We start from the raw sequence: 143,183 nt of genomic DNA, 5'->3' as shown, positions 1-143,183 counted from the left end.
CATACAAAATTTTGTAAAATCATTTCTATGCCCCACTTTGGAAAAAAATCACTAAGAGATAAGAAGAAAAGTGTTAACCAACTAAACTAGCTGAACAAGTAAACTGTTTGCAGGGATATTTGATGGGGGAAGCAAAACAACAAACAAATTACAATAACCTTTTTCCATTTACTAAATTCAACCACCAGTTTCTCTAGAATTCTAGCAGGATGCTTATAATGAACTCTGACTTCATCTACTCGTACAAAAATACAGGCATTAATACAGTTCAAAGCCCTAAAATCTGTGTAATTTCATTGCAAAATGCAGTGCAAAGTTGTCTTCTTAGAAAGTCAGGCTAGGGTCACAGCACTGCAGGTTTTTTGGTTTTTAGTTTTGGTTTATTTTGTGGGGTTTTTAACTAGTATTGGCATGATCTCTTTATACAAGTTGTAGTTGGTAAATTTATGTATACTGCTACTGAATATTTTTTTTCTCCAATACTCAGATGAACCTTGTTTTTCTAGGACTCACATTGAAACAGTGCAAACTACTAGTCCAAAACATTTTTATTAGCATCTTAAATGCAATAAAGTTGCTTTTGCCAAATTAGTATGCAACAGAACCTCCTTCTGAAGAGAAAAATGCTTATCTCTTTTTTGTAACTGTAGCAGAGGTATACTGCATGTCGACATCTTGTACTTCACAATGTCTGTTATGTGGGTAATTATTACCCAGCTAAAGCTTCAGATCACAAGTTCACAACTTGAGGACACTCCCTTACTAAATCAGATTCACTCCATCTCAGGTGTTGTTCAACATCTCAACAATATTTCTGCAGAGACAACAGAGCAGTACAGGAAGCAATAACAACTCAAACTACTATGTTTGGATAGAGTGCAACCATGATTTGTGTACTACAGAGGCACAACTGCAAACATCTAGAGTTTTATGTGAACCTAGCATTTCTTACTGTTGCCTGCTCGGCACTGTACACTAGGCTCTCTGCAGCATTCTCCAACTGTCTTCCTTGAGCAGGCAAAATCTCTAGTCAGAGATTAGGCATGTACCTCTACAGTTTTCTCTTACACGAGAGACTGCAAAACCAGGATTTCCTTAAACCTTTCACAGTGGCAAAGAATGAAAGGGAAAACTACTAATTGACATTGCTTTTTTTTTCTTTATTTTCATCCACTTTGCTTCCCAGAGAAAGAAAAGACACAATTATTATCTGAGAGCTTTGTCAGCAGAGGACTCAGTGCCACAGAACATGTCACTAGAACACACACCTCACAAAATTCGTGTGCTGTCCCCTTCCTTATCACACCAGCAGAATGGGAATGTCCCACAGCATGGCTGCAGCCACGGCTTCCACACCACGTTGTACACAGAGAGCTGCTCTGGGACTGGGGTCAGTGTCCTGCGATGCTCTTCGATGGCTCTTCCAATCGTCCTTATGACAGTGTCAAAGAGGGGCTCAATGTCAGCCGAGAGAGGTTTGGCTTCAGAAGGGTCTCGTGAGAGATCAAACAGCAACGGAGGGTCATGATGGGTCACACCTTCCCCAAAACATGGGCAATTTTTTTTTCCATAACAAGCTCCAGCCCCAGGTGGATGAAAGACTGGGGTCACAAAATGAGCCTTCCAGATAGCTCCACCTGGCAGGAAAGAAATATTATGACACAACTACAAGACCGTAGAAAAAACTGGAAGGTTCCCTGAAGCAATAGGAATACAGCTGTTTACTAAGGAGACCTCTTCTCACGCACCCTGGCACCCCCAATACCACAAATCAGATTATCTGTGTAGCTACTGATTTTGAAGGTGGAAAACTCTATAAATATGAAAAAAAACACATTGAATTTCCAGTGTGGCAGTTCCAGTGCCTGTATTGTCATCCCACTTTAAGGCATTCCCTTTGTTACTTACAAAAACTTCATTGCTTTAAGACATCTCTGGCTAGCTAGTCAGTGATATGTCATGCATAACCATTTCAAGAATCTCAGTACTGAAAAGCAACAGTCACACAAGAAACTTGTCAATTAGCAAGAGGAAAAAAATAATGTTTTGCGGTTACCATGGAACAAATATTTATACTTACTGTCCTTTTGGTGGCACCGCACTGCATGCAAGTAAGACCCACAATAGTGAAATAGAAACTCGTGATCTGACTTTTGAGCTCTTCCTTGCAGTAAAGGCAGCAAGTTTTGTCCATCAATCACCCTAATGTAATGGAGAGAAGCACAGTCAGGCAGGAGCAAACCTGACAGTGAACTGCATACTTAGCACTGCTTTTGCATTGGCTGCACTAGTGCATGAGAGAGCACACAGAATAATTTGGTCATAGATTTAGAGTAGCCAGCAGACTGCCAAACCAATATTTACATACCTAGATTTTTAGGGTTTTTTTTTTCAGTTTATTTATTTTATTTCTTGTAATATCTGGCTCAACTGATTTCATTTAGCAGTACATAAACAATATTTAGAGCTTGGTCTTGCAGAAAGAAGTAATTTATTCCTTAAATCAATAGTGATCTCATAACTGTGAACATTTTGCGACTTTCAAGGGAACTTAAAGAAATCTGTTGAGCAAGATAGGTTTAACAAACTTAGTAGGTACTGTAAATCAAGTCAATTGGTGCCAAAACAACCTCAGCCACTAAATCTTTCCTGAATGAGGCTGAACCTGTGTTTGAAACTGGCACCAGGTCTTTGGAAGGAACAACTGCTCTGGCCACATGCATGCCTATGTGTATATCTGTGAGAGTTTACTCACTAGTTTAAAATCTCAGGCTAGGCTTTAGGCAAAGGATCATTTGTGGGATCTCCAAGGATGATAAGAAACAGTCAATTTTTAGTCATTAGCTCTCCAGTGGTAAACACCTCCATACCTGTCGTGCGGCAATGTTCCTCCAGCCAGATGAACTACTGTGGGATAAATATCCATAAGACTTGTAGGTTCATCAATTACTGTGCCTGCAGGTAGTACTCCTGGCCACCTAAATATTCCTGGCACACGGATCCCTCCTTCCCAGCCTCCCATGCCTTTTCCGCCTGCAGTAAAATGAATCAACACATGGAACTCAGAGGCAAACACAATCCTCTTCATTGGCTTGTTTTATTTGAGTGTACAGAAAGAGATGCAGGAATACATTGCTTATCCAACAGATTCGACTCTTTGCTTGCTTTGGACTTCACATACTTCGTATTTCACATAGTTCACAGAAGAAAGGGCTCAGCAAGAGGTAAAGAGTGAGATCCTCTTAGACCAGAAAGACCATTTGCATTTTATGTCAATCACTGATTTTGGGTAGAATATAAAAGGATACAAAGAATAAATTATTGCAGCCAGTCCTGACACAACGTGCCCTTACTCTATTCAGTTATATTTCAAGCTAAAAATGCAACTCGTTCCAGCTTTGCTACTTCATCCAAGCAAATTCCTTGTTTCCAATTTTAACCTTCATATAAAGTTACAATGATTTTCCTACCTTTATAAATACCATTCCAGCCACCTAGCTGGGCAGACCCATTCTGAGCCTCCAAGTGTCCTCCATGATCAGAGGCAAAGTATGTGAATGTATGATTTTTCAAACCTTCTTTGTCAAGCAAATCCAGAATTTTCCCTTAAATTTAAGAAGACAAACAGCAAGATTTCTATTAACAAATTGGAAAGAACAAGACACACTTAAAATGTTTCAATAATAATCTTTCATAATGCCCCATAAGAAGTTTTTGATAGCTTACATTTCTGTAAGTATTTTGGCCTTATTAGTTTTTCTGCTTTAAAATATACAGCTGTATGTGTCTGAAACATATCTTTCATGAAGAATACTCACCCACCATCCAGTCCATTTCTTCTACATTGTCTCCATATAAACCATGACAGCTTTTCCCAAGGAATTTTGCTGTGGTAAAGAGGGGGGTGTGAACATGTAAAAAGGAAACAAAGAGTAGGAATGGTCCTTGCCTGTTTCTTAAGAACAAAAAAAAAATATTTTGTGTGTGTGTTTGGAATATTTTGAAAGACACATATTCTGAAAGACACAGACACTGGGTCTAGACTACACTCACATCTAGCACATCCTCACTGATCACAGAGCAGTTCTCTTTTTGCATGAAATGTGGGCAAGAAAGATCCTTTTCAGACTGATCATTTTCAATTTCCGGTGTGTACCCAGGCATAGAATTTGCACAATGCTTAAATAAATAAGATGCTTAACTCTGTTGACTTTTTAATTAAATGCAACTGGATACAGTCTCATGTTTACTTTAATACTCGTGTGGCTTTTTTAAGATGGCCACCTATAATTTTCATTATGTTCATTTTTGCAAAGTAGAAGAGAAGAATAGTTACTTTCCCTGTACTTTAAGACATTTGATGCACAAAATATAGAAAGCTGTGCAGGAAAAACTTGAATCTAGAAACTGAACAACCTTACTTGGCTTCCTTTTCAATCCATAAAAATAGATTTCAAGTGTTTTGATATTTTAACATGTAATAATTTCATGCATCACACACATTTTATCTCAGTAGTTTGTAGGGTTTATGAAAAAGAACACAAATGAGGCTTGTAGAATGAAGTGTAAAAACAAGTGGTTCTCATGATACAGTTATAGTTACTAGTGAGAAAAACTCTATTCCTAAAGTGCCCAGCACATCCCAGCTCCTTTACAGAAAACTACAGACCTTTTGATAAATGATATTGCCTCCTTCAGCATGAGGAAAGCAGTCCTCTCTAACCTCATTGGCTGCTCAGTGACATCATGGTTCCTCATCAGGATACAGTTCCAATACTGCACAAAGCCATAACTGGAATACCAAGAAATGAAGAAAAGGCTGCCCACCAAAGTAACACAGGCAATTGTCTTCCAGCGGGTGGAAATCAAACCAGTGAGTTTTCCAGCAGTAAGAGTGAGCACAGCAAGGGTAATTATCTGACTGTAAAGCCAAAGCTTAGCTTGAAGGGCTGCATCCAGGTCTGGAGGTTTATTTTTTTGACAGTTGTTTCGAAGTGTTAGAGGCATTCCATAAAAGTAGTCAAACCCATGATTGAGAGGATGGTGACAGTGATCATTGAAGGATTCACAGTTTACACCTTGATGCCACTTTCCTGAAGGTTTTAAAGCATGAAAGAAATTAGAACATTGTGGTGAACAACTCAAAAGGAGCTCAAGGTAAGTGTCAGCCTCTCTTTGGAAATTAGGCGAGTCACTCGATTTTTCCACAAAATGTTCATGCATTCTCCTCATGCACAAGGATGCTGAGTGAAACCAGTGCCTGATCAGGTGAACATGATACTGTAATGGGTGATCCCCAAGTGGTCAGGCAATAAACACATAAATTTGTGAGATTCTCAACTACTTAGGTGACAAGGGTCACATAAGGATAGGATTTCATTACCTTTCAGTGAGGACCAAAGAATTAAGGTACTCCAACTTGGTGATGGCTTTATTATGCTCCCTTCCAAACTTTCAATTCATAGATTAACATACAGAAGATATAACCTAAAGAACCAGTAAACTTTTGGGCAACGTTGACAAACATTTTGATCACCAGACTCAGGAAGAAGATTTCTCAAGCATGACCCTTCTACACACAAAAAGAGAAAAAGCTATAAACCACCATCTTACTCTATCCCCGCCCAAAACATAAAAAGAAGCTGTTGTCTGCTTCGAAAGTGTGCTGAATCAAAAGACCCTTGGTTTGCTGAGTTATGTGATTGCCAAGTGATTACAGAGACAGCCAAAAAGACTACAGTTAATTAGCTTGTGGTTCAATGACGCCACATCTATTTCTAGTACTTGGAAATGACAATGCATTTGGCACAGTTGGCCCTAAATCATCTGATTTTAAAGGACACAGTGCTTACCCTATCTACCCATTTATGTGAAGGGATCCATCATGGAGTGCCTGTCACAATAAAATGTGACAGGAAAAAAATGTGAATGAAAGGGAAAAGAAATTTTGCCAGTTGATTTTAGAGATATTTGGCAAAAGAACAACGAATCTTGAAACTATTGTGTCTGATCAAAGTCACAGACAGGAATGTGTTGTGAGACAGTGTTTCCCTGACACCTTTGCATTTTGGGCTGAGGAAACAGCCACCGTATCACGTCTCTGGGACTCAACAGCCTCATCTGTGACGTGCTTGTGCTTTGTGACCTCCTCTGTGGTACAAACTTTTCTCCTTTCTCTCCCTTTCTCTTTTATTTCTCTGCCTCTTGCCTCCTAAAGGCAGACGAAATACTTAAAGATATTATTTTGTTTGGAGCAGTCTCTATGTTAATAAAATTCTCACAGGTAAAAATAAATGCTCACCATTATAATCATGAGAGAGTTTTTCATTCTTCCTGTTTTGGGTAGCTTGTACAGGCATTACCATTGTGTTAAAACTGCAGTATTTTTAGTCTTCTTTCAAAACATGGGGGTTTTTAGCCACTTAGCCTTTTGGAGAGGATTTGTATCTGTGACTAACAGACCATTCTGTGCTAAAACAATCCCTAAATTCCCTTCATATAACTAGTTCATTCTTCAAGGTCATGATAAAACATTTTCCTTTACCTATCAGTCCAGTGGTATAGCCTTGTTGCTGCAGCAGCCTGGCAAATGTCGTCTCATTAGCAGGGAGCCCTCCTGACCCGGCGTTCCACTGCAGTGCTCGGTACCTGTTACTGGATGCCATCCCTGATGGAAATTGCTATGGTCAGTCCTGTGAGCCTTTTTCTCCCTGCTGGCAGAGCCTGGGCTGCTCCTGCCAATCTTTGCATCAGGAGCTCAGCCTCAAGCCAGCAGAGTTCCTCACGAGATATAAAGCAAAGCATGTCTTGCAGGCAGTCACATCCCATTATCAATAGTGTGTCTTAGGTACTTCAGGTACTCAGGAGTTGTATTGCAACAAAAATGTTGCTTGATACCAGTTTTGACATCAAATTGATAATAAATTGATGGTGACTCTATATAGTAAATTTTATATTCTGACTTTCTGAGTATCTGTGAATAACAATCTAGACTAGGAGATAACAGTTGCATTTCCCTAACTCAGAGGGATGCTGTATCATGTTAGACAGGAGACAGTTCACCAAACATACACACTGAGTTTGCACTTAGTTCTAAAAAGTAGGTATCTAATTTTCCTGTATATCACCTAGTGAGAGATGAATATCTATAAAGTTCTCCATAAGGCACCTTAGAAAGGTAGGGAAAGAATCCAACCTCCATTTTCACTGGAGCTTTGTGACTTTGTGCAACTTGTTGGCAATGAACTTGCCCATTTCTCTTGAGAACCCTGTTTTAAACCCTTACTTATAACCATAACCATCAAGAGGGATTCTGGCAGATTGCACCCCAGGCTGTGTTGCAGTAAGGAAGTGACAGGTATAACTGCTGTTGGATTTCTCCATACCTATGTATTTTCATTATTTAAATCTTTTACATCCTATAAAGTAAGGCTAAAGCTCTGTCAGCTGACAAGAAACTTTGGGCATCTAACAGTGCATTTTCTGTCTCAGGTTCAGAAAATAGCCTCAGTTCTCCTATTCCAGTACTTATTGGCTATTGTAGCTTTTCAGCACCATGCAAAGAAATTTGTAATTCAAAATGGGCCAAACCTGATCTAATGGGGTATCTGCCAGTGAGGAAAGCTGCTCTGCTCGGAGTGCAAAGTGAAGCTGCGGCAATGTGTTGAGTAAGCTTCACTCCTTCTCTTGCCAAGCGGTCAATGTTTGGGGTCCTAAAAAACAGTTACAAGTTTAACAAAAGCAAGGTAATCTGAAGTTTGTTAAAATAAATTGTCAAGAACTAAAGTTTTTAAACAGCTCCCCCCCCCCCCAAAAAAATCTTTAATGCTCCAAGACTGGTATAGTAACAAGCTTGATACAGTGGGTGAAGTGGGCTGTAGCCACTGGAGAATCCATTCTTGAAACACAGTCTTAGAATGCACCTGGCAACACTGCAAAGACGCTTAGGCATTGTTGGAACTGTTTAGTTTGAAGATAAAACTAAACCAGGAAGGATTATCTAAGAAAGACTGATATTTTTCTATTCCAGTACTTTCAACAGATCACTTTTGCCAGAGCATTTGGACCCTAAGTTTCAGAATTCATTGAGCCAGAGCATCTCCCAGGGTGTCTGGAGCTCTTTAAACCAGGACTTTCTGTTCCATGTTTTTAAATCATGCTATTTATATTATAATAGGTTGATATCTTTATGCAGGTACACTTGTTTGGGAGCTCAACTCTTCCAGATGAGTGAACTACAACACCATGAAGAGTGAGAGACCTCACCCCTAGCAGAGAAACACAACAGAGTCCCACAAGCACATTCCCATATCTCTGTATAACCCCACTAACACCATGTGAGAGAGATGCACTCAGAGCATGCCAACAAAACATCTGAGCTCCACTTGGAGAACACAACACAAGGCTCGTAAGATGTGCCCCTGATGTATATTCACTCCTGCTTTGCCTCTTTAGTTTTTAAGGAATGTAATCACTAGCTTCTAAGGCACATAATCATGTGATAACTCATGTGGGTCAATGAGTCTGGCTTGTAGTGTTTTGGAGAAGGCAGCAAACAAGTGTATGAGAGATTCTGTAAAGGTACCGGGTGAATAGTGTAAGGCTTAACTATGCATGGAAGAGAACGAAGAAATTCATGCATGAGAAGAGAAAACAGTAACTGTAGTACAAAAACAAGAGGCTGAGGAGTTAGCACATTTTGAGGTCAAGGGGAAAGGGATTCCCAGAACAAACTTAAAACCAAAATGAAAATATTATACTTCTTTTCTTTCACTGCACACTGTTTATTTAGGCCCCAATACTATGTGCATATATACAAGTACTTAGAAACACAATTACTAGAGTCTTGAATTAAGAGATTAAGAACATTCCTTTCTTTTTTTTTTAATAATTAGGCTTAATTCCCCAGGATAGGTATTCTATAGTGTTAAATATATTGTATGAAATGTTTTACCTTATGGAATTGTTCCCATAACAACCTATATCTCCAATGCCAAGATCATCAGCCAGAAACAGAAGTATATTGGGTTTAGAGTCCACAGCTGCACTGAAGCCAAATGTGTTCCAGAGTAAACATGAAGTCAATGACATTAGGAGGTACCTCCTGAAACACAAAAAATTAATTTTTATATGCATAATTTGTAAGTGTTGGAGAGTATCGGGAAACTTTATTGGGCAGCCACACTTACAGAGGGAAGCAGAGGAACAGAATTTTACTTCCAGTTTCATTTCTATCTCAACAACTGAAATAACTCTAGCCACTGAGGCCACAGTAGCCTTTCTATAGCACAAGAAACCCTGTCATTCATTTGGCTCAGGAATTTTCATCTTGAATCGGTTGCATAGGTTTCAAGATGTATCAAAAACTTCTAGGAGCTGAGAACAGTTAGTATTTCCAAGGTTCACAAATTCTATGAAAATTCAGGTTATGTTCCACAGTCACTCTGGCATTTTTTGGGTATCTTGTCTCCAGTGAGTAAAGCAGTTTTAATTTTAATTTGGAAGGGAAGTGGAAAAACCTAAACAATCTCTCCCTTACAAATCAAGAACACTTGAACTTGAAGCCATCTCCTCTTCTGCCATTGTAAGATGCCAAGCAGGCCCCATACCAGCATCAACTATAATAAATATCTGCTGCAAAAACCCTAGGATTTACATTTTTACACATGCATACCAGAATTTTCATATAAATATGCCTAGAATGTGTTTCTCCAATTAAATATTGCTCATCAATAGCCTTAAAACCTAATCCTGGTTTGATATTTTCAGTTATCATTGCAACATGTACTAACTTTGCAAGACATCAGACAGCAGCAAGCCTCTAGAAAAGACTGAGAGAGCTCCTGCAAATCGTTTCGGGATTTGCCATATTGATGGAAAGATCTTCTATACAAAAACACGTTTTTGAATGAATTGGTAACCATCACCTCTGACAGGCAAACACAACACATCGGACTATCTGTAAACATGACTGTGATCACCCAATTGTAAATAATTAAGCAGTGGCTGTGGGAATTTAATTATCCAATAGCACCGTTCCAGTTCTTTGGGGTTTTTTTGTGCATTCTACTACTAAATTACAACAGTGATGTACAGAATTGTGGTGAAAAATTGCACGAGATGCACTGTGGGCTATTTCCATCTCTACAAGGAATAGTCATTTTAAGGAAAGGAGACTTTTCTGTTTGCCAGTGTTGTATCTCTTAAGAGTTTCAGGGCATAACACTGGCCTACTGAATCCTAACGCTGGCATAGTGAATCCTTTCAGAGTGCCAATACACTCAGTTAAAGTTGCATTAGGAAGATCTCAAAAAGGATCCTGACAGCCCATTCCAGTCACTCAGGCATTCTCCTTTCCAAGATAAGGACAAGAGCAGTGCTCTCCAGCTCTGCCTGTCTTGTTAAAAAAAAAAGAAATGGAGAAAAAAAAAAGCAAATTATGAAATCTGCTTTTACTTATGTCTGCAGTCAAATGCTAGCACTTGGTTTTCTTATGCTTAAGTGCTGGATACTTTCTGATCCCTGTGATAATCCTGCTTGTGGATTAATATAGGGTCAAGGACAAATTCCATCTCAGTTAACATACTGCTTGCAGTTCCAAGTCCATATCCTAAGCTGTAGCATTATTGTACATTATAAAATAACCATAGTTAGACCTCAAAGTGATCTTCTTTCAGCAATACACTGAGGAGGACTGAAAGTATATTTAGTTACTAAACACCAATAAACCTTGAAAGCAATAGGGAAAGAGAATAGAGTACACAACATACATATAGATACATACACGTATAAATACATAAACCTTTTCAGAATTACCTCGAATACTATTTCTGGAAATAATCTTATTAGAGTCATAGCAAAAGGCTTCCACTTGAGACAGATCTCCTTGCTTAAAAACATGAAGATATTAAAAAAAACCCACAAACATTTGTCAGCTCGTATTACTAAGGGATTTTACATCATCTGCTTAATGAATCAGGTAAATGCAAAGCATTAGGAAAATACAGGCAACTATTATGTAACTTTTGTTTACAAGATATAATATGCACACCATAACTGAGCTCCCACAATGATCTTCAGAGGATAAATTAGAAGCTATTGGCACAGGCATTCAGATGCTGAAAAATACCTACTAAACTATAAAACATAGTGCCTATGTTTGCCTTAGAATTGTTTTCTAAGGTGATACTGCTGTGCTCAATGCACACTTAGAGAATTACAGCATTATGAAATGATAGCACCCTTCTATTCAAGAAATCTGCTCCTTCAAGGTTTTACAGGGAAGCTGTATCTGTGTAAGAGCCTCGCACCTTAGACTACTTCTGTGAGAGTTTTTACAAAGGAAGAGACGACTTTAACACTGTGGAGCTCACAGTCAAGGAGAGATTAAAAAAAATGGTGGGGGGAAACAATGATGACGTGATTTTTAATGGAGTTTATTTCCTAAATGAAGGTAAAGAAAGGAACAACAAAAACTTAAAGCAAATGAAGCATCAGGAAAAGTGATGCATTTGAGTCCAGGGCTGCTTCGGGGAAAAAAAGGTTGTTCAATTCAAACAAAATAATTTTAATTCTTCCAAGTACAAGCAAATACATCAAAGGAGAAGCCAGAAGCTTCTCACCTGAATAGAATGGCAGCAATGGCTGTGCAAGGTAGCAGTCCAATCCTGAAAATAAATTAAGCTTATAGAAAGCAACAAATTGAGCACAGTCAGCAGTGTGATGTCAGAGGTAAAAAAAAAAAAATCAATCAATCCTTCTATCTTTTTACAAGGGAGACCCTATCGCTCTCTACAGCTACCTGAAAGGAGGTTGTAGTGATCAATCAACAAGTGACAGGACAAGAGGAAATGGCCTCAAGTTGTGCCATGGGAGGTTTAGATTGGATATTAGGAAAAATTTCTTCACAGAAAGGGTTGTGAAGCATTGGAACAGGCTGCCCAGGGAAGTGGTGGACTCACCATCCCTAGAGGTATTTAAAAGATGTGTAGATGTGATATTTAAGGACAATATTAGGGTAAGAGTTGGACTTAATCTTTGAGGTCTTTTCTAACCTAAATGACTATGATTTTACCTCACAGACATGAGTACTGATGGGTTCAAACTGTGTACTGAACAAAAGTGTACTATTTAAAAGTGAAGTTTAAGAACTGGAGAAGAGGGCAGAGAACCATATAAAAAAATTCAAGAGTGGAAAAATATATTTTATTCTGAGATAACAAAAGCTCGGTCAAAAACAATACAGTAAATGACTAATTAGTGCAGAAATCCGTGCAGAGAAACAAAGGGAGCTACTCTTTCTGCAAGCAAGGCTATTTACTATTCAGTCAGGTTTCCAAGCAGAGTGCAATATAATCATGACTGGGTACCTTAAGTGAAAGAAAGAAAAGTATTCTAAAGAAACATAAGTTATGGGACTCCACAGAGTGGCAGTCAGTCAAAATTTAACAGCTTACACTAAACATGATCAGAGCAACAATCTGATATAAACTACTACTGTAGTATCTTCCTCAGCAGCCACTTTGTGAGACAGCTTTTTTAGAGCTACCTAAAGGAGCTCAATTAAAGCTAATTTTAAGATTCTTACCTAAAGAGTTCAAACAAGCTGAAGAAAACTGCCCTTGCCTTGAAGAAGCTGCTTCTCATCAAAACATTCATTTTTTATTTCAAGAATGCTTTTTGTTTTAATACTAGTAATTCTCCCTACTATTTAAATTCTGGTACATATCACCCAAAAGTAATCTTAAAATACTAATTCTGTAGATTGATTAGTTCTTGCACAGACAAAAGGGGCCCTGAATGATACCGAATTATATTCTCAATAGAAGTCTTCCCAGACAAAGAATCACCAGAGGCAACCATGGATTTCCTAGTCTTATAGAACTGATTATTCTTAAGCCAATTATTGATTGCTGTTACTACTGAATTTCAGCTGAAGTGTTCTCAAATGTCATTATTATTAAATAAAAACATAATTATTTCTTTTACAACCAGAAGTACACAGCATCAGTTATTCAGTCTAGTAGGACTCTAATAATTCAGCCTGAACATTCCTGTAAAATAAGAGCAAATCTGTAAAATAAGAGCAAATAAGGTGATGTGATGTTTTCTGCACAAACAGCAAAAAATGGCCAGCACAAATTCGTGTGGACACATTGTCCCTAGGTAAACAATTTTGATTATCTGTAAACCTTATCCAAAACTTAGTCTCTTCAGCAGCTGATACTACACATGACCGCTCTACCACTTCTTTCTTCAAATTTTCCAACTGTTAATGAAGACTTAATCAACTTGCAATGCAATTCATTCCACTTGCCAGGAATACCACAAAGTCTGAAGCTGTCTCAGCAGTCACTTGAAGAGATTTAGCAAAAGAAGCTTTTGCTGGGTTTATTAAGTGGCTAAAGTAGGTGGACCTAACTCAAAATGGATTGGTAACAACTCCAAATACTGATATACAACTTTTTATAGCCAGTTGCCTTGTGCAGACTCGTTTTTTTTTTTCAGCTTTGCTTTACAGAAAGCAAACTGCAAGCCTGAAACTGCTAGAAAACAAGCGTCTTCTTCCCCTGCAGCTTGGCTTCAGGTAGTTCCCCCATCCTTCAAATATTTCACTTATTGAATATATTCCCAGATTAGAGGTAATCCTTCTTGATATCTGACAGTGAAAAAAAAAAAGACAAAACTTACAGAGAATAAAAAAGACATACCTCCACTTCAAAAATTTCTGCTCATTACAAAAATATTTATTGAAGCCAGTCATATCCCATGTTTCACCCTTATGCCCAGAAGACTGGCGTTACCACCACTCACTGGGAAGCCACCAGAGTTGAAAGGAATTTTTCATTCTTAAAAATGTTAAGAGAGGTCCAGTTCCAATAGAAAAATTTGGAATAAGCTCTTGTCAATTGTGCTAAAAGCCTGTAATTGGACACAGCAAAATAATTTGCCTTCTTGTTTTCTTTGTCTAACTTCAGATACTGAAAAAAATTATTTGCACCCTGATGCAAAACCAGAACAAAACCCCAAACTCTTTAGCACTTATTTAAATATAACAAAAGTGAATTATAATTATTAAATATATATATACATATAAATATTTAAATGTGGTGTATTGAAGTCTCTTTCTGCTTAGCTGTTGACTAAAAATAAACACTTGCTTTTCACCTTTTATAAAAATCTTATGAAGCTTCACTTCATTAAACAGTATATTCAAATGTAATTAAAAATGCTAATGTCAACTTGCACTATGGCTCTGGAGGAAGTATGTGCCACATACTATATGCCACATACTGTTCTGTCTTGTTGACCTTTTCTCTCTTCCATAGCTTCTAGGTATACAGATGTTCAGGAGAGGAAAGGCAACAAGTGGGGAATGAGTGAAACAAGAAATCAAAAAACTCCCAGCTCATGTGAGTGCAGTCACTTGCTTAGAACTTGCTGCTGGTAAACCAGAAACAGGCACCGTTCATCAGCCATAATTCAAGGGATGGCCTTGCAAGAAAGACAGATACCAAAATCAGGAGATGATCAGCAGTCTGTCTTTTTTTCCCTTTCCATTCTGCACTCTCAAGGTGCCAGCTGCAAGAGCGCTTACTGGGGGGATATAGCTCTTACTGACTTGAATAATATCAATACTTGTTATCTTGTACCATGATTACATCATTATATTACCACATAGTGTTGTGCATTGTCAGTAAGCAATACTTGCATGGCAAGTAACCCAATTTTTTTATTTTATTATGGCCACTCTGTTCTGGCCTTGCTGCTGCACAGCAGCACCCTATCTTCAGAGCAAAGGCAGAAGGAGATGGTCTTGCTCTAGGCTGTAAATTAGCTCATGTATTTTCACATTATGATTAGCATTATGATTAGATCTAAATGATCTAATTATGCCTTCTGGCTTTAAACAACTCATCTAGAAACAAACACCTTTCCTTACAGCCAGGACAAGAGCAAAACACATGGCTGGAAAATCAGAGACAGAAAGAGGGCAGATAAATGAGATCAAAAGAGCAGCAACTACGGGCGTGGCTGCTAGAGGAATTGTGAAGAACACAACCAAGCAAACCAGGGGCAAATAATGCTTTGTATTCATCCCTATAAATTCACAGGAGAAAAAAAAAAGCACCTCCAAAATGAAACACTAAAAGGGGAAGGAAAGCCCAGCTTGTTAATTATCGTGCACTGCTGATTCCCCCATCACACACTCTAAGCCTGCTCATGCATTGTTTTTGATGTTTATGACCTGCTGGACTAGCTCCACTGGCAAGTGAGGGTGACAGCTCAGCAGGGGAGGATTGGAGGGAGCAAGAGTAGAGGCAGGACACCACTCCCCAGGGAGTGCACAGCTCTGAAGGGCAGAGTTCACTAATCCTGTGCAACTTCCCAGTACCTCCTCATGGAAAATGGGCTGGAATCAGTCTGGGAAAGCACTGGCCCAGGCAGTCACTCCCACCTCGAGCCCCACTGTCCCAGACAAAAGTTCTCAACGGCGAGCTATGGCAAGTTCACTCCCTGCCCAGCTTTGTATAAAGAAAGGAAGAAAAAGTCCTCCCCGAAAGAAAAGCAAAGGTGCGGACTTTTTTGGGGGGAGTGGGATTTTTGTTTTGTGCGACACCAACAGCAAAACCCCAAATGACCAAAAACCCAAAGAAACCCCTAATCTTTTACTTACTCCATGCTTACTCCCTGCAGGAGCTTTGTTCTTACTTCCCTCTTCACCTCAGGCTTTCTGATCTTTGCTTCCAAGGAGGGGTTATCAAAAACACAGCTCGTATAGTCATATCGGAGTAATTGGCAGGTGTCCGTCTCCTTTAAAATCTGGTACTCATTTCATCCCGCCTGCCGCAGGGGCGGGCTTCCCTGCCTTCTCCTGGTAACAATTCCTGAATAAGGAAGAACTCTCTAAAGCAGAAGCTTGAAGTACGCTGCTCCAACTGCCAACAAATAGAAGAGCTTTAGCAGTAACTGAGAGAAAGTACATAAATCCCAGGCAGAGAGACCGTTGGCTACGTCACGCTGTGTGGAAAACCACCCTCTGGATAGAAGTAGGAGAGCCGTGGCTAATGCAGAGTGTGAGCCAACCAGCCCCCTTGAAATCAAAAATCAATCGTTGTACTGTCATGTTCGTGTGTGCATGCCAGTTCTAGCAGCCTGGTAATTCCCTGGTATGTTATTATAGTTCCACTGTTTCTATGTTCTCTCCTGTGCCAGTACTAATACAGATATGGTTGCACAGTCTGGCTTGCCATGCATCTTTACAGTCCCATGGGGGCACTGCACTCCTCTTTTTACTGGCTATGTGTGCTTATGGCGATTTAAAAAGGGGATATAAAAGTGTTGTGCTGTAATCCACAGAATAAGGGCTTTATTCAAAGAAAGGCAGAAAACAGGATAGAATATGTCTTGGTGTAGACATATTCTTATTTGGAGGCCAAAATAAATATTAACACAAAATACCATGGCAAGGAGGAGAAAACGGAGCTTATTAACCAGCCCCTGATAATTACAATGGTATTCACAGCATCATTGATGTGTGCGGTGCATGAGACTTAAGGGGAACATAAGGGTCTTAAATATTTATCTGCATATAGGAGTAGTAACTGCAACATTTTTGTCAAGAAATTCTGCCCAAAGAAGTAATCGGTAGAAGTAATTGAAGCTGAGAGAAGCCTATGAAGTGGGGGAAAGAATGAGACTGCAAGGAAGAAGCCTTCAGCTGAAATTAGGACAAGGGCACTCCTGAGGAGAGGAAGATGCTTGAATGCATTAAGGAGCAGATATTCAAGGAAAGATTCAGAAATACTAAGAGAAAGATTTTTATTTTCTTGTTTTGAAGGACTTGGAAAGAACTAGGTGGAAATGGTACAATTCAGGAGGCAGAAGAAAGTTCCTGAACTCAAGACTCAAGGAAAGAATCCACCCTGCAAAGACACAGTGAAGAAAGTAGGGATTTGGTTTTGGCCCTTTAACTCCAGAGAACATCTGATCAGACCATTTCCAACTCTTATATCTGTGAAAATTCACTCTATCCATCCAGAAAGGCTTTTCCATCTTGTCTGCCTGGCCATCTGCCATAATCAGAAGCAGAATAAGGTGATGTGATGTTTTTAAAGCCCTCCTTGTCACCAGCATCTTTAGTTTGGCCTCCATAGAAATACTGAAATATGGTGAAATAGATCAACTTCAATATCTTCTAATTATGAAGAATTTTTCTTAATTTCCTAATTTCTTTCTTATAGATTGAACAGGAATTTTTAAAAATGCTATTTTAACTTGTCAATTTTGTGTTAATATTTTAGTTTGTATTTTTTTAGTTAACCAGTAATTAGCTTACATTACATATATCTGTTATTGGTTTTTTTGCCTCCACAGAACTGAAAAGTTTGAGTTTTAATCTCAGATATATTTTCTATTTGCTATTTTCCTCCAGTATTATTTTTCATGTGTTTATATGTTATTTTGGCATTTTTGTGATGTTAATACCTTCAGCTTGTGGTTTGCAATAAGGCTGTTTATTGTTAGCCCTTCAAGACACTATATTTGGCAAGCTGAACAATACAATCCCTCAAAATGACATGTGGTTCCCAACATACAGAAATAACCAAAGCTTTAAATTCAGCCCTCCAATCATGCAAACGAAATGAATGGGCCAATTTGCCCAGAACCTAAACATCAGTGCTTGCAGGGTCTGTATTTTCAATTGCAGAAAAAGCCTTCAAGTGCCAAGAAAGAGCACTTTGTGAAGGGAGCTTCTTGTTAGTGGTGTCTTTGCTGTCATGTAGAGAGACCCAACTCCAGACCAAGACTCTGTCACACAATGTAGAGACAGAGAATGGGCTGTGCCCCTAGGCATTAAATGTTAAATTTCATTAAAATTTTTTAACATTCAAAAATGTTAATTGGTGTTAAATACTGAAGACTTACAGTTAGTAAGAAGGTTAAATGGCATTTTTTAATCCTTTGTATCAATATTAGAATATTCCCACTGGTTATGGTTTAATTTCACGGTCTCTCATCATAATTTACAAATCAACAATGAGAAGTTGGTGGCAAAGAATAAGAGATCCAACCCACCAAGGCAAATGAAAGTTTTCCAGCTGGCTGAAATCAAACCAGGAAGTCATCTGAAGGCAAAAGTGAGTGTAATGAGGCCAGTGATCTGATTTTAAAGCCAGAGCTTCACATGAAAGGCTCTCACAGTCCTGTAGGCTGTTATCTGACAACTATTTACTAAGCTAAAAGGCAATCCATAAAAATAACCAAACCCATCATTTAAAGGATGATGACATTGATCACTGTGGATTCACAGTAAGCACCTTGATGGTGGTTTCATCAAAATATGAATGCTTTTAAAGCATTGTTAAGAAACAATATTTAAAATCAAGTTGCCTTGCTTAGAAGCTGCTAGCCATCAGCACTGCTGTTCCTTTGCTTGATAACATTCTAAAAGTTCAAGGTCTCCTCATCACTCTGCAAAATAGGTCATAGACAAGAAAGAATTATAAACCGGAATCTTGAAGAGACAGTGTTTCCAAGCAAAAAATAATATCTCTGCTTTTTTGTTTGATTGTTTTGTTCTGCCAGCTTTAAGAAGGAGAAATGAAAATAAGTAGTGAGAAAAGAATGGCAAAAAATGCCATTGTCCTCTTACCCTATCCTCTAGGAAGGGATTATGAGATTTCATGGAGTGAGTGAACATAAGTAACCAGTTTATAAATGGTTCCTTAATTGTAGCAATTATTAATGAGAAATAAATAAACTGCCTAATGACAGAAAGTCAACTCCATAACTGGCTCACATGTTTTGAGTTTTGGAAGTATCCCAGTCTTCTGCTGAGACTAGTAAAATCCTTTATAAGAAAACCACCAAAAAGCTGTGGAGGCTACTCAAGTGTACAGTAGAAAAACACTGAAACATCAATGACAAAATAATGCTAACTGAATTCAAATCCTGAAAAGCAGGACAAGGAAGTGTTTGCTTTTTATATTCTACCAGCAATTTATAATAATAATAATAATCATAATAATCATAATTTTTAATTGCTATTTTTAGGTAGGAAAAAAATGCTTAGTTGTAAAATACTGTGTTATGATGTGATGCTTAGCGGAAATTGTGAGGCAGTGTTGTGTCCATGCCAGTTACATAGTACAGATAGATACGCTGTGAGGGGTTTTAATTTGTAATCCTGATTTTGACATTTCTAGGTACTGCAGTTGATTATTTATATTTTGATTTGCCCCTGAGATGCTATTTAACAGACACTGTCAGTCTTGTTTGAGATAGTGCTCAAGCATAGACATAGATACCAACTTGTGAGTTCAGGGATAAAATTGTTAATCTGTGAAGCCTGGCAGATTCTCAGAATGTTGCATCACAGTGTCCACAGAAGAACACTAAGCTTGAAATACTGAAATCTGTGTGATTTTAGTTGGTGATTACATGCTGAAATCAAGATGGAGCACTTGACCAACGTGTGTTCAGGAGAGTTCAAAGTCAGCTTAAAATACTCCCATTATTCTAAAGCAAAAAAAAAAAGATCAAATACAACTTAAAAAAAAGAAAAAGGAAGAATTCTTTTTTTTCTTCTCTTCTTCTTCTGCTTCACAGATCTCCTTTTTAGTAAAACAGACAAATATTTTATGACTAATTTGAATGAAAAGAGATAATTATATTTTCATGCTAAAATGTTGTTTTTTACAGTGTTTGAAAACATTTTAAGTATCCAAATTTAGATTTTAGGGGGTTTGTAAGACACTCTTGAAATTCATCTTGAATACTATCTATGTCATCTTAGGCTACGACCAGCATAATCATCTAGATGAAGACTGTATTGTGACTAAGCAGTAAAGATCAGTCTTAGCAAATGATTTGCACTGAAACAGTAGCTCATTCATTGGGTAGAAAAAAAGAAACGTGAACAGGCTGATTAGTATTTGACAGTTAGGATGTTTCCAACTATGATTTTGTCAAGGCAGCCTTTATTATTGCCCATGATTGTTCCACATGTGGTGTCCATGTTATCCAACTCTAAATGTTTGCTGATTGCATGGCACTTTGGATATCAGCAGGGCTTGATGACTCTGATTTCATATACAAACACCAGTGTCCAAGACAAACCCTAGCTCAGATGTTTTCTGGTACCCTCTAGCTCCAAATGGATATCCTACAGTGCTATGAAGATTTTCTGTGCAAGAAAAACTGCTTCAATCATATGAACGCTCATATTTTTAAAGGTGTTGAAAAATTGAAAGGATATAAAATCCCAGAGGCTAAACTGGCTTGAGAATGGAAGTGAGATCTTGGAATGACTGAGAATATAAAAAATGCCAGTCTGATTGCAGTCATTTCAGGTAAAGAAAAGACTTCATATTGAATATGAAAAGACCTTTAAATCTATCCAAGAAAGAAACAGTTAAATAGAATACACTCAAATGAGGAAAAAAGCAGACATTTCTAACAATGGAGGAAGTTAAGCAGCAATCCAGAACATGTGAAGTGATGGATTTACTGAATCTCTTGAAGTTTTCACAGTAAGACTTGAGCACCTTTCTCATCAATAACACTGATGGAGCACCTGGGTGAATTATAACTGTCTGTGAAGTGCATGAAGTCACAGCATAAAATAAAACTTTGCTTTTAAGCTGTAGGGCTTTATTTGCCTGCGGATTTCCTCATGGCTGAATTGTAGGAAATGAAGGAGGAAATAAAAATAAACCAAATATTTATCAAGGAAGATGAAGAAGAGAAACAGGTCCTAGCACAGTAGTTAGAAGAACAGTTAAAAACATGTGAAGTAAAGCAAATGGGCAAATTCTGTTCTTAGATGCCTACATATTCAGATATACCAGTGTAAACATGTCTATGTGAACAGATGAATTTTATGCCCTGCAATGAAAAGCATTACCTGCAAGGCCATTTAACTAGGAAAAATTCTTTTAATACAAAGAAGAAAAGAACTGCAGCAAAAGAGCAAGAGCAAGGAGATAGACCTAAGTAACTCTAGCTCTTTGGTGGAGTGGAAATGTTACTTGTGAAGTAAGAAATGCCTTTATTTTGCATTTCTTTTTTTCCATAGTAAATTATCATTTCTTTTTATAGTTAGTGTTTGACATCTTTCAAAGAGTCTTTTCTGAACCTGCTACTTGTCAGCACCAATGAGTTATGACTGAGATAAGGGCAACAGGGTAACCTGTGCAGTCATGTGCCCAAATAACTGAACTCATTACCAGTGTGGCACTTCTGTGGCCATCAATACCAAAATGCCTTTGCCAGTGCTGCTTAGGGAGCTGGGTGGTCTGGGAGCTTTGGAAAGGAAAAATCCTTTCCCTTTTGTATCAAAAGAGGCTCACTCCAATCAGAGGAGTCCCATCCTTCTCAGAGAGTGCAGACAGCTGCTACTCAGTTTGTCATGTTTCTGGGCAAAATTATTTTTAAATTATTTTGGAAGCAATAGTCTGCAAAATTTTATTATAGGAGCACCTTATACATCACCAGTAATGATAACAAAATTAAGGAAGACCTCAGTCCAGGACTCACGTAGAAATTCGGCACAAAAAAACCAAAACAAAGCTTCTGAGCGTACATTCGTAATCATCAAAACGTAAGTTATATCATTACTTGTACAGATCTAATCTTTACCTGCTTCGGTGCATTTGAACTATTCATTCAGTTGTCAGCAGATGCAAGTTAAAACATAGTCTTCAGAGCATTCTGTCTTAATCCCTACCTGAGAGAGTCCAGCCTATAGCCACCTTTACTAAATACTGTGCCATTCACTGGAACAATTCTTATACAAAGGCTCCATTTAGAGAAACAAATGACCCACTGATCAACACCCCGAAAGGAAACACTCTTAATCTAAATACATTTCTGAGGAAGTATCTCTTTCCATCCTTTACAGGTCAGCAAGTTTACTATCACCTTCCTTATCACACCAGCAGAATGGGAATGTCCCACAGCATGGCTGCAGCCACGGCTTCCACACCACGTTGTACACGGAGAGCTGCTCTGGGACTGGAGTCAGTGTCCTGCGATGCTCTTCGATGGCTCTTCCAATTGTCCTTATGACAGTGTCAAAGAGGGGCTCAATGTCAGCCGAGAGAGGTTTGGCTTCAGAAGGGTCTCGTGAGAGATCAAACAGCAACGGAGGGTCATGGTGGGTCACACCTTCCCCAAAACATGGGCAAAATCCTCTATCATAACAAGCCCCAGCTCCAGGAGGACTGAAGATAGGGGTCACATAGTGAGCCTTCCAAATGGCTCCACCTGGCAGGAAAGAAAGAATCACAGAAGGCTTGCACTGGTACTGGCAGTTATCACAGGGAAGAGTGAACTAGAGTTCATTTCTGTTTGCACTTCAGCTCTACACTTATTAGTTGATATAGTATTTTAATTTCATTTAAAATTAGGTGTCACAGAATTAAACCAATAATGTAAAATGATTTCTGACATTTTGAAATTTCTCCAAAGTTTTCAGCAAGTACAAGCTATCAGTCACTTCGCTTTTTAGGAAAACATGAAAAAAAGATTTGGGGATTCCATGGCTTGCTTCCTTTTTAAGGTAGCAGGACTACAGACAAAGGGCTGAGACAAGGACTTCTCTATGAGACAAGGAGGGTACTGACTCCCCAGGCATTGCTTTCAGGTGGAGATGTGGGTGAGACCTATCCTGAGCTCTAGTAGCCTGCCTGGCACACCACGTGCCTTGAAGCCACAAAAAAACTCTTTGTGCCGTACAATACAGGCAATGCTAGTAAGTACTTTAACACCTTATACCTGGAATTACATAGAAAGCTGCAATCCCAGAAAAAAATGTGTTAGGCCAGTGTGCCCTTCTGTAGACTGGACCTAATTTTTTGGAGAGAGGCTGTATACTCACTGTCTTTCTGGTGCCACCTCACAGCATGTAAATGAATGCCACAGTAGTGGAACAGGAACTCGTGCTCTGAGTGCACAACCGTTCCTCGCAGTAGAGGCATCAGATCCCGGCCATCAATTATCCTAACAGATAAAAACAGAGATCATCAGACTGATCTCTATATAGGACTGCATTCCTCCTGCAAACCTCTTGCTGGAACTGGCAACTTTGAATGAGAAAGAGGCTTGCAGAAGATATTGGGTAGAGGCTCAATTTCAAATGTAGAGAAGAGATGACCAAGCTGTGCTAACATAAACGTGCCTAGAAAAGGAGCAGGACTGAGAAAGAAAACATCAGACTCTTAGCATGTGTTTCCAAACTTTATTTTCCATTATTTTGGGAAAGAAGGAGTAATAAAGATATTTATGTTTGTACCTGTCCTGAGGCACTGCCCCTCCAGCCAGATGAACTACTGTAGGATAAATATCCATAAGGCTTGTAGGTTCATCAATAACTGTTCCTGGAGGTAACACTCCTGGCCATCTAAATATGCCTGGAACACGAATTCCTCCTTCCCAGCCTCCCATAGCTTTTCCACCTTTCATTAAAAAAAAAAAAAAGGATTTAAAATAAATTTCATTTGAAATAAAGAGAAATTTTAGACAAATGTTACTGTATTATAAGCTAATGTTAATTTCATGAGCCTTCTTTACTCTTTTGTTTTTACTGCCAAGCTCCTTCTCCTCAGCATCAATGAAAGTGTGTTCACTAGATCAGCCCCACTCCTGAATGACCTTCTTTTTTATTTTTTTTTTACTTCCTTCTATTATTTTACGAACACATTGCCCCATCAGCACTCAGTGTGGATAAAATTTTCAGGCATAAAATGATTTCCTAGTCTAGTTCTCATCTTTCTTCTACAATCCTATAACATTCCTGTCGTTGTGAAAGCAAGGATTCAGATGTAAGATGAAAGTAGTATTAAGTGAGAAGTTATACAATCTTAATAAAAATTAACTTGTGGTTACTTGCCTCATGAGGAAATTACGGTTTGAGAATTCATGCTTATAAAGAACACCTGCCCATTGTTAGCATTTACTTCATTTTTAAATACCTAATTAAAATGAGACAAATTTGCTTCTCAATGATAAAATACTGTCACTCTTTAAGCATACAGTCTTATCTACACCTTAGGGGTGTCCAAATACTCTACTAGTTGATGCTGGGTTGTCACTGTCCCTGACAGCTCTTACCTTTGTATATTCCATTCCAGCCACCCAGCTGCCTTTTGTCTTCTTGTCTTTCCAGCCATCCACCATGATCAGAGGCAAAGTAAACTAGTGTAGTATCTTTCAAACCTTCCTTATCAATAGCATCTAGAACCTGGCCTGTAAACACAAGAATATCTGTGTAATGAAAAGAAAAAAATATAGCTTACACTACATAAATTTTAGCCTCTGACTTGTCAACATTCATCAATGTAATTTCTTATCCATGTAGGGTTGCCCATTGTTTAAAAGAAGAGTTTTTTAAGATCAGGATTTTTAGTTATTATTTCACTAATATTAATATTATTGCTTATTAAAAGCATAGAAAATTTGTGATGTGCTGTAATCCCTTTATTATTTGTATTTTAACAAAGGAGTGCAACAACCACAGTCACAGGCTGTATTGTAAAGGACAAAAGTGCCACGTACTGTAAAAACATGGAAAGAAAATGTGATTCAAGACCCCAAAAAGTTAGATTCTGCATCAGTCAGAGATGAGAAATGTGTAAAAACACGTGTAAAACGTGTAAAAAATGTCATGTACCCTTACTTTATGTTGTCTAGACCACAGTTAGGATGTGGATTACATTACTGGATGGTTATAATATACATTAATGATAAATTTCCTTTTCATTTAAAAGTAATTCTTGAACTGTTTCTGATGTTCTTAATTTCTTAATTATATTCATGGTGTGTAAGTGTTTGACAGGTAGGTTTGAAACCAATTTCTGTGTATGTACCTAACCCTTATCCCTTTTGCCAATATGGGTCCTTTTCCTCCATCATGACTGAATGATAAATAACTCCTTTTTCCCTCCAAAAAACCAGGCTGAAGAATCTAATTTGGGGGGGCATACCAATTAAAATTTATGAACACTTCTGGATTTATGAATGGGGCTGAAAAATATTCATTACGCTGCTTCATGCGGCAGTCAGAAATAAATAGCCTGCTGGTTTATGTCTGGAATTAATTTACTTATCAGTTTTATCACGTTCTGATTACCTACTTAGAAATGACCATAAGAGGCTGAAATCACCTGGTCTCTATAAATCAAAGAAAATGAAATAATTCTCAATATTCAATAAGAAGATCAGGAGAGCTCCTTGACAGGAGCTAAGGGGACACAGTTAAAACTGGTAAACACTTGACCAAAAAAAAAAAAAGAATGAACAGAAAGACTCATTTTGTCCAAGGCTGGAGAAAGTAAAAAGCCAATGCTATAAGACAACAGTGCTCATACAAATTAACAGATGTTCATAAAAAGCTTAGGACGTCTTCCTACTTGTTTTTAATTATCTTCCTTGTCCTTTTCATAACAATTGTGTTTTATTACATGTTTAGACCTAGGTATTAGATAGTTGGAGACATTTTTATTTGCTATGGTGACTTACCCACGATCCAGTCCATCTCCTCTACATTGTCTCCATATAAACCATGTCTGCTCCTCTGAAGGAACTTCTCTGTGGTGAGGAGAGGGGTGTGGGAATGTAAAAAGGAAAGAAAGAGGAGGAATGGCTTGTGCTTATTTCTAAGGAACAGAAATCAACATTTTGTTATTAGGGAGGAAGGTTCTCAATGCATACAGAGGTCAGTCGTAATGAAAGATGGTATTATTTGTGTATAGATATTTCAACAATCTCTTCAGAGACATCATAGTTTGTAACCCGGTGATTAGGATTTGTCTGATCAAATAATGTTTGGCTTGTATAAAATGACCCTCTTTTTTCCTCTGAATCATAGATAGAAAACTTCTGGGTTGAAGCTCCACTTTCTGCTATTGCAAACCACCACTGTGCTACTGAAGTGAAGGCAGCAGGTTCATCTCCTGCCAGCTGCTGCCCACGTACCAGACTGTATGATAAGGCTCCAACACAGCCCTGCTCCAGGGAAGGAATTCCCTGGCCCACACATGCATTTCTGACATTAGCTGCTATTCCTTAAAGCTGCAATGTTGGTCTCATTGATAGATATATATATTTCCCCAATGTAGTCAAGAAATATTCAGTCCAACACATGGAAATTTGGAAATGTTATCAGCTTTAGTGAAGTAAAACATCCTTAAGCAGCAGCTAATTTTTTGGTTTAATGATACCATATAAACATTGATATTATTTAAAATTAATAAGCTTAATAATACTTATAATCCTATATGACATAAAAATTATAAAACACTCACATGGCAAAGTGCTGTTTAAAAGTTGCAAGATGTTCAAGAAAATTTGTGATCAAAGAAAAGCCACTTTACCTTTCAATAAATGAAATGGACTCTCTCAAGATAAGGGATGTAGTTCTGTCTGTCACCATTGGCTGCTCAGTAACTTCATGGTTTCTCATCATAATGCAGTTCCAGTAGCGAACAAACCCATAACTTGAGAACCAGGATACAAAGAACAGGAGACTAAACCCAGCAAGGCAGATCAGTGTTTTACAGTGGACTGGAATCAAGCCGGTCAGTCTTCCCAGGGCAGCAGTGAGTGCAATGAGGCCAATCATTTGAGTAGAAAGCCAGAGTTTCCTTCTAAAGGCTCTGTCCATCTCCGGTGTTTCTGTTGGTTGACAGTCACTTATTAGCGTAAAAGGCATCCCATAAAAATAGTCAAATCCATGATTTAAAGGGTGATGGCAATGGTCATTGCGGGATTCACAGTTAACACCTTGATGCCACTTCCCTGAAAATATAGATTTTTAAAACGTAAAGAGAAGATATTTGAAAAAACTGGATACGTTTTCCTCATCAAAATATTTCTCCAAAATGGATGGTTTCATTCTGCTGGTGATGACTTCTTCATCCTACACAGAAATATACTGAGTATCTAGTGATATAATGGGTTTGATGAAACCAAACCTCTACCAACAAAGTTATTGGTGCTCTGCACACATATTCATGCCCTTAAGCTTTTATCAAATATTAAAAAAAATGGATTATAAAGGGAACTAGAAATTGAGAAAAATTCAGAACCGAGCAAAAAATGTACAGCCTTTCTGGAGACCTATCAGGTAAAGTAGGAGGAAGCTATCATTTTTTAACCACAGGGCAAAATAACACTGTTCTGTTGTCTCTTAACTTCAAGGTGCTATGCAGACTTGTTTCTGAAAAGTTTTGAAGAGCTTGATGTCAGGATTGTGGCAACACTCGTTGGTGCCAGACTGAAAAGGGAGGCTATGGAGAGTAGTCAAATAACTGGCAGCTCAGCTGTCTGTTTGCCAGATAAACCACCAGATCCTGAAAAGCTTGAGCTCAGAAGATCAGGATTTCTCATGAAACAGTACATATGTAAGTAACTTTGCCGATCATTGTATCTCCATATACTGAATGAGAATAAAAGACTTAGTTTTGTAAATATTTTTGCTATTTGTATTTTGTCAAATTTTAAAAAGTTAAACCCTCCTTCTTTTAAATATTGAAGTCTTCATATATCAGAAGGAACATCTCTTGACCTTTTGCAATGCAATTTTTTCTTTATTATGAACATACAAACTATTATGATGAAGGGCACATCAAAACCATGCTTCTTCTTCCCCTCCAGCCTATTCAAACAGACTGGTTAGGCACTTACATGGGGACATTGCCAGCAGGCTCATTTGGCTCAAACACTGAAGTTTGTGAATATCTGAATCAAATGAACAAAATCTACCTCTCATCACAGAGACGTAGTGTAAGTGCATTTTATGATCTCTGATGTAATGCAGATCTTGGGTACTAGATCTATAGACCAAAATGAACATTTGGAATTGCATTTGAAGACTAATTTGCAACTAGTTCTTATTGTGGAGTCAGGAATTGTGCACTTACAAGAGGATGTTATAGTAAACCATTTGTTTAGGATATTACCAATACATATACTAGCAGCCAACCCTAAGTAGGTTTCAACAGAATTGCTGTGCATTACAATAGGAGCAGAAAAAAAACGCTTCAGAGGGAAAAAAACGCTGCTCTTCAGATATAAACATAAAGAAAGAATGGAAGGTCCACTCTAGGTGGATGAATTGCTTTCAGCTAAAATCTCTACTCAGTTTACCTCTTGACATATTTAGAGCCAGCTATAGTATGAAACAGGTTTGTAATCAATACATAGATGCATTGGTCATTAATACAGGTGCGGCTATAGTATCCTTGAAATCCAAACGCACTCCAACACCTAAATCTCCAGCCAAGGTCGATAAAGACTTCTGACATGCTAGAAAAGACTCAAATATCCAGAAGATAAACTAAGTGTATAATTAAGATAAATTAATCTCTGAGGGCATATGTTATGCAACATTGGCTTTTTGACTACAAAGTATCTTCAAAGCATTTCCCAACAAAAAGTCTCATTATCACCTCAAGCTGCAGATTATTAATAGGATTTAATTTGCAATTAAACTGGTTGTGCTCAGGGCAAAACAATCACAAACTATTCAGGTGCGACTACTTAGTGCTCATTCGGCTGTGGTGACATGCATAGATGTTAAGATTTTTTTGATTCATGACTTGAATGTAAAATTCTTGTGGGCTTTTGCTTTCCACCATCCCCTACGGTGCAATTAATCAGGATCTGTCAATCCAGTTAAACTAAGTGATGCTTTTGGTGTCCATAGTGTGATTTTAGCTGAGATGCCCACAGGGAAAATGCTAGTTCATTTTGCTTCTGGGAAGTATGCAGCAGAGTCTCCCTGCAGGGCAATTCCCTTGGGACAGTGGAGAGAAATCTGACTGTTTTTTTAGTGATTACGTGCTGAAACCAAGTTGAAGCATGCACAGGGTGTTTTATGAGCTGATTAAAACAACTAAAATAATATTGCTGCAAAACTAACAGGAGATGGAGCTTTAGTAATGTAGAATTTAAATAGCATAGAAGGCTTCTTTTAGTTTTGTCCTGTGTGGTTTAGATTTATTCTGTTGAATGAATATAAATCTATTTTTACAGGAACTTTTATTACTACATTCAGTTGGTTTGTGCAGCCAATATTTTTAAGTATCAGATGTAGATTTTGGATTTTGATATTTTAGATGCTGGATGAAGTAGAACAATTAGCTGAAAACTCAGCTCAGGAATGTTTGTGCTTTATCAGCCTGTGGAATTACGTGACATATCTAAGATAAATAATTATTTGAAACTAGATCATGACTAAAAGTTACAACTATTAAAAAGATAGAACTATAATATATAAACAAAATTCATGTCAGTGCTGAAGAAGGCAATGTTTTACAGGCTGTACTGAAATCTTGGTGAACTTAGTGCTGTATTGAAGAAAAAAATAATTGCTTTGTTTCTGGTTTTGAAAGGCCAAATCCTGTGATACTATAAATTGGCTCTACTGGTTTAAGTAGCAGCTGTTCCCTTTTGCCATGAATCTACTCTGAACTGGGTAAAACATCATCATGCATATTTAAATGGCACTCATATTTTTGCCTTTTTTTATGAAATAGCATCAAATAAGCATCTTGTACCTGGTACAATAATATTCAGGAATTATTAACATATTTTCCATTATATATTTTAACAACCAGTAAAGTTTTTCTGCTTCATCAGATGCTTGTTCTTTTAAGAAACGTACTATCTGGTCGGTATTTCTTCTTACATAATATTCTTAAATTGGGAAATAAAAATATTCCAACTGAAGTATTAGCAGTTACTAACTAAAACAACTGGTTCGAGTGAGATGTGCAGGTGAAACACATTCTAGAACATTTTTAGGAGTGTCTCCATACCTATCAGTCCTGTGCTGTAGCCTTGCTTCTGCAGTATTTTGGCAAAAGTGGTTTCATTTGGAGGAAGGCCTCCTGAGCCAGCATTCCAAAAAATAACACGGTAGTTGTTTGTAGCATCCATCCCTAAAAATAAAGCAATCTGAGTACTTTTAGCAACATACTTTGTTGTTTCCTGATTTCGTTGAAATCACAATGTTAAACATTCATCTTAATGCTGTTTGTTTGGGAAAATGAATCTAGGACTCTGGGCAAAATTAAACAAGAGTTAAGCCTCTCTATGGTACCCATTCTTCTTTGTACCTCACACTGAGACATCTTATTTAATTTAATCTAATTTCATTTCATTAGGAATGACACAGTTGTATAGGAGCTTTTATATGTTGCAGTGGCATCCAGGCTGTATGAAACGCACTTACTTAGTGTGACTGTGAGGGCAGGGAAGAGCATAAGGAGACTTAAGCCCTCTATTAGCCTCAAACTCCAGCTCACATAAGGCTGCCTGGGAACTCAAGATTCCCCTGCACAGTGTCATGACCGGTATCCCGTTTCTGAGACCCACAGAGTAGTTACCTAGCACTGCAGTATTCTCTTCACCTGCAGGTTTTAGCATTTTATACTGGCATAACCCCATCATACAGCGTTGTGTGAAGTTCAGTCACTCCTGGCAGTGTTGAACATCTCTGGTCCTATTGTTATAGTGGGAGAGGGTTTGTACAAGCGTACATGCACTTCCAAGCTACCAGTCTCAGTGGGAGCTGTCGTGATAAATGTAGGATGACATATCAGCTTCAAAATGCCTCAGGAATGAAGGCTCTGAAGATAATTTGCAATAGAACAAGCGTTTGAGAGTTGGTGTTAGAAACATGTAGAGCTGTTTGTTTTTCATACCTCTTCATCTCAGGGATGCAGTTTGACAGGATAGTATTTTTTCTTCAAAAACACTACTGGGAAAAATAATATAGCTGTCAAACTGTTATTTCATAGGGTAGATTAATTATGACAGATTCGTAAAGAAGCTTTCCCATACATGACTCGTTCTGCACCTCGACTGGAGGGAATGGACACACACCTGCACAGATCTACTCTGCTCCCTGCAGGGCTGAGCTGCTTCTGACATATGATGAGGAGTCACCCGACAGAAATTAATATAACTGGTGCTTTAGAAATGTGTCATTATTATTATTATTATTCATGTTTTGTGTAATGATTTCTTTGAATGTAACGATTTGCTCTAACTTCATTCTAGCTGCAATCTATACAACAGAGCACCAAAAGGCAACCAAAATTGTGAGTTGGGGGGACCAAGATGCTCTGCAGAGCTGGTTTTTCTCTGCTCTGCTTCCCCCCCAATCGGTTGGATGTACTCCATAAATATAGATGCCACCTCCAAGGTTCTAGGCCTGGCTGGTGTCTTGTGGGTCTCAGTGAGGGGTGATGTGTCTGTGGCACCCCTTCTATTTGCACACCCTCATTTTTTTTGTGCCCATCGTATTACATTGTTCTCTACAGTAATAAAGCAATGTTTAAAGGCTGCTTGGTTTTGCAAGGCGAACCTGATCGGAGGGGATATCTGCCAGTGAGGAAAGCTGCTCTGCTGGGGGTGCAAAGTGGAGCTGCAGCAATGTGTTGGGTCAGTTTCACTCCTTCCTTTGCCAGGCGATCAATGTTCGGGGTCCTAAAAATACAACCAGCACCATCAGATATCATTCAGAGGGTGTTTCAAGGGAATAAAGAATTATATACTTATCTTTATTTTGGGAAGTTTCTTCTATTTGAAGATGGTCAGGACATAATTTTTTAAAATTTATTTTAACTTTCTCAAGTAATAGGGAAATAGTTCTCTTTTTTCTTTTTACATTAACATCAGTATCTGGATTAATTTCAAGCCAACCATTCCTTCTTGTTTCCCATGTCCTGTGAAGAGTCTTGCAGAAATCATAGAACTTTAGAATGGTTTGGGTTGGAAGGGACCTTAAAAATAATCAATTTCCAAGCCTTCTGCTATGGGCAGGGACACCTTCCACTAGATCATGGTGCTCAGAGCCCCATCCAACCTGGTCTTGAACATTTCCAGGGATCAACAGCTTCTCTGGGCAACATGTTTCAGTGCCTCACCTCTCTCATAGTAAAGAATTTCTTTCTAATGTCTAATCTAAACCTACCCTCTTTCCATTTAAAGCCATTCCCCCTTGTCCTATCACTGCATTTCCTTGTAAAAAGTTCCTCTCAAGGCTTCTTATGGGCCCACTTTAGGTACTGGATGGCTGCTATAAAGTCTCCCTGGAGCCTTTTCTTCTCCAAAATATTTTTAAATTATATTTTTCTTACCCAGGGTTAAGGCTGAATTAACAGATAATCAATCCCATGGGGACAAGGAGAGCTATCTCTCTGCTGGACCTGTGCTTTTTCTCTCTGCCTCAGGAAGCTCCGCAACTTGCATGAAACATGCATAGACCTTTCATCCCTCCAGAGCTGCATTTCCTGCACCAGATTTTTAAAAAGCAGCATTTCCTACACCAGCTTTTTGAAGAGGAGTATATCAGCGTACAGTGTAATGGTAATTTAGTTGCCACAGGGTAACAATGCTTGACTACACAAGATGCTATGTGACTTATGGTACAGATAAGAAAGCAAACAAAATGCTTCTCCTGATGTTTGAAATGAAGGGAAAAGGAGAAAAATAGAAAGGAATCCTGCATGTTTTCACACTGTAGTGGCAATCTCTTGTGGCAACATGAATTAAGTGTAGATGAGAGAAGGGTATTTTGTGGACAACTGGCAACAAGCAAAACCAGGCTTGCCTAGCACACTAGTTACAGACAAGAGAATATCTTACGTTTCAGAATACAGTATCTCCTCTTCCAATGTAAGGTGTGCCTACTTCTACTTTAAATTAGATTCAACTTCAGTTTTACAATTTTGCTTTTGCAATTAGCAGTTCAGTGGTGTTCACATGTAGACAAAATCCTCAGTAGGGTTTCAAAAGATCCTGGATGTTTTGTTGGTTTGCTCTGGTACTGTTACAGATTCCTCCCTTAAAGACACACTGCCAGGAAAGAACGTCTGCAACAAGATTTCTTATTCTCTACAGCCTACAGCCTTTCATCAGAGATACCATGCAGTGTAACTTGGAAGAGCAGTTGGTATAGTTCCACCATTTAGCACAGCTGCCATCTCAGCTAGATAAACATGGCTTCTGAAAGGACCACTTCCCAAAATGTTGCTTTGAACTCCTGCCATTCTCAGCACTGTGGAGAGACAATTGCTAATAGACTTCAGGTACTTAGTCACTCCACTAGTACATCCCAAATGTACCCCACTGCTCTTGAAAAGAAAATCCATGCTATGGGGATGATGGTTTGGAGGCCCAGCATCGCAGAGCCCATCAGCTACCTACATTTGCGAGCTGCCTATCTGAAACTTGCCAACTGAAGCTGATTAAAGTAAGATTCTGAGAAATTTGCTGGGTGAGGGGAGTGATCACAGCAAATTTGGTTTTGTTCAAAGAAGTGACAAGCTGGTAGAAAGCCAGAAGGCAATACTGTGGCACAATTTTGAAAAAGAAGGCAAATTCTATGTCCTTGAGATTGAAAATAGAAGTATTTCCTAGTAACATAGCTCATTGCAACGATTTAACTGTACTTTGATGTAAGAATGGGAAACATAATGGCAACATAAAGTTAAAGTGAGGTAATAATATGTTGAAAGAGGGGACAACATTTCTATCTTTGAGTATAGCTCTTTCTCAATGTCAGGCAATTAAGGGATACACAAGAACAATTGGCATATTCCCACAGTGGTAGCAGAGCTGTCCCTGGGAATGCACTCTAGGCTATGATGTAATCCTAGGCAGAAGATTTCAGATTTACATTAAATATCACACCAGCTCTGTTCACCCTTACACTCAGTTTCCTTACCTGATAGTATCATTCCCATAGCAACCTACATCCCCTATGCCGAGGTCATCAGCCATCAACAGAACAATGTTTGGCTGTGTGATGATGGAAAGCTGTGTGACTGGTGGCTGCAGAAGCAGACCAAAAATCAGGAGTGTAACCAGGGGTGACCTGAAACACAGAAGAAGGAAAGAAGCCAATGACCTGGCCATTCATCATGCCCCCCATATGTAGCCAAAGACCCTCCAGTGTAAGCTTGGCTGCAGACCAGACCACTCTGTCCAGACACAGAGGGTGTGCTAAGTGTTTATCATTGACCCAAACAGATGTAATGAAAAGGAAAATGTCAGGTCCATAACTTTAAAATCTCCTTTTCTGATTGTTTCCAAGTTTCCTGTGAGCAGTCTCACGTGGGAATTTACAGGTAGCACGTGACACACAAGTGATTGTTCTTCAGTGGCTTGGGATGTTTATTAGAAGTTGGTCTGGGAAACTGAGGATGGGATCAACTTCCTCTGACATCATTCTTGACCAGACTGGGACCTTTGGGTTGTGCAAAAATTAATAACAAGAAAAACAAACAAACAAACCCCACATTGTTAGTGTACTTTATGGATAAACAATACTACTCTTTTATAACACAGTACTACATAATTATTAAGCTTCACTAAGATCTAAGTATGATGTAATGATAACTCATGATTTTTTTCTTACCAGTAAGATGCTAGTTGCCAAATCATTTCTGCATATGGAGTGTTCAGATCCTGCAAAACCAAGAGTATCTTGTCATATTTACATCTTCCTAGAAGTCACTGCAATAAAAATAGATTAAAAACTTTACCAAGGCCTGCTAACATTCTGTTTTATTTACTCCAATGCACCTCAGATCAGACCCTAAATGAAGAAGAGTAAAGGCATTAATGTTATTTTTTCTTGCTAGCACTTCTTCGCTTCTTAGAGGAATTTTTCTTTTTGTGTAGAGAAGTTTGTCTTAAAATAGCAAAATAATTCTCTTTTCTTACATGACTCAGCTGTGTGAAAAATACTTACTGTTCAGAAAGGAAAAGAAGACCTTTTTAAAATCCAGTCAATGTAATTTATTTTTCTGTGATCATAGAGAAAGTAGCAACCTGCTTCTTTACATAATGTGCCAAGTTTACTTTCAGGTTTATAAGAGGTATTTGTAGTTGTAGAAATTCTAGTCATCTGTTTCCAATAATATTTTCTTAGAAGAATTTTTGTCCTCTTGTTTTTTTACTGTAAGAATGCACAGGTTTCTCTGGGACTTTTCCTTTCCGTGCCGGGACAAGACAAACTATTTAAAGGCTTTGAAATAAGGGCCAAACGAATTTGGTTCAGAAGCTTTAAAATAGACTCCTTTCAAATTTATTCCATGTCTAGTTGAACTGTCCCAAGCATCTCAATTTTATAAATTATGTTGTTTTCATATTTTATTTTCCAGAAATGAGGTATTAAGCAGCTTATTTGATATCCATAGTCCTTACATTTTATCCATCAACACTACAAGCTTTGAAGGGAAAATTTAAACTTCTATACTTAGAAAATCAGCATCCAAACACTTACCAGTGCTGATACAGCGTTGCTATGTACAGACGCTGTTTTCTGCATTTGAGTTTGGGCCTTTGCTGCATCCTAAGTAGATATAGGAAAAGTACTGGAGAATACCTCAGCCATCTTTTACATTTAAATACTATGTGCCTCCAAAGCAGTTGAAATAAAAAGGAGTTGGAAAAAATCAGATTTAATTGTGCAATTGGTTGTCACTAACTGCTTGCACTTCACATTAGAGAGACATTGATTCAAAGCACAGCCTGGAGCTCAAGGCCGAGCTTCCTTAGAAGCTGCCCGTAAAACAGCAGGTAATACCGAAAACAGTTACTGCACTGGCTGGTATTATCCCTGTCAAGCCATTTCTTAGTGAAAGGTGGTGGGAGTCCGGTCAGAGAAACTTTAGCAGCTCTGGTGGGAGCAAGACAGAGAGTGAAAACAGCTTTCCCAATTCTGAACAATCAAAGGGAGCCCAGGTCCCTGCACACACAGCTGTGCAGCTCCCTGCTTGGCCCCTGGCAGCTGGGGCAGCAGCAAACAGTTCAGAGGATGCATTTTTGGAGACCTCTATGGAAGCACTTTTGCCAAAGCGCCACTGAAGCCATGCTGCAAACAAACAGTCCCCTCTGTTACCTGAACTGAATTTGGCTTAAAGCAAACTTTTTTTCTCCCTTTCACATCATTAATCCCTCCCCCAAAATAATTTAGATTTTATGCTCTTCTTCATCCATTTTAATAATCTCAGAATGGGGAGGGGGAAGGGCAGGAGAAGGGGGAAGGACATTTTAGCTTGCATATCTTTCATATTTAATTAATTGTTTTCCTGTATTGATTCAAAGCAATAAAATTCAAATTAAAAAGAAAAAAGTATTTACCTTTCCATCAAAATACTTACAGGATACTGAAATCCCAAGTCAAGCCAGTTTGCATAAGAGAAAATATTCATATTTTTAGATGTACTCAGATACACACAGTACCCATTTACGGCATCAGTTTGGCAACACTCAGCGAAAAGTCATACAGTTAATACCACTCAATTCAGTACTGTTCAGTCTGTGAAACTTTCTTTGAAAAATTCCTATTTTGAAGACTTGGAATAGATAAAAGTCAGACTCCTGATAACAAATTGACTGCAGCTCTCACTTTGTATGTATGTTTCTACGAGAATAATGTTGTTGTAAAGGGAAAAAAGTATTTTAAAAACTTCCTTGAGATATTTTTATCTGCAGGAGCAAGAAAAAAAAACTTTCCAAACACCCATTAAAATTTTCCTGTGCATTTTCCAACATAGTAAGGGAGGAATACAGTACCTGGTCAAGTTATGTTCAAAGCAGGCAGTTGATAGACTGGTGCATGAGCTTATTTTCAGTCGACTTAAAACCATTCAAAATTTTTCAGAACAAGGACTGCTGCTATGGCACAGCATCTAGTAACTGTTTCTGGAGACAGTCCTGAAATCTGCTGTAGTTGCACGTCCCACAGTTCACTACAGGAAAAGCGTGTTTACCAGAGCTTGCAAGCAGCTGGATGTTCTAGCTTATCCTGAAGTCCCTTAAGCTGCTCGTCCCACTGCTGTTTGCACAACTCTGACATTCACACAGCGTGTGAGGGTTGGGCTGGGGAACACCACAAATGCAGCTAAAATGCTTTCTGCCCAACCACCAGTTTCTCAAGGGATGGGAATGATCTCCTTCAAGTCTGAGACACTCCCATGAAAGGCACTATAAATAACCTTTCCTCACTTCCACCAGAGAAAAGAGAAAATCACTGTACTTACGGAGCAGCAATTCTTTGCCTGTAGAAATAGAAACTGAGCTAATTTCTTCACTTTATGGCAGTCCTCAGTGCTTGCAGCAGTGAAAAGATTGTCTCTGCACACGCAGTAAAAAATAGTTTTCGGGTGGGGAGGAAATGCCAGTAAGAGACTTGAATTTGCTTTTTCAGAAAATGAGTCATTCAGCTTCACTTCTGAGTGCTGCCTGTTTTCTTGTCGTCACTCAAAGGGACAAATTCAGGTTACATGCTGGCTAATGCTTGCTTTCTTGATTTTTCTTGTTTGAATCCTGCTGTACTGAGTGTTTTGGGACAGCATGAGGCAGTACTAAACAGCAATCTTGCTTTATTGACAGAATTTCCTGTGTCTTCATATCTTAAAAGAGAAGGGCGATGTTATTACGAGTTGATGGTTCATTACCAATTGCAATGCTCAGGTTGGTTTGCTAGTGGATCACCTCTGAGGCAAATTACAGCACCATAGGTGATCCCTTCCCTGCTCCCTCCCACCCTAACATTTGCATACTGAAGTGGTTACAGACAACACACACAGAAGAAGTGATGTGTCTGATTTTTCTTCTCTCAGTGCTTGCTTTCTTATCCCCACCTGTGTTACAGCATCCCAGTCTGTACCTCTCTAATTCCCACTCCCCTCATTGTGCCTCTAGCACTTCAAGGATTCATTAAAGTCTATAGGATTTCTTGTTTTCTGATGCCCTCTACTGCTGTATATTTTCTAAAAAGAAACACCTTCTGAGGTGCTTATGTTTTTTTCTGTTCAGATTTCAGTCAGTTCCAGCAGGACTGTGCTAAATGAGAGAGGCCCTCTTGCAAATGGAGCTCTTTCCACAGCTTCCATATTCTTGTTGTGTTTTTTTCCAGGACTTCTTGCAAATTCTATAGAACTTGTAACAGAGAACCACAAACTATAACTGCTATATTATTTACTAAATTTAGAGTACAGTAGAAAATTGAAAGCATGTCTACAGTTACACTGCACTGTTATTTTGTAGACAGCCATCTTCCAAAACAGAGAGAGCTGGACCAGATTGCTGCTCTAACTAGCACTTGTTGAAATCGGGCTGGAAATCTGGGAATTATCACCTGGGCACACTTCTAGTGTAATGAAGGTAAAGAAGAGAGGATAATGCTGGTGGTCCAAGGACTTTCCTCTCAAAGTGACAAATTGTGCCCATTTTGGTGTTTGAAGGAGGGAAAGGTGGATGCTCTCTCACTGGTGCCACTTAAAGATGGCATCTTTAAAACGTCTTGGCAAAACCAATTCTGTTCCCATCCACTGAACTGACTTTGCTGATTTTCTATGGGGAAATCTTTAGAAAGTCTATTTGTTCAGAATGCGGAATGAATGTTGGATTTTGCAGAAGCCTTGCATAGTCCTGTCTTTTTACTCTTGTTTTCTTTGCACTGAGTACTGGAGGCAGTAACACTCCATGATTGTATTAAAGTGCTGCAATATCTAAGAGCTGAAGGCCCAAGTTAGTGTGGTTTGATGTTAAGATATGATGATTGAGGCTCCCTCTAGCGACTACTACCTTTTATTTGTTGTTTCAGAGAACAGTTGATCCACACTCCACCTTTCTAAAAGTCATCGCACAATGATGGTTTTGTGTTATTTCCCGGAGCTCTGAATTACACCAGGTCTTCAAGGCCTGGATACCCAGGAGCACTTGCAGAGCCTTACCTGTCGTCCTGGACCAAGTAGTACAGATTTGCATCATCCAGACTCTCTTTATGATCAATGGTGAAAGCCACAGTGAGGGCAGTCCAACTGTCCTATACTGCTATTCTAGGATGAGATGAAACATCCTTTGAAGATTCCAGTCTATCTTTAGTGTCTGTACTGAGAGAATTTTTATGGCTCTGTATTCAAGCTAGATTGAAATTGGTTAGTGATACAAAACTATACTGTTAATCAAACAGATCAAACAAATGAATACAGCATACAAAAGCATTTATGAAAGCTGTTTTTATGACAACATTTTCAATATGTTCTGAAAGGTGAGTTTGTATTTTTTAATTTTAAGAAAAACAGTCCGATATGAATATTACTGGTAGAAGAATGCAGGTGCCTTTGAATTCTAAGACCTGTATACTTCTTATTCTCTTGGGATTGAAGCTGTTAAAAGTGAAGTATTTAGTTAGATTTTAATATGGAATGGAAAAAAGCATAACCTAAAATGCCAGAAGAGTAGGAAGTTAACATTTGGAGGAAGATAGATTCTGTATTGCATTCTTGGTGTGTGTTTCTCAAGAAAGGCATAGAAAGGCAGTGCATAGAAAGGCATACATACATGCTGTGGGAGATCATGGGAGTCCCAGAGAGCCCTGACTGAGTACTTTGAGAAACCTCGGGGTTTCTCTGAGAAACTGTTTTTTTCTGCAGCTCTGGTGAGGCCTCACCCTGAATCCTGTGTTCAGTTTTGGGCCCCTCATGACAAGAAAGACACTGAGGTGTTCAAGCGTCTCCAGAGATGGGCAACAAAGCTGGTGCGGACTGGAGTACAAGTCTTATGAGGAGCTGCTGAGGGAGCTGGGGTTGTTTAGCCTGGAGAAGGGGAGGCTCAGGGGAGACCTTATCACTCTCTACAACTACATTACGGGAGGCTGTAGCAAGGTGGAGGTTGGTCTCTTCCACCAAGAATCAAGTGATATGATGAGAGGAAATGGTTTCAAGTTGTGCCAGGAGAAGTTTAGATTAGATATTAGGAAAAATTCTTCTCTGAAAGGTTTGCTAAGCATTGGGCAGGTAGCCCATCCAGAGGGCTCCTAACTGCCTGTGCAAAGGCATTACTCTGAGCCTGCTCCCAAGGAAGCTTTTGCTGCTGGGTGAGTGAGTAGTTAAAGTTAGATCCAAGTCTGTGGGTTGAATAAATCCATGACAGCTCAGCTGAGTGGAATGCAGCTGAAGTCTTAACTTGTCAGGTGAAAGGATTTTGTAACAGGATTGAGTGAGAAGGTGCTTCCTTCTATAGCAGGTGCAAGTAGACAGGCACAGAGGCAGAACTCAACACTGCCACTGCTGAGGATACCTGCAAGCTGTACTTGAAACCTAAACTTTCTTGGTAAGCAGAAGAAAAGTCCCTGTCTGTCTGGAAAGTCAAGATAAAGCAATACTATAACTATTCATGCATGTCTGACATGACAGGGCTTTGTGATTGTGTCCAGAAGTAGAAAAAATAAATTAATAAAATTAAATAAAAACAAAAATGGAGAAAGAAAAAGAGAGAAGCTATTGCACCTGTGGAGGTGGTCCAGTATTTAAAAATAATTGAGATACTCAAATAAATTAATTTTCATATGTAAATTACTGTACAAGTAGAGTGCTCACATGATTTACAAACCAGCCTGGGTAACACCAGCTGGTACAGCCTGTCCCTGTAGGAGAGGTGCTCCATCCCTCTCATCATCTTGGAAGCCCTCCTCTGGACTTGCTACAACAGGTCAATGTCCTTCCTCTGCTGGGGACTCCAGAGCTGGATGCAGTACTCCAGGTGGGGTCTCACCAGAGCAGAGTAGAGGGCAGAATCACCCCCTGGACCTGCTGGTGATGCCGCTTTTGATGCAGCCCAGGACTTGATTGGTTTTCTGGGCTGTGAGTGCACATTGCCAGCTTATATCCAGCCTCTAATCCACCAGCACCCTCAAGTCCTTTTAGGCCAGGCTGCTCTAGATCTGTTCATCCCCCTAATGCCAAGTTACAAAGCATGCCATAAAAGAGTATTCTCTTTCATTTGTTTTTATATGCCGTTATCTGCTTATTCTAAATTTGGATAGTTACATTGTACGATGAGCTAACGTGAGGGTCTTATAGTCACAGAGAAAAAAAAAAGTATTTTTCAGTATGATTCACCTCACCCACGAATCATTTGCATTAGTAAGAGTAAAACTGACAAAGAAATGCCTGTTTCTCCCCATAGTACTAGACCTCAAAACCAGGAGGCATCCTCATCGCAGATGCAGATGTCTTCATTAAATCAGACGAATCTTGTCCTGATTGAAGAAAGCCAGTGTGATCTCCAACATTCATAAACAGCAGGGTAAGAAAATGGAACAAAAAGGCAGCGTTTAGCCACAATGGTGCCTAATGTTGCCATTCGGCTTGGCTCTTCAACACCTTCATAAATGACTTGGATGCAGGACTACAAAGGATACCATGCAAGTTTGCAGATGACACAAAACTCGAAGGAGTGTTCACTCAAAGGCAGGGAGGCCCTGCAGAGACACCTTGGCAAATTACAGGACTGGGCAATCACCAAGCATATGAAGTTCAACAAGGGAAAGTTCTGGATTCTGCACCTGGGATGGGGCAACCCCAGATGTTCCTACAGACTGGGGAATTGGCTGCTCACAGTTTGCAGAACAATCCATGCATGCTAGGAATATATGGATGAATAAATTATAAATCAGAATTTCTCATACCAGGGTGAGTTACATATATGTTGAAAGTGTGTAGACTCAGGTATGTAAACAGAGAGAAATGCGAGTTAATAACAAGATGGGCCTGATCCATACTACAATAGTCACCAAAGTTCTTCAAATGTTAAAACCCATAGTTTTTCTGCAATTGAGTTTAGGATGTAAAACCCAGTTCTGTGCTATTCAAAATTACTAGTTCTGTTCAGGTTTGTGTCCACTGTGCTCACTTTCAAATTCTTCCTCTCAACTAAATACTGCATGTTGAGAAATAAACCAGAAATATTTCTCTTTCCTTTGGCAAACCAAAGGAAGTTCAAGGAAGCAGTTTTGTTGTGATCTTTTTGGGGTGGGGGTTTTTTGTTTGTTTTGTTGTTGTTGTTTGGGTGTTTTTTTCCCTCAAAAGCAAATGGAATACATTAGAGACAGCTTTGGCTGTCTGTTAATTAGAGGGCTGGCAAATCACAAACTGCATGAAGTTTAACATGAGCAAGTGCCAGATTCGGCATCTGGGATGGGGCAACCCTGGTTGTGTGTATAGACTAGGGAATGAGAGGCTGGAGAGCAATGTTGCAGAAGGGGACCTGGAGGTCCTGGTCGATGGCAAGTTGAATATGAATCAGCAGTGCCCTGGCAGCCGGGAGGGCCAACCGTGTCCTGGGGGGCATCAGGCAAAGCATCACCAGCCAGTCGAGGGAGGTGATTGTCCTGCTCTGCTCTGCACTGGGGCGTCCTTACCTTGAATATCGTGTGCAGTTTTGGGCACCACAATGTAAGAAAGATATTAAGCTATTACAAAGTTGGACTTTGATGATCCTCCTGGGTCGCTTCCAACTCAGGATAGTCTATGATTCTATGATTATTCATAGAATTAATTCATAATTAATCATAGAGTCAATTCATAATTAATTACAGAGTCAAGAAGAAAAGATTACTTCATTGGCATTGGTGCTCCAGAAACTTTTTCTTTCTTTTTCTCTTTTCCTTTCTGTTTTTCTCATTTCGTTGTTTTTAATTCCACTTGAAGTGTCCGAAGCGATACATTCAGTTTAAAGGGGAGAGGACTTTTTTTTTTTTTTAGCAGCTTGTTCTGTGCAGAGATGGAAAGCAACGGGTGATGCGGTTCAGTGTGTCCTCTGCTGCCCTCCGGTGGGGACAGACCGGCAGTACTGACAGTCTGTACGAGACTCCAGCTCCCTAAAAACGGTGATGAGGATAATAAGGATGATAATGATAATTATGATGATGATGATGATGATGATTGTGTGAGGTTATTAAAAAAAATAATAGAGTCAATAAAATTAACCTTTTTTTTTGCATGTTCTCAGTATAGTACTGATGAACACGAGAGAGTACAAAGACAAAGAAAGAAAAAGGGATTCTTGATAGAACAAGTAAAGAAAGAAAGGAAATAAGTGATGGGAGAAGTAGCAGACTATGTGCTTCTCCTGTTTCCACTGCTTATTGCTTCCACTGATAGTGGAAGATGTGTTCATGGCAGTCCAAGAAGTAGGAAAGTATACTATCACCATTTTACAGACAAAGAATGCCTGACTTAACCTCATTTCTCATCAGCCTGCTCAGCTTGTTTGCATCAGCCATGACTCACTTCCAGAGTAGCAGCTCAATAGTATTATCTTACAGGTTGAGCACTGGTAATTTTGGCTGGTATTTGCAACTGATAACTGAATATAGACATAAGGATGACCCATCATGAACTTCCTCTCAAAAAAATTACCAGTTGTGATGAAATGCCAGACTAGCATAGGACTGAAAGGTTGCATGCAGCAATGGAGACAGGCAGCAGCAACAGCAGCATGGGTCTTCTTGCTGTTCCCTCAGCTTTACACACCCCTCCCACACAGCTACATCTCAGCTACCTCTCCTGCCTGCCACAACATCCACTGTGCACTTCACCCCATCCACTCACTTTGCTCTTACTGTCCCCTTCTTGGGCTGGGGGCAGGTGGCAAATCTACTCTTCGAAGGAAAAAAAATCAACAAAATTATTATTGCAAAACAGAATCATATAGCTTTTCCGATCTTTGTCATTCTTGTGACCTTCCAATTCTGAGGACAAACAAAACTAGGTAAGAAACCCTGAGACAGCAGTTTACCACCAGATACTGCTTATCTGCCATCATCTGACAAAAGTTTCCCCCTTATTCTTCCTGCTTTAAAAGTGCTAGGTTTGCTCTCCAGCGGTGTCAGGAACTACAAAGTGGTTGTTTTCTAGTTCCCTAATGTCAAGACAAACACTTTCTAAGCACAGGTAGAACTGTTAATATTCCTTGCACAGCTACACAGAGCAGTTTCTATGAGGTTTGCGGGGAGTGGAGCTTCCCTTTTACTATAGGAAATAGGAACAGGCCCCTGTATGTCCTCTGTCTCCAATCCCCACCGAATCTTCCAATGCAAAGCTAAATGCTCACAGTGAAGATGGCCAAAATTTTCTTTGTAATCTGTCCTACTACCTGTAACAGAAGTTACTTTATATACTCTCCCATAGCCCTTTCAATTAAGATCCCTATCACACTCAATACACACAATGTCCAGCACCCAAGCAATGATTTGAGAACTTTTCCTCACATTTTTTCCAAAGCATGTCTCTTGCCTGATTGCTCACGATTACTTTTGCCTCCAGATAAGAATTTACTTCCCCCAAGGCCTTTTCAGAATATTTGTTGCTGTAATATTTCTAGCAGAATTACACAGCCCTTCAAATATTCAAAACACAGTCCTGCTTATTTCATTTGCAGCTGTGAGTTTCAACACTTCTGCAGATGAGACCACAAAGGACATCAGTCAGTCAGCCAGAGAATGAGGAACATTCACTGACCACCTGTGAAAAATCGGGTTTAAGGAACTCTATAGTAAAGACTAGGGCAGTTTGGAAATTCTCAAACAAAACAGAGCTTTGTCAAAACCACAGTTTGTGTAGCCCAGCATGTTCTGTTTAAAATATTTCAGACTGAACAAACTATTACGAAACTTAAAATGATGTCCAGGGGAACTCAGCTTAGACTTCCAAAAGCGCTGTTGGCTACTAAGCCAGGAAAACTGAAAATGGCAATTTTCAGATCCAAAGAAGCTCGTCAAGACTCTTCTCTAGCTTAAGAAGCTCTGGAAGACAAGTACCCTGAGCTCAGTTGGGAAAGAGAACTCACACACACTTTGTGAGACAGGATTTCCTGCAGCCATTGGAATAACTAACATTCAGCAGGATTAGAGATAGGATCTGTAGATTTGAAAACAAAGTTTTGGTAGAAATGGTTTTAAGTCAAAACTGAAACAACTCCGGGTTTAAAGAAAGGAAAAAAAATTCAACATCTGGCAAAAATAAACACGACTTTTCAGACAGCTCTTACAGACAGAAAGGGAATAGAATTCTGTTTAAACAGGACATCGTAATTTCTCTTCTTTCATGTTCTACCACATTTACTACTTCCTTCCAGTATTTCTGAAATTTAGTCTGGGCTTCAGCTTAAAACATTTTACGTCAATATCCCATTTTCCACAGGATGAAGTGTCTTCTATCTACTGACTGAATTGGTGTGGAGCAGCAAAAAAAAAAGTCAAATGAAACTTGCAAGCGAGTGAATGAAGATTATTACTTGGCCACATGGTTTGATTCAATTTACACTCCTAGGTTTGAGGTCACGCAGTACCTGATGACTACTAGCAGCTTGCTGTGCTTAACTGGAACCTGCCCCATGCAGTACATAAATGCTTGCTGATCCTGTTGAGGCACACACTGAGGAACTCATGTTTCATTTGCACTCAGGAAATGAACACCCTTCCTTTTGCAGCAGGACCCTTTCTGACCCACCTCTTCCAGTCCTTTCTCTGCCCTGCACATCCTCTGGTTTGTTACCATAGAATCAGCAAGGGAAAGGGATCATTCTGCTCAAAGCTGGATCAACACTGAATTCAGACTACACTGCTCAGGGATTGATCCAATAAAGTGCTGGAAATCTGTACAAACAGATTTTTCGCAGCCCCTCTGGATAACATGCTGCAGTGATTGACTGTCCTCATGGGGACACCTGTGCTGTGGCAGAGGAGGAAGGATGAGCACTCTCCCCATCATCTAGGTAACTGTTCTGCTCATAGGTGCATGAGTTACAACTTATAGGTTGCGAGTTATGGATTAGAAAGCTTGTGAGTTGGAAACCTCATGGCTTAAATGATTAATTAGTGAATTCACGTTAGAGTAGTCTGTACAAAGTGAATTGAATCCCTGTTTGTCATGTTTTCTTTCCTAATGAGCTCATAAGATGAAGTTTAATTTACAGAGTACATAGACCTATAAATTTGAAAGATTCAAATGGGTCATGACACCATGGTAACGAGTTTTGTTTCTTATGCCAAGTACCAATTTCCTAGTTTGATTTGTGCCCATTGTGTCTTCTCACACCACTGTGACCCTCTCAAAGGATATGTTTCTGTTTTCTTGATAGCTTTCTAACTGGTATTAGAAGATTCTTATTAGGACCCCCAAGCCTCTTCTCCGGGATGGACAAACCAATTTCCCTCAGCCCCTCCTCACAGGACAGGGATGTACTTTATCCCAACCACCCCCAATAAAAGGGGAATAACCTCTTCCCTTAATCTACTGGTGACACTCCTGCTGATACAGTGCAGTATGCTGTTAGCCTTTGCCTCTGACAGGGCTCACTGTGGATTTGTGTTTAGCTTGCTTTCCCCCAGGAACCCCTGTCCCTTTTCCACAAAGCTGCTGTCTTTGCCTAACCTCACCCAGTCCCCAGGCTTGTCACAGCCAGTCTTTTTCATGCTGTCACATTTCTCCCTAACTCACAAGCAATTAAATCCTAGTTAGGATCTCTCCAGTTTCTGCAGTCCAGCTTCAAATCTGGTTTGTTTTCCCCATCCCCCCTAAGCTCTATGTAATGTGCAAACTCCATGAGATCCTTTCTACATCAAACATTTAGCTCCTCTCTTCCCTTTGTTTTCATCAGCTTCTTTCTCACGCTGCTTGGACTGACCTTAAAAAACAACCTTAGATCTTACTGGTGGTGGTAATCCATGACCAGCCAAGACAAAAAACTTCTGGGAACATTTTCCTCTCCCCTTTGAAAGTTCTACAGAGATAGAATATGCTTAACTTGAAAAAGAATATAATATTCTTCAAAAGCATACACCTTGTCAAAGTATGAGTGCAGAAGAAAGAGAGGAACAAAGAAAAAAAACCTGCTTAAAACAAAGCAAAACCCACATTACACACATTTCTTCTTTCAAAGCATAGATTCTCTAGACCTTTCCAAAGAAAAAGTAGGCAAATTGTTAAAATCCAAACAATATATTTTTTCCTAACTTCATCTTTAGAAGAGTAAAACATTGAAGGCTGAAGTTACCCAAGACAATTCAATCTAAGTCATATGCCAGAGATACAGAAAATATCAACTCCAGTGGTATAAGCTTGGCAAAACTATGGGGCAGCTGAAGTTAAAGTCTTACAGTGGCAAATGCTGAGCAATCTGAGAAACAGTCAGATGCAGGAGAGCTATGTGTGAATATATTCTGTATGTTGGCAAGATGTGTGATTGCACATTATGTAACAGAGATATTTTAATTTTCAAGATAAAAATTACATTAATTACATTATATTCAAAACAGCTATATATCTACCAACTGCCCATTATTAGGAAGGAATGATAGAAGCTCACACGTTCTGTAAAAATGTACTGGAAAAAAAAAGTCCCTTATGTTTGCCATGCTGCTTTTTAAGACCACATGAAGAAGAACCAGAGTATTCACTCAGTGTGTTGTATTTGCAGAAACCTGTCTTAAATACTAGATATCCTTGATAAGAACTCAAAATATCATATAACTCACCTAGATACTACTTATTACCCATCACACTTATTCAAAGAACATCTACCCAATGCAGAAAACTTTGTTAACTCCCAGCAACTGAAACAGAAGTGTGATGGTGGTCTGGATGCACTTTGGTACCTCCTGTATCACCAGTTTGTTAGCAGAACAATCAGGAATGAGATATTCACCTTTTCTTCCTGCTTTGATCAGAAAATGCTGATCTGTTAAAACTCAACTTTGTGCAGAAGCAGAATAATTTTGAGAAGTCTTCTCATGAAGCCAGCTCAAAGCTACAATTCTGTTGACAGCAACAAAATTGCCAGACGTGTAGGTAGAAATATGTGAACAGTCTGTTGACTTGCACTCTCTACACATATGTGGGAGTTCTCCTGGTTCACAAAAACACAGTTCCCATTTTTTGTGGAGTAACTTGAGGTTCAGTTTCATCCTTCTAAGGAAGGGAACACCTCTGAAATATTTTCTTAGAAAATTTTTACTCCAAGCCAAATGATACCCCAAACCCTTTCCAAAGTTCTGCAGTGTACATGTTTGTCAGCAGCAGAAGGAAGAAATACAGCCAGGGATTAAGTTAAGGTTAGCACACACAAGCCCACTGAAACCACTGGGGAAGCTTACGCACTGAAATTTAAATTTGCAAGTTTAGCCACTGAGTCTCTGTGAAAGCAACACTAACAACAGGGGTTTTTTTCTATAATCAGACAATGCTAAAATCAACAAACTTCTGATTATGGATTCTGGGCATCATTAATATATGTCAGTAATAACAGTCAACTCACTGCATGTTAATAGTTGTTCTACCCACATTCAGAGTCACACAACCTTGGGTAAACTGAGGGTTTCTGTAGAGGACTTAAAATGCCTTTTTGGCAAACTTAGCACATCAAAATTTGACAGTAATAGTAACAATGACAACAACAATAATAAGCAGAAGCTTCAGATCCACAACACATAAATAAATAAATTTGAAAAAGGAGGAGTTCAGACATTTTGAAACTGTAGTTAAGCCTCATAAAAATCTCATGTAGTAATCCAATACACATATGCAATACACAAATGTCTTCCTGAAGCCCAGAGAAGTTGAATTAATTGTTGCATTAGTTTACCATGCTCTATAATTCTTAGCTCCAAAACTCTTTTATTTATTGTCTATCACCCTGAGAACTCAATCAAATCACGGTTTATAAAAACAGACAAAGAGACTGCAATATACAAAGCATCTTTTCTTTACTAAATAAACTTACATAACACAATTCTCAAATCCTAAAAAAAATTTCAAATGAAGTACAGTAAGGGGGGGGTTTATTTTATCTATTCCAATAGCACTTTAATATTCTTTAAAGATCGGTGGAACAAGTACTCAAGGTTTGTATTACAATAGCTACTAGAAGTCTTGACCACACTATTACCACTGTATTACCTTGACCATGCAATATTTGGGGTAAAAAAAGACATAAATCCTATCTATTGAACAAAGGAGACAGACAAAAGAAAAGGAAAAAGGATATCTTGTTTAGTTTTTCTACAGGTCTCATTTTTTTGGTGAAACAGCGTTGAGCAATATATTCAAAACTGCAGAAAAAGCCTATAGTTAACCTAGGATTGAGCCCAGATTTCTGGGATACAAATGTATTTTCTTAGCTGCATGGCTGGTTCCAGGTCTATTGGACTTTATTTTTTACTCAGTTGCATAGAAGGGATCATAGCAAGAGGCAAGAGAAATACAAGAAATATGTATGAAGTAATATTTCCATTGGATAAACTATCCAAAAGAAGATAAAATTCTATGTTCAAATGTCCAAGACATATGTGTGTGTACATACTTTCATATATATACAAATACATCTATATAATGTATATATACACATCTATATGTGACTGCAGAAATGAGGAAGCCAGAAATCCAATTCCACCCACTGTAATGTGTCTAATGTCACTGCATTTCTTTCTGTTCCTGCCTTGTTTACATAGAATTGTGCACATATTCCTTGATGAGTAGCAATGCTTTGAAGATTGAGCTGTTGAAGCATCTTACATATCCTTTTCCCACTAAAATTAATTCTAAATAGTAAATACTAATAAATTTTAGTAAATCTTTTGTTCACAGGGAAGAAGTAAGACAATGGCTACTATTCTGTATATTTGTTTACATTATCCCATACATTTAGATTTTTTTCTTTCCCCAAAATCTTTGTGCCAAAGAAAAAAGAAAAACAAAACACAGAACCCACCTAACACCTCCATTTTGTGATAAGGAATCTACTGTATGATGTTTCTTTCCCATCCTTCATACTTCAAATATTTTATTGATGAAATAATGAAAATCTAACATGTATTTTAGTTTTCCTTTTCAATTATGGATAATAATTTGATAGTCTATGGTCCTGGTCATGCTATTATTTATGTCAACTCCATCTTTTTTATTTTCTTATGGACAATACATTGTTTCAAAACTCACTGCTTTACAGTTGTTATCTAGAGTTGCCCATTGTCTGAAATAAATTGGCTTTCTGCTAATCACATGGTGGTTATATCACAAGGTTGTCTGGGGTGTTTCCTGTTTTGGGTTCGCTTATAAAAGTGAAGAAAAGTTAGAAGTTGGTGCTGGCTGGGGAGAGACTGAATTGGCAGCTTTATTACAACTCAGTATTTTTTATGACAAAAGCATAGGAAAAGAATAAATTTCCATTAAGCATAATAACAGAAATGAAGGGCTTCAGAGGAGTCTTACTGCACCAAAAAAAGTACCATCTCCATCCAAGGATATTTTGGCCCTTCTCCGTGGTATTGTAAGTTGAAGTTCATCCCCTTCTTCTAATTTTGCAATGCCTGGCAAAGGATTTGGAATATTTTTAAGTTAATATTTCAAATACATTATTTTCATAAATGGTATTCAAAAAGTCGTTATGTGTCATCTTGCAAATGTAAGCATGACTTGTTATATGTGATGAGTGGTTTTTTACCTTTAGGTACAAACTAAGAGTTTACAGCCTATCCAAAGCTGACACTTAACATCCTCTATGGAGCTGGATTTAATTTCCACTCTGCACTCAGCACAACACAGTTAATTTAAGCAAACGTTGCAGAAATTTATATCAGTGGTGTATCCAGATTCTTCATGTTATGGTGTTGTGTCAGGCAAGGTCAGCAGCAAGTATTACTGGTCCTAGACCACTCCATTCCCACACTTCTGGAGGAGGTTTCACGAGCTTTATCACTCTAATGAAGTTACCAGACATCAGCTGATCCATTGCAACTGCAGAGCACAAAAGTCTGCTTACTGCCAGCTGCACATCATCTGATATGATAACTGAAAGCATCTCCCCTTCAAGCTGCAGCCACAGAGCTGAGAACACATCTAACATCTGCTGCGAGACATGCTCAACAGCACAGAAGATAGCAGTGAGAACTGTTTTTCCAGGTGAAAAAGGAACAGTAGGAATTTGGGAAGCAAGAACTGTGAAGTGGCAGGATAGAGTAGGGATCCTAGTTAAGAAAGGGCAGCAGTAATATAAGGGTAAAATAAGAGCATAGATGAAACTGAAGGTGGTTATGATGCCAGAATGTACAAGTGAAGGGGCAGAAAATTAACGGAAATGTTTGAGGAGCCTCAATTGCCAGGACAAAGTATTTATTTATTTGGAATTTATTTTTATTTGGAAAAAATTAGCTTTGTGCTGCATACCATTTGTTTAATGCCATTACTTGCCAACAGTCAACTCAGTGTCACCCACTCAGTGTCACCCATTTTTTCATAAAGAAAAAAAAGATCTTGCTGGAAAATAATTGGAGACCCTCAAATCCACCATTAAGGTGGAAAGACAGACAAGAGCTGACAAATGAGGTTTTATAGGCCTTGACACTAATTCCTTAAATGCTGCTGCAGGAATATACATGTATATTGATTTTGAGCCTGCTGGACTTGCATTAAATATTTTAATTGGTCTTTCTTGTAATGTTTCTAATTTGTGATGTCATAAAGAGCACCTTATAGGAATTAACTATTTTTCATCTAACCAAAGATTAAAAATGCAGTAGCCATTATAAGGAGTAGAAATACCACAGTAAGGTATGCAAAGATTGGATGGCTAAAATTTATATATGACATTTTAAACAGAACATAGCTCCTAAATATTTTATTGGGATTACTAAATGTGGAATTCAACTCCTAAGTTAAACTGAGTTCTTTAATAAGGACAGCACGTACTTCTTCTTTCTGCTTCAGGTATCTGCCCGAAAGCACCAAAGTATCCAGCCACATTACAGAGTCCATGGAAAGAATGAAGCTGTTCAGATCACCAAGTTAGATACATACCCTCTGATTGCTGATACTTTATATAAAACTGTATTTTTTGAAAATATTCTGTAATTTTGCAGTTAACCAGATCCATGAATGCAGTCCCTGTTCTTAAATCACCCAACACTACAGATTCTATTTGATACAGCTTATTTGCAAACAAAGAAAAGGAAAATGTAGGTATTTACCAGCAGTATAGCAAGAATTATTTGGGTAAGACTGTGGCATATTTTGGATGCAACGAAACAATGTCACCAAGCTGAGATCATCACCAAACACGTGAGCCTTCTTCCTCTGTATTAGGTGTCCCATAGCAAATGTTGTATCCGTATACAAAACCTGCAGAAAGAAGAGGTAGACTTCAAATTTATTGTATGGAGGCGTTAAAAAACCCTTGCAAAAGTCAGATGCTGAAGTGAATTGAGCTTTCTCACCTGGCCATATATGAAAAAATAACCTGTTTCCTTGATCACTATTTTATTTCCTTGTTCTTCCAGAGCTGTTCCCCGTTTAAAGCTCAGAAGCCAAGGGACAATGCTTGAATCATCTAAAAGAAACAATAATTTTGGGTAATCAAAAAGAAAAGTTATCTCTTAATTTTCACCTGCCAAAAATTAACAAAGCTGATTTCTAGTCAAGACTTCCAGTCTCACTAGCTGGATTTCCCCACTGAAAAGATGCTATTTGCAAGAGCTATCCAGATGCAGAGACCTACCAGATGCAGGGACCTCTTCGTTGTTTGTTTTTTAATTTGTTTGTTTGCTGGTGGTGGGATTTTTAAATTATTTTTAAATAAAACGGCAAAACTCAGTTACTGCTTTGAAGTTAGACAAAATTTGTTGAAACAGTTAATCCAAGGAATAGTTAGCTACAAATCATGGAACATACTCTTACCTTTCTGTTGGATATCACTTTTGCTGTCAGCGATCAGTTGCAAGCAGGCTTGCAGCACTGGAAAGTAAAAGCATTTAGAAATCCACGAAACATACATCAGTAATAGAATAGCTTAAGCTTATGAAACTACATAAAAAAAAAAGGACATGAAAAAAATCTCTCAGTCTCATCACTTATTTTAAACCAAAATCTATTGGTTTTAATACAGATCTCACTCAAGTGTGTAAAACCAGAATTCCTATCACAACACATACTAGGTAACTTTCAAGGATCGGGCAGCTATATGGGAGGTCTCAGACAGAAGCACAAGTTATACTTGCTTGTTTTAATATCTGGTCCTAATATAATTAAAAGATGTAGCAGTAAGTCAAATGAGCTAAAAATCATCAGATCAACTAGTCTTGTTAATTTTTTAATCAAAAGCTCAAAAAAAGTCCCACCCCTGTCAGCTATGACAGGTAGCAGCTTTTCTAATGATGTTTACTGCATTATTTAAAGAAATTACTTTCCAGTTATAGTTGCTGTAAAAGATTAGTCATATATACTGGTTACGTGGTACTTTCATAATAAATTCTCAAAACCCATATATATGTACTTTCATTATATTTTCAGATACCTACACTCAATCAACCTAACTAAGACTGAGAGGGAAGATAGAGATATGACTCTTAGCAAATTAAGGCACACTTAACAAATAGCTTAGTATCTGTCAAAACGTGTTGCTCAAAACTGTAGAGAAACTAGGAGTTTCAGAGAAAAGTATTGCAGAAAGTTAAAATACAGACTTGCAAGTGAAACAAAGATCTTGTAAGAAATCTGCTAAGCATAAATGTCAGGGAATAGGATAAAAGGAAAAAAGAAGAGTTAGAATTGCTTAGAGCAAATTTTAATCAAAACATCTGGTTCTTGTGCTACTTTGAAGTTTGGAAAATGGAGCAGCAACATTTACTACACTTGAAAGAGACCAAATGAATTTACTAAGAGTCAAGAGAAGAAAATTCTGCCATGGTTTGCTGAATCTCCATTTTGTTTACCTCTTTTCAGATAAGAAGGTTCTGGGTCAGATTTGGCCGCACTTGCTGTAATGGGAAATGTCATGGATAAGTGGGATCCTGCATCTACTGTGTCTACTAAGTGTCCAGTAGGACAAACTTTCTGCTGCACAGCAGGTAGTGAGAATTTGGGTAGAAAGCAGCCTCTCTCTGTAACTAAGTCTCCTTTTTAAGGGGTCCTGCTTGAAAACAGCAGAAGAGGGCTGAATGCTCACCAGCACTCAGCAGTGCCAGCTGGCAGCACACAGAGATTCAAGGGCACATCTGGGAATGCTTCAATGTCACAATGATCACACAACCTGCAAGCCCTACTTATGTTAACAGGAATGCTATCCTCCAAGCTTCTGTCTCCTACACTGAAATGTGTCCTTGAGTTCTATGAACAAATCAATGATGTGCTAAAATCTACAGTTTTGCAAACCAAGAATTTGAAGGCATCTGAATTTCCTACTTTCTGGTATAGAATAGAAAAACCAAGCCGACATAAAATTGAAAAAGGTATTATACTTCATTTTTCTACTGATCATGGGAGCAAAAGAATTTTCCAGAAAAGAAGATTCCAAATAAAATCAAAATGTGATTTTCTGCAGATGCACAACACAGCACATCAGGCACTTCATTTTACAAAGTATTAATTCACTCTCCTTTGGAACAAAATGACTTCCTAGAGAATGAAATTTGCCAATTCCCTAGTATTTCAGTAAGCTAAATGAAAATTTTAATTCCTGCTTTTGAAAGAATTCACTAGTGTGGCCACTGGATTTTCCACTAACCAAACAAGACAGGATTTGTGATGATACACACTAACCAGCTGCTATCCAGCTGGATACCAATGAATATTGTCTACAAGCAGTAAAAGTTCGGCTACTTTAGCAATTCTTGTTAAGCCTGCTGCGCAAATCTGATGGGCATTTTTGAAACTATCCTAATTCACAGTTTGCAAGTCTGAATTTATATTTCAGCTGTTTGCAGCACTGAAATAGTAGTCAGCATGCTGAGAACTTCCACACAGTAATTAAAATGGGCAAGATTAGTACAGTTTGAGATCATCTCCATCGCTTTAAAATACATACCAACTGCTTTATTCTACAGATATCAGATCTAGACATATTCTCTAAAAAAATCTTTTTTTTCTTTAATATATGCAGATAGGAATAAGGCTCCACAGAATATAGTAAGCTTGTTTTTCATGGAGAAAAATGGATGCAACAGTGTCATTCCTGACAATAAGGAAACAAAAACTAGCATGGTGGCCATTTTTTACCTAAGGCTACAAAGGATAAATAATATCTAAAAAAGTTCCTGAGATATTGAACAACAACATGCCTAAAAAATATGTTCAGAAGCCAAGACTGACACATAACTATTTCCAGTATATACTAGTACTTCACTTTGACCTCAGTGGAACTACATACATGCTTAAGATCAAGTAATTAATTAAAACTAATTCAGAGAAAACAACACTACTATTAAGGAAAGAATATGGATAGAATATTTTCTGGGTAAATTAACAGGGATTTTCAGTAAAAAATTAATGTTTTTAAGAAATGCTAGCAATTCTATTCCAACAAGGACCTTAATCTCACCTTAAGTGCAATATGAAGAATATATGTATTACAAAATAGACATTGAATAGTTACTATCGGTACTGAGCAGAATAAATCAAAAGCTCTATCTGAATGTCTTTCAGCCCTGTGTATATCAAACCTGAGCAGAATCTTCATAGTCTAAAGGATTTTTGAATAATTAATAAAGAAAACAGAATACAGGATTTGTAAAATACATCTTGAAAGTGTGTAAAAATATCTAGACTGAGTGTCACCATGAGGTCTAACTGTATAAAAGTGTATCTAGAACTGTAATGCATGCCCCGTCCTCTTGTGACTTTATATAATAGCTTTGCTTCGATGAACATTCTTATTTTTCCTGATTTTAATCGCTCTGCAGGCTGCAGTTGGCAGAAGTACATTTCAGAGTCTGTCTTATTCCATGAACAGAACAGCCAATTCTGAAAAAGTTAGTAGGTCCAGATGCCTTTATAAACCACAGACAGCACATGAAAGGATGTGTTCTCTACTGGTTGAGCAACGTAGCCACAGTTTAAAAAAAAGGTACTAGCTATTGCAGCAGGACAGCTTTCTGCATATCTGCGTGTTTTAAGACCTTATATTGGTAAAATCAAATTTGTCCTTACATGCAAATTTTCTTGTTATTTAACTTGCATAATCATTTTAATATTTTGCAATCTCACTTAATGATCCATCCAAACAAAATTTCAAGTTTACTATTTGTGAGCTCTTGCATAAAATTTAAAGTTTTGATATCTGAGGCCTGAGACATCTGTTTCAATTTTTGCTGAAATAAAACCCAGGAAAAACCCTGACCTTGAAAAAAAAACCCACCAAAACCCAGACCTGCTTATTTAGGTTCCTTCTTTGGTCTAGATCTATTCTCTGTAGACTTCTCAAAACACACATAAACACTAGATAATTTACTATAGAAATGATAAGCACGTTCTTGAACCATTTGCAATTCTTCATTTCTCATCACAAGAGATCTTCTTTTGGTTTTTGCTTATGTATTTTTATAAACTGGTATTCATGAACTCTATCCCAGTAGAAACCAGGAAAACTGGTTAATTTGTTTCTTTTTAACTGACAAGTTTTTATATGGCATTAATCATGGATTCAATCAGTCCCTGCATTAAAATGGCTCAATCGTGGTTGCAGGTAGGACTCAGATCTAACAAATATCTTTGAAGTATTGGTACCATTATTTTGACCTTAACAGAATTGCCAGTAATATGTTACAGTCAGAAAAACAAGGAAATAGTTTACTAGGAGTTAAGAATACTTTATGTAGACTTCTATCATACAGTGCAAAGCAGAATATTGTTTTTAAAAATTAGAGTCTATTTTATGTATTTTTGATTGCACAGCGTTCTGCGTTATACACAGCACTGATTCATTCACTCATTCATTCAGTGAAATTCTTCATGTGAAACTGCAGGCATTGCATCAAGTAATTTTATACTCTTTTGCATAGAAGGGTCTACTTCCTTTTGAATTAGACTGTTGTCAGCAGAAACAAATAAGAATAACATATTTTCAAGAAGTAGGCCTTTCTTTTTTTTTTTAAGAGAACTTTTATATTTCCTCTCTTCAAACAATAAAATAAGAAGTATTGTGAATATTTGGTAAGGGAATTTTTTTAGGCATTTTTGTGGCATTTTTTTAGGCTAGTAACAAAAGGTTATGTCTCACTTCGAAGATCACTAAAGTCAAGTACCACTTGTATAAGTTCTTGCTATCCCTCTGTCACAGATATCTAAAGCAACAACATAAAGTCAAAACACTTCTAATCAACAAATGTACCCAATGTACCAAATGTACAGCAATTATATCAAGAGCAACGGAAAAATTCTCACAACTTATACACCAAGCTTGCAAGGCAATAGTTATTTCCCATGGTTACAACTGATTTTGGAGTAGAATCTGGGAATTGGTAGTAAAAAAAAAAATAGAGCCAAGGCACATGCCAGGTTAACCTGCCTCACTGCTTTGTGGAATTACATAGAATTGCTTCTCAGCTCCTTGCATCTATGCAATGAGACGGTTGAGTTGGGCAACCTCAATACACCAAGGTAAATGTAGTCCATGGGGGCTCCAATCTGACCACCTGCATTTGAGCTTACAGGAGACCTTATTCTTACCTCCCTAGGCCACAGGAATTGGAATCTCACAATAAGGACCAGAATGAGGCACTGAGGGAGCGTGTAAATGAAACTTCACATTCGTACACTGAAGTGGCTTAGGCAATGGAACCTGTATCTTTTTCCTGGACTCAAGTGCACATGCAGCTTAGAGAGAAACATACAAGCAAGGCAATCAATAATTGTTAATAGACTATAAAATTCAGGAGAGGTTTTGTTGTGCAATGATTTTCCTCTACAGGCAGAATTGACAAAGAAAAACAATAAAAAAGAAAAATTATGTCTGTTATTATGTGTCCTGATAAGACATTTGCCAGAATTGGTTAAAAGGTCTATCTGCCTGCATATTAATAATATGTACCTTTCAAAATTACCCATTAACTCCTACTCATTGTATCAAGAACTCTGGTTCTGACTGCTAACTGTGCAGCTTTATTTGGAATTGATGCTTGAAACCCTTCTCTCTAACTTACTTGAGCTGGAAATTTTCTCAAGGCACAAAATGTATAACTGCAGATGGCTAATGGTTTCATGCATGAACACACACAAATGCCTACCCTATAAGAACATGAAAGAACAATATTGTGTTAGATCTACTTTCATTCAATTGTCATTTTAATGAAAATGCTAATTTATGAGCGCTTTTATGTACACAACATCCAAAAGTAGAAAAAATTAAAATGGTAATTCCATATGTTCAAGAAGGGCTGTGCTGAGCCTAAAAAAATAGTGGGGTATCCATTCCTGGAATTTAATAATTAAAGTCTAGAAAAAAACCATAATTGAATCACAACTTTATTTATAAACAAAATAATAGTCCTGTATTTTACTTCTGCTCTACATTTAAGCAGAAGAGAAGCAATTGTATGTCAGTAATGTTTTCAAATATTATCTTTCTAAGGAATTGTTCTGTGTAATAGTAAAATGATGGGTCGACAATTAATTATGGGACCAGACTCCACTTTGAGATCTTGTTGAAGCAAACAGACAAGAACAGGCATCTCACTCAACAGCTTAATTTATGAGTGCCGCACATCTGCAGGACAATTTTGAGGCTGCTGGGATTCTGGTACTCAGATATGGATGTCAAAAGATCAAAATGCAGGGCCAGTAGTTCTGTGTACATGACCAAGTAATAGACTGGATTCAGCACCATGAACAACACCATGTTTTCTTATTTAACTCACTCTGCTAAGTTAAAATTTAACATTGTCTAATAGGTTCATGGTCATCAGTGAAATCTGATCTGAGAAAATTTAACATCTTACTGAACTCTGACAAAGCTAAATTTGTTGTAATTAGAGCAGGCAGAAAGGTAACCCCAACAGATTACCTTTGATATAAATGCAAGATTTGCAATTTACTTTTTCTTTTTTATATACAAAAGTATAAGGTTCATGTTAGAAAACAGTTTTGTAGCAGATCAAACTATGTAGCTTTTCCCTTTCAAATGGATGTTCATATTCTGTGCTTTCTGTCATCCATCCTAAACAATTTTAAAGCCATCTTAAAAAAAGCTTACAAAAGTAAGTAGCTTAATTATAATTTTATGTGAATAAAGGTAAATAGGTATAATCAAAGGTGGCTACATGATAAGAAGAATCTCAAGTCTACCTAGAGGCACAGCCGAGGAGCCCCAAAACCTCTTCACCCACCTACACCCTCAAACAGCAATAAGAATAAAGGTGAAAGCTATTGTGAAGGAAACTGGATCACTTGCACAGTACTGATGCTATAAAATTCATTTTAAAAAGATGTCTCTTTTATGATACTTGTAATTTAGATCACTATTTTTTATTTGGGAGTTGCTAGGGTGGGGAGAACAGGGAAACTCTGTGGTTCCCATGAAAGGAAGCAAGCTACAAGAAATACAATTTAAGCAATCATGTCCTCGGTCCAGTTTGCGAAATCTGTCTCAGACAAGGCCCTGAACAAAAGATTACTAATGAAGTAGAATAAATCCCATATAAACCTGTGGGTTTTAGGTGATGTCCTAAATGAATGTTCTCTTTTGAGAATATTGGAAGTAAGTAGAGTGATTATACCCTAGAACTTAAATTTCATTTAGTCTTTGCCTACAAATTACTCCATTTCAACATCATCTCTTAATAACTTAAGATATTAGCTTTCATCAGTTAAAACAATAAAAAAAGTATACATAATAGGAGTGAATTGATTTAGCAATCCAGTAATATTTTTAATTACTCAGTGCAGTTAGAGTACGTGTGCAGACTGTTACAATAAAATTCTGCATTTCATCCTATAAGGCATCATTGTGTCCGGAAAAATAAAGAAATGTAGACATTTTATTCCTAAAGGAAACAAATACATCCCATTAATATATCAACATTATAATACACATCAGAGGTCTTTTATGGAGCACAGTCTTCAGTGTTCTCTGCAGAAACTTTTATAAAGGCCATGAGAGAAAAAAATCTTACTGGATAGGCATTCTTTTATTAATTTTTCTAATTATATTAATAGGTTGTTTTAATGTAGAAATAATGCTAAACTTCTGAATTCCTTGTAGTCTGTCTCTTTTGTCAGGTACAAGCCAATCTTTCTCTTTGAAAGCTCCTACTTCCCTAAATTTCTCATTACTTCTCTCTTTTAGGATGACCATGTTTCCCAGAAAAGTGAGTTGGCATTTTTAATAATAGATTTCCCTCCCTACTATTGATCAGAGAGAACTGAACAGTTGAAATGCAGATAGCACGAATATCAGTACCTTAAACAGTATGTCCCAACTCATTGCAGGGGGGTTGGACTAGATGGCCTTTAAAGGTCCGTTCCAACTCAAAACTTTCTGTGATTCTATATGGTAACCATTAAAAGAATATGCCTATTGTTAAATCCATTCATTCAGTAAGAATTTTGAAAGTCAGAACAGGCTCTGGGAGCATGGATACTGACAGGAGAAGACACGAATCAAGCACTGCTGCTTTTCTCAAAACGGTATCCAACTGCGGCATCCCAACCATTCCACCAGATGCTATTTACCTTTTTCTTCTGTGTGGACAACAGACCGCCTGCGCCTGTTTCTACTCCCATTCCAGATTTCCTTTTGGAAGCTATCAGGAAGCCTGTTCTCCTAACAAGGAGAAGCAACAGTCAGTGAAACAGCCCCACATTTATTCATCCCTTGCAAGCTACAAACCACCCCTCCAGCTTACCTGCCTGGTGCCAGCTGCAGACACTTGCAGGAAAGAAGAAACAGGGGTACCTGCTTTATTTTCCTCAGGGGACACGGGTGGCTGGTCTAGCGGAGACCTTGCCTGGAGCCTGTAGATCAGCTCGCTGCGCAGAGCTTCTAGTTCTGTTTTCAGGGTGATAACATGGTAAAGAGACACTGCTGCAAGACAAGAGGACAGGAGCATTGCGAGCCATAGGAATGTGACAGAAAAAAGTCCCGTGGTGCCTGAAACAGCATCAGGGGGGGCAGAAGGAGAGGAGGCGGTATCCTTCTGTTGGATGACGTGCACATAGTCCACGGATTTCATCGCTGCTTTTTCCTTACTAAAGCCAGAGGGAGAGTTCAGCTGTCCCCTTCCGAGGTGCAATCCATGTTACCAGTTGCTCTCTGAAACTAAGGGTATCCAGAATAAGTGAACAAAACAGCCAGATCATTTCCTGTCATATGAAGCTCTTGATAGCACCATTAAACTTAATGTACAGAGTGAACATCTAAGATTCAATTTGTTTTCATCTCTCTGTGCTGCATTTTAGAAAGGAATACTTTCTCATGAGCTATTTGTTCAATCTACCTTCCTCCTTTCACTTTCAATTATTTATTTATGTGGCAGCTTGCTATAACCATTTCCCATAATCTTTAAATTTAGGCACAGCCAGTACCACTGGTAATTTTAAAGCCTTATCTAGAAATGCAGAAACTATATAAAGTTTCCTGGCAGCATATCATCCAGTGCTACTTAAAAGGCGTACACGTATGACAGGCATATGCCTCTGTGTGCATGAAGATGTACTGTGTATATACATTATATCACATATATTAACATATATATATTCATATCTAAAGTGCCAATATGCCTACAGAGGAGAAAAATTATTCAAAAAAAATTTTTTGTGGTTTCCAAAACACAATAATGAAAAATATTCCCAGGTATGAGTCATAAATTACTGGTCTCTCAACTGTATGTAGCTGCAGATTCTGCAGTTCAGTTCATCTAACTAACTTGAAAAGGGATGATATTTTATTAAACTTATCTAATAAATACAGTTTCGCTACAGGTCTCAAGGACCGGGATTAATGCAAAAGTGGACACAGAGAAGCAGGGAGAGGAAACTTGGCAGGGGAGAACTAGAAGAGGTGAAAACAAGACGATGGAAAAGAATAAGATATGGGAAATAAGAATGGAGGGAAAGAGCAGAGAGGTATAGAAAAAATGATATTTAGAAAATTTAAAAATGAAACAGACTAAAACTTTAAACATGCATGCTAACATTTTTCAGATGAATCCTGAATGTCTGGTTTAAGTTCATAATTTTAAGATTTTACAAGTCCTTTCCTCTTAAAACCCTGCATTAGGAATTCCTTTCTTTTCTGCAGCAGCAAGGGTACCTAAATATCCCAAACATGTGTATATGCTTTATGTATTTTCTTCTCACACAAAATTCAACTTTTACCCCTTTGTTAAAACTTTCAGTGATCCGAGACACACACACAAAAAAAATCAAACAGCATCACAATTAGGGCTAAAATCAACAGGTCAACCTGTTACCATGTGAGTAAACTTTATCTGTGCAAAAGAGAGAACTTTTACATGTCAGCCCAAACACTCTGTAGTGAATCCTGTGGCAACACCTACCAGAGTAGTTCAGATCAAGTTAATTCTGTTGGGAAGGAGAAGGAACAACAATAGAGTAACAACTTCTGTAGCCTCTCCCACTTATGTTTCTTAAGGCTATGAGAAATTTAGGGTGATTATAAGCTTTATCATCTTCCATTGTGATGCAGGGCATTCTTTTCCTTATTTTGCCACCTATAGCAACCATGCTTATACTGCACAGATGAGTAAATCTGTTCCTAAATGCAGAGGAAAAAAACACACAATGTATCTTAGTGTGCTCTTAGAAGACATCTACGTACTGTGACAAAGTATAAAGAAATCAGCGTAGGGTGGAATAAGCAGAATACCATACCATTCTGTGCCTATTTTCAAGGCTAAGTTAAGGTGTAAATGGGGCTGCATTTTGAAAGAAATTTAAGATGAACTAACACAGTTATTTTTTAACAGAATAAGCAATTATTAGAACTAAGCAGACATGCCTTTAAGTATCCCTAGACATCAGAACATTACCAGCCTAGTACTGACTGTTCCAAAAATAAAAAAAAGAAATATGACAGTTGGAAAAGATGCGCTATTTTAGAAAATGAAACTGAGAGAATGAAAGTTATAACTAGCTATTCAGGAATACTGAGAAACAAATGGCCAGAGAGGTCTCTGCAGTCATTAACATATCAGAAAATAACAGACAGATATATAAATAGCAGCACTCTAGTCACTTCTAGAGAAAATAGGCTGTTCCCAGCCTCCACACCTTCTTTAAATGGGGTCATTATTTGGGCTGACAAAATAATTGTGGCGACACAGAGGACTTCTGTAAGACATCTGGCTTCATCTTGCTTATCATTCTGATCAACGAGAATTTCAAAGGGGAGATGAGGAAAATCACAATAGCCCACACATGGCAAATTGTTAAATTCAGTAGATATTGTAGTTGAGCATCAAAGGGATCACTCTGCTGGCAACCTTGTATTGTTCTGTAGATTCATAAGCACTTATGTGGTTTGAAAGAAAACGTAACTTCTGACAACTTCTGTGATGACAAAATCATAGTGGAACAATAAATAATGGCAGTAAGGGATCAATAATGAAAAACAACATGAACTGCCTAGAAATAAACTAAGTTGAACAACTTCTGTTTTAATATACTCAAATGAAGCTTCAGTTAGTTGTAGATGCTAATTGCATTTGTAAATCACAAAAACGACTTAAAAAAACCCAACAGAAAAACAAACCCTAAACCAAACAAAACCTTCATGCTAGTTGCAGAGCCTAGAAGAATCAGTGCTCAATGCTTGCCACTATGTTTTGTCATAACATACTCTCCTTTTGATTCCTCTTGTTGGTAGAGCTGCAAAGTAGTCCTTAGCCTGCTTAAACCAAGTGAGTAAGATTACTGTATGTGCCATTTTTGCTGTGTTTTAAACTAAGATATGACTTAGAGGACTAAGCAGTGCTCAGATTAGCCTCCCATTAGGAGACATGCTGAACACAAGCTCTCAGTGGAATATTCTTGTTGAAGCAGAGGTATACTACTGGAAATATATTCTGGGGTAAAATAATAAGCAAAAAAAAGAGGCAGCATCATGCTTTTATACTGACAAAACTATTGACATATAGTTAAGACTGAAAACACTGAACAGTGAAAAAGGTTCACAACAAAAACCCCAAATGAATATAGGAGGCCTGAAGAACTCATAACGGAAAGGGCATTCAGTTTGTGGTTAGCAGCCTGCTTCTACTGGCCAGCTTTCCTGAAAATCCTTTTGCAGAAGTTTGTACCATATTAACAGTTTTTGACTCAAGACACATATGCATGCAGAAAAACCTTAGGGCCTGCCTCAAGACCAGTTCAAAGAGGCATTTTCCAAACTATTTCTAGAAAAGAAAATGTTACTGCATTAAACTGGAGAAACCCATCTATCTCTGCAAGCAAATAAGAATAAACCCTTACAATAAAAATATTCTGAAAATATGGTCCTATTTTGGATGCACGGTACATGATCCATGGACACATAGTGAATCCAATCACAGTGCCTCCTTAACTGAAAGGATGAGCTATGTTGAACACTCAAGCTGATTGACTAAGAGACCTCATTAATTTAGCCAAGGAAAACTATTAAGAAATGTTTTGGCTAGTCTAAGAATTTTACTTAACCAAGTCTTTTACTTTTGAGAAAAAGAGCAAACTTTTAGGTAAAACTCAAAATAATAAATAAATAAAAAAGAAAACCCAACACATTGCCACTGAAGAGTCTAACAGGCGAGAATGTTTCACTACAACCCAGGGAAATTAAGGCTGGTTAAACTTTCCAAGACGTTACAGCAGAAAAAAATCTTTTGACTTTATGGAAGCAATTATTTTTTTTCATTCTGTTATGCAGAGTATCAGATGAAATGATCAAGATGGGTCCTGGTAACCTGCAAATTTATAAAAGATCAGCACTACATTTGTGGGGAACCAGGGCAGAGATAATAACCAATCACACAGGAAATTTGTGGTTGAACCAGAAACTGAATTATTGATTTCCTGAAATCCAGCAATGTACTTTAATCACAAAAGCATCTTCTTTGTGAGGGAGGAAAATCCCATGATGAAGTTTAATGTACAAAAGAGAAGCAGATGATATCAATATGAGGGCTTGAGTAAAAACCCAATTTACTGAAGGAACATGAAAGTTTACTTAAAAACAAATGTTCTTATTTTGGAAAGGAGGTTGTGCAGATGCTGCAACCCAGAGATCCAGGCAAATGTCAAAGGCCATACTAAAAGTACGCCTCCAGTGGGAAGGGTCCAGCCTCATATACTTCTGAAGTAGCCACAAAATGGTCCTGCGGTAATTACAATAAAGAGACCACAACAGCTTGCCTTGCTACACAAGACAGTGCAGAACAGATAGAGAAGCAAAGAATAAGCAAAGGCTCCATCTGAAGCACATTTAGTTTCAAGTCCTTTCTGAAGATGGACGAAATAGGAGGATTGTTTTGGGGGAGATCAGAATAAATCATGTATTACAGTTTTCTGCTATTACAGAGATCTCTATTAAGAACATTCATAGATATCCCTCTGAAACAGTACACATTCCCTTCAAGGACACTTAATTAGTGCTTTCATTTTTTCATTAACTACAATTTACACTGTAGTAAATCCAGGGAAGTTCTGCCTTACATATGGATCCAAAAAGCACTCTATTTCTGGATACTCCACTCCTGTGGCTGTGTATCTTACATCCTATTATTTTAACTTCCAGGAAGCTGTTGAATACCTTGCAAGTAAAGTATGTTTTACACAAACAGTTAAAGCCTTATTTGATAAATTACCTTGTTAAAAGGAAAAAAAAATGCTCTGAGATTTTTCTGAAGCAAAAAGTGTATTTTTTTCTCTTTGCTTCACAATTTCAAAATTGCCTAGGATAACACAATTGTCTCTGCACATTTTAGATATGACAGCCTTGATTTATTCCTTGCAAGATCTTATTTCTCTAGACATGTAGAAAATTTGGGTCCAATTCTGGCATGCATACTACACATAGTAAACCTACAGCTGACTTGCAATCATTGTCACTTTTCACATGGTTATTACAGTGTTTTCAAAGAGAATAGGAGATGACACAGGAAGGAAAAGCAATTATTACAGGTGTCTTTCAAAGTATGCAGAAGAGCCAACAAGACATAGAAAACAATTTTAAAACCATATAAAATATAAAAAGAAAACACATGATTTATATACTACAGCAGCTTAATAACAGCCTCCTTCCCTTCCACCCCTCAAACCCCGTGATGTTATAGCAATTCCTTCTTACTGCCCAGGGAAAAACGAGCTCTGTCATACAGCTGTAGCTCACTTCTCTTACAGTCTCACTGGCTTTGCTATCCAGCAGCACCGAGTACTGGAGTTCTCCACCTCTTTGACACTATGCAACTTCACCGATTTTGCACAGATGGGCTACAAATGCATTTGTATGGTAACGAAATAAACACAGACCCGTGGCCTTTCATGTGGGAGTGGCCACTCTGCTGCTGCTAGAGTCTGGAGACCTTCAATAGAGGGAACAGGACAAGGATCCAAGTATTTTCAAATTATAATGTTATTTCTTCATAGCTATATCTGATTGCTATGCTGTTCCTGAGTCCTAAAGGACAGAAAGGAAAGGGTTTTCTATCTGACCTTTCCCTTTGAATTTTTGTACATAATTAGCCCACACCAGACATTAAGTGTAACGCAAACCAGCTGTAGAACTTCCTTTCTTTCTATCTTCAAGGAGCAAAATCTGTTCCTTACTTGCTTGTCAAAACTAGAGGCAACAGCTCTCTAAACCTGATATGTGAACATACTTATATTTCTGCCAGCCACCTTGTAGTTTTGCATTATTCAGCTCATTGCTTCAGATTATTACTTATGTATCTCCAATTAGGAGTGAAACCATGTTCCGTAACACAATAAAACCATGTCTGCTCTTTAGCTGTATTGCTTTCAGAGAAAGAAAAATTGCTGGTTTTCCAGGACTTACGAGAGTTATTCTGTCTTCATCCAAGCTGAAGCATAACAAATTAATCACATCAATGTTTTCAAAACAATTCCAGAAAATAATCAGTGTATCTTCCTCATCTACTTACAGAGACAAAACTCTGTACAAAGTCTAAAATGAAGACCCGAATAGGGTCCAACAAAAGATTTAAAGCTTAGGCATGTTCAATATCTTTGGAGCAAATAATTTTTGTTTAGCCAATAGTTCAGTATTTTCTCAAAACTTTATCTACCTGTACTTGATCTTTTTAACAGACAGCAAGGCCCCTGCCTTTGGTTTAGGTTTCATTTCATAGAATCATAGAATGGCCCAGCTGGAAAGGCCTTTAAAGATCATCTGGTTCCAACCTCCTTGCCATGAGCAGGGCCACCATTCACTGGTGATGAGGTTGCTCAGAGCTTCATCCACCCTGGCCTTGAACACTTCCAGGAACAGAACAACTTCTCTGGGTAATCTGTTCCAGTGCCTCACCACCCTCACAGCAAAGAACTTCCTCCTAATATCGAATCTAAACCTACTTTGTTTCAATCTTAAGCCATTCCCCCTTGTCCTATCACTAGATGCTCTTATAAAAAGTCCCCCTCTATCTTTCTTGTTGGCTCCCTTCAGGTACTGGAAGGCCACAATTAGGTCACTCCAGAGCCTTCTCTTTTCAAGACAAACCTAATTCTCTCATCGTTTCCTCATAGGAGAGGTGCTCCATCCCTCTAATCAACTTGGTGGCCCTCCTCTGAACTCACTTTTGACAGCTTGATGTCCTTCCTGTGCTGAGGAATCAAGAGCTGGACACTGCACTCCAGGTGGGGTCTCACAAGAGCAAAGTAGAGGGGCAGAATCACCTCCCTTGACCGGCTGGTCCCGCTGCTTTTGACGCAGTCCAGGATACAACTGGCTTTCTGGGCTGCAAGTGCACACTGCTGGTTCATGTCCATTCTCTCACATACAAATATCCTCAAGTCCTTCTCAGCAGGGCTGTTCTCATTACAGTTTAGATGTTCATACGCCCTTATCAATGCTTACTAGGATTTAACCTGTACTTGCAAATTTTGAGAAAACTTCAAATATTGTGTTTTACCTTCTGATATGAAGCTCTATACCTATCTATTAAGCAAATGAATATAACATCATGAGACATTCCAGGACACAGCTTATGTTGCACTTTGTAGCCCAGCTGCTTATCAATTTTCAAGCAAGAAAAAGCAAATGCAAGACTTGTGTTCTCCAGAGTAGCACTGTGCAGGTAAGTTTTAGTGACATAGTTCATAAGACAGCAATCTGCTTCTCATTCAAGAAGGGCAGTATTCACATGGACTACTCAAATCTGAGTTGCTCCTGCACTTTTATTTCTTCCTTTACAAAAATCAGAAATATCTGTTTTTTCATTCAAAATTAATAGGTATCTTGAACAGAATGTCCAAATTTATCACACTTACACCCCCCTACACACCCCTGTTTACTAGGTAGTGGGTTAAAAATTAACTATAAGCCTTGCAGTAATCCAGGAGAGGACAAACATTTTGCAGCTTTAGAAAAGAATCCTTATTTTCTGGGTATTTCATATAAACTATGCAGAATGGCAGCAGAGGTGATACAAGCCGAGTTATATATTTCTCTATAAGAAAGCTGAAATTGCTTCAATATGCCACTGCAGCTACATGAATTAACTATAAACCTACTAGAGTGGCATTACAGGATTTAAAATTGACATTTGAAGTTTTGCAAGCACCAGGTGGTAAAACTAGTCAAGAACACTTCAAAATACTTCCTAATGGACATCATATTTAGACCATCTCTCAGTCCCCCAGAAAACAGAGAAATTTTGAAATGCAAACTGTGTTAGAAAGCAGTGGAGAGCTACTGCATACCAGTTTTACTTATTATCACTTCCTGAAAGCGAGGATACATGACAAAGCTTAGAAACATACATTTACAATATACTTTTTCCCTGCCATAATAGCTTTCCACAAATGCCACAACTAATAATGCAGATGTCTAGTCCATGTGCTCTGGCTTTAGAAACTGAAAACAATACCTTGGGGTTGATTTGTTACCATGCACACAGAACTACCCCTTTACACACACTGAAGAAAGGCCACAGACTAGAACAAGACATTAACAGCACTTTTAATGTATCAATTTATTGCATATGTCAGTACATAAAAATAGAAAAGTGTTTTTTGTAAAATTAACTTTATTGTAAAAACCAGACTAGAATGAGAATGTAAAACTTTGCCACAATTAGCACATATACAGTCACATTTACGCTTTGTCTACAAAACTTAAGAATATTTTATAAGACAGTTTTGCCTTAACTATATATTAAAGAAAAATCAAATAAAAAGCTTGCATCTTATATCCAGTGACTGTTTCTGAATTCAAAACACAAGTGTTATTTAGAACTTCAATATGCTATCTCTATTTACACTTCTGCGGGGTTCTACTTTAAATTATACAAGCAGGATGGCATTGCAAATTATACCTAATGGGATTCATCAGGCTGATCCCACTACATGCAAGAGGCACTGATTTTATATTTGGCAGAAGTGCCTCCAGCAAAATGACATGTCATTAACAAAAATAAAAATGTACTTTTCAAGAACTGAATTATGAAATACAAATGGAGGTACGTCTGCATCTTTTTGCTAACAGAAGAGACCATACCTTGGACTCTCAATTCAGCCTTGCATTCTTCACTGTGAACATCCAACGTGACCCAAATGATTAGCTTAGAGATGCTGATATGCATATTTTGTATAAATAGTTAATCCTTCTGCCCTTCAGCTGAGAGATTGTCCGTAGCCTACCAAATGCATTTGTGCTCTATTTCTAATTTTACCTGAGAAATGGACATGAGGGCAGCTAAACCAGTTAACATGTCTTCAGAAGAAAGCACAGCTTATCTCTCTGCATTTCACAGTTCAGAAACAAATACTGGGAATGTAAACTTGGGTTAGCAGGAAGCCTCAAGTATTTCCACTGATTAAAACCACACACATGTGCACACAAGGTCTTATGCTTACTTACAAGGACTCTACTGCTACAGCTGTTCAACTCCTGCCCCCCCTCCACCTTTGTTTTTCCTTTTTTTTTTTTAAATTAAATTTCCTCTTATAAAACAGACAATTCCTTTATCGAGCATGTTTAAACCAAGAAGCTTTTGTACAAACCTATGAAAATAACTCAACTTTTTCCCAAACTAGAAATTCATACGTACAGGACAAATACTTGAGAAATATCTATATACAAATGGATAACTTTTATGAGAAAACATATAATGGTATTAAATAAATGCAACAGTATCATAGCACACATTTTGGCAATTTAAAGTTATTATTACTATGTTGCTTACAGTTCAGTTTTTAGCAGCAGGTAAGTGTGGGTTTCCATCACACAGTCCATAAAACAAAAACAAGTCTTGACTTGTCAGAACAAGTTCCTTCCCCCTCCTCCCTCCCTTAAAGTACTGTATGCACAGGAGTGGAATATTTGCATAAAAACATCATTTCCTTCCTGTTTTCTTTCAGTGGATTTCACAGCCAATGCAACAAAAAATAGCATGATAACATTCATTCACAAGTGTATGTGGCCAACCCATTAAGGGAGAAGCAAAACATATGTGGAAGGTGGAAGAAACCACATTAAGTGTAAAGGATGCACATATGACAACTGTGTCTTCTCACACTCAATACTTGCAAAAGCAGACAAAGTTTCATATTTATGTCCTGCAGACAGTATAGTGAAAATATATGGCTTGATAATCAAAAGTAATATTTACACAGAGCCCACTTTGGACAGTTTCAGATTGCCATAATCTAACATCACACAATTGACTCTGATTTGCAACTGTATGCCCAAATGAGAATACTTCATTTGTACATAAGTGCCATGTAATACTAGGGGTATTTTGGGTTGAGATTTTTGTTTTGATGGGTGGGAAGTTGCGTTAAAATCCATGTTAGTTTAGAAACTGACATTTTAGGAAAAAAATCACAATTGCATTTAATGGCAAGTTATGACAACTGAAACAAACAACTACTTTCTCTTAATTCTGTCTCCAACAATTAATCTATTCTTTTAGCTTTATTACTGATTTTTAAAAAAGCAGTATTTGACTGCCAATTTTCCTTCTCTCCTTCCACCTCTATTCTAAAGTAATGTGAAGTAGATGAAACAATCTATGCAAGCAGCTCACACCAGGGAAAGGAAATACTATGTCTGCTAACTCCTTTCTGCTGGTACAAACACCGCCTCACCTCCCATCCCCACAGCCAAACTTCTCAAATATACCTTCCCCACATGCCCTGCCTGTCTGCCCCCCCCCAAAAAAAAAGAAACAAAAAAACCCCAAAAAACACCACCACTGTAAGGCTGAAAATACAGTTTTGGTTTCACTCAGATTTAAAACTATGCTCTACGATTTTAGGTCTATAGATCCCAAAAGATCTTTATTTTTTTCAATCAACTCTAAGAAAACCTTAATAATAGTATCACAAAATATACTTACCAGAGAAAGCAGCAAGTTCTGGTATGTATATATATTGAAAAATTAAAAAAAAAATCACATTTAAGTAAAGATGTATCATCCTATCTACAAATTGCTGATAACTATTATGCATGTGTACAGAAGAACTGTAATTCCATTAGGAGGCATAACCACTAAGGCACCAGTTCTGGAAAGCAGTTTTATTCAACCAAAGAACTTAAGCACAAGCTTAAAATACCACTGTCCCTCAGGAAACAGATTTTAGGTGTGTGCTGAGATGCTTTTCTGAATCAGGACAACATGGTATAAAAGTTTATTTAAAAATTTCAATCTGAAGGGTAATCATACACATTGTGTGGAAGATTTTTCAGTTTGCTCTTCCCCAAAAAAAATATTTGGAAGAGGCAAAATCAGCTGCAGCAGATGAGAAATTAAACCTGCAGAAGAGATATAAACAGTTCCCACACTCCAAAACAAACTAAGCTAACAGCATAGGTCTTTGATTGCAGAATTAAGGTTGGAAGAGATCTTCACGATTACCTAGTCCAATCATCAACCTAACACCACCATAATCACTCCTAAACCATATCCCCAAGTGCCACATCCAGATGGTTCGTGAACAATTCAAGAGATGGTGACTCCACCACCTCTCTGGGCAACTCAGTCCAATACCTAGCACCTCTTTCAGTAAAAATTTTTTTTCTAATATCTAGTCTGAACCTTCCTTGACACAACTTAAAGCCATTTCCTCTTGTCCTAACACTTGAGACATGGCAGAAGAGATTGAAACCCACCTTGCTAAAACCTCCTTTCAGGTAGTAGAAAGCGAAAAGATCTCCCCTGAGCCTTCTTTTCTCTGGACTAAACAACCCTAGCTCCCTCAGCTGCTCGTCACAGGACTTACCCTCTAGGCCCTTCCCCAGCTCCATTGCCCTTCTCTGGACACACCCCAGCACCTCACTGTCTTTCTTGTCATGAAGGGTCCAAAACTGCACACAGAACCCAAGGTGTGGCCACACCAGCCCTGACAGACAGACATTCTCTGCCCTACTCCTGCTGGAGTAGGTACAGGCCATGATGCCATTGGCCTTCTTGGCCACCTGGACACACTACTGGCTTACGTCCAACTGGATGTTGACCAGCACCCCCAAGTCCCTTTCTGCTGAGCAGCTCTCAAGCTACTTTTCCCCCAGCCTGTAGTGCTGCATGGGCTTGTTGTGACGCAAGTGCAGGACTCAGCCCTTGGACTTGTTGAACCTCATACCATTGGCTTTGGCCCATTGATCCAGTCAGTATCTGCAGAGCCTTCCTACTCTCAATAATATCACTGCCTAGGACTACCTGCTCGTTTTTATTATCCTTACTGTAACAACTGTATACATTAATCTCTAATCAAGTGATCACTGATAATTATTTGAATTTGTTTCTTTTGGAAGTATAAGTAAAGGGCACATACATTTAACTACACCAGCCTAAAAAACTAACACAGATACTTACTTTTACCTTGTATGACCACCCATTTTGCCTTGAGAAATACCACCTCAAAATGCACAAGCAGACTACTAGTAACAAATAGTTTGCATGTACATCAGTGAGGAGGGCTTGAGGCAGAAGGGAGCTTAGATTGCACTGCTATCTTTCTGAAGGTTACTTCTATTTTCCACGGTAAAATTGCCTGGGTAAAATCCTGAAGTATGTTTAGGCACATACAACTTTCTGTGTACTATTACAATACAAATAGTAAAATGAAAACAGGGAAAATGTTTTTTTCATTTTCAGTTGCAGTTTGAAATATATATGTTTGCATAACCATAAAAAACTAGTAATAACCCAGGATAGTATACCTGCATGTATACCCTACCATTAATGTTATTTTATATTATTTAGCACATTAAAGACTTCCCACTTTGCATAATATAAAATTTCAAGGAATAAAACACTAATCTCATGCATGGCACACTGTAAATAAACTCTAAGAGAAGCAACAAATCATTGTGCTAACAATGGCTGTCCAAAAAGCTCACACATACAGCAGTGAATACTGAAGAGCTTCCTGTTGTTCTAAACTAATACATTCTGCACTACTTTTGTAGCAAGTTCCTTTAATAGCATCTGTTGTACATATCAAAGAAATGGAATTTATGGACAGACATACCAAAAAAGTATGAGAAAGACATAAAATGGTTCATTTACAATGCTGCAAATGTAAAAGTTATCTGGAACACCTTAATAAAATATCAGATCTTTCCAAGTTTAATTTCACTCTTTAGGCAAGTACAGACATGACATACATTTAAAAATGGACATTCTTTTACCACTTATCACAAATCAAGTTACAGTGCAGGTACTCCCCCCACCCTACCCCAAAGAAGAATATCAATTATATTATTGTTACATTAGATGATGTTTTCGCCATTTCTTCAGGGGAGTGACTCTTTATTACTTCTTTGATGAACTGTTCAAGTGCAGTGAAATAACCCTGGCACTGCCAAGTGTCATTATGAGTTCCATCAGGAAATATTGCCAATCTCTTAGTCCGAGCTGGGGATAATTCATAAAGTTGCTTCATCATAACTGGTGGAATTAACTGGTCAGACAACCCAGAGATGAAGAGAGAAGGCATTCTGCACTGAGAGATTTTTCTGTAGGACAGAAATTTATTTTTGTAGCACCATAAGGGAAGATATCGCATTGGAAAGAAAGAGAACAAAGTGCTGGCCATATAAGGGATGCTAAGAAAGGTGTTCTCCACCACGATGGCAGAAATCCTATGGGAATTTTCAGAAGCTAAGTGAATAGCTACTGCTCCCCCCAAGGAACGGCCAAAAAGAAAAATTTTTGTTTTATCAAGATCGGACCGAGTCATCACATAGTCTAACACAGCCTCAGAATCTAAGTACAAGCCTTCTTCACTTGCTTCTCCTTCACTTTTTCCATACCCTCTATAATCGACCAGAATCAAGTTTACTTTCAGGTTTACCAGCATTAACAAAGCATTTGGCAACCTGTGGCCGATGTTGCCTGCATTGCCATGAAAGTAAATGATGGTTGGAGAATAAGCTGCATTGTCCCCTGTGTATCTCAGCAGGATAAGATTGAGAAGAACTCCATCTTTGGTTTTGATGAAGATATTTTCATGTGGTATACCAGTAGGCATAGGAACATAAAGGCGTGATGAAGACGGCTGTTCAGGAAAGTAAAGCAGCACATCCTGGAATTTATATAATATACCCGCTATTGATACAAATATTAATATAAGTAGTATAATGCCTCCGTACAAGTGGAAAGTCACTATCAAGGGTAAAAGACAAATACGGCAGAGACTCCAAGACCAGGAAGCCAAAGCTAGTAGCCATCTTTTAACAAAGGTCCAAAGCATCCATGATTTTTCCATTGTAGAAGTCAGTGATATTTTACTCCAAGTAAATCCTGCAAAAAAAAAGCCAGAGGTATGCATATAAATATAGGGAAAAGAAAAATGAAGTGATTTAAGCATTCATACTTGCAGAACATTAATGGTAAGTCAACATATCGGAGTATTAACATCAAATTTGGTGGCAAACTCCCTTTTTGGAAACCATTTGACTCTGTAAAAACAAGCAGAAAAGCAATCATAAGGAAAGGCTTTAGAATTCTTCAAAATCCCATTTACAGTATTTCAGCAAAATCCATTAACAGCACTAGAAAATTGGTTGACTGAGACTATAGTAACTTACACTTTCCCTGTCTTCCCTAGTACCCAAGAGAACAACCATACAGACCGTATCACCAGTTTGTCAAAGCTTATATAAGTAATTCTAAAATCCAGAACACAAACAAAAATAGCCTTTATTTAAAGTTGCTAAGTAGCATTCAGTAAGCCTGTGCACACCACTTTGCAGCCAGTGGAGGCTCACCATGCATCCTGGCTCTGTTATTGGTGGCTGTCTTTCAGCATCTCAATCAACCGTGATTACAGAGCAACACGTGAAGTGGTCAGAAGAAAGACTCCTCTATAGTAAGATACCACACTGTAGTTACATTTGTGACAGCTTTTTTTGCTATATTTGATTGTTTCTGATTTATAATGCTAGTTTTCCACTATCAGATCAGTAATCCATATTAAGTCTTTAGCTGAATGAAGATTGTATCATCACACAAGACCACTGAAAACAGTCAGCTAACTACGCTGTTCTCTGGTCAATGAAAAGCACAACTGTTGAAAGGACCAAACTTGAAAACAGACTCATGACAAAAACATGCATACAGCATAAAACAAGGAGAGTGATGTTAACGACCATAGATTAAACCTTCCTTCCAATGATAAGAGACAGTTACATCTCCCAGCACACATATAATCTCTCACAGTATTTACTGCTGGGTTCAAGTGAAATATGGAAACAGGCAAAAACTGCCAAACCTACACGAGAACTACAGTACACCACTCAGTTGCCACACTGCCTGGAATGACAACACAAGCTCACTTGTTTAACAAAACTAAGTCATAAAGCAGTAATAATTACAGTTTAGACACAAAGTTATAACCTCCTGAAATGATGTAATGCAGGAAGAATCTGAATTAAATCCAAAGGAGTATGACATGCAGAGATGCATTCAAGCATTCTGCACCAGCCATCTTGGTAGGATCAAGTGATAACTGGTGACCTCTGCAGCCACAGCTTTTGTGTTCCACAGATATGTTAAGCACCCAATCTGACCAGGAAAAACTGCCATGTATAACTATTTTATGTAACAATTAGAAATAAATCAGAAATAAAAATAATCTGTTACATCTAAAGATTTACATATTAACCAAAAACAATGTGAAATTAAGATTTTATATACCGTATCTACTCTAAATACATAAAACTGGTGAAATATAAAGTAGTTAAAAAGAGCAGTTATCCCAGCTTTGTTCTCCTGTATTATTTATAAGCTCATATTAGGAGACATATAAAGTAGCTACTTCAATTTCTAAGAGAACTTCCTAATGAAGTTAACAAACATTTCCTGCATTACATTTCAAGGCTAAAAGAACACTTACAATGAGAGAGTAAAACCATTCTCCCTATCTGTTCAAAATTTTGTTGACTTCCTTACAAATGAGACTCCAAAAATGCTTTCTCATCAAGACATTCACAAGAGTACGAGACCCATCACTAAACAAAACTAATAAAAGACAAAGAAGTAACAAAAATCTCAAAGTGATGAAGTTTAGCAAAATGCCCATATATACTAAGGATTGTTACTTGAAGACTGATACAGTTGACTTTAGTTTCATTTGTGCACCGCTTCTATTTTTATTTTAGTAAGCTAACATCATCAAAATGCTATACTACTGAGATACTGCTGCTGTGTGATTATTATATATATAAATATATATATTTTTATATATATTATATATATATATACACATATATAAACTTTGCTACTAGAGTTCTAAAACCAATGCATCCTACAACTAGAACTCAACACATAGTAGTTAACAGGAAGGGCAAACTACACAGCCACAAATGTTTCATGCTCAGTACATATTTAAATAAAGTGGACTACTCTGCACTAATGAATAACTACATTACCATTAAAGTTTTCCTCCCAGTTATGAGAAACTAGTTCCATTCACTTCCAGGCTGGAATCAGCCCATATCTCATACTTCACATCTTGCTGCAAGATTTGTCAGCTAGACAACTAAGATGTAAGTTTCTCTAGGTTCTTCCCCGCTTTCTTCCAATACCAATTGAAAGATCACTGCAGAGATAAAAGATGGTTTCTCAAACAAGCATGCAGGCCTAGAAGAGACTCTAAACCAAATCAATACAAGCTTATTGTCAATAAAGCTACAATCCATGCTTTCTATGGAGCCCAATGCAACAGGCCTTCCAAACACTGTCATGTTTGAGCTGAACAGCAGAAGATGATACAAACAGAACCAAACTTCCACTTGAAGGACAGAAATAAAAAGGGTAAGCTAATATAGTAATTTTCAATGAGCAATAAGGTCAGCATTTTTTGAAGTGTATGAGATTTAAGACTGTTTGAAGAGTATGAGATTTGAGACTGTTCAATATACTGCAAGACAACACACAGACACTTCATTTCCCACTCCTGTTGTGCTGGATGGGAAGTTATACATCTTTCAAACACTTTACAATGTAACATCTCATCATGCAAAAACTCTGTGTTGAGGTACGAAGAGCATGTGTTACGATTCTCCTGTATCTCTAATTTTTCTGACTAATAGGGGGCCAGAATAGTCAGGGAAAGGTGTGAGAGAGGGATAGGAAAGGGAGAACAATGCATTTAGACTTTGATGTCTGACCAGGTTAAAATAAGAAACAGAGCAAACCCACCACCTGGACAAAACTGTCCCTCTTTCTAGACAAGACTGCTTCTCTTCCTGGACTACAAGAACCACTCATGGACTTGCTCCATAACTGATGTCCTAGTTATGGCAAGAAGCATGCACACCTTTATGCCTTCTAAAAGAGAACTTTCCAATCAATTTCTGTCTTATGCAAGTATGACTAGGTAATTTTTTTTTCATGGCTGTTTAACAGGATTATCTCAGTTATATTGCCTTCTACTGTTACCTCAGTTATATTGCCTCTACAGCTCTCTAAAGAGATAACATGAAACATCATTCGTATTACAGATGGAGACATGGGAACCAAGGGAAGTCAGCTAGTTGGCCAGTGGCAGTCTAGTGGAAGTTTTGTATCAGACAGGGAAATAAGGTTTCTCTAAAGGTTTCGTTTTCAAATCTCCTAGACAAAACATTGATTCCCTGGAACTCATTCTTGGTTCACTAAAAAAATTAAAAAAAAAAAATTTGAAGGAACATTGTATTACGGCACCGTATTTCAAGTAATTGTTTAATTTTGCAAATGACTTTGCAAGAAAAGTTTTCCTATACAAGGAGTCACATCCCATTTTACAGCATCCACAGTATTTTATAACTGCTGATTATTTAAACTAAGTTAAAGGTTATGTAAACAAGCATAAGGGCATTTTTTTAAAACTTGTCACAAAAGTCAATGTCTGTGACAAATATAGTCAACAACAGCAGAACCATACAGTTCTATATGGTAGATGTTTTCCTAAGTAACTCTTATGTTAATGTTAATTCCTACATATGCTGTTCTTGTTCTTAGCTACTCTTACTACTGGAAAATATTTCCTAATACACCTAAAAAGAAGGGACACTTATTACTTAAATTCTTCACTTTAGGTTCAATGTTTATTAACCTCCAAATACGAAACCTACCTTCATTTTCTCCAGACTATATAAATTCAGTTCCTCTCCATCGTTCTCATAATGTTTTTTTATTCACAAATATGATTAGAGGTCTTTCCTCTACCATCCACATGCTTCACATTTCCTCCTGTCCCTCTGATAATGTGCATTAGAAAGGCTAGCCTTTGGGAATCTTGATGCTTCCTACAAGTATTTCTTTGATGATGCTTGTATACTTCAAAGACAAGCAGAAGACAGTACTGAAATACAAAGTTCTATTGTGGAAATCATTAACACACAGGAACAGCAATACAGCCTAATTCAACCTTGACCCAATGAAAGTAAGACTTAGTCAGACTGTTGCTGTACCTTTGGCTTAAAGACCAGTTCAGTTTACATTGCCACATAACTGTATCGCCCCTCAAAACAGAAAGGAAATTTGCAAGTGATGAGTTTCAATTTTATGTCAGAGGGATATACACATATGTTGATATACACACGTCCCTGTGTCTATACATCTCCACTGCTGAATCCACAGTCCAGGAGCTATTGCAGACCTTTATGTTCTATCAGATGAGCTACAAATCTCATAATTAGGTAACTACTGAAAACACAAATCACTCACAACAATAAAAATTCTGAGAAAAAAAATAAGGTCTTTATGATCAAGGTACTTGAACAATATTCTGCTTTGCCCTAATGCTATTCCTAATTGGTTAATGCTATTACTGACCGAAGAATCACAAAAACTCAAGTGCATAGTTAGAGTACTTGTGAATAATTTTTCATTCATTTTGAATGGCAGCTGAAATTACTCTTGTATCTGTCGCAAATCCTGTTGTTTTGTCTTGGTCCATATTTTCAATATTAAAAAAGGGTCATTTTCATACACCAATCACATTATAAAGCATTTACCTTTAGATGTGATGATTTCCCAGGCTTCATCTCTGCCTGAAAGACAATTCCATGTATGAATTGAGTAAAATTGCTTTGAATTACACACATAATTTACCATTTGTCTTCAGTTACTTGTAAGAAAATTAAGAAGTGCTAGCATCCAAACCCCTAGAACTACAACTGCTTTACTGATGAAATTATGCATTTCATATTCATGCTCCACCTATTAAGTTGAACACTTGTTTGAAACATCTGATGAACTTGAAAACATTTTACAGTGAAGTTCAAGAATCACATCAAAATGTCCTGGACTATACATACAGTACACAGTATATAATATACATAGTGCATAAAAATGAAGTTATGCTAGATTTACATTGTCTCCTTAAAACTAACTTTTAGTGTATGAGCAGCCTTAAAGTTAGTGCTAAGAAGCACAATCCAGTGTTTAATGGCTGCTTCCTCATTTAAGAGCTAAGTCTTAGCACTCACTGCAATCTTTTGGATTTCAAAATAAACAAACAAAATCAGGTATTTCTCTGTGTTTTTAAGAAATGCCAAAAGACATCTGTTGGTTTCTACTGCACTTCCTTCTCCTGGACTCTGCCTGCTCCAAACACAGATAAGATTTGCTCAAGCTTTACATTTATTCATATTTATTCAGAAGACTCCTGTAAATAGGAATACTAAGTCCTCAACTGTAAAAAATTAATTTCAGATGGGAACTGATCTGAAAGAAAATTTACAAGCTACAATCTACAAACCTAGAAGACAGGAAAAATACACTTCCTTAGTACTAAAATCCTACAGAGACACTCATGAAAAAAAAAGACAGAGAAAGGAAAAATGATAGCAAAGCAGTGACTCCCAATAAAGGAAAAAGCACAGTAAGAATAACTAAGTGTCACACATTTAAAGGCTCTGGCTTTTAAAATCAACAAGCCACTTATCCTACTTATTTCAAACAGGGAATTTTCACAACTCTGCATCAGGTTGCACATGTTCATAATTGAAAGTGTTTTCCTCTTAACTCTTATTACACCTCCTTTTATAACCGACAAGTCTTAATGAACCTTAGAGGCATGTCTTGAATAATGACAATAATGAGTAAAAAACCGCCAAAACAAGAACTAATCAAGACTGGCTATATTACGACCTTAGCTTTCTAGTGAGCATAGGCTTCTAAAACATATTACTTGACAAGCATGTTAAAATATTTTCTTTTTTACCTAAGACAACCACCTGGTTCAGCCTTGCCAATACAGTCACTTGGCACAGTAAGAACATTAAAGTTATCATGAGCAGCCTAACCTTCTACAAGCATCCCCATTTGCAGGAATTGTTCCATACGGCAGCGGAGACAAACGAAACACTAGAGCAAGACCTTGCTACCAAGAAGCTAAAGATCTCCCGGGGCTTCGCAGGGAGGCACCTGTAGGAACTTCTGCGGCGCTGTCAACGCAGCAGCTCCTCGGGAGGTACGTCCCGAAAGGCCGGCACAGGAGCCGCACAACCCCCGGGACAGCACCGGCCTGCCAGCCGCTCCCAGGGAAAAGCCGCATTTATCCACGGAGAGATCCCAAACACCAAACTGACAACCAAACCTGCCGGCTGCCCCCGTTGCCCCGGCTCCCGCCCGCCCCGCCGCGGCCTCACGGGGCGGGGGCCGGCCACCACCTCCCCCTGCCAAGCGCCCTCCCCGCGGGGCGGGACCGGCCCCAGGGCGGCGAGACCCACCCGCCGCATCCTCCCGGGCGGCCGCCGCCGGTGCCTCGGGCCAGCGCAGACCCCGACGCGCAACTTCAACCACGGCTCCTTCCTCCCGAGGCAGGAAGTCACCGCAACCGCGGTTCCGCTTCCAGGTCACCGCCCGGCCGTTTTCCCTTCTCTCCCCGCCTTCCTCCACCCGGGGCTCCGCCAGCGCTTCCCCGCCCCGGCCCGGGGGAGGAGCGCGGACCACGGCATCACCGGGCCGCTCCTCCTCTTCCGGGGGGGGGGCAGCTGGTGTCAGCCCTTTACTGCAGGTATCCCCGGATCCACGTAAGTCTCCCCCGGGGTGGCTGCGCCTCCGTCGCCCCGGCTGTCTCCTCCCGTGCAGAGCAGGAGGTGCCCGCCCGGGAAGTGTCCGCTCCCCCCCCGTGACCGTGACAGGGGGCTGTGGGGTGGGCGGGTGTGGTCCCTCTCCGCGGGAGGGGGCCGGCCCCGTTGGACACCGCTCCCTCAGACGGTGGGGAGCGGCCGGGCGACAGGGCCCGAAGGCGGGTGGTGTCGGGAGCAGGCTGCGTTCTCGAGCGGGGTGGAGGAGGAAATTGGTCTCCGAGCAGTGAAAGCTCCTGCCTGGGCAGCAACAGGAGGGGAGCGCGCTGCCTTCTGCCTTGCAGTCAGTCCTCAGTCTAGGTGATGCCAGTGTTTCAGTGTCGCAGCACCACCGATGAGTGTGACCCTTAACTAAGGACGGTGGTACTAGCTGATGACCTTTGAGTAAAGATAACGGTTAAATCTTAGTTAGAAAAAGAAGGAAAAATATAAATACTAATTCGAGATGCAGTTTTTTTGAATAATGTGATGTCACTTTCTCTAAAAATATATACTTTTTTTTTTGTTCTTAATGAAAAGCAGACTGATGGCTTCTGCACCTGTTTCGCAGCCTCCTAAAAAAACGGTGGCCTCTCACGTGCCTTTTGCAGATCTGTGTTCTACTCTGGAGCGAATACAGAAGTGTAAATCTCGTCCGGAGAAAACCAAGTATTTTAAGGATTTTCTGGATTCCTGGAGGAAATTCCATGATGCACTTCACCAAAAAGAGAAAGGTGTCACAGATTCCTTTTACCCAGCTATGCGACTTATTCTTCCACAGCTGGAAAGAGAAAGGATGGCATATGGAATTAAAGAAACTATGCTTGCAAAGCTGTATATCGAATTGCTTCATTTACCAAAAGATGGAAAAGATGCTGCAAAGCTTTTAAATTACAGAACACCTACAGGCTCACGAGGAGATGCTGGAGATTTTGCAATGATTGCATACTTTGTGCTAAAACCTAGGAGCCCAAAACAAGGCAGACTGACAATAGAACAAGTCAATGAACACTTAGATGCGATAGCTAATAATAATGCTGCTAAAAACAAGGGTCAGTTAAAGAAAAGTCTTCTTCAGTTAATTACCCAGAGCACAGCACTGGAACAAAAATGGCTCATCCGGATGATTATAAAGGATCTAAAGCTTGGTGTTAGTCAACAAACTATATTTTCCATTTTTCATCCTGATGCTGCTGAATTACACAACGTCACAACTGATTTAGAAAAGGTTTGCAGACAGCTGCATGATCCCTCTGTCTCACTTAGTGATGTTTCTATCATGTTGTTTTCTGCCTTTAAACCAATGCTTGCTGCTATTGCAGATGTACAGCAAATTGAGAAACAGATGAATAACCAGATATTCTACATAGAAACTAAACTGGATGGTGAACGTATGCAGATGCACAAAGATGGGGACGTGTATAAATATTTTTCCCGAAATGGGTTTGACTATACTCAGCAGTTTGGTGCTTCACCCCTTGAAGGTTCATTAACACCATTTATTCATAATGTATTTAAAAGCAACATACAAAATTGCATTCTCGATGGTGAAATGATGGCTTACAATCCTGAGACACAAACCTTTATGCAAAAAGGAAACAAATTTGACATAAAAAGAATGGTGGAGGACTCTGATCTGCAGACCTGCTTCTGTGTGTTCGACGTATTGATGGTTAACGATCAGAAGTTGGGGCACGAAGTACTAAGCAAAAGATATGAAATCTTAAGTAGCCTGTTCACCCCGGTAAAGGGCAGGATGCATATTGTACATAAGAAAAGTGCCAGAACAAGAAAAGAAGTAATTGATGCTTTAAATGAAGCAATAGATAACAGAGAGGAAGGGATTATGGTGAAAGATCCCATGTCCACCTACAAGCCTGACAAACGTGGGGAAGGCTGGTTAAAAATCAAGCCAGAATACGTGAATGGACTGATGGATGAACTAGACCTTTTAATTGTTGGTGGTTACTGGGGAAAGGGGTCACGTGGTGGGATGATGTCTCATTTTCTGTGCGCTATTGCAGAGACGCCCCCTCCAAATGAAAAACCAACCATTTTCCACTCAATTTGTCGTGTTGGCTCTGGCTATACTATGAAGGAGTTGTATGATCTAGGCTTGAAACTGGCGAAATACTGGAAGCCCTACCAAAGGAAGGACCCTCCCTGTAACATTTTGTGTGGAACGGAAAAACCTGAAATGTACATTGAACCTTGCAACTCTGTCATAGTTCAGATCAAGGCAGCCGAGATTGTTGACAGTGATATGTACAAAACTGACTGTACTTTGAGATTCCCCCGAATCGAGAAGATACGAGAGGACAAAGAATGGTACGAGTGCATGACTTCAGACATGTTAGAAGATCTCAGAAGCAAAGCAGAAGGGAAACTGGCATCTAAGCACCTTCATGTAGATGAGTATGATGAGCCACATGAGAAAAAAAGGAAAACTGTTTCAAAAGTGAGGAAGGTAATTGGAATAGCTGAGCAATTTAAAGCTCCTGATCTTTCTAGTGTAAACAAGGTTTCAAATGTATTTGAAGATGTTGAGTTTTGTGTTATGACAGGAACGGGGAAATACACAAAGTCTGAGCTGGAAAGCAGAATAGCCGAATGTGGTGGCAGTGTGGTACAGAACCCAGGGCCGGAGACTTACTGTGTCATTGCAGGAGCTGAGAATGTCAGAGTGAAAAACATCATTGCTTCCAACAAATATGATGTGGTGAGGGCAGAGTGGCTCCTTCAATGTTTTCAAACCAAAATGCTGGTGCCTTGGCAACCAGCCTTTATGATTCACATGTCTCCTGACACAAAAGAACATTTTGCTCGTGAGTATGATTGTTATGGAGACAGCTACACAGCAAACACAGATGTTGCACAGCTCAAGGAAGTGTTCTCAAGAGTGAAAGACAATAAAGCAATGCCTTTGGACATAATTGCAGAGATAGAAGAACGTTATTCATGGAACAGTTGTCAGCTCAGTATATTCAGAGGAAACACTATTTATGTGGACTGTTATGCCATTGTTAATGAGCCTAAAAGCAAAATTCCTGGAATAACACTATCAATTAGAGCTTTGGAGCTCCGCTTTTATGGTGCAAAAGTAGTCTCTCACCTTGTAGAAGGTGTCTCCCATGTTGTTATAGGAGAAGATCATTCCCGGGTAAAAGAGATGAAAACACTCAGGAGAACATTTGGGAAAAAATTTAAAATTGTAACTGAGCTGTGGGTAACAGAGTCAGTGGAGGAAGGAGTCGCAAAGAATGAAAATCAGTACTTAGTTTAAAGTAGTTTTTAAGATTGGAGCAAAGGCATTCTTGTTGGAATGATTGGACTCAGATTTTATGAGGTTGCCTTAAATTTTTTGTGTGTTTTCATGTCTGCTTAAAGCTGACTCTGGCTAAAGAATAACACTGTATTGCTGAAATCAGAGGAAGGCTTTTAATTATAGTGTTGCGGAAGCAAGAGAATGCTAAGCTATGTTGGAAGAACAAAAACCACCACAAGATAAATAATGTAAGCCTTTTAATGCACAAACAGATCTCAGGAGAGATTTAATATTTTACATAAATAAAATATGTTTGAAACTGGCTAGTTTGTGCTAGCTGTTAATAATGCTTGCCTCCATTTTTCAAAATGGACACAATAATTTACTGTTTTATGGAAATTCTACTATTTATTTATTGTTTATTTATCAATTTGCAGTCACATTCATGTTTTTGTGGATGTGTTTTGTGTGTATTCCATATGCTACAGAATTTGGTAATTTATAAACTTCATCTGTACTATTTTAATTTGTTTACATTGGTTTTAGCATTGAGCACTGCACAGCCTCAGAAGCACTTTGATTTTAGGATATTGCATAGATCCCATGTTTCTCTGTGTAAATAACCTTTGTAAAGTAGAACCTAAACTTTTGATTGAGGTACTAATGAATTAATAATGACCTATATATGTATGAAATACAAATCAATTACTTAAAAACTAATAACCCCCTGTGCTCATTACAGTTAAAGCTAAACTGTGAAGTGCAACAGGGCTAGGCTTTTACAATCAACTGTCGGTTTATCTTTCAAATAATACTTTTTAAGCTATTTTAGTAATGTAGGATTAATTTCCAAATATCCAGTTCAATGTATATTTTTTCAATTACTAAATAAAACCTATTTTTAAAGTCTGTCTGGTATTTATTTTTAGTAAGCAATAATACTTTTGAAAAGCACCAATTTAGTTTCTGATTTTGCTGTTAGATAATTCATGCATTAACTTTGAGGAGAGAAGAGCTGAGGCCTGAGTTCTTGTTATGTCAATACTGGTACCAAACAGAATTGCTGTTGGGGAGATCGCACAGAATCAGTTTTTAGCTGACCTGTTTCTTCAATGCTTTTTGTGGTCGTGTTCGTACAAAAGTTACTGTAAAAGGAATTGGGAAATCTTACCTGAAAGACTAATTGGAAAGAAGTTTATTGTTATCTCTTATAGTTGGTGTCTTCTCCCTTATTATTTGAAATATACTTAATAGGTGAAATGTAATAAACACTGACCACAGATTACTGTTACCAGGCCTGCTTTTCTCATCTGCTTGCGTGGGGCTTGTATGGTGGGACTGTGCTATTTGTTGGTGAGGCCTTGTGCCTGTCTTGCTGTTCCCCTAACACACTTTCCCTTGTGGAGCAGCCCTCTTGCATCCCTTGACACAATAAGGAATTGAATGAATGAAGGAAAGTCGGCTTCCTTGCTTCTTTCTGTTATGGAAATTCCCATCCATCACAGAACTACCTTTTTTTATCCCCCTGATATTCATCTGGTATTTGGTTTGGATGTGAACTTCTTTCCAGGACCAAATTAAAAAATTGTGGAAAGCTTATAATTTTTTTACCATAGTACATCTGTTTGGTGAAACACTTAAAAACTGTGTGGTCCCTGTTGCTCAATTTCCAGTTAGTCTTTCCTGAAAGAGTCCATGTGTATGTTTTGAAAGAGTCTGTATTAAGAAGGTCCATTTATTCAGGTGAAATCAGTCAAAACCTGTCAGCTATAGCAAAATAAGAGATAAGGTGTACTATTCTGTTTACGGCACCTCAGTTTAATGATTTGGTGAGAGATTTTAAAAAGCCCTGTAGTTTGCTAGTGGGATTTTTATAATATTCAGTTTCAATCTTTCTGTTAAAAACCCCAAACAATGAACAGTCATTTAATGTTTCCAATCCATGTGTAACTGCAGTTTGAATTCTTTCAAAAGTGGGACTTGACGTTATAAAATGTCATGGAAAGGATTAAGAAATGTTCATTCAAAGGTAACTCGGGAAATGCTTTTTAAGATAGTTCAAGCAAGTATAAAGCATCTCCAGCTGGTAGCAGCTGTTGTACCACGAAACAGTAGATGGCCCCGTAAAATTTTACAGTACTGCTCTTTGCTGTGAGGGGATAGGAATGAAAGAACACTAAATTTGACTTATTATACAAACCTAGCAGTGAAGGTAGAGTTTATAGGTATAAATAAAATGTTTCTCTATGTTGCTTTCTGGAAGTAAGGAAATTAAAAGGCATCCACCTCAAAATTGTTTTCTTTTAGAAAAAATATATTTAGCATTATATTTGGATGCTTTTTACAGATGTAGCTTTTCTTTCTTCTTAATTTTGGGGAAGATTATTTTGAGAGAACATATAAGGGATAATTTAAGTTCAAACTGCAAGCATTAATGTTCTTTGCTTTTCTTATAAAGGATGCAGAAAGCCTGAGGATGTCATTGTGTTTGAAAACTGAGATAACAAGTTTCAACATGTATACTTGGCGCTAGGTTAGTGACAAAATATATTTAAATTCATTCTTCTGTTAATGCTGCGGGTAGAGGAACTATATAAAGCCATGAAACCAGAATTCATTTTCCTCCTGTGTCATGTATCGTATGTAAAGTAAAATACAGTTTTCAGGACTGAAGTTGCCAGAAATAAGATACCAGGGGAAAAAAGGATTGTTACACACAAAATATGGTGTGAGGGATTTTGTATTCCACTCTCTCATCATCAGTCTTTCCCAAAATAGAATGAATTTACATAGTCTGGTTCTATATAGAACTAGTTAGAAAAGGTTAGCTATGATATTACTATGATATAACTATGATAGTACTGTTGCTTTTTATGAAGTTCAAATTAGCTTTTGGAAATAGGTTAGGTAGAAGGTTGTTTTGTTTTTGTAGAAGTCTTTGTGGTTCTGATTTAAATTTTTATAATTTGTCTAGCATTATGTGTTTTGTTATAGTATAAGATTAGCCTGGTGGACAAGTGTAGAGCACTAGATGCTGGTTTTTTGGGGTTTATGAAGCTTTTTGACACTGTCCTGTAATATTCTCATAGACAGCAGGTGAAGTATGAACTAGATGAATGCACAGGGAAGTGGACTGAAAAGTGGTTGAAATGCCAGGCTGAGAGAGTTGTCATCAGCAGCCGAGGTACAAAACAAGAGGCACTGGGCACAAAGAGAAACGTGAACTTTTGCTTAAAACTAGAAAAATACTTTCTTACTGTGAGGGTGGTGAAACACAAGAACACGTTGCTCAGAGAAGTTGTAGAGTGTCTGTCCATGGTGACATTCAAAACGCAACCAGATGCAGTCCTAAACAACGTACTCTAGCTGGTTCTAGCTACTTCAAGTGCATAGAGTTGAACTAGATGATCTTGAGAGGTGCCGTTCAGCCTCAGTTGTTCTGTGAATTAGGTCTGAAGTTCCCAGTCTGATTTCAGGGGTCTTGTGAATGGGCAAAGTGTCAAATGGTGACATATTATAAATTGTAAATTTAATGTTTTGGTTTTTTTTTCATTTGCAGTACAAGAGGTATTAGTAAGCTAGCTCTCTTTATCAGCATGATTTTGACAGCTACACATTAAACTGGAGGAAAACCATAGAATTTACATAATCCTGTACTGTAGAACACTAATTAACTAATGAGTCTATCAGCAAAAGGACCCTTCACTCAAAATATGTCCCCCCCCAAAAAAACCCCCACCAAAACAACCGAATCAAAAAAACCCAAATCAACCAAATTGAATTATAATGAACATGAACATCCCTATCCGTGGAAAGAGCTCTCTAAGTGTTGTGTATAAATGTTTAAATACTAGCCATATCTGAGAGAAGAGCTTGTTTTCATTATGAGATGATACATAGCTGTATCAATTTTGAAAGTGAAAGCAGGTTCCAGTAACTTAACCACTTTCATCTGATTGCCAAGTCTTGATCCAAGGGTGCTAAAGTAACAGCTTCTTTCTTGAGATGGTGAATTTTACAAACATAAACCCTACTCTACATATCCAAGGAGGAGGTAGGATTTCACCACATTCTTGCACATGGAAGCTTCCTCCTGCAGCTAATATGCTACAGCCTGCCATCCCTCAGCAGGCTTTGCTATAGCAGCAACCAGAGACAATGTGTTCTTTGAAATTCATGTTTTCAACCTCCTCATCTTACACCTGCAGTTAATGAACTAACGGTCTGGTCACAGGCAGGTGGATATGGGTGTCTGTACATAATTATGTGCATAAATAGTTGTATTCAAGTAAAAGCAATAGATGTGTAACATAGCTAGGCTCAGATTAGTTTTTGTGTTTGCTTTTCTCCTCCCTGGTCTCCCACAGTTTCTCCCTAGACTTGGTCTCTTTTGACTAGTGTATTATAGATTTTAAGTACCAGACCTGTGTGCTGCCAAAGAGGAATGATTTTATTCATCCAGTTTAAAGCTAATTTGTGTGCCTGTGTGTTATGCTTCAGTCTGTCTTATAAACATGTTCACATATGATTATATCAGACAAAGTTACATACCTCTTGAATTTATTTTGGGGTTGTTTTTATTTATTTTATTTTACTTAAAATCTCTGACTGCTATTGGAGTAATAGATTACTCAAGACAAAAATAAATATGAAGATGACAGGTATCATATTGTTCAGGTTTCTGAACATGGTTATGTGAATAAAAGAGAAATAAACAGGATAGCCAGTTTTGTTGATTACATCTAGCTGTAACTGAAACACCGCAGGTGCTGCAGCTAGACTGCCTGAACCAAGGCAGAGCAGTGAGATCACATGCCTTAGCAACATTAACAAAGTTAGTAAATAAAAGACAGGAAAAAGAAAAACATAATTTTACTCTTTTTTTTTCCACTCTGAATTATGTGGTAACTCTAGAATAATTTTTTTTTATATTCATATGTTTAAATTATTATGCTTGTTGAAGAGCTGTATAAACACACCCAACTGCTGTATACATATTTCAACAAATTCCTGGCAGACATTCAGTAAATGGCGTCTGAGGTGCAGTACAGGTAATATTTAAATTTTTAAGACTGAAATAATGAACTTTTTTTAGTAACTAGGGGATTTAAAGGAATATTTTACCACTAAGAAGAGACTGAGTCTTAATATGTAAGGGGACAGGAAAAATATTCTGCTGGATATGTTTTGGATTACCTGCCCTCCTGACCTGTATTTTTGGCAGACATGGCCAATTCATTTCATGGCCATTCAATTTACTCCTTTTCAGAAATCATGCTTACATTTTCTCTCATAGTGCATTATCTTTTAGTGTAAAAAGCTTTTAGAATTACATGGTATTTGTCTCTATGTACTTTGTGCTGGGTTGTCTTTGTTTATGAATTCTGGTCTGATTTAAACAATTCTGTGGTTATTTCGGGGTGCTGAACCCTTAGCCCATGTTTTGGCTGCTGCCCAGGGATGGACTGTGGCTCAGTCATGACCTTCCTCTGCAGCTGCATGACTGTCTGTCCAGCATGTGAGTGAGCTCCAGAAATATAGATATTTATGAAGAGAGAGAGATTTATGTGGTACTATGATGGCTCTTCTCAGCCCTCACCTCTTTTTAGTCCTTCATCTTTACCAATGCTGAGGAATATTTTTAGAGATACCAGAACCAGATAGGAAGGCTAAACAACAAGAATTTGTGACAGGGTTGCAGGATTGGTACCTACAGACTGCCCCAGGCTAACGAAACTTGCCCCTAAAGCAAGTGACTGTGCCTTATACATGGACATTTTTCCCCCCATCCAGAAAACAGCCTGTGGAAGTTTTACTTGGACAGCAGAAATGAGAAGTTCCCATGACTAGACACAGACTGTATGACCATTTCTTGCATTTTGCTGCCTACACTAAACAGAAGTATTTCCCAGTTACAGGTCTTTAAACTGTATTGTCGGCCACCAGCTATATCTCATTCATATACTGAAAGTTCTCATTTCTTAAAACGCGCTGGTTATGTAAAAGCTGCACCTGTAGCCCTGGACAGGCCTTTCTAGTTGGTGCTTCATCAGTATTTTGGAAAACGCTGTTTGGTTCAGACCAAACAGCATTGTGGACAACAGCATGGTAGTGGCAGGCCAGTGCTGTGGATCTGTCTAGTTAGAGTGACGAATTGAGCCTGGGTTGAGCATCTGACATGGAGAGCAGCCTTGTGCCTATGGAAAATCCATGCTGTGTCCTGAATTATGTTCAGGAGCAGAGAGGAAACATGGGGAGGTAGCTGGGTTTTGTGGTCCCTGAGCATGGGCAGAACTCTGCTGTGGGAATTTGAGATGCTGGGAAGACTTGAAAGTGTTCATGACTGGCCATGCTGTTATAGGTGATGTCAAAACAGAGGCCAAGAAAAAAGACCAGAGGTGCCTCTTACAGAGACTGAGGGGAGATGAAGAATGCTATGTCAACATAACCAAAGTGTTCAGTCCAGCCAGAGCAGTGGCAGGACTTGGCTGCTGTTCAGTGAAACCTTCACCCACAATTATCTGCCCTTTGGCTAAGTTCCAGAATTCCCAGAGGTAATTTTAATATTCACTTATTATCTTACAAAGGTTTTAGCAATCAGACAACACACAAATCACAAATTATCTTTTACAATTATATTAAAAGCTAACAGGAATTAAAATAAAGATTAAAATCATTTAGCAGCATTCATACAGTAACAGTTCCCCAAAGATCAGCACAAGCCATGGAACACTGGCAGGAAATAGTTAGGCAGGTGGCCAGCATAGATAATTTGGCTCATCAGTATCCAACCAATCTTTGCATTGATTAGTCAGCCTAACCTTTCTCTGCACACATTTACTCCTTTCCCCACCCCCTTTTATCCTCTATTTACTCCTTGTAGGTGGGATTGCACCCTGCAGAATCTTGTGCTAGGTCTGGTTTTAGATGTTGTTGGAAGAGGGAGACAGGCTGTTTCAATTAACATGTTTAAGGATGACTTGGAAGTTAGTTAAATGCAAAATCAGAAGTTCACGCACCAGCATTAAGCAGTATGTGCTGAAAATGGTGTGAAATAATTTCTGTGTACAAGCATAACAGGCTGGATTGGCTGTGTTATATCCATGAAAGTACTGTGAGCAGGTTCAAAGAGATCTCAAGGAAGAAATAATTTCTGCCAATATATCCTTCTAACTTAAATGTTGACCCATCAACATTATGTGCATCTAGCTTCAAATCAGAACTGCTTAGTTTTGCTAAACAGCCTCTGGAGATCTGCAGAGAGAAGTCGGTACCACCCGTTTCCCGTTACTTGGACAAAAACTTTCATCACTTCCATGGTATCATGCAGTTCACTGATTTGGGTGTCCAGCCTGTTCACTGCAGCTGTGAACTTAGTCCTCTGTGAAGACTTTATAAGATAAAGTGGGTCCTCTTCCCTGGACTTTGTCCTTGTAAAATGGTCAACATATACTCATACCCCAGAAAACCAGAGGTAGAGACCCTGTTTTTTTATCTGTCTCAAAGAAGTCCATAAAAGTGAAATCTGATTCCCTTTGGCTCTTTACATCTCTTTCTCCATGACTTTCATTATCCTGCATGCATCTGTGCTTTGGGAGAACAGTTAATAGAGCTTTCACCCTTCTATATATAATGCCTATTTGATTTACAGTCTGTGATTTGAGTGTTCCCCGGGAATGGGAGGACCATGCTAGTGCAGTATTCTATTGCACCCAAAACATCTTACTGCTTGGGTAGGTTCTATGACTAATGGACTATTATACCGAAAGGGGCCTCTAGAAACCTGATAAACTCTGTGAAACACTGTTAAGGGCAAAGAAAAATCTCACTAACCAAAGGAAATTTGCTTCTTTTTTTTTTTCCCCTCCAAAGGCAAGACTAGCACAGAGCTTGAATTCTTACTAAACTCAGGTGAACATAAACTGGTCTTTGAAAAGGCCTGGTAAAGATCCAGATTTTAGAATGGCTTTGTAACCTGGATTAATGAATGAAGTATTTGCCATGGGAACTTTCAGTCCCTGCTCTCAAAGCTGTTTATTTCTTTGACATCATAGAGTCTTTATATAAAAGGAGAAATCATGATAGGAACTGATACAGCAATCCAGATAAATGCCCTAGCCATTAGCCCACAGGATGTAGTGAGTAGTCTGGAGCTGACGCAAGGGAGACTGTATTTCCAGTGAAGTTCCCAATAAAGGAGAGAGAGTTCACACATCTTCTGGTTGAAAACACCTATAGGTTTCCCAAATGTCAGGTCACAGTTTCAGTTTGGGGCAATAGCTTATCTGTCAACTATCGTACTGCTCCTGATGGATCAAGAAATATTAAAAGGTACAGTGGTCCAGTCTGAAAAGGGGACATACACAGTGTTGGGGAATTTTTATGATACGCCTAGAGTTGAATTAAACACACATATGTGCTTAAATATAAAAGAAAAATAATAATGAATAATGCATTGGCCAGAGTACTACCACTATATGTGGTTCTACATGGAGTCTACAAAGATGGCTCACAAGCAGATTCCTTATAAACTCTTGCATCAGCACCAATTCTGATAGTGGTTGCACGTGGCATCTCAGCCCAGCTGTGAATCCATCCCCCATCCCCAGCTCTGCTGGCCAAAGGTTGCCCCTGAGCTTGGGCCCCTGCATGCTGTCATTTCAGGATGGTCTACAAGGCAATGCTGAGCTTGTCCTCATCTCATCACCCAGGGAACCTTTATTCCCTTGCAAGGAGTCCATCTGTCTCTGGCATTCCTTCTTCCAGACGGGTTAACCCCTTCTTGCAGTTGGGCCTTCTTGCCCTCCATTCCAGACCATTCCTTGGCCACTAATTGCCACTACTGAGCAGTTACAATTACAACTTCCCCTTCAGCAGACAGATTTCAAAAGCCGGATCACATAGTGGAGAGTGCAGATCATTTAAGACCTTTCCTCTTAGAGATTATACCTCAAAACTATCCCCCCATTCAAGCTATGCCACCAATTTCTTTTGGTCTGTTTTATTTTCGGTGGTATCCACAGAAACTCAGCGTGACTGAGTCAGTACCTGTTTAATATAACCAACTGATGGAACTGTTTTGTAACACTTTGGACACCTCTAGCTATTTGCAAAGAGACTGACAGCATAATATATACAGCTTTAAAGTATGTAGCAATTATTCATTGCTTGGCAGATACAGAAGTTGGGTACATAATATAGAGCTAGGATAAACGTTACTGTGTTCAGTCTTTGCCTCTTACACAACACTCAGAGACTCCTTGATAGCCAAGTGGGAGTCAATGAGGTCAGATCAGGAAGATCCTGAGTCAGGTAAAGTCACAAAGGTTGGCCCTTGCTGCTTCCTGGATTTCATCTCTTCGTGCGTTGTGCACTCCCATCTCCCTCCCTCTTCTTCTTTCAGGATTTTTTCTTCTCTACTTTGACATTTTTTCCTCCTAAATCCTTGAACCACTAACAATCCCAGTTTCAGTAATTCTACCTCCACTGGCAATTTTACCTTTCTTATCTTGCATGTCTTCACTCTACATCCACAACTATTCCATCCATATCTTCACAAGGACTCAACTCAGTTATCACTTCACAGCAAACCTACTGCTGTGGTTCAGTCTGACATGCAATGAAATTCACCATTTCTTTAAAGCCACATTGGTTGTTGTTATAACAAATGTTATCAGACAGGGTGTGGGTGACCTGTGTTAAATATCCTGTGGTTGAGGATATTTATATATCCTGTTGGCACAGGCTCACTTGTGCCAACTTTCCAGAGGAAACCCAGGTGAGCAGGCTGGAGGCCATGATATACTCTGGGCATTCCTCACCTTGCCTGTGGAAGCTGTGCAGGAGCACTGCATTGCCAGCTCTGCTTCAAGAACTCGTTATACATTTCACTCAATAACAGCTTAATGCAGAATGCGTAAACAATACTTCACAAATACATTCAAGTTTAAAGCTTCTGCATCCTAAACCAACACAAAGCTAATGGATTAATTTGTCACTGTACATATATATACACATATACCTTTGTATATACATATTAGCTTTGTATATAAGTATATACACACACATATATAAAACTGGTGTCCTCCTTCAGAAGAGGTCCCAGCTGCAGATTTTAACTAGATGGGAATGCCTCTGGATAACATAGGGTCCTATGTCTAAGCCCTGGAGGTGAGCGATCTCTCAGGCACACTCACATCCTTGCTTACTGTGTCATGCCTCCTTAGTAGTCAAAATAGAAAAAGCAATCCTTTTTCTATATGCACCTGCGTATAATTTTGTTTCCTTGTGCCTGTATAAATACTAAGAGAAGTATTACAGATACTCAGAGCTATCAAGAGATAATCAGAGACGAGCCACATCTGACTGATACTAATGTGTAGAAAGAGTTACAGAATATTTGAAATGTAAATCAAGAACTAAAAAGTAAGTTTACCTAAGTGTCAGACAGAAAAAAAATGACTGTGTTTATAGAAATCACATTTTAAGAAAAGAAAAATCAAAAAGTAAACCAAACATATCTAGATAGTTATCCTCTTTTTGGTTTTGTACATCTGTATAAATATGTCTTTAAAATTAGAAGGACATTTGTTTGTATCAAAGTGCTGACACTTGAGAAGAGCATCACTTTTATTCTGATGGTATCATCAGTGAAGAAGCATTACATCTGCAGTAATAATTGACCTTTTCTGTTTTCCGCTTTTTAAAAATCCTGAAGGTATATTACTCTTTCATTGCTGAAAATGCATTTGCTCTTTATGCTGAGTCAATGTATTTAAGCTTGTGTAGGATTGGATTAAAATTTAAAATTTAGTTTTCAGGTCTGATATGCACAGATTATTCTGGGCATCTTTAATAGACAAGTGACATTTTGAGCCAAGCCTTTAACTGGCAAAAGTCAACCTGGTACAGCTTTGACTTTGATTGAATGGTACTGTTTTATGCTACCTGTGATCAAACTATTTTGTTTAGTTTAGAGCAGAATCAATTTTGAGTGGATTTGGTTGACAGATTCTGTGGGTGAAAGCACAAAACAGCGTGGAAACAATTTCCTTGTCAGACAGTATTTTTGGAGACAACCTGCAGAGTTCAGCAGAACAGAGACAGCAGCAATAAAACTGAAATGCAGTCTATTCTCCAGTCTGTTTCGACTAAATCAAAGCAAAATAAAAGGTAAAAAATAAAAATATTTGGATGGAAAGACTGTCACTAAGAGACATTCTCTTGGCTAGTCTTGTCTTGTAATTGTCTGACAATAAAAGAAGGGGTTCTTGCTTTAAAATAATATATACTGCCACTGAGGTGTTATCAACCACATGTACCCATAAATATTAAAATATTAAATTTATGAGGTACTTACATAAATGCGCCTAAAAAATTATAAGACACCTGTAAAGAGAGTAGAAAGAGAAGGAAAATGCTTCAAGACATGTCACTAGTTATGCTTCAAGACATGTCATCCTAGTTATTAAGTGGCAAGAAGTTGACAAGAAAGGGCCTGTAAAGAGGTACGATATCTCTCCAGAGAGGAAGGGATTTTTCAGAGTAAAACAGAGGCGATCACTACAGAAGAAACAAGTGAGCTTTGCTTAACTTCCATCTCTTAAAGGACATGTTGGGATTTCTGGGGCATTGTTTTAGAGTAATTATTTTTTTATTTTTATTTTTAACTTAAAAGGGTCTTACACCTAAGCAGGTCAATCTTACTTTTTCATGCTCAAAAAAAGTGAATAATTGTTGTATTTGTTACCAGTGAAGTACAGTGTCTACCGTTGTGCATCCTGGAACAACATGTAGTCTATTCCCAGATTAAGGTAGTCAAAATATGGGACAGGTGTTAAGGGAACAGGTAGTTTTATGGTTCATGTTTATGATAAGAAGAATCATTGGAAAACATGTGTTTTAAAGATGGGTATGGAAGACAGAGTGGAAAAAAGGAAGCAAATTAACTTAGGGACAGAATCACACAGAATCAAAGAATCAATTAGGTTGGAAAATACCTCTGAGATCATCAAGTCCAACCTATGACTGAACACTACCCTGTCACTAAGTGCCTTGTCCAGTCTTTCCTTAAACGCTTCCGGGAATACTGATTCCACCACCTCCCTGGGCAGTCTATTCCAATATCTAGTTACCCTTTCTGTGAAGAATTTCTTCCTAATGTCCAACCTAAACCTCCTCTGGTGCAGCTTGAGGCTATGTCCTTGTATTAGGGAGGGGTTCAAACATACTGAAGTTTGAAAACCATGACACCGTTGCAAGGTCAACAAAACTGATATTTATTACCAAGAGGTGGCCAACAAAATGAACAAACCCAAAAGGGAGGAAGGAGGAGAGAAATAAGCCCCCAGCACGACCTCTCCAGTTACCCAGCTGTTGCCCATAAAGTTATCTTGCTGACCTAGCGTGCCTATAATTACCCATAGCAGAAGCCGCATCCTTGGAGAGTCAGTAAGTTCACTAACTGGCAGGCGTCCCCACCAAAGGCAACATTGTCCTTGATATGAAGCTAGCTCCCTTCCAAGAAAGGGCTATCTGCTTTTATACAATTAACTGAGTGACCTCAACCTCCGCAGATGTGGCCATCACCGCCCAGCCAGAGGCCCTCAGTACCACCCTCTTGGTTATGTAAGTTCATCCCTTCAGCGCACGCATGAGAACTTCGGAAATCCCCTAACGCACGCGCAGTATGCTTTGGGGGTCTTTTCTAATTGAGTCGAGGATCGAGCCTTCCTCCTCTCCTCTTCGATTTCTCCTTCAAATGCCCTTGGCAGACAATGAACCAATAGTAGAACACCAATTAAAATAGTTTATACAGAAGTTCTCCCTCCAAGGACGAATTCACTGTTTTATCAGTGAACTTGGCAGGGAGAATATAAACTACTACAGTTGTCTGGGCCAAACACAGGCCAAAAGTATCAGCATAAATTCACCCTGCTACAGTCCTCTGGCCTTGTACATTTTTACCTGGAAGAAGAGGCTGATGCCCACCTGTCTACAATCTCCTTTCAGGTAGTTGTAGAGAGTTACAAGGTCACCCCTGACCCTTCTCTTCGCCAGGATAAACAGTCCCAGCTCTCTCAGCCACCCCTCATAGGACTTATGTTCCAGACCCTTCCTCAGCCTCACTGCCCTTCCAATGACCTTCCTGAATTGAGGGGCCTAGAACAGGACACAGTACTCAAAGTGTGACCTCACCAGTGCTGAGTACAGGGGAAGAATCACTTCCCTGGTCCTGCTGGCCACACTATTTCTGATACAGTCCAGGATGCCATTGGCCTTCTTGGCCACCTGGGCACACTGCTGGCTCATATTCAGCCATCTGTTGACCAGCACCCCTGGGTCCTTTTCTGCTGGGCAATTTTCCAGCCACTCTGTCCCCAGCCTGTATCGCTGCATGGGGTTGTTGAGGCTAAAGCGTACAATCCAGCACTTGGTCTTGTTGAACTTCATGCCATTGGTCTCAGACAATGTCCAAATCCCTCAGTAGGGGAAACCAGCATAACCAACATATTGAGAGGAGACAGATGAATGAAATAGGGAAAGAATGTACCAAAAGAAGATCAGAAAGCTGAGGTAAGAATTATTGTCATTAATTGTAGGATTCAAAAATATAATATCTGCAGAGAGGGATTTGAACAGTCTCTGCAAAAAGCCATGAACTATGAAAGCTGGGGAAAAACATTTTTCAATGACCTCATCTCTGTGGACTCTTCCTTCCTTCTTCAGCAGGATGTAAAGAAACTCCTTACATGATGTTATCACATGTCCTGCCCAAGCCAGAGAATCCACATCCTAATCTCATCAGACCTCTGCATAAAACCATTGTGTTCCCCCCTTGCCTGTGTATACTCTGTAACCCTTTGCATGTGTATATCCAATACCTAATCCCCCTGTAAATCCCCCAAGATAAAGTAGGGCTTTTCCTATGATGTAAGTGCTAAGACCTAAAGTTTGTAATTTAGGATTTCCTCTTTACCTCATCTGTGGAAAACCTCCAATTGTAATAGAATGAATATGCAACCCCCCCATGAATATGTAAACTCCCTGTTAAATATGTAAACCCTAAACCCTTTATATATGAAATTGTGAGTCCAATAAGGTATTCCAATTTCTGCCTCCAAACTGGGATCGTGTTAGTTTATTGACTCACTGCAATTAATGGCTAGGAAAGGCAACTTCATTACATCTGACCCTACAAAGAACTTTCCCTAGCTTAATTTGGTAGCCTAAAATTTTCAGCCATAATTTCTACTCTTGCAGAAAAGTCTTAATGACAGAAGAACCTGAGACGGTGACAAGGAGCACAGATCACTAAGAGGCCCACAGCAGACTCTTTTCTCAGTCTTTCTTGAATCTTTCCTTACTCCAGTTTATTAAGTTAATTCTAACTCAAGGGTGGCTCACAGTGTGATGCTGAAGGAATCCTGACTAATAAGGGTATGCAAGTACAGCAAACTCAAATAGCCTTGCCTTTCCCCATTCCCCAACAGATGGAAGGAGAGACCCTTGCATTTCCTGTTGCAGTGGATTCCAGGCAGCATGTGCAGTTTTCTGCAATATTCAAGATAGACGAGTCCCAAGTGAGGTCTGTTCCAACGCCTTTCCAGGGATGACATATGCTGGCACTGCTGCTGCTGGAGGTAGTACTCTTACAAAAATGCTTGGGAAGCTCTGCTCTAAGGAGGAAGGCAATGGAGCTTTTGAAAGTGATGCATGAACATATGGCAAAATGTTTTGACATTGTAACAGTTAGGAAAAGGGAGCTTTGAGAGTTACTAAACCATGAGGAAATCAATCAAGTCTAGCAAGATAATGGTTATGACTGAAAGATTTGAAGTCTATAAATACAGTGGGGGAAAAAAAGAAGAAAAACAGAACAGTCATATTAGGGGGAAAAAAGAGAAGACATTCTCTTTTGGAGGCTATGCCTAAAATGACACCTGAAATCACCAATAGAAAACTGTCCAGGGGCTGCCTTAAATGTCAACCTGGACGAAAGAAGAAAAGAGCAAAAGGAGTAATTTTGGTGGGGTTAAGGGGTAAAACAGTGGGAGCAAATGGAGTTGGTAAGGGAAAGAAAAGGTAAAGTGACAAGACTAGTAATCATAAACCCAAAAGTAAATCCTGAGAAAAAAGAATAATTACTTTCATTTCTGTTGTTATTAATAATAGCACTTATATAACTAGAATTGTTCCTGTCATTGGCATGGGTAAGCAGTGAAAAAGCACTCAATGGCCTGAGCAGTAGGTTGCACTGGGGTGGGAAAGGCTTTCCATATATTTGGCCAGATGCTAGTTGTTTACACTCTAACCAGTGTAAAACCTCAGTGGATACCTGCATGGGATGGTGAGGACACTGGTGTCCTAGTTCTGAAGTGTGGGGCTGCCTAGGTGATGAGATAAGAAGGTAGGAAAGTACCCAGCTCTAGCACTACTATAAAAACCAAATTTCCATTGTGTGTGTGCTCACAGTACTCTTGGAGCAGGAGAACCATTTCCCCAGTGTCTGGCCTACATCACTCTCAGTGAAAGATGTGCTGCAGGTCCAGCAGCATGGGAGAAAGTAGCTGGGTCTACATTGCATAGGCTCCTCTTTTCCCACCAGTCTTCAGATGTGGTTATGTCACCAGACATACCAGCTGTTCGGAGAGAGCTTTCCTTGTTGGGTTTACTCTTGGAGAGTAGCTACTGCCATGGGCAGGAGGAGAAGGGAGCCTAGAGGGAGCTACCACTGCCTCCTGTTGTCCTTATGGCTCTGGTGTCTCCTGCTGCATCCCATCCAACACTGTCCGACACTGTGGAAGCACCAGAACAGCGTTCCTCAGCTCCAGACAGCAGTGTGGCACAAGTGTCCAGCCAAGTTCACCTCAGCATGGGCCTGACTCTGCTTCGCATCACCAGCCAGCAGCCTGCAGCTGGTGTGGAGCTGGGATCCCCGTGTGGACTGAGAAGAGAGAAAATTCTGTAGGCTGCAAGACAGCTATGTGCTAGAATGACTGGCAGCAGGGACAGGATGACTGGGATTCCTTTTTGATGAAAAGCAACCTGTAGAAGTTAGAACAAAAACTGGATTTGCTGCAGGACAATATGTTTGGCTTTTCTTAATTAGCTCCTTCTGTACTTGTACTTTCTACTGTAGCATAAGCAGTACACATACACATATGTACTTATTGATACAACATAAACCTCTTTCTGCCTTCTTTCTCTTCTTCCCTAGACAAACTCTTTTTGTTCCTCCTCTAAAATCTTGAGTGGACATAAGAAACCATTTTTCCAGATTGTGACAAACAGCCTAAGCCAATGCCTTGATAGTACTTACATGGATTTATACCTGCTGAGGATTTGGCAAATGAGTTGTTTACTCATAATTCAGCATCTTAATTGGAGGCAGACAAATGTCCTGGAGAAAAAACAAACAGGGAAGTACACACTAAAATAGCCATATAAAATATATCCTTTGCCCCTAAAATATTCTTATTCTAACAAGTCATAAAGAGACATCTTGATTTTCTGAACATTTCTTAGCTTTTCTTTGAGTCAAATGGGCAACTGTGTAAGACAATAAATATTTTAATAATTTATATTCTGAATTTTTGATCCCTCATTGCTCCATTTATTAAAAAACTTCCATTCACCTTGGAGCAATTGTTAATTTCTTAACTAAATTTCCTGTATTTGGAAATGGTTAATCTTCAGAATTACTATTGACATAATGAATTATCAATTTCATATCTACAGCAGAACTGTTTCCTAAATTTCCATGCATCTTAGAGACTGCCAAACTCCAGCTATTACAAATCATATATAATTAAGAAACTTTTAGTCAGAAAATATTTGGATGAATAGATAATTAAATTAGCATCAGAGAGAGATGCCAACAATCTAGCTGTATTTTAAATTTAAGGCTGGCTGCCTTATACAGTTTTAAAAGCTCTGAAATTGCAAAGGCAGTTTCAGTTGCTTACAGCAGGTGGTAGTATGTGCTATTAAAATAAAAGATTTACTTCCAAGAAGGACTGCAGCTTAGTTAATTAGAACATGAGTAGAATGGGCAAGAAAACAACTACTGTAAGTGTGTTAAAAGCTTGGAGATTAGAAAACTGAGTATTTATTCTTTATTTTCAAAGCTTCCTATTTCTCTGCCATGAGACTACAGCACTAACATCTTGCAGGACATTTATGGACAAGTCATAGACATGTTACCAAAAATAACTAAAATAACCTAACTCTTACAGAGTGGTCTTCATCCATAAGTTCCACAGTCTTTTAATCCCATAGCCTTTTATATGAAGATAAACAAGAACTACTTTAGAACAAGATGTAAATGGAATTTAAGTAGGTAAAAGCAGACTGGTAATTCTGATAATCCTCTTTTAGTTGCTACCTGAGACAGAGGTGAGCAGAATTTCCAGAATTTCTACTGCAGAGCCCACTAGAGGCCTGAGACTGCTTTTTCTGTACATGTGGAGCTGTGCCTCAACCTTGCCCAAAACTCAGTTGGGTCTAATCCCAAAATCACTGGGACTAGAGACTAGACTTTCCTATGGCAATATCCCTGAGCCAGTATGTGTGTATAGATGATGTATGTAGCCAACAAGATGAGGTGACTTACAAAGGAAATTGCACAGATCATGAGTAGAAAAGATACCTTTTTTTGGTGTTTCAGGATGGACTCATTGCGTATCTCTGTTTTCACTTTACATCCAGAGTATACCGACTTCAGACAGATTTCGATCTTTCTGCCCCTATGCCCTTGGGAGAGAAACTCCACAAGGCCATGAATTCCTGTCATGGGGACAACATGTGAAAAACAGGGATTAAGAGACTCACTTCTATAGTCAGGGGTATTTTATTTATGAGTATGAACATAAGTTTCCCACATCGTGTATGAGATGCTGTGATCAGCATCCCCTGCACAGCATCCCCTGCACAGCTATTTTATATTTTCCTTTGGGTAGGTGAATTTTGACTGCATCTTTCGGTCTGGATTCTAGAGGTAAGATGAGGGGCAGTATGATTAATAAGTAATTAGAATCAGCAAGATGTCTACCAGCTTCTGGGCTATACTTGATTATGGGTGAAGCTAGCAGCAGATATTCAGGGCAAGTTTATCCATAACATTACAGTTACCATGGCATTTCAGATGCCTACAAGAGTGATTAAGCAGTAAACATATTGGTTGAGCAGCTCAAAGACACGGCTGTGAAACTGAGTTCTTTTGTGGATTTTTACAAGTTATTTTTCAGTCTCTAAAGGTCTTTTGCCCTCATTTACTACATTAATACAATATGTCTAAAGGTTGTTCCCCTTGATATTAGTTTAGCACAGCATGGTCTTTAACTGAGCCATCCTCTTGGAGTCAGTATAGTTATTTGCAAGTACATAAAACCAGCAGTTAATCTAGGAAAATAATTTTTCTTCTCACAGAAACTTCTAATTCAGATTTTGATATTTCTCAAAATAATCTTTTGGCTATCAGTTCTGCTCAAACATGGCAAAAGGAGGACTCATAGGACCTTTGATTGAGATAATGTCAGGGGATGAAATAATGAAGAGCTGCAAGGGCACCTAGGAACACAGGTGCCCTTTATAATCCATTTCCATCCTTATGTGCCACTGGTTTTGCATAACTGAAACATTTTTCCTCAGACAATATATTTCCATTGCAAAGTCTTCTTTCCCATTTTTGTCTTCTTCCACTTTGGAGGCTCATTTTTAAAACCAAGCAAGTCCAAACCTCTGCAAATTGCAATCCCCGAAAGAGCAAGATTTCCCTTTGTTGAGCAGCTTCTTAAAAATGTCAGTGTCAGCTTTGGGTGAAACTGGGCTTGTTCTCTGACATCCTTTCATCTTATACTGACCTACAATAACCCCATCATTCCCAAACTCCGTTGAGCAAAAGTTAACATTTGTATCAAGCTGTGTTATGGTATCTTGATTGCAAATACCCACGAGGAATTTAGCTGAAACACTCCTGGTTTGTGCATTACGTAAAATTTCAATCCAGGAGCACAGTCAGATAAAAGAAACTATAATCAACTGTGCATTATCTGTGGGTCGTTTCTCCAGTTCCTGATTAATCACTCCGCTAATCCTTGCAAACACAGTGAGCTAACTCACTGCAGAGCCAATTTCTGTGAGCTGAGCTTCTAAAGTCAAGTGCAGTGCCATATGAATCTGGCTGTATGTATCCAGACCTAGTTACTTTACACAGTTTGGATCTTGAGTCAGCAAATGTGCCATTCAGAAGCTCCTGAACTGTTGCATGCAAACCAGGCCCAGGTTTCTCCACACTAATTCCCACTACTGAGAGTTCCAGGAAGAGTGACACAGAGCCACCAGAGTGATGCTGCATAAAGTCAGTGCAGATCCAGCATGGCTGGGGCAGAGGGAAGGTGAATAAGGTCATGGGTATTTGAGGGTAATTGTGCAGAAACACTTTGCAACAGTCTTGCTAACAGAATTTTCCTTTTCTGGTGCAGAGTGAGGAAAATGGAGCCAACACAGACGCAGTGCTGTATCTGAAGTAGTAGACCTGTGTGAAACCAGAAGCTTGATGCAAGGAAGACACTGTGAGAGTAATTTTTGGTCCAGCCAGTGATTCAGTGATTATTGTGAACTAGAGTCTACACAGAGGTATTTAGAAGCCTCTGTGCACTGTTGCCCAGCATCCTTAGAATCTAGGGTGGTTCACCTGCTCGTGTACCTGTCTGTCCTAATCTACTCCGTTACCCTGGATGGAAGCTACAGTAGTGTGATAATAAGTCTGCTGAAGAGCTGCAAAGACTACAAACTGAAACTAGGAAAATTGATTCGTAAGTATTATAAAAAGTAAACAGTAAAGCTTATTCTTTTTATACTCCAGTTTTCTATGCTTTAACATCAACATGGATGACTAAAAGATATGTATGGGTTCGGCTGATGGTGCAGGCCTGAAGGAAATAATAAAAGCCTAAGGTTAAACTAGGTGACTATATTTGTTGTTTTCAGTTTAAAAAGTCAACATAGTGATGCCAGCAATAGAGATAAAGCATGAAGTAAGTTCTGCAAGTCAAATCTATTGATTTACAGGACTGATGAGTCTGTCTCAGGTTTAATCTTTTGATTTTTGTGTCTAGCTTCCACAAAGCTATTTATTATGAAGAAATAATTGTAAGGAAGGTGAAAGGCTTTCCAAGCACTCCCTTCCCAGTTGAAACACTAGTATGACAGAGGCAGTTAGGTGGCAGTAACAAGTGACTAATATGCTGATGGATAATTACATCTGCCACGGGCTTATCTCTTAGAACCAAGTGCCTCAAAATTAAAAGCAGGGAGTATAAGACAAATGTTAGAGATATTGAATTAAGCAAGAGGGAAAAAATAGCCTGTAGAGAGTCAAAGGAACTGTAGGATTTCAGATGGGCAATGAAGATTGTAATGTGACAGACAGAGAAACTTCAGCATGTAGGCTTTTAAGGGGAAAACAGTCAGTACCAGAATCTGCAGACATATTTTGGGCCTCTGACGCTGATGTGGCAATGCACTGAACGTAAGGCTCTTTGCAATAATATGCCAAGTCAAGGTGAGGTGCGTAGACTTTCAAAGCATGGGGAGAAAGAGAGGTACTTTCAGGTGTCCGAGCAAGGCACTTGTTATTCCCTGTGTAAAGACCCAAGGATTTCTGTAAAAGGGTTCAGTACTTCTTATACAAAAGCCTATGTCCCTGTTTCAGAATTCCACAGTAGGTTTCCCTATTTCATAAAGCTGAGCCTTTTTTTAAACACAGACAAAAGGAGAGGAAATCTCCTTTTTAGCACAGTTTGTGTAGTTGCAGCATGTCAATATGCAAGTGAGTAATTTGAGCTACAGGCTCAAATGTAGCTCAAATGTGGTTCAAGTGTTTGAACCACAAGACTATGTGGTGTGCAAGAGGAAGGTCACCACACATCTCTTCTCTTGAAGAAAGGCGATTTTGCCGTGCTGAATGCAAAACTTAGGACCTTATTTGTAACCATGGCTATTCTCTCAAAATAGAGACCCATTTTCAAAAGGGCATTCCCCACAGTAGATATCAAGTGGGTGAAGATATAGCACTGTAGCCCAAGAAAAACATGCTGGGGGTGGGCCTGATCTCCAAAAGTTTTAGCACATTTTTTGATCTTTAGTCCTGTAACCATGAATAACAAATGTATCTTATAAGAAATGTAATAACAGCTTCTCCTCATTTTGAAAAAAAAATAATGGAAGGGTACACCACATTCCATACCAAACTCCCAAATGCCCATTCCTATCAGTCCTTTCTACTCCTGTAATAAGTGCAAAGTACAGCCTGTTATGGAGGCCACTGATTTAAACATATTTCTAAATAAAAATATCCTGGAAAGTCCTAAAACTGAAGGAAAGTAACTTGCTGGAGTCTGAATATTTTATTTTTTAATCGGAATACTCCAACTTGCACACCTTTGCTGACCATAGCTACAGCAATAAGGTACATAGAAAAGCATTGTTTTGGGACAGGTACTCTCTATATAGTTGTCTATTACTAAATCAAACCTTAATCTTGAAGTCAATTTGGGAAGTGATAAGCAACAAATCTTGTGGAATTGGTTTCACTTGCTCCCATGGGATTCAGTACTCAATATTCCACATCAGCATTAATAGGGTTGGTTTAAGAAGCCAACTTTCCATCTCAGCTGAACCTGTTTGGCATTTTAAGGCTTCCTTTGCTGGTGAGGATTTAAACCCATACAACAAGTAAGGACCAGGAGACATATCTGGGATTTCCAGACCACGTGCAATTGGATTTCCTGGTAAAATATTTTCTCCTTCGTTAAGACCTGTCTTGTAAAAACAAAAAATCTAAAAGAACAAAAAACCCCTGAATGACTGATGATTTCAAAGATGTTAAGCTTAGCACTGTTTGAAACAGTGGTTGGGTGCAGTCTGGCAGAACACACGTGAACTGTAGCAAGTAGCTTTGCAGGCAATAAGCCACAGAAATACCACAATTTTGAGAGGAATTTCAGCTATGGACTTGAACTGAGGAGCCTTTCAGATTCAGATGCTGATAGAGAATGAGGCCATCACTCATTTGAGTGATGGTAATGGTGATTACACAGATGTCTTGCAGGCTTCTCTCCTGTTCTGGAGACGCTTACACATCTGATCCCTGAGGAAATGATGTTTGTGCATGCGTATGTCTGAACTCTGGCCAAAACCCTTAAGATTAAGTACTGGAATAGCATTGTGCATTCATGTAATTCGCACAGAGAAAAGAGCTGCTGTTCATTTGTCTTCAAAAGGTTGTGGACAGTTTACAAAGGTGTATTTGGTTTCTGTGGCCGGGTTTCGGTAGCAGGGGAGCTACAGGGGTGGCTTCTGTGAGAAGTTGCTAGAAGCTTCCCCCATGTCTGGCAGAGCCAATGTCAGCCAGCTACAGGATGGACCCATCGCTGGCCAAGACTAAGCCCATCGGGAATGATTGCAACACCTCTGAGATAACATATTTAAGAAGGAAAAAGAAGTTATTGGGCAGAGGAAAATTGCAGCCAGAGAAGAGTGGAATGAGAACATGTGAACAACAATGCAGACACCAAGGTCAGTGGGGAAGGAGAGGAAGGAGGTGCTCCAGGTGCTGGAGCTGAGGTTTTCCCCTGCAGCCCATGGAGAAGACCATGGTGAGATGGGCTGTCCCCCTGGAGGACCACGGGGGTGCAGAGATCCACCTGCAGTCCATGGAGGAGACCCACACCATAGCAGGTGGATGCCCAAAGGAGGCTGTGACACTGTGGGAGGCCCACGCTGGAGCAGGGTCCTAGCAGGGACCTGCTGACCCATGGGGAGAGGAAGCCACACTGGAGCAGGTTTTCTTGATAGGACTTGTGGACCTGTGGGAGACCTACACTGGAACAGCTTGTACCTGAAGGACTGCACCCTGTGGAAAAGTGACCTGTGTTGCAGCAGTTTGTTGCCCATGGTATGGACTCATGTTGGAGAAGTTCATGTCTCCTGTGGGAGGGATCCCACACTGGAGTAGGGGGGGTCTCTCCCTGAGCAGTGGCAGAAACCATCTGTGATGAACTGACCATAACCCGCATTCCCCATCTCCCTGCACTGCTGGGTGGAAGGAGGTAGAAGATGGAAGGAAGGAGGGGTGAGGGGAAGATGTTTTTAAGATCTATTTTACTTTTCATTATCCTTCTCTGATTCTGTTAATAGCAAATTTAATTATTATCCCAACTTCTAGTCTGTTTTGCCCATGATGGTAATTGGTGACTTATCTCTCATGGTCCTTATCTCAGCTCGTGAAACCTACATTCTATTTTCTCTCCTGTGTTCAGTTGCAGAGGGGAGTGAGAGAGTGGCTTTTATGGGTATTGGCATCCCACCAGAATCAATCTACTACAAAAGGTCAAAAGGCATGACATAGATGGAACTGAAAAAAAAATATAGGGAATGACTCTAGCTGTTCTAAAGAAAATCAAATTTATCTCAAAATAAGGGGGATGGGGAGTGGCCTTTGTTTTGGATGAATGTCCATGTCAGTCAGTGGATCAACTGGCCGTGTAAATTGCCTTCCCTGAGTTAATCAAAAGGTGAATTTCTTCCTGAGGCATCCAGAACCATAGTACCTGCACTTCGATTCAAACACATGAAGAAACAGTGTAAAGAAACATAGTTTTCACAAGTGTATTTTGTTCATGCTTGCATTCAACACTTTTTTTTCAGGTTCATATTGAAATTCTCAAAAGTTTTAATTTAGTGCTCAGCCATGGGTCTAATTTTTTTTCTCTCTTCTCAGCTTGCTACCAAAGTTTCTTATATGTATACTATAGTGTGGGAGGTGGATTAGATACTAATCATATCTAGTAAAACTATGTTCTTGGCAAGAAATAAACAAGATATATTGATCAGAACTTAACTGTGCATAGCTATACATATATTGAAATGTCTGCAGTTGATATTCTGTCAGCATTGTCCTACAGCAGTCACGGAACTGTCCATCATGTAAAATTCAACACAAGAACTCACTTTGAATCAGCCCATGTCTCAATCATCCCAATGAAATGAAGAATGTTCATAACATCACTTAAAAAAAACTTGCTACCATTCCTGTCCTGGCAGAAATAATAATTTATCTTTCACCTCTGGGTGCAATGACAATTGTGAAAAATTGTTTATGAGTTATCAAGGATGCTTGAAAGACTGATCTGGTTCTAAGCCAGTATGACAGTGAAGGAGGCTGAGCTGTTGTCCTTGTACTATGTCTTAATATTTATGCAATATTAGTCAGTAATATTCAAGGCAAGTAAAAATGTCAATTTTAGTTTAAATCAGACAGGTATATGCTGGTTTACTAACTTCATTTCAGAGGTAGTTAATCAACCACATCAGTTTAACATAATTTAAAGGACTATTTTATCTTAGTAAGTACCTTATTTACAAGAATAATAATACAATTATTTTCAACACAATTTGAAGAATAGGAACCAGGAGCACACACATATTGTTTTTTACAAGTGTCTGACCCTGTGTCATTTCCTTTAAAGTAGTTGTTTGTCAACTTAATGTAATAAACTACTTTCAAGATTAACATGCCCTTCAGATGAACACCGAAGATAAAAGAAATGTCTCTCTTAGTTGAAAACTAGGTGTGATATATATGACACAATTGCTTACATAGCTATCTATTATAATATATAATGTTTAAGTATTAGTAATATCTGTATCTGTGTAAATTATCAGTAAAAATAATAAGAACACATTATTAAATCAATTCAATGTCTAACTTAGGTTAGTATTATGTGGCTGTTAATCATCATTAGAATTCTCCCTAATTGTGAGAAAAATTAATAAGCTGTAATAAAGCAAATAAACATATACTTTAAAAATACTAAATTAAAAAGTAGACACATACTAATTTTGTAATATTATAAACTTTATGATAATGATACGGTTTTACCATGTAGCTTCAGCCTTGTAAATTTCACTCCTATTCCTTTATACCAGCAATTTTTATATGGTCTCATAGAGAAATATTTAAAGATGTTAAATCTGCTACAGAGGAATAAATATGGCTTGTATGTATTTATTCCGTATAGAAATATTTATGTTCCTGTATTCTTGATAGCATAGCATATTCAGGGCATATTTTAAAGGGGTGTTCATAGATATAATTAAGCAGCTCTTCCGTGACAAGCTGCTGACCTCTGTGCTAGTTACTAGTGCTTCCCTCCTTCAAGTTCCCACAAACTTTCCCAACAGACTTGCTGTCCCAGTAACCTCTTTAGCTACTTAGTGTAGCAATCCAAATTTTGGATACCAGAAAAAGAAACTGCTCGGCCTCAGCAGAAAGCCTTAGCTGGGGAAAAAACCTGCATTTGAGAACCAGACAGGATGTCACCTGTTCGGAATGTTCTGCCAAGGTACAGAGACACTGTGTTGTGATGTTATCAAGCCTCTGCATAAAATCCATTGTTGTTTTTCCCCTCCCTGTGTATCCTGTGTCATCATGGCTAGGCTTCTTGAATAAAGATTTGGGAAGGTCTCTACCCACATTTGTTACGGGCACGCGAGATAGATATGTCCGATTGCAAAAGGCACAGCAGAAGGACTCCTTAGGTGGAATATTCTGCAAGACACAATTCTTTCTGCATTGTCTTTTCTCCTCAAGAGTGATCCTGTGTGCTTTCTCAAAAGGATCAGCAGCATGTGATAGTGTGTCTCCAGACCTCTCGATTGGAGGCCAGAGTAGACCAGTTATGTAGATCAATATGGCCAAGGCTGAAATGTTGTTTCAGGGAGCCCTTGTATCTTCTCTTCAGGGCTCCTCTCTTGCGGCAGCCAGTGGCAAGTTCACCATAGAGCACGGTCTTAGGAAGGCAGTGGTCCTTCATCCTTGAGATGTGCCCTGCCCAACGCAGCTGTGTTCTCAGTAACATGGCCTCAATACTTGTGACTGCTGCTTGTTCTAGAACAGATGTATTAGTCACATAATCAGTGGATGTTTAGGATTGTACAGAGACAGCATTGATGGAAGTGTTCTAAGAGTTGCAGGTGGTGGCGATAGATGACCCATGATCCATATAAAAGAGTAGACAGCACAATGGCTCTGTATCCTGTGTATTCTGTAAACATTGGATATCTCTCCCCCATGTAAATCCCCAAAAATGTAATCCTAAGATAAGTGTTTTTTCCCCATGCTGTAAGTGCTAAACCCCAAAGGTGTAACTTGGGTTTTTCCCTTACCTCATCCTTGGAAAACCCCCTGTTTGTAATAGCTCAGCCCCCCTATGAATATGTAGACCCCAGACTCTTAAAATATCAGCCTGTATGTCCAATAAGGGATTCCAGATCCTGCCTCCAACTCAGATCATGTTAGCTGTATTGACTCCCACAACTTAGTTACTTTTCTAAAATTCAATTATCCAATGTGGGAACAAATTGTCAGAACACAATACTGATCTTTCATGGTTTAATTAGTTTAGTCACTGCAAATGGATGAGTTAAAACAACAAATTTAAGTTTGTGCTTAACCATATTGTTTCTGGGATTTGTGAGGGTGGATTCAATTCCTCTTCCTTTTGGGTTCCAAAATGGCCTTAAAGACCTCACAATGTTTTTTTTTCTCTCACATACTTGTTTGCAGTTTCTGAGTTTCACTGCTGAAGGAGGGTTAGCCAGCCATCTTTTTTGCCTTTAGCCTTTTGCTTTAGCAAAAAGGGTGGCAGAAAGTGGACTTTCCTCTCTGGGCTTAGAGTTTTTCAGGAAACATTTGAAATGCTGCTGGTTATCCCCACTGAATTACCACTTCAACATTTGTGTTGCTCTCTAGAGCTTTTACGGGTCCTTGGAGTTGTTCTGAAATCTTACTATTGAAGAGATTCTACCTTCATTAGGAGTCCACTACCATGAATAAACACCTTGGCAAGGAGAAATGGAAAGGGAGAGATGCCATCTCAGCAATGCAATATGAAGTGTCAACCTAGGGTCTTGTCATATTTTAAAGTGAGATCTTTTGAGTTCCTTTTGTATCTCCTTCTGGCAGTCAAACAGCTGAATGCTGTCACATTTTCAATACAACAGTTAAAATCGAGATAATAATCTTAAATTATAAATGGTAATTAGAGGAAAATGTACATTTTTCATATGTTGAATAGGAAATACAGATTACAACATTTACCTATATGATTATATTCTGATTTTCCAAAATACCAAAACACCGCACAAATTTTATTGTGGTTGAAAGTTCTGGTGAGCTGTAATTCAGTTTCTATTTTGATTTTGGTCTGAAGAGCTCTGTTTCAGTGATCTTGTCAGAAATTTAGTTTCAAAAGGATTTTTATGTCAGAAAATTAATATTCCTCAAATGTAAAATATGTTTTTGCTGGAATGTTTTATTTTTCACAAGAAAAAAATTAATTCAGATCAAATGATTTCATGATGGAGGAACACCTTTAGGGGCTAGATAAACAGTCCCAAGTCTGTTTTATTCCAAACTATTGGGCCATTGGGTGTTTTGAGGTCAGAGTCACATTTTTTCTTGTCTACTTTACACTGTAGGAACATCTTGAAATCTAGAATTTTTGTCATTGTAGAATAGGAAAGATTTTTTGAAAATTATGTCACAATATATCACAGGCTAGGAAAACCATTTTCTGCTTTATTCTCTGATGATCCAGACAGCAAACAATTAGGATTCCCTTTGGCATTCATGGCACCTAATGTGTAAGCCTGGGTTCTAGGACAAGTAACACTGGTATAAATCAAAAATTATTTGCTGACAAAGTCTTTATTGAAATTCATTGGCTTTTAAAGAGGCACAACAGAGTTTGTTTTAGCCCTTCTCTTCATGATCCAAAGATCATGTCTCTGTTCACATATATAGAGGAGGCTGCGGATTTTAGCTGTGTAATATATTGGCAAGAGATTTGGCCAAGACACTTCTCATAGAAGAGTTATAAAGTAATTTATTTCATTGCTTTAGGAAGTCAATTCCTCACATTTTAGAAAAGGATGTTCTTGTTATAGAGGGCAGCATGAAAGGCAGCATTTTTGGTCACTTTTTGTTATATCAAATCCTATGAGGGACTGTGAGCAGAAAATTTAGGTACACTAGTAGATACAGCTCTCGAAGGTGCCCTTCAACCTTCTGCCAGAAAGAGGAAATGAGTTATTATTTACACACCACTGTTTGGTAGAGGAACAAGCTTTGATCAACAAGCAGAACCTCTGAGGATCTGTGTTTGCAAGAGATTACTTAGGAACCACAATAAATCAGTTCATTCTCCATATACCGTATGACCTTATGCTTTCATAATTTTTTTTTTCTGACAACTAGCACTTTTTTCTTTTAGGGAATGTACTTTGGGCTCTATGGCTGAATGAAGAAAGCAGTAATGGAGTGGCACAGTACGGTTGCTGGTCCCTGCCTGACATTTGCTGTCATAATACAGCTGGGAAGTCGGTCACAGGTGACACAGCTCCACACCAGCCTGGCAGCTCTGCTCAGGGGTGAGAGGCGTAAATCTTTGGGAGGAGCATACTCCCAGATATTGCTTTGCTTTTCTGTCAGGATTTGATGTGAATGCATGCCACATATTGTCTTTCACCTATTATTTCTCTGAGGCTGATGTTACTGCTAACAATAAAATTTCACAGGCTTACTTTAGCAGAATATTAATGAAAATTTTCTAAATCTTTGCACATACACATGCAAAGCAGCAGCTGCCTTTGGTACTCAGAGAGATTTCAAACATTTACTTACTGTCGAGCTTTATGCATATACATGCATGTGAAAGGTCAGAGATGGTTGTTCTATCATTTGGGATGAACACAGCTGAATTGAAATGTCACAGCAGTTGTACCTAGCAATTTAAAAGCTTTGGAGTGTTGCAAGCCTGTGGATTCTCCTGCCAAGCAAATAAAAATCAAGTCTCTGACTGTACAAATTTACATGATTACAGATATTATATTTTACATCATGCTTGTGGAGTTTCTGAGCACTGGTAGGCACAGGGAGCTTTTGGAGTTGATTGGAGTTGAGAAGCTTGCTGTGCAGCCTGGAACAGGGAAGCAGGCTCTTCATAGCAGACCATGGAAGGCATCAGTCAACCTGATATGCGGCTGATAGATGTTAGCCTTTTTAGACCTCTCAGACATTAAAATGGAACACTGCAGAAGAAGTCAGAGGATGTCACAGTGTAATAAAAGAGCGTGAAGAAAATTAATTTTAAATAATTAATTGAAGAAAAGACAGTATCTCTGTAAGAAGGGCTATACTAAAAGGAGGTCATAATCCCTTTGTCAAATGTTTATAACTGATTGTTTCAGGACTTTCCTTGTTAAGAATGAATGCTGTGGAGGAACTTGCTGACTCAGGGGAAGGGGGCCTGCTAGATCATTTATAGGTGCTTCTTCCCTCAGAAAGCACTTTGCTGAAGAATGGTTCAAATGGGATGGGGAGGGTGGAAATGGAAGCCTTATCACTGGAAATAGAAAGTGCCTGTTAAAGAAAATCAATCCAAATATATGAAGACTCCACAAGATAATGTGTGTTTTAATTTTGTGATTGTGTAAGGAAAATTAAATCAAAAGGGTAAGAACAAGCAACTTGGGTTCCATCTTTTCATCTGAGATTCATCCTGAGAAGAAAAGAAATTGAGATTAATTTATTTAGCATATGAAGTGAGTACAAACCATAATGAAACTCATTTCCATGTGGAATTGCAAACTATACTCCTGACTACTTCTATAGTCATTAGGCATTTTTCTTAAACAAGCCTCCAGAAGAGATGATAGCAATAAGTCTGTGTAAGTTCTGTAGAAATTTTTTTGAAACCTACAGAATTTAATATTAAGTTGGATAATGCCTATAAGATTTTGAATAAATCTATGTAATTTAATATATTTCAAATAAGTTTATGATTGTCTAATGAAATTCTACCAATAATTTTCAAAATCTTGTATATTTTGCTTCTCTAGTGAGGGTAGATATTAATTCTTTAGGGAAAAACAATTATTCAAAAATAAGCTGTTGTCAACCTGCCCACTCTTAGCATACATTCTGCTTAGCAAATATAAATTTAGTTTGTATCTTGTACCTCATCCACTAAGTGGGTGCTTCATGGCATCAGTGAATCTCAACATATGTTGTTTAATGACCTGTAGCTGTCCTGATTTCCAGCACAACTGTCTTTTATATTTATATTTGAAAACAGTATCTGGTTGACAACAGGCACAAAATATCCATAAAGACTCAAAAGAAGGGATGGTTAGACTCTTAGGGATATAATAACCTTTTCCTCAACCATTCCTCTGTCTTATTTGTGTGTGTAACTATTTAGGTCAAGAGCTAGTTCTTCCTCTTGCCTTGCACAGTGAAGCTCTCACTTCAGCTGACAATACTGTAGTGATAATTTGGTTTTTTTCTAGTAAATAGATAAGGCTTTTGGAAGACAGTTTTATTTCCTGTGACTGCTTTCAGAGGCAGAAGACATAATCTTCTGACACCTAGGTTAAAGGTCCTACAAGGAAAAAGATATCAAACAATTCACCCACTCTAAGCAACCCTCTAAGGCAAAGAAAGGCCATATGAGTGCTCTCAGCTGTTGCCAAAATCCCAGCAACCTGGATGCTGCTTTTGTTATTAGCACTCATCAGATCTTCAGAGAAGATGGACAGGATTTTGAAGTTGCTAATTTCATGAGGGAATGAAAGCAATAAATTCATAGATCATTTGAAAGACTAAATAAAGACAGCTGTCTGAGGAAAGCTGGGGATAAGAATGCAAAGAGTTTCATATGTTGTTTGTTCTTTACTAATAGGCAGGAAATAACAGAAAATAGCCTTGCTGGTAGGATCCTCTTAGAGACTTGAGACATCCCGGGGGAAGGATTTGGAAAATCTAAGAAAAGGTCCTCTTATTGAAGAACCAGCTGCACTGTTTACATTACTGTGGCTGTGGATAACAGCAGATGGGAAAAAAAAAAAATTTCTGTAGGGTAGTCCACTAAATGCAGTGTTGTTTACAGACAGGGAGGAATGAAGTGAGACTTGGTCCATCTCTGCCAACCAGTCTGCTCTAGTGTGTTTGGTACTGGTGACAACACAAGTATCCAGGTTACAGTGAACGCCTGTACAGATGAGGGAATGGAGGTAAAGCAAATCATATCAGTATTTAAACCAGTACTGTTATAAATGTGCACCAGTTTCCCCTATAAAAAAAAAATCAAAAAAAAACCCACCAGAAAACACCCTAAAAGTCACCCTTCTTACTTGTCCAAGCAAACCTAAAATAAACATGTAGAGAGAAAACCACAAACCATTTTTTTGAGCACCTGTGGGGTGGAAACATAGAAGCAAAAAGGTAAATGATACTCTGGGGCAGACCTCACTTTTCCAGAGAAGCGAGAAATGTAGGTGCTCTTCGGTTGAAAGGAGCTGTGTCCATACAAACTGTAAGGCAGATATACTTCTGCGCTCAATTGTAAAGAAAGGAGGGATAAGAAGACAATAACCCTCTAAATTTTGTAAGGAAAACTAGGAGATTTTTACTTCCCTGACTCCTCCTCTGAGGAGATAAAATGTAACCTTAGCTTTGGTTTTATTTTTTGGAAAGTCTGCAGTAGATTTTACCAGGAGCAATCAGGACAAGTGGTTGTCCTATTAAGCTTCATAAAGCAGGGAGACACAGGGTTGCTGACAGGCAGTCAGGCACCTGCCGGGTAATGTGGGGGAACTGAAGCAGTGGGTGCTTTCTTCTCTCCTCCAGTTTGAGCGTACTGTGACAGATGGCATTTAGAATTGATTGGCATATCATAGAAGGTTTGTGCCAATTTAAATTATCTTTTAGATTTATCATATGAAACAGTTAAGTGAACTGTGTGACTTGCTGAATCAACTCACTGAGAAAGAAAGAATAAAAAACCCACTTTGAAAAATTCCCTAAATCTGACTGCACAAAGTCTAAAGGAGGGAAAAAGAGAGTCATCTGAAGATACACTACAGCCTGGGATGAGTTGAGTAGCATTGTCAGTTTGCAGCCGTACAAGGTGACTGTATCAAAAGTCCTTCAGATGGCTATCAAAGACAAATGATCTACTTAAGCAGAGCTATTCTACTCAGAAAGAGGGTAGTATATAGTGTACAAAGCTGTTTCATTGTGCTCAAAATTTATTGTATGCCTGAAATGATTGACTTAAATAAACCACATATGATGGACAGGATTTGGTAGCATTCCCATCTCCTCTTTGAATTAAATCTTAATTTTTCTGGGATGAATATTTTGCATAACATTCTGCACTTGTATTCTACTATCGGTCAGTTTGGTTCATGTTCAAGCAGGTGCTGTAGATTTGCTCTTTCTTCTGGCTAATTAGAAAGAAAAGCCCATTTACCCAGGAGGTCACAGCATCATTTTAAAAGTTAGGGAGAAGGAAACAGGATGAAGCCTTATTGGAGCTGGTAATTAGAAGCAGTGACAGTAGCACAAAGCTGCTTCATAGGCTCCTAAACTCCATCAAGGATTACACTTGAGAGAATGAAATGCAAGTGCTTGTCAGGGATATCAGTGAAGTTGCCCCATTCCTGCAGAGGTCTCGCAATGCAGAGCCAGTGCTGTCCCAGCAAGGCTCCTGGCACCATCCCAGTCCTACCACTGGCAGCCCTCCCCTGCTGTCAGCACTGCAAGGCAGGTCACTGCCTCCTCTCCTGCTTTCGGCTGCCAGCAGCAAAGGGACAATATTGCTCGGCCTGCTGCCAGTTGCCTGGTGTGACGGCGTTGGATCAGCTCCTCACCTGACATAAGCCAGGCAGAAGGAAAGTAGACAATGTTCTGAAAGGTGAGAATAAGCAAGGAGAAGGTGACAGCAGCCTGGCAAAATGTCCAAAATGGGGGCGGGAGAAAGAGAAGTAAATCTAGGAGGGTCACCTTGAAGCAAAGCGCCCACTCCTCATGGCACAGTAAGAGGTAGTTACCTGTCTTTTCTGAGGACTGTACTTGGCCCAAAGAAAGGAAGAGAGAGATTGGTTTTTAAAATATATAACTTTCTGGTGGTTAAATATTGCAAAAATTAAATATTACCACTTTAAAGTAGATTTCATGTTCACAGGAAAGTAAGTTGTATGATTTTTGTCAACATTCTGCTACAATATCTATGTTGCAAACATACTCCTAAAGCCATGGAGATGATCCTGAACTGAACTTTCTACTTAATGCTTTCATCTTTTAGGATCTTCTTGACAGACAGACTGCCAGTTGTCAGAGTGTCTGTCAACTGTGAAAGCTAGCAGCATATGCTGAGACAAGCTGGTAAGGGCAGGGTAAGAGAGATGACTTCTCTGTTTATAAAACAAAAACTCAGTAAAGTGACTACAGCAATTCTCAGGAGGAGCAGATGCAGCTGAAGGTATGAAAACCAGGCAGTCTGAAGTACTGCAGGGAAATTCATTTCATGCACAAAGCAAGTTGTCCTAATTCATCTTTAGAACCAAATAGTGCTCTGTTTTCTTTCTGATGATTCGTTGTTATTATGCACATTATTGTTTACTGCTAATGATGACTTAGCCTATCACTCTGTCACTCTCTAAGGTGCAGGTTATATTATCAATGCTTTATGGGTGTTACTGCTCAGAAGAGGGATTTACCCTTTTAGTTTGAAGCCTGGTATGTAGAAAAGAATGCGAAGCTGCCTCAATCTAATGAGCCACTTAATGCTCTTTAGAACAGGAAATTTCAATATTTGAAATGCTCTGTTGGAACTCTTCAAGTGGTCATTGCTGTGCACCCTTTTTCTGCCCATGGAGATCTTCAACAGATGGTTTTGCCTTAGATGTCTTCTTAAAATTGGGGAAGATCAAAAGAATTAACACCCATGTCCTGTTTTCTTCATTGAACACCTTTGGCAAACAGGTTATCATTTTTGTTTTTTGCAGTACTTGGAAGCTATCTTGTGTTCCAGAATTAATTTAGGCCACATCCAGACTGACTTGTGGCCTTGTGGCATTCAGGGCACAGGGTCCTAATACACCCTCCTTGCAGTCACTCACCAATTTTTTTTGCCCTCGAACCGACACATTCAGATCTGCCTCTGAAAAGTGGAAAAATGTAGGATATAAAATCACAGAACAGTTTGGGTTGGAAGGGGCCTTAAAGACTATCTAGTTCCAAGTCCCCCGCTGTGGGCAGGAACACCTTCCACTAGATCATCCATGCTAAGAGCCCCATCCAACCTGGTCTTTAACACTTCCAGGGATGGGGCATCCACAACTTATCTGGGCAACGTGTTCCAGCGCCTTACCACCCTCTTCCTGATATCTAATCTAAATCTACCCTCTTTCAGTTTAAAGCCATTTCTTCTTGTCCTATCTCTATGTGCCCTTGTAAAAAGTCCCTCTCCAGCTCTCTTGTAACCTCTTTAGTAACTGGAAGGCTGCTATAACTTCTCTCTGGAGCCTTCTGTTCTCCAGGCTGAGCAATCCCAACTCTTTAGCCCGTCTTCAGAGGAGAGGTCCTCCAGGCCTCTGGAGCACCTCATACAAATGTAAAGGTTATGTGGAGCCAACCTGCACTCCATGTAGAGCATTGCTAGTTGCTGCTTCTAAGGACATTAACTTCTTGACCTAATGAGTAAATGCATGCCATATGTCTCCATTTGTGCATTCAGGTTAGAACAATAAATCTGTCATGCAATACTAGAAATACAGTACCAAACTGGTCTATCAGGCAGTGTGTACATCTTGGTGACCAAGTTATCATGGAGACTTTGTGACATTAATATGAAGCAATGCCTGCTTGGGTTATCATAATTCTCCCAAGGAAAGGGAAATCCTGCCTCCTTTCCTGGACTAGAAGTTCAGTAATCATTGTAATCATCGTATAAGTTTGAAGCATATAACCAGGGAGAGGTTACAGATCTAACATGAAAAGACAGTTTACAACTATATAGTTGAGGATTATCAGAACATGCTTAACAGAAAGTTTTCAAATCCACTACATTTGGGAATTTATCATTAGACAGTAGTGTCAAATTTTAATAAGTGAAATTAGTTAATGCATGTATAGTGCTTTGAAGGTATGAAATACTATTTAAATTATGGGAAGTTAAATCAAGGTAAGGAATACAGAGCAATGGAGAAAGAAATATTTTTATGTAACAAAACACTGGCTTCAGGTCCATAGAATTCTATGTACTCCCTGATCAGTGGAGAGTCCTCTCTCACCTTTTGGACGGGAATATTCTCATATTGCTGTTGTTACCTTGGACTGAAAACCAAAGCATCAGCTTTTTGCATAATTTCTGCTCCATTTTATCAAAAGAAAACCAGCTTCTTCTGATTTCTCTTTTGTAAAGCATATTGCACTGGGGGGAACTTTGTCACAATGATGTGACATTATGAAAAAGTCATCTAGCATTTGAGGTGATTATTATCTCAGTTTATAACACTGATTTCTGCAGCCTTTTTTTTTAATTAGTCTGTTTATGGAAACACATATTTGAGGATTAAATGATGCTTGGAATAAAACATTGAATGTGCTGTTTAAGACAACCGATAAATCTTAAGAACAAAGTGGATAAAAAATATGAGTTTTTAAAATGTTTGGCTATATTTTCATTTTTTAAGAAGTTTGACAACATAATAAGCTGGTGAAAATTCCAGAAAATACCTTATAATTTTATGCAATAAATTTCCCTTTTATAAAAGCAAATACATTTTACTGTATAACATTGATTGGTTGGTTAATAAATCTTCTTTTTTGGTATTTATGATGGAAATTCTTAGTCAATACAGCTAACCTGGTGTGCTCATGAAAATTCTACTTTAAATGCTAAATTGGAATTTAGCTAAATCACAGAAATTCCAGAGCTCACTTCCAGTCGACATTACTGATTTTAAGTTATGTAATCTTTGACTTAAAACCACAAATAAATATAAATATATGCCAGTGTAGAAGGCTGACCCTGGCTGGCTGCCAGGTATGCACCAAAGCCACTCCATTACTGCTGTCTGCAACCGGACAGAAAGAGGAAAGAAAATATAACATAGGGTTCATGAGCTGAGATAAAGACCATGAGAGATAAGTCACCAATTACCATCGTGGGCAAAACAGACTCAAAGTTGGGACAATAATTTTGTTATTAACAGAATCAGAGAAGGATAATGAAAAGTAAAACAGATCTTAAAAACACCTTCCCCTCACCCCTCCCTTCTTCCCAAGTTCTACCTCCTTCCCACCCAGCAGTGCAGGGAGATGGGGAATGCGGGTTATGGTCAGTTCATCACAGATGGTTTCTGCCACTGCTCAGGGAGAGACCCCCCCTACTCCAGTGTGGGATCCCTCCCACAGGAGACATGAACTTCTCCAACATGAGTCCATACCATGGGCAACAAACTGCTGCAACACAGGTCACTTTTCCACAGGGTGCAGTCCTTCAGGTACAAGCTGTTCCAGTGTAGGTCTCCCACAGGTCCACAAGTCCTATCAAGAAAACCTGCTCCAGTGTGGCTTCCTCTCCCCATGGGTCAGCAGGTCCCTGCTAGGACCCTGCTCCAGCGTGGGCCTCCCACAGTGTCACAGCCTCCTTTGGGCATCCACCTGCTATGGTGTGGGTCTCCTCCATGGACTGCAGGTGGATCTCTGCACCCCCGTGGTCCTCCAGGGGGACAGCCCATCTCACCATGGTCTTCTCCATGGGCTGCAGGGGAAAACCTCAGCTCCAGCACCTGGAGCACCTCCTTCCTCTCCTTCCCCACTGACCTTGGTGTCTGCATTGTTGTTCACATGTTCTCATTCCACTCTTCTCTGGCTGCAATTTTCCTCTGCCCAATAACTTCTTTTTCCTTCTTAAATATGTTATCTCAGAGGTGTTGCAATCATTCCCGATGGGCTTAGTCTTGGCCAGCGATGGGTCCATCCTGTAGCTGGCTGACATTGGCTCTGCCAGACATGGGGGAAGCTTCTAGCAGCTTCTCACAGAAGCCACTCCTTTAGTCTCCCCGTTACCAAACTCTGGCCAAGAAACCCAACAGAGCCAGATATCATGCAAGGCATCTGCACAGTATAGAGCCTGAAAATGTTCCTTAGTTCTACAGATAAGTTATTCTATCTATTGTTCTTGCTAAAAGCAGCAAAGCGTAAGTGCCATCAAAAAAATGGGTATACTTATGCTCTGCCTCATGGAGAAACATATATGTATACTTTAATGGGTAACTTGGGCCTTTTTTTAATATATTTTTGAGCTCTCAAACACTTACCTATGGAAACAAACAAGAGCTTCACTAAGGAACACGCAGTCCTGATAATCAGTTTTTTATTCTTCAGTTATCTTTCTTTAGCGTTTCTAGATTTTTAAGCCAAAAGAGATTATAGGTACTTTGTGCTGTTATTATTAGCTAAGGGAAAGAGAATGCATTGTGCACAAGCCGTAAGTCTGTAAATCTTTCAGTAGCATGCTTCCATTGTGCTACTGGAAGTTTCTGTGTCTAAATTAAAGGTGAAAAAATCCCCTTTATATTTGTTTGGGTAAGATTAGAACTGGAAGCAATTGTTATTTTTATCAGTCCCAGAAACTACTTGTGGTGGGATGACCCTGGCTGGGCACCAGGTGCTCGCCAAAGCCAGTCTATCATTCAACTCCTCAGCTGGACAGCGGAAAGAAAATATAATGAAAAGCTTGTCCGTTGAGATAAGGACAGAGAGAGATCACTCACCAGTTGCTGTCATAGGCAAAATGGACTCAACTTGGGGAAATTAATAGAATTTAGTAGCAATCAAATCAGAGTAGATCAATGAGAAATAAAATGAAATCTTAATAACACCCTCACTCCACTCCTTCCTCCTTCCAGGGCTCCAAATTTTCTCTACCTCCTACCCCCCAACAGCACAGGAGGATGGGGAATTGATGCTGTGGTCAGTTCATCACACGTTGTCTCTGCCGCTCCTTCCTTCTCAGGGGAAAGATGCCTCACACTCTTCCCCTACTACAGCATGGGATCCTTCCCATGGGAGACAGTCCTCACAAACTTTAGGAGAACATTAGTCCTTCCCATGATCTGCAGTTCTTCATGATCTGCTCAAGAATGGGTCCCCACCACGGGGTGTGTCCTTCAGGAACAGGCTGCTCCAGGATGGGTCCCCCACGGGGTCACAAGTCCTGTCAGCAAACCTGCTCCAGCGTGGGCTCCTCTCTCCATGGGTCCGCAGGTCCTGCAAGGAACCTCCTTCACTGTGGCCTTCCCATGGCATCACAGCATTCTTTGGGCTTCTACATACTCCAGTGTGGGGCCTTCCATGGGCTACAGATGGATCGGATCCCTACTCCACTGTGGAGTTCCATAGGTTGCAGAGGGACAGCCTGCCTCACCGTGGTCTTCACTACAAACTGCAGGGGAATCTCTACTCTGGCACCTGGAGAGCGTCCTCCCCCTCCTTCACTGACCCTGGTGTCTGCAGAATTGTTTCTTTCACATATTCTCACTCCTCTCTCTGGCTGCAGTTGCTGCTTGGTTTCCCCTTCTCAAATACATTATCGCAGAGGTGCTACCACCATCACTGTTGTGTTCAGTCTTGACCAGCAGCGGGTCCGTCTTAGAGCCATCTGGCATTGGCTCCATGAGGCATGGGGGAAGCTTCCAGCAGTTTCTCAGACTGTAGGCCCCCAGCTACCAAAACCTCGCCAATACACTGCTCTCTAGTAGAGGAAAAAGTACAAGCACAAACAAATTGCTCAGGGGCTACATGGCCCACAACTGATCTGGAGAATGTATCGAGACAGTAGAGAATAAAGCACAAAAAGACTATGCCCAGAGAGACTACTAGGTGCTGCTGTACTGTGGCTTACACTATGTGATTTACAGAAGTGCGGATCCTGAAGGGCAAATTGGAGTCCTGTGCAGGGCATCTGCAGAGAATATCTGCAGAGAATGGAGAGAGTTTGGAAGTGGAAAATGATCACTTCTTCATGCCATTCAGAGATTTGATGTCCTTCAGAGCTTTAATGCCTGAAACCTTTAAGGTTTCAGGGCTGTGATTCTTTTTCTCTTTGACTTCACCCTTTAGATCATATGCTGATAACAGAGTATAAATCAGTTCTTTCTTTTTAAGGCATTAGTGCTGGAAAGCCTGTGGTTGTCACTTATTTTATTGTAGCCTAACACTGATCCAGCAGGCTGCTTATTTGTTGCTTTTGAAATCCTCCTATCCTATAACTTCACATCCTGCTGGGCTAGAAGGGAAGAGTTGGAGGGTATTTGCTACCCATTTAGTTGAAGCTATTCCCCTCAACAGTAACGCTGGGCTACAGGAAAACAGTCACTATGAGTCTGTGGACTTACAGCCAACACAGCCTGGAGGAAAAGGAGAAAAGCCTTGGAAGCTCCCGTCATCAAGATTTATATGTATATTACCTTGAAACACATATTAAATACAGTACATAAATAGTTCTTCAGTCATTCTGAAGATTCTGCGGCCAGAATAGGGCTTGTTACATGCTTAGAAAGATATCAGCAAAGTTGTCAAGGGAAGCCAGTGTAAGGTCTCTCTGCAGTATATCTAATTCCACTGTGCACAAAAGCCACAGACATTACTTTTTTCTTATGTGATCACAAAACCATTCTTTTCAATACAGCGATATCGATTCTACCTCTGGGAGTGGTTGGGAAAGCTGCATTAAGGGAACTGTACTGCTTGGAAGAACTGATGACTTGTCTCTTAGGCTCATGCTGTTAAATAAGGTGATGCGGGATGCTAAAGAGGAGCTTACCAACAAAAAGTTTACAGAAGCAGCTCTATTTCCAGTCTGACCTTCATGTTAAACGGCAGAAAACCTGAAATCCTGCAGAATGAGGCAGATGTGGGTGTAGTGTACACTGCAACATTTGAACGGCACTAAAACCCAGTGAATACTAAAAAATATCAAGCCAATCTTTTAACAAGTGACAGTGATCCTTCCTAAATTGCTTGAGTTGTTGCATATGTTGTCCACCCATTTTATGTGGGTTTGGTGGAGGATGGAGAAGAAAACTAGTGTGTCACTAAATCCTTTGTTCAGCTCCTTACTTATGTAGGTGATGTCAGGAAATGGGTTTGGTTGTTGAATCAATTGCATCTTCTGAATGAAAAAAACCCCACAAACAAAACCAATAACAAGACATTCAGTTGGCAGATGCAAGAGAAATCCATTATTGCATGTATCCTCCAGGTTAGCAAGCTGTGGAGCAGAGCACCAGAGCTAGAGCCCAGCTAAGAGTCATCTTCCAGTACGAGTATGGTTCTAGTATTGCGTGCTAGCAGCTCCACTACTGAAATGCAGAAGACCCAAATCCTCATGTGTGCTGACCTTAAGGAGCCCTTTTGGAAAAACCACGACCAGCAAAGCTCTGAGTGAGAAGGCAGGAGAGAAAATTCGTTATCACCCAGCACTACAGAAAACTTAGCCCTCATGAAGTAAACCTGTTTAGTTAAGAACAAAAGTAGATGAGTAGGACATAAGTAGAAAGGCTCAAATTAATCAAGCTTGAATCTCAGTGAAATTACTTCTTACGATTCTCTTTACAATTGTCTATTCACTCAGCCCCTTTCCAACTGGAACATTAAGATTAAATATTTTACTGTAAATGTGACATGGAAGAAAAAAGATGAATGCATGTAATATACTAGAACCTATGAAATCCCCTAGAACTGAGTGAGATAAAGATCTGCACACTGTTTTTGTAAGAAAGCACCCAAACTGGCTGCAAACTTTACAGAAAAAACCAAACAATGCATTACACCCTCAGACATTGATCCATAATACAGGCATAGAAACCTCTTCTCTATTACACCTAGAAAATCAGCTTGAAATGTGTTCAATTCAGAGTGGGTTGCTTTAATCCTGCATTTTTTTAGCAGTGGTGAAAACAACTCTGTTCACCCTCAAGGGCAGTTGACGTGGGGAGCTACTATCAATAGCTGTGGCACTAGGCTGGGTCATGCCAGGCAGTATTCTGTAAATTTAATTTGGAGCCTGGTTCAAGTGTATTGTGACCCTCCAACCCTTCTTTGAATTAATCCACAGAAAAATATACAAAATGAAATTGCTCTAAAATTCATAAGTCTTCTTTTTAAAAACTAGTTTTATGCTGGTTAGTAATGCTGGTAAGTTAAGTATCCTCATTAAAGACTTGAAAAAATTACTCGTAATTAACAGCATATTGAAATGCACATAGAAGCTTCTACAGAATGAAAGAAGAGAGGGAAAATGGGTATATTCCAATATTAATTAATTAGCTAAGCAATGTTAATTAGCTGACTGCATAATTAGTTTTGGGACAATGAGCTTTCATTTGTTTTAGTTGTTAATATTTGCTTCTTTAAGACCCTAGTCTGTGTTAAATAGATGATATTGACTTACTTGCTATATATTTTTCAGGGAATCTGATAAGAAGTTGTCAGATTTTCCAGGGTGATAGAAAAGTATATTATCTGAGATACTTATATAAATACCATAATAAAATTTTTTTAACCTATTGGCTTTTTTTTGGAAATCTTTTTTTCTAGGGAAAAAAGTTCCCTAAAGGACTGTAGAGTATATGAAAGAACATAAGAGTACCTGAATAATTAATTATATGTTTAATATAAAAGCAGGAGAATGATCACTTTCAATACTGAATATATAGCAATATAATATATGGCTTTGTCAATTATATTCTGAAGCTACAAAGACTTTCTAAGGTATGAACAATAATACTCAAAGCTGGTGATTACTCCTTAACTGTTATACTATGACCCCATTCACATTAAATTAGTTTTATTAGATAACTGCTTAAAGATGCTCAGAAATGTCAACAGGCTAGTGATTCAGATTGTTGAAATTAGTTTGCTTTATTAAGCCGACAACCTTCGTCTGTCTTGTTGTCATTCTATCTTTATCTTTGTACTTCATCAGTTCTTTTTATGTCCTTGTTTGCATTCAGCATCTCTCTTAGTGCCTAAATCTGACTGTAGAGAATAATAGATTCTTACATCCAAAGATGATAGTAGTGTTGCTGTAATCATCTTTAAAAGACAGACAGTAAAGAATATAACAATTACTTCACTTAGCTCCTCATAAGAATAGCATGTCTCTCCTCTTCTCACTTTGTTACCTATTTATCTCTATCTATAATAAGCTTTTTCATGCTGTTGTCGTTTCCTGGACAGCTGGCAACAACTACTTTCCTGGCATGCCTATTTTCTCAGTTGGTTTTTGCTCCAAAATCAATGCATTTCTACTCTTTGCAGAGCTTTACTTCCTCTGAATCTTGCTCCTGTCTGGAAGCCAGGAAGCCTATCAGTATTTCATGACTCAAGGAACAAGTGACTCTATTTCAGTATTCTTCCTCAAAAACCATTTTACTTTTCAAACTATCCCTTCTTTCTGGTACTTGGGAAAGTAAAAACTTCTCATCATGTTTGATGAGCATTTAAGTGAAGTCCTCTGAACTGACCCAGAGTGCATGTTGTTGCAACCAGGAGTATTGAGGAAGGAGACCAGGGAGGAGTCATTCGTAATTAGAATCACAGAATCATAGAATATCCTGAGTTGGAAGATACCTAAAAAAAGATCATCAAAATCCATCTCCTGGTCCTGCACAGAACAGCCCCAAGAATCACACTGATGCCTAAAGGCTGACATATTCAACTTGCCATTGACCTAGACTTCCAGGTCCCTTTGTACATCGTATCATTCCCCAGTCTGTATGTACATCCAGGGTAGCCCTGTCCCAGGTGCAGAACCCAGCACTAGTCTTTGTTAAGCTTCATACAGTTGGTGATTGCACAGCCCTCTAATTTGTCAAGATCTCTCTGCAGGTTGTCTCTGCAATTAACAGCTCCTCCCAGTTTAGTGTCACTGGCAAACTTAGTATCCCTTTTGAGTCCTGCATCCGAGTCATTTATGAGGATGTTAAAGAGCACTGGTGTAAGATGGAGCCCTGAAGAACCCCACTAATGCCCATCCACTAGCCTGATGTAACTCTATTTAATAAACCTTTGCACCCAACCCATGATCCAGTTGCTCACCCATCATGATGTGTTTATCCACCTGTGTGCTGGATATTTTGCCCAGAAGGATACTGTGAGAGACACTATCAAAAACTTTACTGAAAGCCAAAAAGATTGCATGGTCTAGCTTCCCTTGCATATGGTCACTTTTTTCATGGGTTCTCCCTCCGAAGGATGGCTGGCAGAAAGAGAAAAGCTGGATGTATTGCCAGTATTTAGAGTGCATGCCCTGAAGTTTTAATGACCTGGTAAGAAGGGTCAAGGAGTTCGGTCTTCTACCGTTCAATGCAGTGTTTTAGTTAACTATACATGTGGTTCTTAATTGTCTTAGTATGTGGGAACAATTGCAGACTGTTTCTTAAGTTTTTTTTAAAAACTGAAAGAGAACAACATTTTAAAAAAAGAAAAAAAGCGAATTAATGATCCATGATATGAGAAGATAATCAATTTTGAAAGTAAATGGTTTCTCAGTTTGTAATTTGGCTGATCACAAGCCACTGATGAAAAACAGAAGAGGTTGGAGCAGTATAAGTAAGAGTTAGAAGAGTTGCACCAGTTAGCATTTGCTATCAGTTTGTGCCCCCTTCTGTCTCACTGGGACACCCTGGTTTTGACCTTGTCTTCTGTCCACACACATATGTGTGCTAATTCTCACTTTAGATCCATTACAATGAAGGGTAACTTAAGAGCAAATATGAGGTAGGGCAAACTCTGGCTCCTAGATGTAGTACCTCCCTATCGTAGCTACAGAATGGCAGCAAACCACCTAACTCTCTGGCTCTCATCTTTCAGGGACATCCAGAATACCCACCTGCCTTAGAGGTGATCACTACAAACAAACACCTCTGCTGAGCTCCAAACCAGCTGTCTCGTTTTAGTGCATAACTGCACAAAATTGCACATTTGCAGAGGGAAGCGACTTTTTTGTCCAGAAAAGAATGGGACCCTTGTCAATACATGCTGGGACCATTCTTGCAGAGACAGCTTTGCAGCTGGAGAATTGGCTGGCAGCAGTATGATGAAAAACATTGATGCTGGCTCAGTCAATTAAACCAGCAAACAGCACTTAATCTTAAACCAGCGTGCATTCCAATAAACTGGGCTTCTGCATGCAGCTCAGCATAGTTGGCTTCTCTTTTGCAGGACTGCACTAGACACTCAAGTACGAGGCTGTCAGGGTCCTGAGGGCACTAAGGGGTATTTCAGTTCCTGCTCAGTCTTCCTTGGGGCCACCCCCTTCCTCCTCCCCATGGGTTTGGGAACCCCATTTCAGCTCAGCCTTAATTCCCTCCCTGAGCTGTGCTGTGGGTGTTCGATCTCTGGTCCTACTACCCAGAAGGACCTCAGTCCTATCCTATAGATGTCTTGTCTCCTGGATGGGATGGACCCGTTGGTTCATACAACTCTGTCTCCCTAACAGATTATGGACTTACACTGCTGCCTTCCCGTCAGTCCTGTTTCTGGTCTGGTCTCCTTCAAGCTCCTTACAGGACCCTGGATCTGGTTCATTGCTTACGATGTCAGGGGCTACCAAAGCACCCTGTGACCAGCAGCTGGTCCTACCTTCAGAGAAAGAACAACATGCTTTGGGACATGCTTAGTTTTTGCGAGGAAAAGTTCTGCTCCTTTGATCCAGGGTCTGAAAGAAAAAGTGAACTCTTTGATCAGCCTCTTTAAAGGGTAACTCAGTTGTCAGCCCAGTAGGTGTGGATCCTCTGTGGGTATGTGATGTGGGAAAACTCATAGAGCAGGTTTGAACTTGCAACCAACTGGCCAAGGTGGAGTTGACAGTGCAACTCTACATACCATGCTGATGAGTGACCCCCTTGTCAGCAGGTTGGCCATACTAGACTGTTACCTTGGTGGAGGTTAAAGGAAGCAAAAGAACAACCCCTCCTTGACTTCAAAATCTAGAAAGCTAAAATCCCAACTTCAATCTTTCTAAGTTTGGATCACCTTTCTGGTGTGTTAGCCCAAGGAGTAAAAGGATGGTCCACTGTCTGTGGTTCAAGTGTTATCAGTCTCACTGTATTTATAGTCATTTGATGTAAAAAGGTTATATTTGGAGAAAGGTATTTAATTAAATGCTCGATATTATATAGCTATAAAAAATATGAAAATCTTAAGTTAAAGGCAGTTCATTTTTTGCAGGTATAGTAGTTAATTACCAGGTTACTCAGCTATAATTATACATGAAATCTGAAAGGAAAATTACCCGAGTCTTTGACGTTTCTGTGGCTTGATTTGTACTTCACACATATAGCTGATGTATCCACCAAATTTAATGTAAAATATTTGTGTTACAATGTTTTAAGTCTTCTAAGGAAGACTTAAAAAATTCCTCTGTGGAAAAAATGCATGAATGTAATTAAAAGCCCCAGGAGATTTTAACCTCTAAATACTTGAATGTAGCATAATACATATTATAATACCATGGATCTTTGGATATTTTCCCAGTACAGCTTTCATATGTCCTGTTTAGGGGAATATACAGTGTTTGGCTAGTGTGGTGGTTTGAAACTCCCAGGAATCCAATTTCTAAATTCAAGCCCCCCTCCCACAATTTACCCCTGTGAGAGGGTTTAGTGATGGTATGGACTTGATATCTTTTTCACTTCATGTGGAGAGTTTTCAGACAAAACACAACCATTCGTTATTGGGGGAAGAGGAAAATATTTACAAAGGTTTATTTACACCCACATATATATTTACATTAAATTAAATTTCTCCTTTTCTTCAATAAAAGCCCAAGAAGGAAAGAGAAAAGTCTTTCTGTCACTTCTCAGGCCATAGTTCCTTTCTTTCAGTTTTCTTGTGGCACTGGTTAGTGTCCTCCATTTTTTCCAAGGCAGCAGATTTAAGTATGGCAGTCAGGATTTTGGTTCTTACTTTGTGGAAATTTCAACCCCGAGCCTGAGCCTTTGGGGGATCTCCTTGTAGATCTTCACTCCTCTTGGGTTAGAACATTGAAGGCAGCTTCAGTCTTGCCAAAGCTCCTCTGCTCTGTCTCAGCTCACCAGCATGATAGCAGCAGCAGCAGTGGAGGGTAAGGCCACCTCCTCCACATTCCATCCTGGCTCAGCTCTCAGGACGACTCCGAGTTTTTCAGCTCTTTTCTTTCTCTCTCTAGCTGCTGCTGCATTTCGGGACTCCCTAAGAGTTTGGAAGTCCACCCCTCCTCTTCAGGAAGTCTCTGGGTTTTGGGAAAGTAATACAGTCTTACCCCAAACCAGCTCTGTTGAGTTTTTCTCTGTATTGTTGCCGGTTCTCCCTCCTGCAGGAACATCTCTGCATCTCTCAGCCGGCTTCACGTTGTCTCGCTGCTACTGGCTATCTTTTTGGCTTTTAGCCACCGTTGTCTCTGTTCAGGGCTGCTCCGCTGCCACTTTCAATGTCTTCTGCTGCTGCTGACAGTAAGGAAACTCTTCCAGCTCTTGATTATGGGACCCGGTCCAGCTTTGACACTATACCGGGTCTCCTGTAGCCTCAGCTGTGAGCTGGGGGCCCTTGGCCCCCAGAGGGGCTCACTGACCCCCTGCTTCCTTCTGGCTCAGATCATGGCTACCTACCTTCTAAACTATCTTCACCACCTTCTCTTCCGTTTCTGTGGGTATGTAATTTCCATAGGGCGCTTGTGAACCTTTGATTGGTCCAGTATTATCAGTGGGGCAAACCATTACTACCCCAAAGAAAAGGTTTTTCAAACCACCACAGCTAGTCAAAACACGTGCTGTTGAGGCGGTCAACATGCAACTAGATTTAAACTGCCATATTCAGCTCTCTCTCTTGCTCTGTGGGTATTAGGAAGCTGTGCTTATTGTGGCAAGAAAGGTAGCAGAAAGCCATAAATCACTAAGAAATTGTCATTAGTGTCTGTGACAATTTTTTTTTTTACTATTAACATTTGGTATTATATTCAGAAAAAAAGAATTACCATACAAATTCTACAAACTATGTTCCTTTTAACTGTTCTAGTTTGCTGTAATAAACTCCTGGGAAGGTTTTGGCTTGTGATAAATAGAAACTGTAGCAGAGCCTCTGTCCTATTAAGTCAGTTGGCATCACCCATACAGCTCACATTTTTCTTATATCAAATTGCAAAACCTTCAAAGGTAGATTTTGTACAGTTTAAACTCTGCTGCTAGATACTTGCTACTGTGCAATAGAGGGTAAAAGATGCTTGAAACCAGGGAGAACAAACATCTTAGACCATGACCTGTTTTAGAAACTATAATATTTTGGGGAATCTAGCCTTTTAATTTTATCCACATTTTTTATTTTTTTCTCTCAGATTCAAGGGAAATAAGTATACAACGCCTTAAAGGGGATATTTCTGTTTGCTGAGGAGAAAACTGACTGGGGAACTCATCTTCCAAGAGATGAAAAAGATACTAGGAATGATAATGAAGAAAGTGTATGGCTTTATCATAAGAGGTATCAGAAAAAGTACCAAAAATTATCTGTACTGTTTGAGAGATTGTGGCTTAATTTTATATTCTTTTTTTCAATTTTTATTTTTAATGGACTATCAAATTCAGATTAGAATAGATAACAGAAGTGCACTAGGTAGTGAAAGCCATTTCTAACTATTAAAAACTATGAAATTAAGAGTGGCTATATTTTAGCAAATAATATTTATGGTTAACTGCTACTCAAACATGAAATAGACTCATGTCTTCTGTAACTTCAGTATCATATCAAAAACCAATATAGCACAATCAACTAAAACCATAAGAGTTAAACTTTAGTTCCTTTAGTTTAAATCTTTAAAATATGTGGAGATCAGACTCTGATATTCAGTAGAACGTCATTTACACTGTTTCAGAGTGGCCCAAGATTTCAAAGCACTTATTTTGGAAGGTGCAATATACCAAATCTGAACCATTAAACAACCTTCGGGGTGAACACTAAAGTGACACTTAAATTTATTTACCAATAGTGTATACTGATCATAAATTTAAATAGATTGGTATATGCTTGATATCAGTATAAATGTTGTAACATTAATAAGCAGTGTTATTGAGTATCAACATAATTACCATTTCCTTTTGAAATTAAGTTCTCCTTTATCCAGTGATTATTTACTGTAAAATACATGCTTACTCTCTGTTCAGAGAGAACTAAGTAAAACCACAAGCTGACGTGGTATCATTTTAAAAAACTCCTTTATCTATCTCCTTCTTCTACCTACCTTGCTTTTTTTACTGTATTATGAGATGCTTTCATCTGTAGCAATACAGTAGGTCTTTTACCAGGAGAAGTAGGGAATATTGTCTCCCCATTCTGGATTTCAGTCTGAGGATTATTAGACTCTCCTGGAAGTTTAGAAATGTGGGATTGGACCTTTCTCAGGTGAGGTAGAGTTCCAAAGTTGTTTCCCTTTTTTTTTTTCTTTTCCAAGTGCTGTAAGTGTTAGGCTGCTAGGCAAAAACCAAACCATCATCTGTGTGGTTTTTTGGAAAGATGATTACCACTTTATTGGAACTGTCCTTAAGAGACCCCCACATCCTCAATCACAATACAGCTATTGAACCTAAATTCTGGAAGGGAGTGATTCAAGTGAAATGTGTGTCCGTGTGTGTGTTTCCTGTCGTGTCCTTACTCTAAATTTTAGTTACTTGTCAGAGGTGCTTTATTATGTCTTTTGGTAGTGCAGGTAGTAGTAGCACAAGACTCCAGCTCTGGTGCTTGGAGTCATCATGATGGAGTCAGATATATCCATTTCAAGTGTCCATCCCTCAAATTTGGGGACGTGTAGGTAAGAAAGTGATAATAAACTGCAGTGTAGCATTGCTATTCAGAGAGATTTCAAGCAGTGAAATGAGATTTTCAAGAGGAAATGAGCTGACAGAATTCATGAGGTTCAGAAAAGACAAATGCAAAGTCCTGCACCTGGGGAGGCATAAGCCTATGCATGAATACAGTCTGGGAGCTGACTGTCCGGAAATCAGTTTAGTAGAAAAGCCTTCATGGGTAATGGTGGAAAACCAAGTTGAACATGAGTAGACAGTGCCCTTGCACCAAAGAAAACCAACTGCATAATATGCTGTGTGAGCAGGACTGTAGGTAGTAGATTGGTGAAAGTGATTTTTCCCCTCCATTCGGCTCTTGTTAACCTCATCTGGAGTGCTGTGTCCAGCTTTGGGTTCCCCAGTGGAGGACCACTGAGATCACCATGATGTTTGAATGTACGTGATCTACAAGAAGATGCTGAGAAAGATGCACTTATTCTTCTTAGGAAGAGAGTGTGAAGAGGAGATGTTGCTTGCCTTCATGTACTTAATAGAAGGGAATGCTCAAGGACAAAAGTTGCAATACAGGAAATTTCAAATATTAGGAAAAAAAATATATTTGAATATTAGGAAAAAATTTCACAACGGTATAGTGAAACACTAAAAGAGGTTGTCAAGAGAGGCTATGGACTTTTCATCCTTGGGGATATTAAAAATTTCACAAGGCCTTGGGAAGCCTTATCTAAGCTGAACAGTGGATTGGACCAGAGAGGTGATCTCCAGATGTCCCTGCCACCCTAAATGTATCTCTATGACTCCATGACATCATCGTGTCTCTATGACTCAGTAAACTCTCAATTTGTAGATTTAGGTCTCCATAGTTCACATGATAAAACATGCCTCACTTATACGACTCATGACATAAGAATTTAGATGCCTTGGATATTTTTAAAAATTCCTGTGACTATCTGCATGTTTAGGCTTCTAGAGTAGTTTTAAGGCATATTTCCAGCCCTTTTTCCAATCAAACTAATGTGTCATATTTCTGTTATCCTTCCTTTCTTGAAACAGTTTCCAGTAGGAACCCTAATCCGCTCTGTGTAAATGCAGATGGCCAAAACTAAGGGGGACCTATCTGTGAGAGTCCAGAGAACAAAACATTGGGGTTTTTTCACAGTTAAACACCCAGATGACAACTGGGAATTCATCCGGATGTTTTTGGATATACATCTTCGAGGACAATAATAAATTCTTAGATATAGAAAGCCTAATACTTCTCATTTGACTGGACAGGATCCAGTGTTACACATGATTTGGACAAAGATCACAGTTCCTAGACCAGCACACTTGTTTGCTCTTCTAGCATACAGAGAATCCTTAGGTCCTCTTTACAATCAGTGGAGAGAAACAGGCACTTCTGAGACACTGTTCTTGTCTTAGAGGCAACATGTAAAGTGAGAGACATGTCTATGTTGTTACCATCAAAAGTTCTGAGGCACAAATAATACCGAAGATGGCAACTCTCATTTTTAAAAATATTGTTTGATCATATCCACCCAAAGCTACCCATGAGTAGAGAAATATAAGGGCTATCCAGGAGTAAGATTTCCTTTTGTACTCAGAATGTATTAATGAGAATAAAAAGGCTTTCATGACTTTTAATTTGCTCTGCAAAAGCTACTTATTTTAGAATATAGAAAAAGACAAAATGTTTTCATCAAGTCTGACTCCTAATACGTCCAAACGGTGCCACAGAGCAATATTTTTCTGTTCAACATTATTGATAATTTATGTACTTGTCTGGAAGAGAAGGTAGGTCCCAGTTCAGAGGCAAATATACTTGTCTGTAATGGAGCATGTGGGCCACTTGATGGAGCCATGAGAAGAAAGGTAGCCAGCCTGCCTCTTGCTATGGCTCTGTGATTGTCCCATTAAAATGGAGCTCATGTAGCAGTATCTGAAACATACATGTAAAATACAGCAATGACCTCAAAGAGGGGGAAAAATAACCCTCCCACTACCTCTTCTACAGTTTCAATCCCAGCCTCTATGAGCCCCACTGGACCTTGTTACTGTGACTGGCCATGCCTAGTTGTCGAACACACAGGCATTTTCCAAACTTCCACCAAAACCCAAAGCCATTCATGCAGGTGTTCACCAATGATAATAAGACTGGATACTGTTGGATGAAGCATCGTCTTGTCATGTGTGCGATACTGCATATATATTGTTTCTAACATGCTTGACAAAACCTTGACAGCAATATGCAGCTGATGTACATGAAGGTATTTTTTTAATTCAGTGGAGTGGATCTGGACTGAACCCAAACATACGGAGTAAGAAATACACCTTATAACAAGGAGGTTTCTTAAATGCTTGCAAATTGTATTCAAACATCCACTCAAAACCATTTTAAAACGACAAAACTGCTTTGAGTAATATTTACTGCAATATTGTTCTTTTGAAAATATTCAGTTGGAGGTGGAGCAGATATAATGCCTTTTTGATTTCCTGACTTGGGTTTGGGGTTTAATTTGGATTTAAGTAGATATACTAAACTAAGACACAGCACTGAGCTACCTGAGCTGATTCACGGTCTTTCTGTGTTACCAAAGAATGTGACCAAAGAAAAACTACTATTTCTCTGTGACTACGATGAAATATTTTAGGGACTGTCATTTTTGCTTTAGAGTGTAGATGTTTATACTGAACAACAAATGTTGATCCCTAATGTTGGCTCATTCTGTAAAAAATTATCTCCTAGTACTGCTCTATATTGTATAATTATCATAAAGTCTTTATAATCATCATTAACTCAGCATACTAATAGATACAATGTAATTGTTCCATAGTTTAAGTACTATCATTTGAAAAGTCATGATGAGTTATTGAGTAAAAGTAGGCAAAAATAAAGGAAAAACATTGGAACAATATTGCCTAAAGTACCATATTCCATACTGAGAAAGTAAACCTCCTTTTTTCTGAAAGTTTTTCTTCACAGTCAAAAGAAACATAGTGAAATTAAGTATATACACATATAAAAAAATACATTAAGTGAAAGAACTTTGTGCAAATACAAAAATCTCAGTGAAATGAATTAAAAAGACCAGTGCTATTAGTGCAGTATTACTGGAATTTATCAGACAAATGAACTGTCCACTGAGTTCTTTGCAAAACTTCTTGCTTTAACCTGATTTGTAAGTGCATATTTGCTTGAGAGGCAGCTCTTTATTCTTAATAAAGAGTATTCTGTGACATTCCATACATCCAAGATAGGGGTTTACAGTTATGATTTATATTATATTTAAAAAACATGCAGCCAAATCCCATAAAAAGTTTTATCACAATATGGATTCCTATAATCAGTATTTCTAATTATTCCATGGCTGCAAAATCAAAATGATGCATACCAATATTAAGCAGTTATAGCAATTAAGTAAATATGTGCTAGAAATATTTAATATCAATTTAATATCTAACATTAACAACATAATGAGGTAGTCTAATTTTTAACCTCATAAAAATTCTCAACCCTACACTTGAGTCAAGAACATACAGAAGTTACACAGCAGTACCCACAGAAGTTGTTTAAAAATATTCCATGCTGTCAGTATGGCACTCATTTCTGTGTTTCTGATTTTTGGTATATTTTTTTCCTTTCCTGGTTTTAGGATCCATTTCTGGAGAACAAGAAGAGATTTGGTTTTCCTGTGTTTTTTTTTTTAATTTGAAAAATATGTACTCTTTCTTTATGCAAAGAATCAAAATTAGCAAACTGTTTTAGTTTTGTTGTCTTTAAGTGTACATTCCATGTGCAAAACAGTTATCCCAGAAATCTTGATGTGATATCTGTTTTAACTCTAGGGAGATCTGTACAGAAGGTACCTTCAATCCTATGTGCTATGAGCAGAAGACAGTGATAACACAAAAGATTTTCAGTATTCTGGGCACAGAAAAAGAAGCCATTTGGGCTAAATAAACAGATGTAGAATATTGTTTACATTACAATGAAAGTTTTATTTGTATCAGAAGACTCACAAGATCTGGTGCACTTGTTTATATGGTAAAAACCAAAATGAACTTCGAGTTCAAAAGCTCTTCAAAGCTCTTTCACAGAAGTATTGGGGTCTATCTGGAAGCTCATTAGAGCTCCAGTAGTGTCCCTAAGAAACTTGTACAGTGAAGCCTGTTTTGAATAAAGAATAATAAATATTTTTAATAACAAAAATTTACCTTCCTTATCTGATTTCATAAAAATTTGTTCAATGCTTTGATAGCAGGGGGTATTGTTCAGCTAAAGACATCATTTTTTACCCCTATCACTATTATATTTTAAAGAACACAAGACAATATTTTCCACTGCTTTTGCTGATACTAGGTCAAGAAATTATCCCTCTCACAGATATGAGGAACAAACAGATTTTTCTGGGAACTTATGAACAAATCCAGAATTTCTCATAATGGGAATGCTGGTCAGTTGTAAATGACTGGTTTTTAAAAGCCAGTTTGACTTTTCACATCAATTTGTTGAAGCTGCTTTTGTTGAGCATCCTCTATTTGACTGAGACTATTGACTGTTATCTTTCTTTACCATCCACCATCCTGTCAATGCCTACCATTTTTACTGTTACCTCTACCTACTCTAAAGCCTCCATTTTCAGATGCAAAAAGGCAAGAACTTTATATCTTTATGCTAATAGTTCTATTCACTGTCACTTCTCCCACAGTTCAGTTCTGATTATCATTCCAGAAAAGACTGGTTGTTTCAGTCTGTATAGTTTATCCTCTCTTTGGTACCTTACTGACCCCTACACTGTACGAAGCAATGATTTCTTTAACACAGTAATTGGTGCAAAAGGAGATGTCCAATTTTTCTAACCATTCACTATAATTTCTGGGTATGATCACAGGAGCTATTTCCTTTGTCTTGCTTTACTAATTCTAAAATCAAATACCTGAAGAACATCAAAAATTGTTTTCAAAGATTATAGTGATTTTCCTTTAAGTAAAAATCCTCATTACTGTAAGATTGCATAAAACGCATGCTAGCCAGGTAAGAGAAACAGCCAATAAAAGAGTCCTTTTTAAAACTCTGCACCTGTACTGATGGCAAACCTAGCGCGGTTTTGTGGAAGGCTGAAGGACCTTTTAGATGTGAAGTTGGAGACTAAAATGTAACATTTATCTGTTTTCTTGACTCATATTAGCTTTCCCCCTGACAAAACAAGAGACTGGTACAGTTTAGTGCTTTATTCCCTATTTAAGGAAATTATTCAAGACATCACATATTCAGGAGTCAGTTTTCAAGGCAATGAATAGTTGTCTCTTTTCATTTATATATGTTTCATCACTGTTCAATAGGATTTCAGAGGAAATAAATGCCAACTCTTAATTCCTAGTGGGAATTAAGGGACCTTATAAAGGAACTGGAAGTTAGGAGCTGGGAGAAGAGGTGGTTTTCAAATTAAAGTGACCAGTAAGAAGTTCAAGTGAGAAAAAGTGTATTTGTTACTTCTTATTAGATTGACTTCCATTAATGTATACGACTTCATCACTCTCTAGCATGATGGATATGTTAGCATTCTTGTTGGGTGCCTTTTTAAAAAGTAATGAGTTCTCAGTCTTTTTCAGTTGTGTTTCAGATCACAGAAATAATGGTGTATGACAGCTTGGCCAACATGTAAATGATCTGGTTATTTCTCCGGTCATATGGCAAAATGGATTTAAGATGATGTCCCAGCTTGGCAAGAGGTTAGGGCAAATAAACTTACACTGTGCAATATTAATTGTATTTTTTATTAGTGTTTTGCAGCAGCATATTTGAACTAAAGGAAAATACTTGGGAAATGTACAGAAAAGTCTATTTCTTCCTAGTTTCATAGGGTATTTTCTCTTGCCTTTACAGGTATATTGAACTTTCTAGTATATTCTCCTAGACATAGATGCTCAGAACTTGTATGTGAGTACCTAGAATTATCAGTCAGTGCTTTTATTTATTTCTCCCAAATTAGTGTATGCCTAAAATGGCTATTTAGTGATTCTTCTAAGCAAAGCAATCCAATGTTCTTTCTTTATTCCATCACTTTCTTTCATTTTCGTAGCAGCAAAATTGGTAGCATTATTGTATTAAAATCCAAAAGACAGAACTGGCATTGAATGTAATGAGACAAGTTATCAGGAAGAAATGGTCCTAAGGACAGTTTAAAATACATGCATTCATAAAAGTAAGTATAAAGAACTAGAACTTTAATGAAAAATGGTTTTAAAAATGCATTGCAAGAGTTAAAAAAGGTATAAGTGAAAATAAGTAATGTTCTGTGAACACAACTTTCTCTTTATTATTCAGCTGACCCTCTCAAAATATGGTCATTTACTGTAATTAATTACATTTTCAGATAATTTTCTATAAAATACTGACATAAGATAGCGTAGTATGCAATTGTTAATTTCTCCATGATTTTACAGAGACAATTTGTACAGCTAACTTTAACAATATACACTTACCAACTTAACTTTTTATTGGAATTGGACTGTTTAATTAGAGAACCAATACGTACACTCTGATATCAATGAAATGAAATGTCATCCTTTGGTATAACTAACCTGCAGGTTTCAGAACACAGGACAAGTGATCACTGAAACGCAGTATAATTGGATGCTGCTGCAACTCTTGTTTCAAGAGATTAATATTTGCTTCAGGATATGAAGGACTTTCCTTCTATTAGTGTCTCTGTATGCAACAGTTTGGAAAAGAAATTAGTGTACACCCAATAGTTTTGAACTCCCCCCAGGTTTTTCTTTACTGTCTGGGAAGTTTCTCTTTTCTACTTCTACTTCTGGTCACTATTATAAAGCTGTAATAAAGAAAATTTTCAGCTTGCTGAATTGCTGTTTAGAAATTCATTGTGGTTGAGTAGAACTAAACCCTGCATATATTAGCCTAGAGTCAATAGTTAATAAATGAATTCTGGTGATTGCCTTTTCACAAGGTAGAGTTAGGGATTAAAATGACAGAACAAATATAAAACCTTATTTGAAGTTAGTAGGAAGAAATTAAAGAATGGATGCTTATTAGCAATGAAACAAAAATGCGTGTGATAAATAAAGAGCAAGGAAAGAACTAAAAACATATTTTAACATGAGAGGAACAGGTAGTGGTTTTTTAACAATTTTTAATGATTAAAATTAGAAATATACCTTGGAACCCAACAAAAAGAAAAAATAAATCACTTCAAAAGAAAGGAAATCTCATCAGAAAACTTATTTTAAACTCTTTTTCTTTCATAGGAATCATTTTTTATGCTCTGTGTAGAACCTCTCTATCTCAGTATACTTAGAAATGCTGGGAAGCATCTAGCCTCATGCCTTTGGCAAGACTTATGAAACAGTGCTCAAAAACTTGTCAACTTTTGGAGATGTGGTTGGAGGTGGGGGGCATGATATTCAGGTAAAGAGGTAGAATCTGAGGAATTCGTACTGGGGATTGATAGCTGAAATAATGACTCCAGTTTTAAGGTTTTAATGTAGGGCATATGAAGGAGAGGTTTCATGTTTTAGATGCATTTACATACTCCAAAGCAATGTCAGAATATGGATCTGGTCAGTGAACAAAAGCTCAAAACGTTTGGGAATTCAGCAGGTGCAGTTCCTTATAGCAATCTGTGCAATGGGCATGAAGGAGCAAAGGACAAATATCATCACATGGGGGAAAAACGTGATGATGTATTATAGGAGGAAACCAAAAGGTTGAACATATGCATTGAGAATATAGTAAAATCAAGATGCAAAAATATGTATTATGAAATCCAAAAAATGTGCAATTGGCAACACTAAACAATGCAGAGGTGCAAAAAACTTAAATCAGAAAGATTTTGAAACAGAAGAGAGTATCAAATTAGGCCAATTACAGACCTGGGATATGTATGCAATCTTCTGAACAAGGAAGTGTGAAAAACAGTGTTAAAATGGCAGGATAGCTTTAAAGCTTTTGACAGATTCTGGAGGAAAAACAATTAAGAGGAAAGTTGTGTTCTGAAGAACAGAAGCAGCAGGGGGTAGTTTTCCCTCTGTTTCAGATATTTCATAGTAATATCTCCAGGCATTTTGTGGAAACATGGAAAAAGGTGCTTTGGTTTGTGTTATAGAAAATGTAAAATGCCCAGCTCAGTTTGTGTTACGTGCAGAGTGTTATGTGCTATGTGTTATATGCTCAGTTTGTGTCATGTGCTTCTCTGAATTATGCTGGGCTACTACTAGTACTGAGGTGCCAGGCCTACACGAGGACCAATAACAGGCCTTTACAGAGTCTCTGGCTGCCTGGAAGCTTGGGTATCACAATATGTTGTCTTCATTAGTATCATATTCATGTCTATATACCACATATTTATGTACCTGCTTTGTGACAAAAAAAGCCTTATTGAAATACTTTAAAAAGAAAAAACTTTTTTATTTTGAAGAAACTGATCTGCCCATTTGCCACTTTGAGTACAACTAAGCAAATATAGACTTTCAAGAGTTAGGAAACAGCAGAAAACAAGAACATAAGACTCTCAATACTGTAACTACTACAAGGCATTACTGATAAGCCTCTGAGTTATTCAGTTTGGTATTCTTGCTGACATTTTATATATGTCTCAAGAAAAAAATACCTCTAGTCATTGTTTAGATACACTAAGGTAAAATTAACAAGGGGTTGTCAAAGACCTGAAGCCCTAAGTCTAAATAATTACACTAATTATATGTATTCATACACAATTTTATAGACAATAAGCACAAGATTTTTTTTTTTTTTTTTTTTAAAGATGGGGACCCCTGGTGGCCTAGTGGTTAGCATGCAGGACTCTCACTGCTGTGACCCAGGTTCGAATCCCAGCCAGTCCCCCGGGCAGATGGAGCCCGTTAGCCCTGTAAGGCCATCCATCTATGAGAAGGTCACTCTAAACAAACCTACATCCTGAGGACCTCACTGCCATTGTCCAAGCTTGCTTGGCCCCGGCAGATGAACCTTAGGATTAAAGGGTGGGCTCAGTTCAGCGCAGGCTGTGTCTCACCTAAAAAATCCATTGCGCAGGCTGGAAAGGTAAAAAGACCTTTCCCCAAATCTTCGTTCACGAAGACTGGCCATTATTTTTTAAAAGATATTAAGGCGACTTGTTATTTAATGAGTATTGTGAATACTGAGTAGACATTTGTGTTATGTTCCAGTAACAGCTGAAGAAAATCAGTGCTGTGATAGCTGAATGTTTGAACTTCATGTAGAGTGTGCTGAGTGAAAATATTTGCAGAATTTCACAAGTGAGAATCACCTATATCTGGGAAGTCTGGTCCTGACAGCAAAGTGGAGATAAAGGGGAAAACTCTCTTCCTCAAACTTTGCATCAAATAAATAAATTTATTAGTAACATTAATGTAAATATTATAAATAATTATTTTATTTTCCATTTTTCAAGATCAAAGATATTTTGAGTGTAGTCATTTGGAGAAAAAATGTTAATATTGGACTGCCTTAGATTGTAATCAGTGGACAGGGTATAGTGATAATTCAGAGAAAAAAAAAAAGGAGTGAAGAAATGAACTTCAGGACCATCCCTCAAATTTTGGGTGATGTCTCATCTTGTGGTGTGACACTACTGATGGTTTGTAATTTAGAAAGGATCATATACAAATATAGGATCATCAACAAATTTCAGATTCATCAATCATTGAATTCCCCTGAGTGATGGAATGAAGAAAAGCTGTAAGAAAAAAGAAGGAGAAGAGAGGAGAGGAAATGGAAGTGTAAATAGAAATGGAAATGGAAATGGAAAAGGAATAGGGAAAGGAAGAGGAAAAGGAAAAGGAAAAGGAAAAGGAAAAGGAAAAGGAAAAGGAA

At 38.7% G+C, this 143,183-nt stretch overlaps 5 protein-coding genes across 15 annotated transcripts; 1 reads left to right on the top strand and 4 right to left on the bottom strand.

Annotated features, from left to right (window-relative positions):
- Positions 1 to 1,242: 1,242 nt before the first annotated feature.
- Positions 1,243 to 15,838, bottom strand: LOC113963543 (arylsulfatase D-like). Of its 2 annotated transcripts, XM_027674745.1 has the most exons (11): positions 15,677 to 15,838; positions 13,710 to 13,920; positions 8,954 to 9,103; positions 7,591 to 7,712; positions 6,545 to 6,667; positions 4,670 to 5,093; positions 3,819 to 3,955; positions 3,471 to 3,605; positions 2,871 to 3,033; positions 2,081 to 2,202; positions 1,243 to 1,637 (listed from the first exon to the last, which is right to left on the bottom strand). In XM_027674745.1, the coding sequence occupies exons 2-11, from the start codon at positions 13,760 to 13,762 to the stop codon at positions 1,270 to 1,272; spliced, it is 1,797 nt and encodes a 598-aa protein (XP_027530546.1). In that variant the 5' UTR covers positions 13,763 to 13,920; positions 15,677 to 15,838; the 3' UTR covers positions 1,243 to 1,269. The 2 variants fall into 2 exon arrangements, with proteins under 2 accessions (XP_027530546.1, XP_027530547.1); XM_027674746.1 differs by lacking the exon at positions 13,710 to 13,920.
- Positions 15,839 to 21,473: 5,635 nt separating this feature from the next.
- LOC113963542 (arylsulfatase D-like) lies at positions 21,474 to 37,156 on the bottom strand. Of its 4 annotated transcripts, XM_027674741.1 has the most exons (12): positions 36,598 to 36,953; positions 35,303 to 35,371; positions 34,433 to 34,482; positions 33,740 to 33,889; positions 31,376 to 31,497; positions 29,823 to 29,945; positions 26,376 to 26,799; positions 25,522 to 25,658; positions 24,115 to 24,249; positions 23,297 to 23,459; positions 22,883 to 23,004; positions 21,474 to 22,269 (listed from the first exon to the last, which is right to left on the bottom strand). In XM_027674741.1, exons 2-12 carry the CDS (start codon positions 35,345 to 35,347, stop codon positions 21,899 to 21,901), a joined length of 1,842 nt encoding a protein of 613 aa, XP_027530542.1. In that variant the 5' UTR covers positions 35,348 to 35,371; positions 36,598 to 36,953; the 3' UTR covers positions 21,474 to 21,898. The 4 variants fall into 4 exon arrangements, with proteins under 4 accessions (XP_027530542.1, XP_027530544.1, XP_027530545.1 ...); XM_027674743.1 differs by lacking the exons at positions 35,303 to 35,371; positions 36,598 to 36,953 and adding an exon at positions 37,065 to 37,156; XM_027674744.1 differs by lacking the exons at positions 35,303 to 35,371; positions 36,598 to 36,953 and adding an exon at positions 37,065 to 37,135 and having other exon boundaries at positions 34,433 to 34,530.
- Positions 37,157 to 49,755: 12,599 nt separating this feature from the next.
- On the bottom strand, positions 49,756 to 66,009 carry TNFSF13B (TNF superfamily member 13b). 3 transcript variants are annotated; one of them, XM_027674738.1, is made up of 7 exons: positions 65,914 to 66,009; positions 60,479 to 60,891; positions 60,306 to 60,396; positions 52,542 to 52,598; positions 52,082 to 52,194; positions 51,836 to 51,986; positions 49,756 to 50,179 (listed from the first exon to the last, which is right to left on the bottom strand). In XM_027674738.1, exons 2-7 carry the CDS (start codon positions 60,803 to 60,805, stop codon positions 50,067 to 50,069), a joined length of 852 nt encoding a protein of 283 aa, XP_027530539.1. In that variant the 5' UTR covers positions 60,806 to 60,891; positions 65,914 to 66,009; the 3' UTR covers positions 49,756 to 50,066. The 3 variants fall into 3 exon arrangements, with proteins under 3 accessions (XP_027530539.1, XP_027530540.1, XP_027530538.1); XM_027674739.1 differs by lacking the exon at positions 65,914 to 66,009 and having other exon boundaries at positions 49,756 to 49,958; positions 50,099 to 50,179; positions 60,479 to 61,187; XM_027674737.1 differs by lacking the exon at positions 65,914 to 66,009 and having other exon boundaries at positions 60,479 to 61,185.
- Positions 66,010 to 68,812: 2,803 nt separating this feature from the next.
- ABHD13 (abhydrolase domain containing 13) lies at positions 68,813 to 81,115 on the bottom strand. Of its 4 annotated transcripts, none has more exons than XM_027674733.1 (3): positions 80,666 to 80,837; positions 79,252 to 79,287; positions 68,813 to 74,551 (listed from the first exon to the last, which is right to left on the bottom strand). In XM_027674733.1, the coding sequence occupies exons 1-3, from the start codon at positions 80,793 to 80,795 to the stop codon at positions 73,503 to 73,505; spliced, it is 1,215 nt and encodes a 404-aa protein (XP_027530534.1). In that variant the 5' UTR covers positions 80,796 to 80,837; the 3' UTR covers positions 68,813 to 73,502. The 4 variants fall into 4 exon arrangements, with proteins under 4 accessions (XP_027530534.1, XP_027530537.1, XP_027530535.1 ...); XM_027674736.1 differs by lacking the exon at positions 80,666 to 80,837 and adding an exon at positions 80,971 to 81,115 and having other exon boundaries at positions 69,736 to 74,551; positions 79,252 to 79,283; XM_027674734.1 differs by lacking the exon at positions 80,666 to 80,837 and adding an exon at positions 80,971 to 81,114 and having other exon boundaries at positions 69,736 to 74,551.
- Positions 81,116 to 81,155: 40 nt separating this feature from the next.
- On the top strand, positions 81,156 to 85,480 carry LIG4 (DNA ligase 4). Of its 2 annotated transcripts, none has more exons than XM_027674732.1 (2): positions 81,156 to 81,257; positions 81,843 to 85,480. In XM_027674732.1, exon 2 carries the CDS (start codon positions 81,857 to 81,859, stop codon positions 84,590 to 84,592), a length of 2,736 nt encoding a protein of 911 aa, XP_027530533.1. In that variant the 5' UTR covers positions 81,156 to 81,257; positions 81,843 to 81,856; the 3' UTR covers positions 84,593 to 85,480. The 2 variants fall into 2 exon arrangements, with proteins under 2 accessions (XP_027530533.1, XP_027530532.1); XM_027674731.1 differs by having other exon boundaries at positions 81,163 to 81,273.
- Positions 85,481 to 143,183: the final 57,703 nt, after the last annotated feature.

Source organism: Neopelma chrysocephalum, unplaced genomic scaffold, assembly GCF_003984885.1.
Source record: "Neopelma chrysocephalum unplaced genomic scaffold, ASM398488v2 Primary Assembly neopelma1_25, whole genome shotgun sequence".
Classification (NCBI taxonomy): Eukaryota; Metazoa; Chordata; class Aves; order Passeriformes; family Pipridae; genus Neopelma; species Neopelma chrysocephalum.
The sequence above is the reverse complement of the archived record's forward strand: the minus strand, read 5'-3'. Positions and strand labels throughout refer to the sequence as shown.

Coding starts and splice junctions, on each gene's coding strand:
- LIG4 (XM_027674732.1), top strand. CDS start 81,857: ATGGCTTCTGCACCTGTTTCGCAGCCTCCTAAAAAAACGGTGGCCTCT.
- LOC113963543 (XM_027674745.1), bottom strand. CDS start 13,762: ATGACTGGCTTCAATAAATATTTTTGTAATGAGCAGAAATTTTTGAAG. Junction 9,104..13,709: donor CAGAAATTTTTGAAGTGGAG/GTATGTCTTTTT, acceptor TTTGTGTTTCAG/GAGGTACCTCCTAATGTCAT. Junction 3,034..3,470: donor CTGGAATGGTATTTATAAAG/GTAGGAAAATCA, acceptor ATTTTACTGCAG/GCGGAAAAGGCATGGGAGGC.
- ABHD13 (XM_027674733.1), bottom strand. CDS start 80,795: ATGCGGCTTTTCCCTGGGAGCGGCTGGCAGGCCGGTGCTGTCCCGGGG. Junction 79,288..80,665: donor CGCCGCAGAAGTTCCTACAG/GTGCCTCCCTGC, acceptor ATTGTCTTTCAG/GCAGAGATGAAGCCTGGGAA. Junction 74,552..79,251: donor GGAAATCATCACATCTAAAG/GTAAATGCTTTA, acceptor TTTTTTTTGCAG/GATTTACTTGGAGTAAAATA.
- LOC113963542 (XM_027674741.1), bottom strand. CDS start 35,347: ATGCAGAAAACAGCGTCTGTACATAGCAACGCTGTATCAGCACTG. Junction 33,890..34,432: donor TGGCAACTAGCATCTTACTG/GTAAGAAAAAAA, acceptor TCTGTGTTTCAG/GTCACCCCTGGTTACACTCC. Junction 29,946..31,375: donor CAGATATCCCCTCCGATCAG/GTTCGCCTTGCA, acceptor CTTTATTTTTAG/GGATGGATGCTACAAACAAC.
- TNFSF13B (XM_027674738.1), bottom strand. CDS start 60,805: ATGAAATCCGTGGACTATGTGCACGTCATCCAACAGAAGGATACCGCC. Junction 52,195..52,541: donor AAGTGATATCCAACAGAAAG/GTAAGAGTATGT, acceptor TGTTTCTTTTAG/ATGATTCAAGCATTGTCCCT. Junction 51,987..52,081: donor ATTTTTTCATATATGGCCAG/GTGAGAAAGCTC, acceptor TTCTTTCTGCAG/GTTTTGTATACGGATACAAC.